This window comes from Heterodontus francisci, chromosome 9 (assembly GCF_036365525.1).
Source record: "Heterodontus francisci isolate sHetFra1 chromosome 9, sHetFra1.hap1, whole genome shotgun sequence".
NCBI lineage: Eukaryota > Metazoa > Chordata > Chondrichthyes > Heterodontiformes > Heterodontidae > Heterodontus > Heterodontus francisci.
This window is the reverse complement of record NC_090379.1, coordinates 48,695,711-48,839,889: the sequence shown is the minus strand read 5'-3', so window position 1 is coordinate 48,839,889 and position 144,179 is coordinate 48,695,711. Positions and strand designations below refer to the sequence as shown.

Sequence of the window (144,179 nt, the reverse complement as noted above, 5' to 3'; positions counted from 1 at the left end):
TCCAAAGGACTGTCACTGACCTCATCTCCTCTGGAGATCTTCCCTCTACAGCTTCCAACCTCATAGTCCCGCAACCCCGGACAGCCCGCTTCTATCTCCTTCCCAAAATCCACAAACGGGACTGTCCCGGCAGACCCATTGTGTCAGCCTGCTCCTGCCCAACTGAACTTATTTCTTCCTATCTAGACTCTATCTTTTCTCCGCTGGTGCAGTCTCTTCCCACCTACATCCGTGACTCTTCTGACGCCCTACGTCATTTTGACAATTTCCAGTTTCCTGGTCCCAACCGCCTCCTCTTCACTATGGACGTCCAATCGCTCTACACCTCCATCCCCCACCAGGATGGTTTGAGGGCTCTCCGCTTCTTCCTGGAACAGAGGCCCAACCAGTCCCCATCCACCACCACCCTCCTCCGCCTGGCTGAACTTGTTCTCACATTGAACAACTTCTCCTTCAACTCCACGCACTTCCTTCAAGTAAAAGGTGTCGCTATGGGTACCCGCATGGGTCCTAGTTATGCCTGTCTTTTTGTGGGATATGTCGAGCATTCTTTGTTCCAGTCCTACTCAGGCCCCCTCCCCCAACTCTTTTTCCGGTACATTGATGACTGTATCGGTGCCGTTTCCTGCTCCCGCCCCGAACTAGAAAACTTTATCAACTTTGCTTCCAATTTCCACCCTTCTCTCACCTTTACATGGTCCATCTCTGACACTTCCCTTCCCTTCCTCGACTTCTCTGTCTCCATCTCTGGGGATAGGTTGTCTACCAATATCCATTATAAGCCCACTGACTCCCACAGCTACCTCGACTACACTTCTTCACACCCTACCTCCTGTAAGGACTCCATTCCATTCTCCCAGTTTCTCCGTCTCCGACGCATCTGCTCTGATGATGCTACCTTCCATGACGGTGCTTCTGATATGACCTCCTTTTTCCTCAACCGAGGATTTCCCCCCACTGTGGTTGACAGGGCCCTCAACCGTGTCCGACCCATTCCCCGCACCTCTACCCTCACCCCTTCCCCTCCCTCCCAGAACCGTGACAGGGTTCCCCTTGTCCTCACTTTTCATCCCACCAGCCTCCATATCCAAAGGATCATCCTCCGCCATTTTCGCCACCTCCAGCGTGATGCCACTACCAGTCGCATCTTCCCCTCCCTTCCCCTGTCAGCATTCCGAAGGGATCGTTCCCTCCGCGACACCCTGGTCCACTCCTCCATTACCCCCACCACCTCGTCCTCGTCCCAGGGCACCTTCCCTTGCAATCGCAGGAGGTGTAATACCTGCCCATTTACCTCCTCTCTCCTCACTATCCCAGGCCCCAAACACTCCTTTCAGGTGAAGCAGCGATTTACTTGTACTTCTTTCAATGTAGTATACTGTATTCGCTGCTCACAGTGTGGTCTCCTCTACATTGGGGAGACCAAGCGCAGACTGGGTGACCGCTTTGCGGAACATCTCCGCTCAGTCCGCAAGCAGGACCCTGAGCTTCCGGTTGCTTGCCATTTCAACACTCCCCCCTGCTCTCATGCTCACATCTCTGTCCTGGGATTGCTGCAGTGTTCCAGTGAACATCAACGCAAGCTCGAGGAACAGCATCTCATCTACCGATTAGGCACACTACAGCCTGCCGGACTGAACATTGAGTTCAATAATTTCAGAGCATGACAGCCCCCCACTTTACTTTCATTTTTAGTCATTTTTAGTTATTTTTTCTTCCTTTTTTTTGCATTCCTTTTTACATTTTTTGCATTTATTTCATTTCATCTTAGTTTGTTCAGTTTGCTTACCCACTGTTTTTTTCAGGTTGTTTTTCTTCAGGTTTGCACTTGCTGATGTTCTATATTCAGTATATTCACACCTAATCTGTACTAATGCTTTGTCTTTCAAAACACCATTAACATATTGTTTGCCTTTGCTCTGTGACCTTTTGGTCAGCTATGTGGCCTGGTCCAATCTGCACCTTCTCCTTTGTTATCTCTTGCCCAACCCCCACCTCACTTGTTTATAATCTGTGACTTTTCTAATATTTGTCAGTTCCGAAGAAGGGTCACTGACCCGAAACGTTAACTCTGCTTCTCTTTCCACAGATGCTGCCAGACCTGCTGAGTGAATCCAGCATTTCTTGTTTTTGTTTCAGATTTCCAGCATCCGCAGTATTTTGCTTTTATTATATTAAAAAAAATCACACTGTCCATTCACAACTAAATTGGAATTTCTAAGCTCAGATCTTTATCTAATGCTCATCAACACTTCTTTGCATATTCACAGCTGACAGGTGCTGCATGATAGCAGAAACAGCGGTTTCCGAACTTAGAACAGACTCGGGGTTTCCCAGGGGGCTTTTAAAAAAAAATCGGAACCTGTTGGAAAACCTGTCTGAAGTTCAGAGACCACTGTTCCCACTCTCAGCAACAGTTAGGAGCAGGTGCAGAGAGAGCAGGGGCAGAGAGAGAGAGAGAGAGAGAGAGAGAGAGATGGGGACAGAGAGATAGAGAAAGGGGGGAACACAGAGAGAGGGGGACAAAGAGAGAGAGAGAGAGAGGGGACACTGAGAAGGGGAATGACACACAGATGGGGACAACACACAGAGGGGGGAATGACACAGAGAGGGGAGGGAACAATATGGGGGGGAATGACAGTGGGGAGGACAACACAGAGGGGATGACACAGAGAAGGGAGCAACACAGAGAAAAGGGACAAGAGAGGGAGGGCAGAGAGATAGACAGAGAGAGAGCGAGTGATCAAGATCACTCCTGACAGATGGACGTCTATCTGGAATATTCCACATTGACTACTTGTGCAAGCAAAAAAATGCCAGGTATCTCACTAAATCAGTATCCAACATAGAGAAGAGAAAGTTAGTCAATAAATTAGTCTTCTCATTTAAAGCTTCTTCACAAAAATGCACATCTGTTGTTGTTTTGATTAATAGTAATGCTCTGATGAAAGCTCACAGACCTGAAAAGTTAACTTTGTTTCTCTCTCCACAGATGCTGCCTGACCTGCTAAGTATTTCCAGCACTTTCTGTTTTTAGTTTAACCTTAGTGGCAGCGAAGCTTCTAGAAACAATAATTCAGGACAAAATTAATAGTCACTTGGGCAAATGCAGGTTAATTAGGGAAAGCCAGCACAAATATGTGAAGGGCAAATTGTATTTAACAAACTGCTGGAGCTTTTTGAAAAAGTAACAGAGAGGTTGATTAGAGCAATGCTGTTGATGTGGTGTACATGGACTTTCAAAAAGCATTTGAGAAAGTGCCACACCACAGGCTTGTGAGCAAATTTATAGCTCATGGAATAAAAGGGATGGTAGCAACATGGATATGAAATTGGCCGAGGGACAGGAAACAGAGAGTAGTGTTTAATGGGTGTTTTTTGGACTGGAGGAAGGTTTGTAGCGGAGTTCCCCAAGGATCGGTGTTAGGACCCTTGCTGTTCCTGATATATATTAATATAGGTGTACAGGGCAAAATTCCAAAATTTGTGGATGATAAAAAACTTGAAAACATTGTGAACTGTGAGGAGGATAGTGTAGAACTTCAAAAAGACATGGACAGGTTGGTGGAATGGGCAGACAGGTGGCAGATGAAATTTAATGTAGAGAAATGTGAAGTGATTCATTTTGGTAGCAAGAACACGGAAAGACAATATAGAATAAAGGATGCAATTCTAAAGGGGATGCAGGAGCAGAGGGACCTGGGTGTATAAGTGCATAAATCATTGAAGGTGGCAGGACAGGTTGAGGGAATGGTTAATAGAGCATACAGCATTCTAGGCTTCATTAATAGGGGCATAGATACAAAAGCAAGGACATTATGTTAAACCTGTTTAGAACACTAGTTCGCCCTCAACTGGAGTATTGTGTCCAGTTCTGGGTGCCACACTTTAGGAAAGATGTGAAAGCATTCGGGAGCGTGCAGAAAAGATTCACAAGAATGGTTCCAGGGATGAGGAATTTCAATTACGTGAATAGATTGGAGAAGTTGAGATTGTTTTCTTTGGAGAAGAGAAGGTTGAGAGGAGATTTGATAAATCTCCTCAAAATCATGAGGGTATGGACAGAGTAGATAGGAAAAAACTGTTCCCATGGATGGTTTGAGAATAAAAGGGCACAGATTTAAGCTAAATAGCAAAAGAAGCAATAGCGAATGTCACGTAGCGAGTGGTTAGCATCTGGAATACACTACCAGAGTGTGTGGTGGAGGCAGGATCAATCGAAGGCATTCAAGTGGGAGTTGGATTGTTATCTGAAAAGGAAGTAAGAACAGGGCTATGGGGAGAAGGCCAGGGAGCAGCACTAGGTAAACTGCTCTTTTGGAGAGCAGCGTAATCAAAACAATTTGAATGGCCTCCTTCTATGCTGTAACAATTGTGTGATTCTATGAGGGCTCCCGGTACTGGAGACAGTAAGGGCTCTGAGTATTGGAGACAGTGAGACCTCTGGGTATTGGAGATAGTGAGGGCTCTGGGTATTGGAGAAAGCGAGGGCTCCGGGTATCAGAGACAGCGAGGGCTCCGAGTATTGGAGACAGTGAGACCTCTGGGTATTGGAGATAGTGAGGGCTCTGGGTATTGGAGTCAGCGAGGGCTCCGGGTATCAGAGACAGCGAGGGTTCCGGGAATTGGAGACAGTGAGGGCTCCGGGTATCGGAGACAGCGAGGGCTCCGGGTATCGGAGACAGTGAGGGCTCCGGGTATCGGAGACAGCGAGGGCTCCGGGTATTGGAGACAGTGAGGGCACTGGGTATCGGAGACAGTGAAGGCTCCGGGTATCGGACACAGCGAGGGCTCCGGGTATCGGAGACAGTGAGGGCTCCGGGTATCGGAGACAGCGAGGGTTCCGGGTATTGGAGACAGTGAGGGCTCCGGGTATCGGAGACAGCGAGGGCTCCGGGTATCGGAGACAGTGAGGGCTCCGGGTATCGGAGACAGCGAGGGTTCCGGGTATTGGAGACAGTGAGGGCTCCGGGTATCGGAGACAGTGAAGGCTCCGGGTATTGGAGACAGTGAGGGCACTGGGTATCGGAGACAGTGAGGGCTCCGGGTATTGGAGACAGTGAGCGCTCCCGGTATCGGAGACAGTGAGGGCTCTGTGTATTGGAGACAGTGAGGGCTCTGGGTATTGGAGACAGTGAGGACTCTGGGTATTGGAGACAGTGAGGGCTCTGGGTATTGGAGACAGTGCGGGCTCCCCGTATCGGAGACAGCGAGGGCTTTGGGTATTGGAGACAGTGAGGAGACTGGGTATTGTAGACAGTGAGGGCTCTGGGTATTGGAGACAGCGAGGGCTCCGGGTATTGGAGACAGTGAGGGCGCCGGGTATCGGAGACAATGAGGGCTCTGGGTATTGGAGGCAATGAGGGCTCCGAGTACTGGAGACAGTGAGGACTCCGAGTATTGGAGACAGTGAGGGCAACGGGTTTTGGAGAGAGCGAGGGCTCTGAGTATTGGAGACAGTGAGGGCTCTGGGTATTGGAGACAGTGTGGGCTCTGGGTGTTGGAGACAGTTAGGGCTTCGGGTATTGGAGACAGTGAGGGCTCCGGCTATCAGAGAAAGTGAGGGCTCTGGGTATTGGAGACAGTGAGGGCTCCGAGTACAGGAGACAGTGAGGACTCCGAGTATTGGAGACAGTGAGGGCTCCGGGTATTGGAGAGAGCGAGGGCTCTGAGTATTGGAGGCAGTGAGGACTCCGGGTATTGGAGACAGTGAGGACTCTGAGTATTGGAGACAGTGAGGACTCCGAGTATTGGAGACAGTGAGGGCTCCGGGTATTGGAGAGAGCGAGCGCTCTGGGTATCGGAGACAGTGAGGGCTCCGGCTATCAGAGACAGTGAGGGCTCTGGGTATTGGAGACAGTGAGGGCTCCGATTACTGGAGACAGTGAGGACTCCGAGTATTGGAGAAAGTGTGGACTCCGAGTATTGGAGACAGTGAGGGCTCCGGGTATTGGAGAGAGCGAGGGCTCTGAGTATTGGAGACAGTGAGGACTCCGAGTATTGGAGACAGTGAGGGCTCCGGGTATTGGAGAGAGCGAGGGCTCTGAGTATTGGAGACAGTGAGGACTCCGGGTTTTGGAGACAGTGAGGACTCCGAGTATTGGAGACAGTGAGGGCTCTGGGTATTGGAGACAGTGAGGGCTCCGGGTATTGGAGACAGTGAGGGCTCCGGGTATTGGAGACAGTGAGGGCTCCGGGTAATGGAGACAGTGAGGGTTCCGGGTATTGGAGACAGTGAGGGCTCTGGGTATTGGAGACAGTGAGGGCTCCGGGTATTGGAGACAGTGAGGGCTCCGGGTATTGGAGACAGTGAGGGCTCCGGGTCCTGGAGACAGTGAGGGCTCCGGGTATTGGTGACAGTGAGGGCTCCGGGTTTTGGAGACAGTGAGGGCTCTGGGTATTGGAGACAGTGAGGTCTCTGGGTATTGGAGACAGTGAGGGCTCCAGGTTTTGGAGACAGTGAGGGCTCTGGGTATTGGAGACAGTGAGGTCTCTGGGTATTGGAGACAGTGAGGTCTCCGGGTATTGGAGACAGTGAGGGCTCCGGGTATTGGAGACAGTGAGGGCTCAGGGTTTTGGAGACAGTGAGGGCTCCGGATATTGGAGACGGTGAGGGCTACGAGTATCGGAGACAGTGAGGGCGCTGGGTATTGGAGACAGTGAGGGCTCCGATTACTGGAGACAGTGAGGACTCCGAGTATTGGAGAAAGTGTGGACTCCGAGTATTGGAGACAGTGAGGGCTCCGGGTATTGGAGAGAGCGAGGGCTCTGAGTATTGGAGACAGTGAGGACTCCGAGTATTGGAGACAGTGAGGGCTCCGGGTATTGGAGAGAGCGAGGGCTCTGAGTATTGGAGACAGTGAGGGCTCTGAGTATTGGAGACAGTGAGGACTCCGGGTATTGGAGACAGTGAGGACTCCGAGTATTGGAGACAGTGAGGGCTCTGGGTATTGGAGACAGTGAGGGCTCCGGGTATTGGAGACAGTGAGGGCTCCGGGTATTGGAGACAGTGAGGGCTCCGGGTATCGGAGACAGCGAGGGCTCCGGGTATCGGAGACAGTGAGGGCTCCGGGTATCGGAGACAGCGAGGGTTCCGGGTATTGGAGACAGTGAGGGCTCCGGGTATCGGAGACAGTGAAGGCTCCGGGTATTGGAGACAGTGAGGGCACTGGGTATCGGAGACAGTGAGGGCTCCGGGTATTGGAGACAGTGAGCGCTCCCGGTATCGGAGACAGTGAGGGCTCTGTGTATTGGAGACAGTGAGGGCTCTGGGTATTGGAGACAGTGAGGACTCTGGGTATTGGAGACAGTGAGGGCTCTGGGTATTGGAGACAGTGCGGGCTCCCCGTATCGGAGAAAGCGAGGGCTTTGGGTATTGGAGACAGTGAGGAGACTGGGTATTGTAGACAGTGAGGGCTCTGGGTATTGGAGACAGCGAGGGCTCCGGGTATTGGAGACAGTGAGGGCGCCAGGTATCGGAGACAATGAGGGCTCTGGGTATTGGAGGCAATGAGGGCTCCGAGTACTGGAGACAGTGAGGACTCCGAGTATTGGAGACAGTGAGGGCTCCGGGTATTGGAGAGAGCGAGGGCTCTGAGTATTGGAGACAGTGAGGGCTCTGGGTATTGGAGGCAGTGAGGACTCCGGGTATTGGAGACAGTGAGGACTCTGAGTATTGGAGACAGTGAGGACTCCGAGTATTGGAGACAGTGAGGGCTCCGGGTATTGGAGAGAGCGAGCGCTCTGGGTATTGGAGACAGTGAGGGCTCCGGCTATCAGAGACAGTGAGGGCTCTGGGTATTGGAGACAGTGAGGGCTCCGATTACTGGAGACAGTGAGGACTCCGAGTATTGGAGAAAGTGTGGACTCCGAGTATTGGAGACAGTGAGGGCTCCGGGTATTGGAGAGAGCGAGGGCTCTGAGTATTGGAGACAGTGAGGACTCCGGGTCCTGGAGACAGTGAGGACTCCGGGTATTGGTGACAGTGAGGGCTCCGGGTTTTGGAGACAGTGAGGGCTCTGGGTATTGGAGACAGTGAGGTCTCTGGGTATTGGAGACAGTGAGGGCTCCAGGTTTTGGAGACAGTGAGGGCTCTGGGTATTGGAGACAGTGAGGTCTCTGGGTATTGGAGACAGTGAGGTCTCCGGGTATTGGAGACAGTGAGGGCTCCGGGTATTGGAGACAGTGAGGGCTCAGGGTTTTGGAGACAGTGAGGGCTCCGGATATTGGAGACAGTGAGGGCTACGAGTATCGGAGACAGTGAGGGCGCTGGGTATTGGAGACAGTGAGGGCTCCGATTACTGGAGACAGTGAGGACTCCGAGTATTGGAGAAAGTGTGGACTCCGAGTATTGGAGAGAGTGAGGGCTCCGGGTATTGGAGAGAGCGAGGGCTCTGAGTATTGGAGACAGTGAGGACTCCGAGTATTGGAGACAGTGAGGGCTCCGGGTATTGGAGAGAGCGAGGGCTCTGAGTATTGGAGACAGTGAGGGCTCTGAGTATTGGAGACAGTGAGGACTCCGGGTATTGGAGACAGTGAGGACTCCGAGTATTGGAGACAGTGAGGGCTCTGGGTATTGGAGACAGTGAGGGCTCCGGGTATCGGAGACAGCGAGGGCTCCGGGTATCGGAGACAGTGAGGGCTCCGGGTATCGGAGACAGCGAGGGTTCCGGGTATTGGAGACAGTGAGGGCTCCGGGTATCGGAGACAGTGAAGGCTCCGGGTATTGGAGACAGTGAGGGCACTGGGTATCGGAGACAGTGAGGGCTCCGGGTATTGGAGACAGTGAGCGCTCCCGGTATCGGAGACAGTGAGGGCTCTGTGTATTGGAGACAGTGAGGGCTCTGGGTATTGGAGACAGTGAGGACTCTGGGTATTGGAGACAGTGAGGGCTCTGGGTATTGGAGACAGTGCGGGCTCCCCGTATCGGAGAAAGCGAGGGCTTTGGGTATTGGAGACAGTGAGGAGACTGGGTATTGTAGACAGTGAGGGCTCTGGGTATTGGAGACAGCGAGGGCTCCGGGTATTGGAGACAGTGAGGGCGCCAGGTATCGGAGACAATGAGGGCTCTGGGTATTGGAGGCAATGAGGGCTCCGAGTACTGGAGACAGTGAGGACTCCGAGTATTGGAGACAGTGAGGGCTCCGGGTATTGGAGAGAGCGAGGGCTCTGAGTATTGGAGACAGTGAGGGCTCTGGGTATTGGAGACAGTGTGGGCTCTGGGTGTTGGAGACAGTTAGGGCTTCGGGTATTGGAGACAGTGAGGGCTCCGGCTATCAGAGACAGTGAGGGCTCTGGGTATTGGAGACAGTGAGGGCTCCGAGTACAGGAGACAGTGAGGACTCCGAGTATTGGAGACAGTGAGGGCTCCGGGTATTGGAGAGAGCGAGGGCTCTGAGTATTGGAGGCAGTGAGGACTCCGGGTATTGGAGACAGTGAGGACTCTGAGTATTGGAGACAGTGAGGACTCCGAGTATTGGAGACAGTGAGGGCTCCGGGTATTGGAGAGAGCGAGCGCTCTGGGTATTGGAGACAGTGAGGGCTCCGGCTATCAGAGACAGTGAGGGCTCTGGGTATTGGAGACAGTGAGGGCTCCGATTACTGGAGACAGTGAGGACTCCGAGTATTGGAGAAAGTGTGGACTCCGAGTATTGGAGACAGTGAGGGCTCCGGGTATTGGAGAGAGCGAGGGCTCTGAGTATTGGAGACAGTGAGGACTCCGAGTATTGGAGACAGTGAGGGCTCCGGGTATTGGAGACAGTGAGGGCTCTGGGTATTGGAGACAGTGAGGGCTCCGGGTATTGGAGACAGTGAGGGCTCCGGGTATTGGAGACAGTGAGGGCTCCGGGTAATGGAGACAGTGAGGGTTCCGGGTATTGGAGACAGTGAGGGCTCTGGGTATTGGAGACAGTGAGGGCTCCGGGTATTGGAGACAGTGAGGGCTCCGGGTATTGGAGACAGTGAGGGCTCCGGGTCCTGGAGACAGTGAGGGCTCCGGGTATTGGTGACAGTGAGGGCTCCGGGTTTTGGAGACAGTGAGGGCTCTGGGTATTGGAGACAGTGAGGTCTCTGGGTATTGGAGACAGTGAGGGCTCCAGGTTTTGGAGACAGTGAGGGCTCTGGGTATTGGAGACAGTGAGGTCTCTGGGTATTGGAGACAGTGAGGTCTCCGGGTATTGGAGACAGTGAGGGCTCCTGGTATTGGAGACAGTGAGGGCTCAGGGTTTTGGAGACAGTGAGGGCTCCGGATATTGGAGACAGTGAGGGCTACGAGTATCGGAGACAGTGAGGGCGCTGGGTATCGGAGACAGTGAGGGCTCTGGGTATCGGAGACAATGAGGGCTCTGGGAATTGGAGACAGTGAGCGCTCTGGGTATTGGAGCCAGTGAGGGCTACCGGTATCGGAGACAGCGAGTGCTCCGGCTATTGGAGACAATGTGGGCTCTGGGTATTGGAGACAGTGAGGGCTCTGGGTATTGGAGACAGTGAGGGCGCCGGGTGTCGGAGATAATGAGGGCTCTGGGTATTGGAGGCAGTGAGGGCTCCGAGTATTGGAGACAGTGAGGACTCCGAGTATTGGAGACAGTGAGGGCTCTGGGTATTGGAGACAGTGTGGGATTCGGGTATTGGAGACATTGAGGGCTCCGGCTATCAGAGACAGTGAGGGCTCTGGATATTGGAGGCAGTGAGGGCTCCGAGTATTGGAGACAGTGAGGACTCCGAGTATTGGAGACAGTGAGGGCTCTGCGTGTTGGAGACAGTGAGGGATTCGGGTATTGGAGACATTGAGGGCTCCGGCTATCAGAGACAGTGAGGGCTCTGGATATTGGAGGCAGTGAGGGCTCCGAATATTGGAGACAGTGAGGACTCCGAGTATTGGAGACAGTGAGGGCTCCGGGTATTGGAGAGAGCGAGGGTTCTGAGTATTGGAGACAGTGAGGGCTCCGGGTATTGGAGACAGTGAGGACACCGAGTATTGGAGACAGTGAGGTCTCAGGGAATTGGAGACAGTGAGGGCTCCGGGTTTCGGAGACAGTGAGGGCTCTGGGTATTGGAGACAGTGGCAGCTCAGGGTATTGGAGACAGAGAGGGCTCCGGGTATTGGAGACAGTGAGGGCTCCGGGTTTCGGAGACAGTGTAGGCTCTGGGTATTGGAGACAGTAAGGGCTCCGGGTATTGGAGACAGTGAGGGCTCCGGGTATTGGAGACAGTGAGCGCTCCCGGTATCGGAGAAAGTGAGGGCTCTGGGTGTTGGAGACAGTGAGGGCTCTGGGTATTGGAGACAGTGAGGACTCTGGGTATTGGAGACAGTGAGGGCTCTGGGTATTGGAGACAGTGAGGGCTCCCCATATCGGAGACAGCGAGGGCTTTGGGTATTGGAGACAGTAAGGAGTCTGGGTATTGTAGACAGAGAGGGCTCTGGGTATTGGAGACAGCGAGGGCTCCGGGTATTGGAGACTGTGAGGACGCCGGGTATTGGAGACAATGAGGGCTCTGGGTATTGGAGGCAGTAAGGTTCCGAGTATTGGAGCCAGTGAGGGCTCCTGGTATTGGAGAGAGCGAGGGCTCTGAGTATTGGAGACAGTGAGGGCTCTGGGTATTGGAGACAGTGAGGGCTCAGGGTTTTGGAGACAGTGAGGGCTCCGGATATTGGAGACAGTGAGGGCTACGAGTATCGGAGACAGTGAGGGCGCTGGGTATCGGAGACAGTGAGGGCTCTGGGTATCGGAGACAATGAGGGCTCTGGGAATTGGAGACAGTGAGCGCTCTGGGTATTGGAGCCAGTGAGGGCTACCGGTATCGGAGACAGCGAGTGCTCCGGCTATTGGAGACAATGTGGGCTCTGGGTATTGGAGACAGTGAGGGCTCTGGGTATTGGAGACAGTGAGGGCGCCGGGTGTCGGAGATAATGAGGGCTCTGGGTATTGGAGGCAGTGAGGGCTCCGAGTATTGGAGACAGTGAGGACTCCGAGTATTGGAGACAGTGAGGGCTCTGGGTATTGGAGACAGTGTGGGATTCGGGTATTGGAGACATTGAGGGCTCCGGCTATCAGAGACAGTGAGGGCTCTGGATATTGGAGGCAGTGAGGGCTCCGAGTATTGGAGACAGTGAGGACTCCGAGTATTGGAGACAGTGAGGGCTCTGCGTGTTGGAGACAGTGAGGGATTCGGGTATTGGAGACATTGAGGGCTCCGGCTATCAGAGACAGTGAGGGCTCTGGATATTGGAGGCAGTGAGGGCTCCAAATATTGGAGACAGTGAGGACTCCGAGTATTGGAGACAGTGAGGGCTCCGGGTATTGGAGAGAGCGAGGGTTCTGAGTATTGGAGACAGTGAGGGCTCCGGGTATTGGAGACAGTGAGGACACCGAGTATTGGAGACAGTGAGGTCTCAGGGAATTGGAGACAGTGAGGGCTCCGGGTTTCGGAGACAGTGAGGGCTCTGGGTATTGGAGACAGTGGCAGCTCAGGGTATTGGAGACAGAGAGGGCTCCGGGTATTGGAGACAGTGAGGGCTCCGGGTTTCGGAGACAGTGTAGGCTCTGGGTATTGGAGACAGTAAGGGCTCCGGGTATTGGAGACAGTGAGGGCTCCGGGTATTGGAGACAGTGAGCGCTCCCGGTATCGGAGAAAGTGAGGGCTCTGGGTGTTGGAGACAGTGAGGGCTCTGGGTATTGGAGACAGTGAGGACTCTGGGTATTGGAGACAGTGAGGGCTCTGGGTATTGGAGACAGTGAGGGCTCCCCATATCGGAGACAGCGAGGGCTTTGGGTATTGGAGACAGTAAGGAGTCTGGGTATTGTAGACAGAGAGGGCTCTGGGTATTGGAGACAGCGAGGGCTCCGGGTATTGGAGACTGTGAGGACGCCGGGTATTGGAGACAATGAGGGCTCTGGGTATTGGAGGCAGTAAGGTTCCGAGTATTGGAGCCAGTGAGGGCTCCTGGTATTGGAGAGAGCGAGGGCTCTGAGTATTGGAGACAGTGAGGGCTCTGGGTATTGGAGACAGTGTGGGCTCTGGGTGTTGGAGACAGTTAGGGCTTCGGGTATTGGAGACAGTGAGGGCTCCGGCTATCAGAGACAGTGAGGGTTCTGGGTATTGGAGACAGTGAGGGCTCCGAGTACAGGAGACAGTGAGGACTCCGGGTATTGGAGAGAGCGAGGGCTCTGAGTATTGGAGACAGTGAGGACTCCGAGTAATGGAGACAGTGAGGGCTCCGGGTATTGGAGAGAGCGAGCGCTCTGGTTATTGGAGACAGTGTGGGCTCTGGGTGTTGGAGACAGTTAGGGCTTCGGGTATTGGAGACAGTGAGGGCTCCGGCTATCAGAGACAGTGAGGGCTCTGGGTATTGGAGACAGTGAGGGCTCCGATTACTGGAGACAGTGAGGACTCCGAGTATTGGAGAAAGTGTGGACTCCGAGTATTGGAGAGAGTGAGGGCTCCGGGTATTGGAGAGAGCGAGGGCTCTGAGTATTGGAGACAGTGAGGACTCCGAGTATTGGAGACAGTGAGGGCTCCGGGTATTGGAGAGAGCGAGGGTTCTGAGTATTGGAGACAGTGAGGACTCCGGGTATTGGAGACAGTGAGGACTCCGAGTATTGGAGACAGTGAGGGCTCTGGGTATTGGAGACAGTGAGGGCTCTGGGTATTGGAGACAGTGAGGGCTCCGGGTATTGGAGACAGTGAGGGCTCCGGGTAATGGAGACAGTGAGGGTTCCGGGTATTGGAGACAGTGAGGGCTCTGGGTATTGGAGACAGTGAGGGCTCCGGGTATTGGAGAGAGCGAGGGCTCTGAGTATTGGAGACAGTGAGGGCTCTGAGTATTGGAGACAGTGAGGACTCCGGGTATTGGAGACAGTGAGGACTCCGAGTATTGGAGACAGTGAGGGCTCTGGGTATTGGAGACAGTGAGGGCTCCGGGTATCGGAGACAGCGAGGGCTCCGGGTATCGGAGACAGTGAGGGCTCCGGGTATCGGAGACAGCGAGGGTTCCGGGTATTGGAGACAGTGAGGGCTCCGGGTATCGGAGACAGTGAAGGCTCCGGGTATTGGAGACAGTGAGGGCACTGGGTATCGGAGACAGTGAGGGCTCCGGGTATTGGAGACAGTGAGCGCTCCCGGTATCGGAGACAGTGAGGGCTCTGTGTATTGGAGACAGTGAGGGCTCTGGGTATTGGAGACAGTGAGGACTCTGGGTATTGGAGACAGTGAGGGCTCTGGGTATTGGAGACAGTGCGGGCTCCCCGTATCGGAGAAAGCGAGGGCTTTGGGTATTGGAGACAGTGAGGAGACTGGGTATTGTAGACAGTGAGGGCTCTGGGTATTGGAGACAGCGAGGGCTCCGGGTATTGGAGACAGTGAGGGCGCCAGGTATCGGAGACAATGAGGGCTCTGGGTATTGGAGGCAATGAGGGCTCCGAGTACTGGAGACAGTGAGGACTCCGAGTATTGGAGACAGTGAGGGCTCCGGGTATTGGAGAGAGCGAGGGCTCTGAGTATTGGAGACAGTGAGGGCTCTGGGTATTGGAGACAGTGTGGGCTCTGGGTGTTGGAGACAGTTAGGGCTTCGGGTATTGGAGACAGTGAGGGCTCCGGCTATCAGAGACAGTGAGGGCTCTGGGTATTGGAGACAGTGAGGGCTCCGAGTACAGGAGACAGTGAGGACTCCGAGTATTGGAGACAGTGAGGGCTCCGGGTATTGGAGAGAGCGAGGGCTCTGAGTATTGGAGGCAGTGAGGACTCCGGGTATTGGAGACAGTGAGGACTCTGAGTATTGGAGACAGTGAGGACTCCGAGTATTGGAGACAGTGAGGGCTCCGGGTATTGGAGAGAGCGAGCGCTCTGGGTATTGGAGACAGTGAGGGCTCCGGCTATCAGAGACAGTGAGGGCTCTGGGTATTGGAGACAGTGAGGGCTCCGATTACTGGAGACAGTGAGGACTCCGAGTATTGGAGAAAGTGTGGACTCCGAGTATTGGAGACAGTGAGGGCTCCGGGTATTGGAGAGAGCGAGGGCTCTGAGTATTGGAGACAGTGAGGACTCCGAGTATTGGAGACAGTGAGGGCTCCGGGTATTGGAGACAGTGAGGGCTCTGGGTATTGGAGACAGTGAGGGCTCCGGGTATTGGAGACAGTGAGGGCTCCGGGTATTGGAGACAGTGAGGGCTCCGGGTAATGGAGACAGTGAGGGTTCCGGGTATTGGAGACAGTGAGGGCTCTGGGTATTGGAGACAGTGAGGGCTCCGGGTATTGGAGACAGTGAGGGCTCCGGGTATTGGAGACAGTGAGGGCTCCGGGTCCTGGAGACAGTGAGGGCTCCGGGTATTGGTGACAGTGAGGGCTCCGGGTTTTGGAGACAGTGAGGGCTCTGGGTATTGGAGACAGTGAGGTCTCTGGGTATTGGAGACAGTGAGGGCTCCAGGTTTTGGAGACAGTGAGGGCTCTGGGTATTGGAGACAGTGAGGTCTCTGGGTATTGGAGACAGTGAGGTCTCCGGGTATTGGAGACAGTGAGGGCTCCGGGTATTGGAGACAGTGAGGGCTCAGGGTTTTGGAGACAGTGAGGGCTCCGGATATTGGAGACAGTGAGGGCTACGAGTATCGGAGACAGTGAGGGCGCTGGGTATCGGAGACAGTGAGGGCTCTGGGTATCGGAGACAATGAGGGCTCTGGGAATTGGAGACAGTGAGCGCTCTGGGTATTGGAGCCAGTGAGGGCTACCGGTATCGGAGACAGCGAGTGCTCCGGCTATTGGAGACAATGTGGGCTCTGGGTATTGGAGACAGTGAGGGCTCTGGGTATTGGAGACAGTGAGGGCGCCGGGTGTCGGAGATAATGAGGGCTCTGGGTATTGGAGGCAGTGAGGGCTCCGAGTATTGGAGACAGTGAGGACTCCGAGTATTGGAGACAGTGAGGGCTCTGGGTATTGGAGACAGTGTGGGATTCGGGTATTGGAGACATTGAGGGCTCCGGCTATCAGAGACAGTGAGGGCTCTGGATATTGGAGGCAGTGAGGGCTCCGAGTATTGGAGACAGTGAGGACTCCGAGTATTGGAGACAGTGAGGGCTCTGCGTGTTGGAGACAGTGAGGGATTCGGGTATTGGAGACATTGAGGGCTCCGGCTATCAGAGACAGTGAGGGCTCTGGATATTGGAGGCAGTGAGGGCTCCGAATATTGGAGACAGTGAGGACTCCGAGTATTGGAGACAGTGAGGGCTCCGGGTATTGGAGAGAGCGAGGGTTCTGAGTATTGGAGACAGTGAGGGCTCCGGGTATTGGAGACAGTGAGGACACCGAGTATTGGAGACAGTGAGGTCTCAGGGAATTGGAGACAGTGAGGGCTCCGGGTTTCGGAGACAGTGAGGGCTCTGGGTATTGGAGACAGTGGCAGCTCAGGGTATTGGAGACAGAGAGGGCTCCGGGTATTGGAGACAGTGAGGGCTCCGGGTTTCGGAGACAGTGTAGGCTCTGGGTATTGGAGACAGTAAGGGCTCCGGGTATTGGAGACAGTGAGGGCTCCGGGTATTGGAGACAGTGAGCGCTCCCGGTATCGGAGAAAGTGAGGGCTCTGGGTGTTGGAGACAGTGAGGGCTCTGGGTATTGGAGACAGTGAGGACTCTGGGTATTGGAGACAGTGAGGGCTCTGGGTATTGGAGACAGTGAGGGCTCCCCATATCGGAGACAGCGAGGGCTTTGGGTATTGGAGACAGTAAGGAGTCTGGGTATTGTAGACAGAGAGGGCTCTGGGTATTGGAGACAGCGAGGGCTCCGGGTATTGGAGACTGTGAGGACGCCGGGTATTGGAGACAATGAGGGCTCTGGGTATTGGAGGCAGTAAGGTTCCGAGTATTGGAGCCAGTGAGGGCTCCTGGTATTGGAGAGAGCGAGGGCTCTGAGTATTGGAGACAGTGAGGGCTCTGGGTATTGGAGACAGTGAGGGCTCAGGGTTTTGGAGACAGTGAGGGCTCCGGATATTGGAGACAGTGAGGGCTACGAGTATCGGAGACAGTGAGGGCGCTGGGTATCGGAGACAGTGAGGGCTCTGGGTATCGGAGACAATGAGGGCTCTGGGAATTGGAGACAGTGAGCGCTCTGGGTATTGGAGCCAGTGAGGGCTACCGGTATCGGAGACAGCGAGTGCTCCGGCTATTGGAGACAATGTGGGCTCTGGGTATTGGAGACAGTGAGGGCTCTGGGTATTGGAGACAGTGAGGGCGCCGGGTGTCGGAGATAATGAGGGCTCTGGGTATTGGAGGCAGTGAGGGCTCCGAGTATTGGAGACAGTGAGGACTCCGAGTATTGGAGACAGTGAGGGCTCTGGGTATTGGAGACAGTGTGGGATTCGGGTATTGGAGACATTGAGGGCTCCGGCTATCAGAGACAGTGAGGGCTCTGGATATTGGAGGCAGTGAGGGCTCCGAGTATTGGAGACAGTGAGGACTCCGAGTATTGGAGACAGTGAGGGCTCTGCGTGTTGGAGACAGTGAGGGATTCGGGTATTGGAGACATTGAGGGCTCCGGCTATCAGAGACAGTGAGGGCTCTGGATATTGGAGGCAGTGAGGGCTCCGAATATTGGAGACAGTGAGGACTCCGAGTATTGGAGACAGTGAGGGCTCCGGGTATTGGAGAGAGCGAGGGTTCTGAGTATTGGAGACAGTGAGGGCTCCGGGTATTGGAGACAGTGAGGACACCGAGTATTGGAGACAGTGAGGTCTCAGGGAATTGGAGACAGTGAGGGCTCCGGGTTTCGGAGACAGTGAGGGCTCTGGGTATTGGAGACAGTGGCAGCTCAGGGTATTGGAGACAGAGAGGGCTCCGGGTATTGGAGACAGTGAGGGCTCCGGGTTTCGGAGACAGTGTAGGCTCTGGGTATTGGAGACAGTAAGGGCTCCGGGTATTGGAGACAGTGAGGGCTCCGGGTATTGGAGACAGTGAGCGCTCCCGGTATCGGAGAAAGTGAGGGCTCTGGGTGTTGGAGACAGTGAGGGCTCTGGGTATTGGAGACAGTGAGGACTCTGGGTATTGGAGACAGTGAGGGCTCTGGGTATTGGAGACAGTGAGGGCTCCCCATATCGGAGACAGCGAGGGCTTTGGGTATTGGAGACAGTAAGGAGTCTGGGTATTGTAGACAGAGAGGGCTCTGGGTATTGGAGACAGCGAGGGCTCCGGGTATTGGAGACTGTGAGGACGCCGGGTATTGGAGACAATGAGGGCTCTGGGTATTGGAGGCAGTAAGGTTCCGAGTATTGGAGCCAGTGAGGGCTCCTGGTATTGGAGAGAGCGAGGGCTCTGAGTATTGGAGACAGTGAGGGCTCTGGGTATTGGAGACAGTGTGGGCTCTGGGTGTTGGAGACAGTTAGGGCTTCGGGTATTGGAGACAGTGAGGGCTCCGGCTATCAGAGACAGTGAGGGTTCTGGGTATTGGAGACAGTGAGGGCTCCGAGTACAGGAGACAGTGAGGACTCCGGGTATTGGAGAGAGCGAGGGCTCTGAGTATTGGAGACAGTGAGGACTCCGAGTAATGGAGACAGTGAGGGCTCCGGGTATTGGAGAGAGCGAGCGCTCTGGTTATTGGAGACAGTAAGGACTCCGGGTATTGGAGACAGTGTGGGTTCTGGGTGTTGGAGACAGTTAGGGCTTCGGGTATTGGAGACAGTGAGGGCTCCGGCTATCAGAGACAGTGAGGGCTCTGGGTATTGGAGACAGTGAGGGCTCCGATTACTGGAGACAGTGAGGACTCCGAGTATTGGAGAAAGTGTGGACTCCGAGTATTGGAGACAGTGAGGGCTCTGGGTATTGGAGACAGTGAGGGCTCTGGGTATTGGAGACAGTGAGGGCTCCGGGTATTGGAGACAGTGAGGGCTCCGGGTATTGGAGAGAGCGAGGGCTCTGAGTATTGGAGACAGTGAGGACTCCGAGTATTGGAGACAGTGAGGGCTCCGGGTATTGGAGAGAGCGAGGGTTCTGAGTATTGGAGACAGTGAGGACTCCGGGTATTGGAGACAGTGAGGACTCCGAGTATTGGAGACAGTGAGGGCTCTGGGTATTGGAGACAGTGAGGGCTCTGGGTATTGGAGACAGTGAGGGCTCCGGGTATTGGAGACAGTGAGGGCTCCGGGTAATGGAGACAGTGAGGGTTCCGGGTATTGGAGACAGTGAGGGCTCTGGGTATTGGAGACAGTGAGGGCTCCGGGTATTGGAGACAGTGAGGGCTCCGGGTATTGGAGACAGTGAGGGCTCCGGGTCCTGGAGACAGTGAGGGCTCCGGGTATTGGTGACAGTGAGGGCTCCGGGTTTTGGAGACAGTGAGGGCTCTGGGTATTGGAGACAGTGAGGTCTCTGGGTATTGGAGACAGTGAGGGCTCCGGGTTTTGGAGACAGTGAGGGCTCTGGGTATTGGAGACAGTGAGGTCTCTGGGTATTGGAGACAGTGAGGTCTCCGGGTATTGGAGACAGTTAGGGCTCCGGGTATTGGAGACAGCGAGGGCTCCGGGTATAGGAGACAGTGAGGGCGCCGGGTATCGGAGACAATGAGGGCTCAGGGTATTGGAGGCAATGAGGGCTCCGAGTACTGGAGACAGTGAGGACTCCGAGTATTGGAGACAGTGAGGCCTCCGGGTATTGGAGAGAGCGAGGGCTCTGAGTATTGGAGACAGTGAGGGCTCTGGGTATTGGAGACAGTGTGGGCTCTGGGTGTTGGAGACAGTTAGGGCTTCGGGTATTGGAGACAGTGAGGGCTCCGGCTATCAGAGACAGTGAGGGCTCTGGGTATTGGAGACAGTGAGGGCTCTGGGTATTGGAGACAGTGCGGGCTCCCCGTATCGGAGACAGCGAGGGCTTTGGGTATTGGAGACAGTGAGGAGACTGGGTATTGTAGACAGTGAGGGCTCTGGGTATTGGAGACAGTGAGGGCTCCGGGTATTGGAGACAGTGAGGGCGCCGGGTATCGGAGACAATGAGGGCTCTGGGTATTGGAGGCAATGAGGGCTCCGAGTACTGGAGACAGTGAGGACTCCGAGTATTGGAGACAGTGAGGGCTCCAAGTTTGGAGAGAGCGAGGGCTCTGAGTATTGGAGACAGTGAGGGCTCTGGGTATTGGAGACAGTGTGGGCTCTGGGTGTTGGAGACAGTTAGGGCTTCGGGTATTGGAGACAGTGAGGGCTCCGGCTATCAGAGACAGTGAGGGCTCTGGGTATTGGAGACAGTGAGGGCTCCGAGTACAGGAGACAGTGAGGACTCCGAATATTGGAGACAGTGAGTGCTCCGAGTATTGGAGACAGTGAGGGCTCTTGGTATTGGAGACAGTGAGGGCTCTGGGTATTGGAGTCAGTGAGGGCTCCCGGTATCGGAGACAGCGAGGGCTCCGGCTATCGGAGACAGTGAGGGCTCTGGGTATTGGAGACAGTTAGGGCTCTGGGTATTGGAGACAGCGAGGGCTCCGGGTATTGGAGACAGTGAGGGCTCTGGGTATAGGAGACAGTGAGGGCTCCGGGTATTGGAGACAGTGAGGGCTCTGGGTATTGGAGACAGTGAGGGCTCCGGGTATTGGAGACAGTGAGGGCTCTGGGTATTGGAGACATTGTGGGCTCTGGGTATTAGAACAGTGAGGGCTTCGGGTATTGGAGACAGTGAGGGCTCCGAGTTTTGGAGACAGTGTGGACTCCGAGTATTGGAGACAGTGAGGGCTCCGGGTATTGGAAAGAGCGAGGGCTCTGAGTATTGGAGACAGTGAGGACTCCGAGTATTGGAGACAGTGAGGGCTCCGGGTATTGGAGAGAGCGAGGGCTCTGAGTATTGGAGACAGTGAGGACTCTGGGTATTGGAGACAGTGAGGACTCTGAGTATTGGAGACAGTGAGGACTCCGAGTATTGGAGACAGTGAGGGCTCTGGGTATTGGAGAGAGCGAGCGCTCTGAGTATTGGAGACAGTGAGGGCTCTGGGTATTGTAGACAGTGAGGGCTCCGGGTATTGGAGACAATGAGAGCTCCGGGTATTGGAGACAGTGAGGGCTCCGGGTACTGGAGACAGTGAGGGTTCCGGGTATTGGAGACTGTGAGGGCTCTGGGTATTGGAGACAGTGAGGGCTCCGGGTATTGGAGACAGTGAGGGCTCCATGTATTGGAGACAGTGAGGGCTCCGGGTCCTGGAGACAGTGAGGACTCCGGGTATTGGTGACACTGAGGGCTCCGGGTTTTTGAGACAGTGAGGGCTCTGGGTATTGGAGACAGTGAGGTCTCTGGGTATTGGAGACAGTGAGGGCTCCGGGTATTGGTGACAGTGAGGGCTCCGGGTTTTGGAGACAGTGGGGGCTCTGGGTTTTGGAGACAGTGAGGGCTCCGGGTTTTGGAGACAGTGAGGGCTCCGGGTATTGGTGACAGTGAGGGCTCCGGGTTTTGGAGACAGTGAGGGCTCTGGGTATTGGAGACAGTGAGGTCTCTGGGTATTGGAGACAGTGAGGGCTCCGGGTATTGGAGACAGTGAGGTCTCCGGATATTGGAGTCAGTGAGGGCTCCGGGTTTAGGAGACTGTGAGGGCTCCGGATATTGGAAACAGTGAGGGCTCTGGGTATTGGATACAGTGAGGGCTCTGGGTATCGGAGACAGTGAGGGCTCTGGGTATCGGAGACAATGAGGGCTCTGGGAATTGGAGACAGTGAGCGCTCTGGGTATTGGAGCCAGTGAGGGCTACCGGTATCGGAGACAGCGAGTGCTCCGGCTATTGGAGACAATGTGGGCTCTGGGTATTGGAGACAGTGAGGGCTCTGGGTATTGGAGACAGCGAGGGCTCCGGGTATTGGAGACAGTGAGGGCTCTGGGTATCGGAGACAGTGAGGGCTCCGGGAATTGGAGACAGTGAGGGCTCTGGGTATTGGAGACATTGTGGGCTCTGGGTATTAGAACAGTGAGGGCTTCGGGTATTGGAGACAGTGAGGGGTCCGAGTATTGGAGACAGTGTGGACTCCGAGTATTGGAGACAGTGAGGGCTCCGGGTATTGGAGAGAGTGAGGGCTCTGAGTATTGGAGACAGTGAGGACTCTGGGTATTGGAGACAGTGAGGACTCCGGGTATTGGTGACACTGAGGGCTCCGGGTTTTGGAGACAGTGAGGGGTCCGAGTATTGGAGACAGTGTGGACTCCGAGTATTGGAGACAGTGAGGGCTCCGGGTATTGGAGAGAGCGAGGGCTCTGAGTATTGGAGACAGTGAGGACTCTGGGTATTGGAGACAGTGAGGACTCCGGGTATTGGAGACAGTGAGGGCTCCGGGTATTGGTGACAGTGAGGGCTCCGGGTTTTGGAGACAGTGAGGGCTCTGGGTTTTGGAGACAGTGAGGGCTCCGGGTTTTGGAGACAGTGAGGGCTCCGGGTATTGGTGACAGTGAGGGCTCCGGGTTTTGGAGACAGTGAGGGCTCTGGGTATTGGAGACAGTGAGGTCTCTGGGTATTGGAGACAGTGAGGGCTCCGGGTATTGGAGACAATGAGGTCTCCGGATATTGGAGTCAGTGAGGGCTCCGGGTTTAGGAGACAGTGAGGGCTCCGGATATTAGAAACAGTGAGCGCTCTGGGTATTGGATACAGTGAGGGCTCTGGGTATCGGAGACAGTGAGGGCTCTGGGTATCGGAGACAATGAGGGCTCTGGGAATTGGAGACAGTGAGCGCTCTGGGTATTGGAGCCAGTGAGGGCTACCGGTATCGGAGACAGCGAGTGCTCCGGCTATTGGAGACAATGTGGGCTCTGGGTATTGGAGACAGTGAGGGCTCTGTGTATTGGAGACAGTTAGGTCTCCGGGTATCGGAGACAGTGAGGGCTCTGCATATTGGAGGGCTCTGGGTATTGGAGACAGCGAGATCTCCGGGTATTGGAGACAGCGAGGGCTCTGTGTATCGGAGACAGTGAGGGCTCTGTGTATCGGAGACAGTGAGGGATTCAGGTATTAGAGACAGTGAGGGATTCGGGTATTGGAGACAGTGAACACGATGGGTATTGGAGACAGCGAGGTCTCTGGGTATTGGAGACAGTGAAGGCTCTGGGTATTGGAGACAGTGAGTGCTCTGCGTATTGGAGACAGTGAGGGCTCCGGGTATTGGAGACAGCGTGGTCTCTGGGTATTGGAGACAGTGAGGGATCTGGGTATTGGAGACAGTGAGGGCTCCGGGTATTGTAGACAGCGAGGGCTCTGGGTATTGTAGACAGTGAGGTTTTCTGGGTATTGGAGACAGCGAAGGCTCCGGGTATTGGAGACAGTGAGGGCTCCGGGTTTCGGAGACAGTGTGGGCTCTGGGTATTGGAGGCGTTGAGGGCTCTGGGTATTGGAGACAGTGAGGGCTCCGGGTACTGGAGACATTCAGGGCTCAGGGTATTGGAGACAGTGAGGGCTTTGGGTATTGGAGACAGTGAGGGCTCCGGCTATCGGAGACGGTGAGGGCTCTGGGTATTGGAGGCAGTGAGGGCTCCGAGTATTGGAGACAGTGAGGGCTTCGGGTAATTGAGACAGTGAGGGCTCCGGCTATCGGAGACAGTGAGGGCTCTGTTTATTGGAGGCAGTGAGGGCTCCGAGTATTGGAGACAGTGAGGACTCCGAGTATTGGAGGCAGTGAGGGCTCCAAGTATTGGAGACTGTGAGGACTCCGGGTATTGGAGACAGTGAGGGCTCTGAGTATTGGAGACAGTGACGGCTCCGGGTATTGGAGAGAGCGAGGGCTCTGAGTATTGGAGACAGTCAGTGCTCTGGGTATTGGAGACAGTGAGGGCTCCGGGTATTGGAGACAGCGTGGTCTCTGGGTATTGGAGACAGTGAGGGATCTGGGTATTGGAGACAGTGACGGCTCCGGGTATTGGAGAGAGCGAGGGCTCTGCGTATTGGAGACAGTCAGTGCTCTGGGTATTGGAGACAGTGAGGGCTCCGGGTATTGGAGACAGCGTGGTCTCTGGGTATTGGAGACAGTGAGGGATCTGGGTATTGGAGACAGTGAGGGCTCTGGGTATTGGAGTCAGTGAGGGCTCCGGGTATTGGAGACAGTGAGGGCTCCGGATATTGGAGACAGTGAGGGCTTCGAGTATTGGAGACAGTGAGGGCTCCGGGTATTGGAGACAGTGAGGGCTCTGGGTATCGGAGACAATGAGGGCTCCGGATACTGGAGACAGTGAAGGCTCCAAGTATTGGAGACAGTGAGGGCTCTGGGTATCGGAGACAGTGAGGGCTGTGTGTTTCGGAGACAATGAGGGCTCTGGGAATTGGAGACAATGAGGGCTCTGGGTATTGGAGCCAGTGAGGTCTCCGTGTATTGGAGACAGTGAGGGATTCGGGTTTTGGAGACAGCGAGGGATTCGGTTATTGGAGACAGTGAGGGCCCTGGGTATTGGAGACAATGAGGCCTCCGGGTATTGGAGACAGTGAGGGCTCAGAGTATTGGAGACAGTGAGGTCTCCGTGTATTGGAGACAGTGAGGGCTCCGGGTATTCGAGACAGTGAGGGCTCTGGGTATTGCAGACAGTGAGGGCTCCGAGCATTGGAGACAGTGAGGGCTCTGGGTATCGGAGACATTGAGGGCTCTGGTTATTATTGGAGACAGTGAGCGCTCTGGGTATTGGAGGCAGTGAGGGCTCTGGTTATTGGAGACAGTGAGGGCTCCGGATATTGGTGACAGTGAGGGCTCCGGGTTTCGGAGACAGTGTGGGCTCTGGGTATTGGAGACAGTGAGGGCTTCGGGTATTGGAGACAGTGAGGGCTCCGGGTATTGGAGACAGTGAGTGCTCCGGATATTGGAGACAGTGAGGGCTTCGTGTATTGGAGACAGTGAGGGCTTCGGGTATTGGAGACAGTGAGGGCTCCGGATATTGGAGACAGCGAGGGCTCCGAGTATCGGAGACAGTGAGGGCTTCAGGTATTGGAGACAGTGAGGGCCCCGGGTATTGGAGACAGTGAGGACTCCAGGTGTGAATGATCCAATGAATACAGCATTGCTTCTTCTGCAGCACTGGAAGTGTTGGTCCTGTGTAGTAAAACCTACTGATGTGAAGCTGTATTTTCGGCAACGACATCAATGGAAACAAAGTGCCAATTCAGGATGAATATTGAACATGACATGTGCATATGAAATATCTCCATGTCTTTGCAGAAATGTTGCACAGCACCAGCAACAAGTTTCACATTAAGCAATTGGAACTGGAAACATAATAAATAGAAATGTTTAATTGTATAACTAATTTTTATACAGAAAAAATACTTAGGTTACAGGGGTCCATGGAGTTTTTGTAACATGGGAGAGGGCTCAGAAGCTAAAGGGTTGAGAGCCCCTGCTCTAAAGTACGCATAGTGTTAGTATCTGAGCTGCTGAGCTCATGGCTGCAAGTGTGAGAACTGGTGATGATGTTTCTTTTTCATCAGTCTCTTCCTCCTCTTCCATGTCTTTCTCTATCTCCGCTGCCTGGCCAGGTTGCAGCTCTTGGTATTGTTACGACCGAAGCGGGGGTAATGCACTGTCAATTCAGTCCCATTACTCCACAGATCACAGCATATTATTAAAGTTTCCCACCCACTGGAAATTAGCCAAATTAAACACTTTGTTAACCCCCAGAATAAAACACACCAAACCAGGTTTCTTTAAACACCAACAAACTAATTATTTATTAATAAACTAAATATTAAACAATACTGAGATAAATCTATGTCTGTAAAGACTTTATAGCTTCTTATTCCTCCTAACCCTCATGCACACGTACATACAATCAAAAAACAACAGTTAACCAGTTCTAAAACGATTTTTTAAATTAGAGCTGTTTCTTAGGAATAAATAAATAGCTGGTTGTAAGTCCTGGTGGGTTATGTTCCCAGTTCAGTGAGGTGTCTCAGAGTCAAATAGTCAGATGCCACTCAAAGTCTCCAGGCTAGTTTGATGAATAGGCTTTCACAGTACTTTCGCTGTAGTCGGCGCCACACAGATCTTTCAACAAGGAGTATAACAACAGGTCTATTTAGATTTTTGAATTAGCAGATTATCAGTAGACACTTTACTGAGTTTCCAGAACTCCCAGAAATACAAAAGGCAGCAGAAAGTCACTTCTGAGGCACAGACTTCTTAGAAACTGGAGGTAAAAAGGAATTTTCTACCTCCAATAATGCAAAGATTCTTTTCCAGGGTTTTTTCCTCTTTATTCGACACACAGCCTGTAGGCCAATGTAGATTTTCTGCTAAGAGAGAGACCAAATCCTTCCTTCAAAGTGAGCATGCTTCACTGGTCTGCCAATTCAAACTTGTTCTAGCCAGTGTTTACACACAGTCAAACTGATACAATACAGCATGTGACCTCTCTCTCTTGCTGATGCCTAGGAAACAGGCTTGCAGCTCACACACTGTTACCAGAGAATATAAAAACTACTTTCAGTCTTAAAGGCACACAAAAAACACTTCCATGACAGTATCTGAAAGGAAAATAGCACAAAGGTAAGGTTGTGGTAAAGGGAGTGGCCGGGGGGTGAGGGGGGGGGTGGAAACGGGGGTAACAAGAAGTGCATGCTTACACTAACTGCAACTTGTAAATCAGAAAAGATTGTGGGATGAGGGGGAAGTGGGATGTGAGAAGGACGATGACGTTATGAGCATACTGTCATCTTCGATGGTTTCAGCCCCACTGCTGACCACGGCCTCAGTCATGGCCACTCTAATAATGCCAACTACCATCTCCTCCATGAGGCTAAGGACATGAAGCCATGCTTGTACCCTGATGCTTAGGTGCTGCTGCCTCTGCTTATGTGTTACTTTGTCCTGCAAAAGAGGGAAGTGTGTCAGTGAGTGTGGTGCACTGTGTTTGGGTAATGCGGCTGTCATGTTTGAATAACTGGCAGTGAGATGTATGTGTGAGTCTTGCAGCAGTGCTAAGTTTGAGAGGATGATGTGGAACTATGAATGTATGGTATGAGTTGTGGTTGATGAAGATTATTGGTATGTGAGTGATGAGGATGTGGTGAATTGAGCAGCATGTGCAACTAGTGGAATCTAGCATTTGAAGATATGTTCACTGACCTTGACCACTCGTATGAGGTCATCGAACATCTTGTGGCACTGCATTCACGTCCTCAGGGCTAGATTCCTGGACATTGACCACCATGGCTATCTGGTCCCACTGCCTTTGCAATATTTGTCTGGATAGCTTCATGGGCCATTGTGGATAGATGACATCTCTCCTGCTGACCACCTTCTGCACCAAGGCCCCCAGTGCAACATTGGAAAAACTTGGAGCTCACTTTCTGTCATGTTGTGCCATTCTTATGTCTTTCCCAGGTCAGACTCACTTCTACAATGATTTCCAGAACCTGCTTCAGTTAAATTGCACCTCCCCTTTAAGAGGTGCAGGCTGGCATTCAGTCATCCAGGCTAGCTTGAACACATGCTTGGCTCTCACGATTTTGCATCCCCTACTCAGACGTGCAACCACTCAACAGCAAGCTTAGCACTGGCTGCATGCTGCAATTATTTAAATGAGCATGCAGCACAAAGTTTGCATGCTGCCTGCATTGGAAGCATTGGGGAATGAATCATGCATCGAGACCCCCACGCCCATTTACAGATTATCCAATTTTGCAACCGGAATTTTATAGCCCCCAACGAGCAGGCTGGTGGCGGGGGTGGGCTGTAAAATTGAGTGGGAGGCAATTTTACGCAAGCCCGGGGCGGCGAGAAATAGCCCATTTGCCCCAGGCCAATCAAGGCCCTTAAGTGACCAATTAACTGCCACTTAAGGACCTCCTCCCACCACCACTGGTATTTTATCAACGGCAGCTGGGCGGCAAAGCCCCCAAGAGCACCGCCAGGTAAACCTGGTGGCCTTCTTGCGTGCTAGGGTGCTGGCCCTCATGATCGAGCACCCTGTGCCCCACGGAGTGCACCCCTCCCCACCATGGCCCAATCGCCCCCACTGAACAACACTCCCCCCTCCCCTAGGCAATCCACCTTGCCTCGCCAGGGCCTGGCTAATTGTCCCTGGCAAGGCTGCAAAAACATACCTTAGTTCCAGGGCCGTCCTTTCTCTTGCTTCCATTGGCTGGGAGTAGTCCAAGCAGTGGCCACCAATCCCAGTGGTGCTGCTGGGATGCAGAGCTGCCAGCCAATCAGCTGATTGGCCAGCAGCTCCATTAGGCAGGACTCACGACCCTCTGAGAGAAAACATTTCTCCTGATCTCTGTCTTAAAAAAGTGACCCCTCGTTCTAGATTCTTCCACAATAGGAAACATCCTTTTCACATCCACCCTGTCAAGCCCTCAGGATCTTACATGTTCCAACCAAGTCGCCTCTTACTCTTCTAACCTCCAGTGGATACTAGCCTCGTCTGTCCAACCTTTCCTCATAAAGACAACCCACCCATTCCGGGTATTAGTCTAGTAAATATTCTCTGAACTGTTCCATCACATTTATATTCTTCCTTAAATAAGGAGACCAATTCTGTACACAATACGCCAGATGTGGTTTCACCAATGCCCCGTATAACTGAAGCATAATCTCCCTACTTTTGCATTCAATTCCCCTCACCATAATTACATGCTGTGCCTGCATACTAACCTTTTGTGATTCATGCACTAAGACACCCAGATCCCTCTGCATCTCAGAGCTCTGCAATCTCTCACCATTTAGTTAATATGCTTCTTTTTATTCTTCCTGCCACAATTTCACATTTATTTTATTTATTTAAAAGCAGTCAGATTTGGCAGATTTATCCATAGATTAGGATAAACACAATACAACAACAACTTGTATTTATATCGCAAATTTAACATAGTAAAATGTCCCAAGGCCCTTCACAGGAGCATTATATAACAAAATCTGACACCAAGCCACATAAGAAAATATTGGGGCAGATGACCAAAAGCTTGGTCATAGATTTCAAAAAGCATCTTAAAAGAGGGGAGAGAGATAGGGAGGCAGAGAGGTTTAGGGAGGGAATTCCAGACCTTCGGGCCTTGGTAGACGAAAGCTCGGAGAATGCCTCATAGGCTTAATGGGGAAAGACCACAGTGTAAGGTCCCCCCACCAAGCTGTACTGAGGGTCTGGATTCATGGGAAACCCCTCGAACTATATCGGAGAAATTTTGTGTGCTGTAAATGTAAAAATGTATATGGCATGACAATGAAATGAAAGGGTTGTGAGGCAACTCATGATTGTATAGAAGGAAACTGATCACTTTGCACTGTTTGTATTTTTTGACTTGATGCTGTTTTAAACTGTTTGGGAATGTAATTTTTACATATTTTTATGAATAAAGTATATTTTGGAAATAAAAAAAAAGCCTCATTGTCAGACAGGGCTGTCCTCTCTCCCCTGTTTGTTTTCTGTATTGAACCCTTTGCTGAATCTATTAGGAAGGATGCGAGCATAAGAGGGGTGACAGTCCCAGGCAGTGGAGGCACCCAGGTTAAAACTTCCCTGTACATGGATGACGTCGCCGTCTTCTGCTCGGATCCGCTGTCCGTTCACAGACTGATGAGCATCTGCGACCAGTTCGAACTGGCCTCGGGAGCCAAAGTTAACCACGGCAAGAGCGAGGCCATGTTCTTTGGGAACTGACCTGATCGGTCTTTTATCCCCTTCACCGTCAGGTCAGATTACCTGAAGGTGCTGGGGATATGGTTTGGAAGGGCCAGGGCGTGCACCAAAACCTGGAAGGAGCGAGTAGCCAGGGTACAACACAAGCTGAGCATGTGGGAGCAGTGATCTCTTTCCATTGTGGGTAAGAACCTGGTCATCAGGTGCGAGGCGCTCACGTTGTTGCTGTACGTGGCGCAGGTCTGGCTCATACCCCACTCCTGCGCCGTGGCGGTCACCCGAGCCATTTTCCGCTTCATATGGGGATCCAAAACAGACCGGGTCCAAAGGGACACAATGTTCAAACCCCTTGATAAGGGCGGGAAAAATGTACCCAACGCCGTCCTCATCCTGATGACCACCTTCGTGTGCGGCTGCATCAAGCTGTGTGTAGACCCCCAGTACGCAAACTCCAAGTGTCACTACATGCTGAGGTTCCATCTGTCCCCAGTGTTGTGAAGGATGGGCCAGGTCACATTGCCGCGGAATGCGCCATCCAGTTGGTCTGTGCCGTACCACCTATTCTTCGTGGAAAAGTTTCTTGGAAAAACACCTTTGACCACCAATCCATCAGGCAGTGGTCTGCACGGAATGTCCTCAACGCCCTACGGGAAAAGGAGATGGTGGATCCAGTCGGATGGTTCCCTGAGCAGACTGCGAAAGTCATTTGGCGGAATGCCTCATCAACAGAACTTTCAAACAAGCACCAAGTTCTAGCTTGGCTGGTGGTGAGAAGAGCCCTCCCTGTCACATCCTTCCTGCACGCCCGGAGTCTCACACCATCTGCACAATGCCCTTGAAGTGGCTGTGGTGGGGAAGAGATGGTTGCCTACCTCTTTCTGGAATGTGGCTTTGCAAAGCAGGTGTGGAAAGAGATGCAGTGTTTTTTGTCGAGGTTCATTCCAAGCAGCTCTGTAACACAGGAGTTTGTGCTCTACGGGCTGTTCCCAGGGACGCACACCGAGATAAACATCAACTGCTGCGGGAGGACCATCAATTCAGTGAAAGACGCCCTTTGGTCTGCCCGAAACTTGCTGGTCTTCCAGCGCCAAGGGTTGTCCATGACCGAATGTTGCAGACTGGCACATTCCAAGGTCCAGGACTACGTGCTGAGGGATGCACTAAAGCTTGGGGCAGCCGCGGCAAAGACTCATTGGGGAAAGACCACTGTGTAAGGTCCCCCCACCAAGGTGAACAGAGGGGCTGGATCCATGAAAAACCCCTCAACTGTATCCAGAAAATATTTGTTTTGCTGTAAAATGCACATAGCATGAGAAATGAAATGGAAGGGTTGTGAGGCAACTCACTCCTGTATTGAAGGAAACTGATCTCCTTTGCACTCCTTGTATTATTTGACTTTGTGCTTTTTGGAACTATTTTGTAATGTATTTTTTTACAGTTTTTTATGAATAAAGTATATTTTGGAAATAAAAAAAACAATGCCTCATTGCTAGAATTTTCAAACGTATCTTGGCAGGTGATGAGAAGGGCCCTCCCCATCTGATCCTTCCTGCACACCTGAAGTCTCACCGCCTCCGTACCCTGCCCTCCAGGCAACTGCAGTGGGGAACAAACCATTGCCGACCTCCTTCTGGAATGTGCCTTTGCAAAGCAAATCTGGAAAGAGATGGATTGGTTTTTGTCGAGGTTCATCCCGAGCAACTCTGTACTGTGGGACCCAGTGCTCTACGGGCTGTTGCTAGGGACGCACACCTAGATAAACATCAACTGTTGCTGGAGGACCATCAACTTGGTGAAAGGTGCACTCTGGTCTGCCCAAAACTTGCTAATCTTCCAGTGCAAAGAGCTGTCAACGACCAAGTGTTGCAGACTGGCACATTCGAAGGTCCAGGACTACGAGCTGAGGGATGTACTTAAGCTTGGGGCAGCTATCGCAAAGGCCCAATAGGGAAAGGCCACTGTGTAACGTTGCCCCACCATAGTACACCAAGGGACTGGAAACCATGTGAAACCGCTCAGGCTGATTGCACCAGAGAGAGAATGTTTGACACAAAATGTAAATGTACTTTGTAAATATAACCTGTAATAACAAATGTAGTGAGGCACCTCATATACTGTACATAAGTACAATACAGATCAGTTTCTTTCAATGTCAAATTTGAACTGTTGTGCAACTATTCATAAAATTTTTAAAAATACAAGTATATTTTTGGGAAAAAAGTGGTGATTGAAGTTGGGGATGCTCAAGAGGTTAGAATTAGAAGAGTGCAGATATCTTGGAGGGGTGAGGCCTTGGAGGGATTTAAAACCAGGATCAGAATTTTAAAAATTGAGGGCCTGCTTAACTGGGAGCCAACGTAGGTCAGCGAGCACAGGGACGATGGGTGAATGTGACTTGGTGCAAGTTGGGATACAGACAGCAGAGGTTTGGATGACTTCAAGTTTAGAGAGAGTAAAATGTGGGAGGCTGGTCAGGAGTGTATTGGAATTGTCAAGTCTAGCAGTAACAAAAGCATGGATGATCTGAGGCAAGAACGTAGTCAGGTGATGTTATGGAAGTGGAAATTGATGGTCTTAATGATTGTGCAGATATGTGGTTGGAAGATCATCTTGGAGTCAAATGTGACACAGTCTGGTTCAGCTTTGGATAGTTACACTGGAAATTACATTGGAAGGATTTCTCATTTTCATACTCCACCTGGTATATGGGTCCTTGAGATTTATCTTTTGTCATATTATCTTTACTCCTATTTGATGGCTGCTGACCTTTGAGTTATTGTAGCAAAGATGAAGTTGTGCCTACCATTAAACATTGTTAAAAGTAATAGCTAGTAAATAGAAATTTTAAAAAAAGATTTATATAGCAGCCGCAGGACATCCCAAAACACTTTACAGCCAATTAGGTACTTTTGAAGTTTGTCACTGTTTTAATGTAGGAAATGTGGCAGCCAGTAAGGCCTCTGATTCATTAAACCGTTCACACTATAGATAGACCCTGTATGTTGGCACAGTAATATACTGACACTAGAGTGCAGTAGGTGATTCCCATGGCATGAGTTCCTGTTGTTACCCAGTCTACATATGATAGAGGCACCACAGGAAGAGGGAAACTTCAAAGATATGTCAGTCTGTGCACTCTCATGCAGCTCAGTTATTCATTGAACAAAAAGAATGGCAGAATCATGGGTCTAGTTGCTTTTCTATTCACACATTGAGCATCAAGTTGAAGGCTTTAAACAGAAGAGAAAATAACTTAAAGAACAGAATTGAGGCAATTAATATTAAACGACCTTTTGTATTTGTCATTATCATGGCTCCATTATGTTATTTTTGACCTTTTATTGTAAGAAAACCTAGAACAAAAACAATATTTGCAATATAAAGCAAAAGCTAGTTAACATTCAAACTGGAAGGTGAGGGCTTCCCTGTGATTAAGCAAGCTTATCCATTGACAGGAGAGCTGTACAAAACAGGGAGGGTCCAGATTCAATTGCTAGTTTATGCTGAATAGCTGATCTCAACAGGCAACAATTTGTCTCTGTACCCATGTATTAGGGAATGGAATACCAACTTTGGTGCTGCTCGTAATCATTTTCTAGAATCCCCTGCTGGAAGGCTGTCTGTGGGGATGTTGGGTGAGGACAGGTCAGGACAGGATCAGTTGTGTTGCCCCCTGTAGCTAAATAACCTGCCAGCAATCATTATTAAAAGCCACACATGGATACCGGTGACGCAGCAGAGGGTGGCTGGTATCCATGGAAACATTCCCCAGCAAGCCTTCAATGCCTTCAGGACAGCATGGGACGGAAGAAAACAGACATGAAAAAAATAACTCAGGAGTGCTCTATGAAAATATAGAACATAACAAGACTATTATTCATTACAGTTTACCGACCACTGGTAATATGTTAATATATGTTGAAAATGTCTAGTGCACCAATTCAGGGCTGTTTATTGTAGTTCTACTCTTCTGCAAAACCTTAGTTGCTGAAAAGACACAATCAGATTCCAGATTGAAAAATATAATTAAGCTCCAAAACAAAATCAGGTAGTTTTCAAGAAAAACTATGGAAGAGTATTAAATGCTAAATTTACAGGCAGTTAGTGAAGACAGTTTAGTTTAATCTTTCATATTATCTTTCTTAAAAGAATATGAATCTATATCAATGTCAATAAATTAATCTATGGAAGCAGACATTTCTCACTGGTATTTGATTGCCTGCTTGCAAAAAAATCATATCAGCAATAGGTTATGTATTCCTCAGCAAACACATCAGGCCCATGACCATTTGTGTGCAATTGATTCAAGGGGACTTTAAGCAGCTTCTTAATGACTCATACAAAGAGTCATGTATCAGTATTTTCCGCCAAGCTGCATGACATTCCGGTTCCTAGTGTAGGTCACTGAAGTACCACAGGTAAAGCTCTTCGGCTCTGTAAATTGGTTTTATTTACTTTCCAATTATCTAATATGTAATTTTTAAATAAATACAAACTTCAAGAAAAAGTGTCTGTAAAATCTCCTGTTTACCAACAAATAACATGATGAAATAAGTTGTGTTACTAGACATCTCGTGCCGCTTGCAGGTAAATCAGCACAGACATTTGACTCTTCTGGCTTTTTTCTCTTCCCAAACACAAAAGGCTTTGTCAATCAGCTTTTCATGAAGAAAGTACTCCTTTCATTGGGTTTTTAGTACGCTGCTACTGTAACTCATACTCAAATTTTTGTGGTTTTAGAATGAGACATTTTGCTTCATATCACACACTTAGGGGTTTACTGTAAATTATCAAGTACTAACAGCCCATAAGAGACATTGACAGATCCATAAAATATTTGTTTTCATTCAGATGAACAATCATTGTGTTATAACTTTTCTTTTAGTGAACAAGTTCTGCTTTATTGTAAAATTACATTGTGTTTTTATTTCTCCATCTAGTTTACTTTTAAAGTACAATGATAGTTTTTAAATGCTTGCATTGGACAGTAATGGCTGCTCTTGCTCACTTCACATACTTTCTCGGTGATACACAAGCCACAAATCTATAAAACCTGCTCCAGGTGCCAGCATACACCAGCTATTATCATTGCAAAAAACAATTTCATTGACTTTGTGTTTTTTGATGTCAAGCAAACCTGTATAAATAAATTATTTTTTTAAATGATGTAACCTTTATGAATTATAAGCACTAAAGTCATTCTTGCAGAGAACATTACCCCAAGGGCAAGCTTCATGTTGGAATGAATCTGCAGGCAGCAGGCTGCAAATTTGGCATATATTCAATTCACCTCTAGAGTCAGTTCCCTTGTAACCATAGCAACTCGTGTCACCAATGTGGTTCAGCAATGTGCGCATGTACAAATAAACAGATATTAGGACAACTGTGAAGGTGCCCTGTAGAAAGCATAGGTTTGTGTGCTAAATTTATCATTTCTGAGCATGGAGTCAAGCACAGAACTGGGCCAGTTATAGTGAGTGCTGTCAGATTGATTATTGTGCTTTTTATTACTACCTAAGATACCAATAATATTTATTTTATTTTAGAGATACAACACTGAAACAGGCCCTTCGGCCCACCGAGTCTGTGCTGACCATCAACCACCCATTTATACTAATCCTACATTAATCCCATATTCCTACCACATCCCCACCTTCCCTCAATTCCCCTACCACCTACCTATACTAGGGGCAATTTATAACGGCCAATTTACCTATCAACCTGCAAGTCTTTGGCTGTGGGAGGAAATCGGAGCACCCGGCGAAAACCCACGCAGTCACAGGGAGAACTTGCAAACTCCGCACAGGCAGTACCCAGAATTGAATCCAGGTCGCTGGAGCTGTGAGGCTGCGGTGCTAACCACTGCGCTGCCCTTTATATTGGGGTATATATGGGGTATATTGTTAATATTGAACAGAGACCCCTATGGTAAAGAACATGTAAAACAATCAGGCCACATATTGGTCAAAGGTTTTGGTTATCCTTCCCACCAGATTAATCCACTATATAGTCTGATTGTCACTGAGAGTTATGAAAGATAAAGGCCTTCTTTCGAGTCCTTAGAAATTAAACAGGAAAATTCACTCGCATCGGTCAGAAAAATAAATCCTGATATCACTGCTTAGCACATCCACAAAGTACTGTTTAAGTACTGTCAAATTCAATCACAGGAATTTATTGAACCCGTTAGCCAGTGCCTTCCATCATGGCATTATCAAAAAGAAATAAAAATGTTGAAAACAGCAAGAAATCACTGGGTTTCTGCATATTAAACAAAATAATCCATTGTGGATTGTATTATAAGGTGATAAAAGAACTTGAATTGAGATGACATTAATGAACCATTTGAGTTTCACTCTGCTGGTTGACAGACAGGAAACAGAGTAAGAATAAACTGGAACAAAAACAAGAAATGCTGGAGTCACTCAGCAGGTCTGGCAGCATCTGTGGAAAGAGAAGCAGAGTTAACGTTTCGGGTCACTGACCCGAAACGTTAACTCTGCTTCTCTTTCCACAGATGCTGCCAGACCTGCTGAGTGACTCCAGCATTTCTTGTTTTTGTTTCAGATTTCCAGCATCCGCAGTATTTTGCTTTTATTTAAGAATAAACTGGTCTTTTTCTATGCGGCAGGCAGAGACTGGGGTACCGCAGGGATCAGTGCTTGGACCCCAGCTATTCACAACATATAATAATGACTTGGGTGAGGGAACTAAATGTAACATTTCCAAGTTTGCAGACGACACCAAGCTGGGGGTAGTGTGAGCTGTGAGGTGGATGCAAAGAGGCTCCATTGTGATTTGGACAAGTTGGGTGAGTGGGCAAATGCATGGCAGATGCAGTATAATGTGGATAAATGTGAGGTTATCCACTTTGGTTGTAAAAACAGAAAGGCAGATTACCTGGATGGTGATAGATTGGGAAAGGGGGAGGTGCAACAAAACCTGGGTGCCCTCGTACACCAGTCGCTGAAAGCAAGCATTCAGGTACAGCAAGCAGTTAGGAAGGCGAATGGTATGTTGGCCTTCATTGCAAGAGGATTTGAGTATAGGAGCAAGGATGTCTTACTGCAGTTATACAGGGCCTTGGTGAGACCATATCTTGAATATTGTGTGCAGTTTTGGTCTCCTCATCTTAGGAAGGATATTCTTGCCATGGAGGGAGTGCAAAGAAGATTTACTAGGCTGATTCCTGTGATGGCAGGATTGATGTATGAGGAGAGATTGGGTCAACTAGGGCTATATTCACTAGAGTTTAGAAGAATGAGAGGGGATCTCATAGAAACCTATAAAATTCTAACAGGACTAGACAGGCTAAGTGCAGGGAGGATGTTCCCGATGGCTGGGGAGTCCAGAACCAGGGGTCACAGTCTCAGGATATGGGGTATGCCATTTAGAACTGAGATGAGGAGAAATTTCTTCACTCAGATGGTGGTGAACCTGTGGAATTCTCTACCACGGAAGGCAGTGGAGGCCAAGTCATTAAATATATTCAAGAAGGAGGTAGATATATTTCTTAATGCCAAAGGGATCAAGGGATATTGGGAGAAAGCGAGAACAGGGTACTGAATTAGATGATCAGCCACGATTTTTTTGAATGGCGGAGCAGGCCCAAAGGGCCGAATGGCCTACTCCTGCTCCTACTTTCTATGTTTCTATGCTGGGCCTTGACATCAACTCAACTTCTCAGTGAGTTAACACACTATAGACGATATGTTATCCTATATTACAAGATCTCTACTAATGCAAGTTCCCAGCTCATCTGGGTTGTGACACAGATCTAATGGAGCTACTTGGGATGATGGCAACTGAATGAGCATTTGTTGGAGATGTATAGGAATGACAATATCTTTGGTAAAGTGACACTGTAGTGCTCTCGAATAAGGTAATTTTAGCATTTCTGGCTGAGGAGTTAAAATTAGTCATAGAGTCATACAGCACTGAAACAGGCCCGTCGGCCCACCGAGTCTGTGCCGACCATCAACCACCCATTTACATTAATCCTACATAAATCCCATCTTCCCTCAATTCTACTACCACCTACCTACACTAGGGGCAATTTACAATGGCCAATTTACCTATCAACCTGCAAGTCTTTGGCTGTGGGAGGAAACCAGAGCACCCGGCGGAAACCCACGCGGTCACAGGGAGAACTTGCAAACTCCGCACAGGCAGTACCCAGAATCGAACCCGGGTCGCTGGAGCTGTGAGGCTGAGTGCTAACCACTGCGCCACCCAATTAATTTGCATACGTCTCTATTTCTGGTAATTTTGCTAACTGGTTTGATCAGTAGTCTTACATTCAAGTTTGAACCAATATTGATGATTTCTTAATGGGAAGAAAACGTATATTGATAAATTGTAAAAGTCGGCATTCCATTTGATGATTGAAGAAGGGAGAGCCTAGATTTGGCAGATCTAGAAAGGATAGGTATACATCTTCAGCAGAGAATGAATTTCACAAATAGAAGTTTGGAGACCTCTGCTACAAAATATGAAGAACCAATGGTACGATAATTAATCTTCAAAACAATATGTTGGAAGATATTTTATAATGCTATGCTATGGCTGAATCCTGCATTCTGGAGGCAACAGGTTGGTTTTCTCCTGTAATAAAACCAAAAATGTTGGAAATATTCAGCAGGTCTGGCAGCATCTGTGGAGAGAGAAAGAGTGTTCAAATTTAGGTTAATGACCTTTCATCAAAACTGGAAAATGATAGAGATGTAGCAGGTTTTAAGCAAGTAGAGAACAGGGTAAAGGTTGGGTGTGGGGAGAGGAGGAAAGAAGAATAGGGAATAGGCCTGTGATCGGGTGGAAGGCAGGAGTTATTAAATGAGAATTTAAAAAGATTATGGTGCAAGGCAAAAGGGGATGGTAATGGAACAATAAAAGAAACGAAAAATGGGTCTGGAAGAGCTGAAAATGACATATAGAATCATTAGCAGCAACTGCTGTCTGAAAAAATGGGAGCAGTGGTTATAATCTGAAATTGTTGAACTCAAAGTTGAGTCCGGAAGGCTGTAAAATGCCTATCAAAAGATGAGATGCTGTTCCTCGAGCTTCTGTTGAGTTTTATTAGAACAGTGTAAGATGTCAAGGAGAGAGAAGTCAGAGTGGGAGTGGGATGGAGAATTAAATTGGGAAGCGATCAGCACCTCAGGTGCATACTTGTTGACTGAACAGAGGGGTTCAGCAAAGTGTTTACCCAATCCGTGCTTGGTCTCCCTACCGTAGAGGAGACCACATTGTCAGCAGCAAATATAGTATACTAAATTGAAAGAAGTACAAGTAAATTTCTGTTTCACCTGAAAGAAATGTTTGGGGTCCTGGATGGTTAGAAAGTAAAAGGATAGGTGTTGCATCTCCTGCATTGCCCTGGAAGGTGCCTTGGGATGGGGAGGGGCTATTGGGGATAATTAAAGAATGGAGTAGGGTGTCACGGAGGGAATTCACCCTTCAGAATTCTAAAATTGAGGTAAAAATGCATTTGGTGGCAGTATCAGGCTAGAAGTGGCAGAGGATGATCCGTTGAATAGCGGCTGGTGGGGTGAAAGCTGAGTACAAGAGGAATCTTATTGTGGTTCTGGGAGGGAGGGGATGGAGTAAGAGCAGAAGTGCAGGAAATGGGATTGGCAGCTTCCAGAACCCTGTCATCAATGCTGGAGGGGATTTGTCAGTTGAGGAAAAGGGAAGACACAGCTGAAGCACTGGCGTAGAAGGTGGGATTGTCAGAACAGCAAAAGAGATAGAGAAACTGGGAAAATGAAATAGAGTCAAGATAGTTGTGGGAGTCAGTGGACTTATACTGGATGTTGGTCAACAGCCTATCTCCAGATATGGAGCTCGAGAAGTTGAGGAAGGGAGGGAAGAGTTGGAGATGGACTGTGTGAAGATGAGGGAGGAGTGGAAATTGGAAGCAAAGTTGAACTTTTTTAGTTCGGGGAGGGAACAGGAAGTGGTACTGATACAGTAATCACTGTACCAGACAAAGAGGTATGGGGGCCAGAGTAGGTCTGGAACAAAGAATGTTCCACGTATCCCAAGAAAAGGCAGACTAGCTGGGACCCACATGGGTACCCTTAGAGGCACATTTTATTTGGAGGAAGTGAGTGGAATCAAAGAAAAATGCAAGACCAAGTTCAGCCAGGTGGAGCAGGAGCGTGGTGCATGGGGACTGGTTGGGCCTCCATTCAAGGACAAAGTGGAGAGCCCTCATACCTTCTTGGTGGGGATGGCGGTGCAGAGGGACTGTATGTCTATGTTGAGAAGGAGACCATTAGGGCCACAAAACTGGAAACCATTAAAGTGGTGGAGGGCATCGGAAGAGTCATGGATGTAGATGGGAAGAGATTGAACAAGGAAAGAAAATAGAGTCAAGATAGAACCACAATATTGTTACAGTGCAGAATTGAGGCCATTCGCCCCATCATGTCTACACCAGCTCTCCTAATGAGCATTTCACCTAGTGCCACACCCCCCCCCCCCCTTCACATTCTTCCTTTTCATATAACAGTCTAATTCCCTTTTGAATGCCTTGATTGAAACTGCCTCCACCACACTCCCAGGCAGTGTATTCCAGACCTTAACCAGACGCTGTATGAAAAAGTTTTTCCTCATGTCACTTTTGCTTCTTTTACCAATTACTTTAAATCTATACTCTCTTGTTCTTGGTACTTTCACGAGTTATGCACATATACACCCATGTCCCTCTATTCCTGCACCCCCTTTAGAATTGCACCCTTTATTTTATATTGTCTCTCCATGTTCTCCACACTAAAATGTACCACTTCACATTTCTCCACATTGAACGTCATCTGCCACCTGTCCACCCATTCCACCAACTTGTTTATGTCCTTTTGCAGTTCAACGCCATCCTCCTCACAGTTCACAATGCTCCCAAGTTTCGTATCATCCACAAACTTTGAAATTGTGCCCTGTACACCAAGGTCTAGTTCATTAATATATATCAAGAAAAGCAAGGGTCCCAACACTGACCCCTGGGGAACTCCACTACAAACTTTCCTCCAGCCTGAAATCCATTAACCACTACTCTTTGCTTCCTGTCACTCAGCCAATTTTGTATCCATGTTGCTACCCTCCCCTTTATTCCACGAGCTATAACTTTACTCAAGTCTGTAGTTCGGCATTGTACCAACACTTTTTGGAAGTCCACGTACACCACATCAACTGCATTGCTCTCATCAACCCTTTCTGTTATGTCTTCAAAAAACTCCAGCAGGTTGGTTAAACAGGATTTTCCCTTATGAAATCCATGCTGGCTTTCTTTAATTAATCCACATTTGCCCATGTGACCATTAATTCCATCCCAAATTATTCTTTCTCGAATTTTCCCCACCACCGAAGTTAAACTGACTGGCCTGCAGTTGCTGGGCTTACCTTTACACCTTTTCTTGAACGAGGCTGTAACGTTTGCAATTCTCCAGTCCTCTGGCATCACCCCCAAGTCTAAGGAAGACTGAAAAATTATGGCCAATGCCTCCGCAATTTCCACTCTCACTTCCCTCCGTATCCTTGGATGCATCTCATCTGGGCCTGGTGCCTTATCCACTTTAAGTACAGATAGCCTATCTGATACCACCTCCTTATCAATTTTAAGCCCTTCTAGTGTCTGTATTACCTCCTCTTTCACCATTGCCTGGGTTGCATTTTTTTCATTGGTAAAGACAGATGCAAAGTATTCATTTAATACCTCAGCTATGCCCTCTGCCTCCATGCACAACTCCCCTTTTTGGTCCCTAATCTGCCCCACTCCTCCATTCACCACCCTTTTACTATTTATATGTCTATAGAAAACTTTAGGATTTCCTTTTAAGTTAACTGCCAGTCTCTTTTCATATTCTCTCTTTGCTTCTCTTTTTTTCACTTCCCCTTTGGACCTTCTACATTCAACCTGGTTCTCAATAGTATTTTCTATCTGGCATCTGTCGTAAGCACATCTTTTTTTCTTTATCTTTATCGCTATCTCTTTTGTCATCCAGGGAGCTCTAGATTTGTTTACACTACCTTTCCCTTTGAGGGAACATACCTTGACTGTGCCCAAACTATCTTTTCTTTGAAGGTAGCCCATTTTTCAGCTACCACTTTTCCTGCCAACCTTTGACTCCAATTTATTCGTTCAAGATCTGTTCTTACCCCATTGAAGCTGGCTTTCCCCCAGTTAATTAATCTTACTTTGGATTGTTCTTTGTCCTTTTCTATAGTCAGCCTAAACCTTATGATACAATAATCACTGTTCCCTGAATGTTCTCCTACTGACACTTGATCCACTTGGCCCACCTCATTCCCAAGAACCAGGTGCAGCAGTGCCTCCTTTCACGTTGGTCTGGAAACATACTGTATCCCAGTCTATGTTTGGGTAAGTAAAGCCCCCATTATAACTACTCTATATTTTTTTCACATCTCTGTCAGGGAAAAGTGCGAGAAAGAAATGAATAACTGCAACCACAATATATAAATCAATCAACAGAATAATGTCTTGACAATAAAAGCTTACATTCATCAAATCTGCACCATCTTAAAATGGAAGGACTTCAACCTAAAGCCCTTGAAAACCAGGCTTCAGTTATTTACCGTCAAAAGATTTAGTCTGGAGTTTGCAACTAAATGAGCCAATTTCAAGCACTGGCTACCTCACAACTAATCAGTTGTAAAAAATTAATTAAAAATGTAACATGTAGAACTCATCAATAAAGATTTTAGGGCTGACTACAATTCAGCCTGCCAGGTGGAAACAGGGCATTAGTGACCCTTGTCAAGAAAACATGCTATGCTGAATGAGGATTTTTAATTCATTGATTGGAAACCTACATTAAACTTTTCAAAAGGAAAGCTGGAATCTTACATGCAACTTTTAAAAAGCTGACAGCTAAGATGGCCACCACAATTTGCAATGAAATACCTCTCATTCCAAGGAAATGAAGCGGAGACGCATGTCTGAAAAGCTCCCATCCAGGACAATGGCTTGAACAGATGAATAAATTATCCAGTATCACCCTTATTAGCAAGATAATCAAAGCCACCTTGGAGCATTCACTAGTAGAGACCTACCTCCAGGGGGTAAACATTGAAACAATATGACCAGAGAGAGATTTGGGATTCTTAGACTTTGGACCTCATTAAAGCAAAAGAAAACTGAGAAACCATGTGACTGTCTCTTCATTCTGTGTGAACTTGGAGTTTTTGTTACACACAGCAGACAAGATTTGAGAGCTAACCAGCGCAGGACCCTGGTGGGGATCTCTCTCTCTTTTCAGATAACAATGCAAGTTTCGAAACCTGTCTGTGACTGCAAAACATCCAAGACTACATTGCAACAGACAGAAACCCTGGGGGAGAAAGCCACCTACTTCACTGTCTCCAAGAAAACCCATAACCAGGTGGACTAGCTGCAAGTGCACTTCTACCAGCCAGAGACTTCACAACCATGAATTCAGCCAGAAGACAACTAAATTACCAGACCCCACAGACTGTATATTATTTTTACTTGTGTCTGGACTCTATTCTAGCAAAACTCTTCTTCACCACTCTGTAACCTATTTGTGTGTGTGTGATTCTCATGTGTGTGTGCGGGAAAGTTGGAACCTGGTTTATTATTTTCACTTAGATTGAGATTTGATTTTGAGTACAATAAACTGACCCCTTTCTTGTTTAAACTCGATTAAACCTGCCTGATTGGTTCTTTTATGATCATAGCACGTAAAGGGTTAAACACTCACTGAATTGATAAACATGTCGTTTAAAAAGAAATAAACTCTGTTGCGTTCAAACAAGGCAAGGGACAAGAGGGGAGCCTTTTGACCCCTCCTCACCTGATCGTAACACTCTAATAAATTGAAGTGCTGTATTTACCACGCAGTTGCCTCTAGCCATTTTACACAGGGCCTTTACAAGGGCAAAGCAGAAGCCTGGCTAAACTGGAATGGAGATTAAATTATGCAAATTAAGGTCCCATGACATTAAAAGAACTTGCTTTTATATGGGCCTGGATTTTGTAATGATGGTGAAACTATCAACATATGCAGTCATTACTATGAAATTGACAGCAAAATCACAATGGCACAAGTCAGCAGTATGATGGAATACTCTCCACTTGCCTGGATGGGTGCAGCTCCAATAACACTCAAGAAGCTCGACACCATCCAGGACAAAGCAGCCTGCGGAAGAAATAAATGTCATGGGGCAACAGCAAGTTGAAACAATGGGTCTACAGGGCAGTCCTGTTACATTTCTAACTTCTTCCAGTCTGATGAAATGTCATCGCCTGAAATGTTAACTCTGTTTTTCTCCAACACATGCTGCCTGACCTACTGAGTATTTCCAGCATTTTCTGTTTTTATTTCAAATTTCCAGCATCCACAGTATTTTGCTTTTCTGTTGGGTTTTTGCTGTGTTGGTTTTGGAAGGTAAATTTGCTGGGCTGCTTTCTTCTATGACTGGGAATATTTTTTTTTGTTGTCCCTTCCTGTTCTGGTGCTCCAACCTGGGGAGCACTTGCAGCACATTATAAACACTTTTAGAAGACTCTGGTTGGTTGTATTATAATTATATTCTAGTCAGGCAACTTGTTTCCTGGGCATCAATTTACAGGTAAATCAGGAATGTAATCAACAATTCATTACCAATGTTAATTAATCTGTTGAGGCTTTGTGTGGGAAGGTAAACCTGAGTGTTACACCTCTATATTACATTCGCGACTTTGTTTGACCTTGAAATTCTGACGCAAAGCAAGGCATATAGTGTTATTCAGCCCAAAACATGACAGTTCTACTGCTTGTTATCAAGATAATTATATATTTTGCACAACAATAAAAACTCTTTAAACCTCTGCAGAACAAGATCAATTTTAAACATTGGTTGTCATTGCCAACAAAGCCACTTTTACAGATTTAAAACCACTTTTACAGATTTAAAGCCACTTTTACAGATTTAAAGCCATTTTTATAAATTATGAGAGAGACTAAAAATTATAAACTGCCTGGTGCTAAATAACGTGTTTACGTAACACTTAAAAATACACACAGCAATAGTTGCAGAAATAGGTTTCTAAATCTCACTGTTTTGAAGCAGACCCAGCTGGGTGGAAGTATATGCAAATATCAGATCAGCAGCAATTCTGGGAAATTTGCCCTGTTTTACTGTGGTGCTAATTATTCAGTTCTAAATCGTTAGTCAAGTTTTTCCATTCACACTTTAAGAACAAAAATCAAAAGTAATCTTCACATAAATATCTGAAACTCCTATCACAGAAATTACTCAACTTGTATTTCCTCCCCTCATTTATAATTGTAATTTGTGTACAGTACTTTAAGTATAGATTGTATTTGTAGAGCCTCTTTGTAGAATTGAGGTGCCTATCCTGCTTTAATATTCTTAATAAATATGCAAAATTGAATGGGGTCCTCTTTAGTCACTACTCCAGTGTAGCCTTCGGCAAGTCGCCAAGGAATTGTGTCCATTGGCCATTTCCTCTTGTTTGTCCTGTCACTTTGCTTGAGCATTCTAAAACTAATTCTATTGGGTTGCACTTTTCCCACAGTGCTTCCTCTACTCCAAGTAGTATCCAATCCAAGGCTTACATAGTCCAGGAGTTGTTGATGATGTTTATTGATTAACTAACGTTATACCCATACATTGTAAAAGTTTAGTTTGGACTAATGGTAATACTTGCAAAAACCATAGGATGCTAATTTCGGTGGAGGAGCGGGGGGAAGGAGGGGCCACTCAGTTGACCAGAGTTGGAAGAACAGAGGATGCTAGGACACGAAGATGCTACAGAGGTATGATGAGACAATTTGTAAATGAGAATGAGGATTTCATAGTTGAGGTGCTGAAGAACAAGAAGCCAATGGAAGTTGGCAAGGACAGCAGTGATAAATAGATTTGAATGGTGGAATTTTGGATGAGTGAAAAATACTGCTGGAAAGGGAAAAATATTTTTTAAAAAGTGAGGGAGCAAAAAATATATAAATGAGGAGAAATAAAGAAAGAGACCACAGTGAGGGAGTAGAGATGAAGTCAAAGGTCGTGAAAAACAAAAGTGAAGATGAGACAAAAGTAAGCAAGAGAGTGAAAGGCATAAGTGGAGGAGTGAAAAACAAAGATGAAGGTGGAAACAGCAAAGCAATGAAAGCGGAGTAAAAGGAAAACAGAAGGAAAAAAGAGCAAGAGAAACAGAAGTAAAAGGACTGTAGGAGAGAAACAAATGAAAGGAAGAGGGGAAAAGTGAAGGAAAGAGATGAGAAAAATCAAATGAAAAAGGAGAGTGGAAAACAGGCAACAACTTACATTTATCTAGCGCTTTTAATGTATTGAAACATTCCAAGGCGCATTACTGGAGCATCATAAAACAAAATATGACACTAAATCACAAAAGGAGATATTAGGTCAGCTGATCAAAAGCTCAGTCAAAGAGGGGGGTTTAAAGAGTGTTTCAAAGAAGGAAAGTGAGGTGGAGAGGTGTAGGGAGGGTATTCCAGAGCTTTGGGCCTAGGCAACCGAAGCTGTGGCCACTAACGGTGGAGCGATTAAAATCAGGGATGCACACGAGGCTAGAATTAGAGGTGCACAGATATCTTGGAAAGTTGTGGGCTGGAGGAGATTACAGAGCTAGGGAGGGGCGAGACCATGGAGAGACTTGAAAACAAGGATGAGAATTTTAAAATCAAGTCTTTGTTTGACTGGGAGCCAATTTAGGTCATGGAGCACAGGGATGATCGGGGAATGGTACCTAGTGCGAGTTAAGACATGGGCAGCAGAGTTTTGGATGACCTCAATTTTATGGTGAGTAGAATGTGGGAGACCAGCCAGGAGTGTATTGGAAATAATCAAGTCTAGAGGTAACGAAGGCATGAATGAGGGTTTCAGCAGCAGATGAACTGTGACAGGGTGAAGTTGGGCAATGTTACACAGGTGGAAATAGGTCTTAGTGATGGTTCATCTTGGGGGCAAATGTGACACCAAGGTTATGAACAGGCTGGTTTAATCATAGACTGTTGCCAGGGAAAAGGATGGAATCGGTAGCTAGGGAACGGAGTTTGGAGCGGGGACCAAAAACAATGGCTGCAATCTCCCCGATACTTAATTGGAGAAAATTTCTGCTCCTCCAGTACTGATGTCAGATGTGAAAAAGAGAAACTTTTTCTTAATTACCACTACCAGAATCTTTATTTAGAGGTGTAAGAAGCTGACTTTTCAAATTTATTGTCTAGAATGACAATTAGCTGGAGCTAGCATTAAACATGTGGGTAGGAAATGTGTGTGGGTTGGCATTATTTTGTCAATGTTGCACCTAGGGCGGAAGCCAGATTGAAGAGTTTAAAAAAACAAGCCAGTATGTCGTAATGTTTTGTTTAAATGTGTAACTATTTCTATATCCATTTTCTTTTTCTTTCACTTTCTGGAGGCAGCCTGCAACTTCCTTAAAATGTGTGATTAGCTGTTAATAGAATCATAGAATGGTTACAGCACAGGGGGTGGCCATTGGGCCCATTGATTCCACACCGGCTCTCTGCAAGAGCAATTCAGCTAGTCCCACTCCCCCATCCTTTCCCCACAACCCTGCAACTTTATCTTATCCAATTCCCTTTTAAAAGCCACAATTGAATCTCCTTCCACCATCCTCTCAGGTAGTGCATTCCAGATCCTAATCACTCGCATTTATCAATGTTCAAGGTACTCAACCAAAGTTCTGATGATCATTTCATCTCACTAACACATCAAATGGCCCTATGCTGGGAACAAAGAGTCACCATAGAATCTGTATCCCATCACTGAGCACAGGCAGCAATGAAATTGTGCTATGAAATCTTAGCCAGATTAGACAATAATGTAACTGATAACAAACATCAAGCATTTACAGTGCAGGAAGAAATCAATATATTGCAGACTTTATAGTTTATAATGGTAATGATATCCAGAGTTTAACATTTATCAACGTTTGTTCTAATTAGAGGAGAATCTTTTATCATGTGACTTTAAAACAGATGTAACTCATGAAAAGTGTATTTGTAAAACTTGCTGGTCTATTTTAAGTGCTTGTATAAAAATAAACTATGAAATAGATGTTGCATTTAAACTTCAGTGTGGCAGGGTAAGGCAGACAGGCAAGCACTGTCTATACATGGCCTGCTTTTCCAGGATAGCAAACGAATTAGGGGCAGGAGGCGGCCACTCTGTCCCTCGAGCCTGCTCTGCCATTCAATAAGTTCATGGCTGAACTGATTTCTCCACCTACCCCCAATAACCTTTCACCCCCTTTCTTATCAAAAATCTATCTACCTCTGCCTTAAACATATTCAAAGACTGTGCTTCCCCCGCCTTTTGAGGAAGAGAGTTCCGAAGACTCACGACCCTCTGAGAGAAAAGATTTCTCCTCATCTCTGTCTTAAATGGGCGACCCCTTATTTTTAAACAGTGACCCCGGTTCTAGATTCTCCCACAAGGGGAAACATCCTTTCCACATCCACCCTGTCAAGACCCCTCAGGATCCTATGTTTCAATCAAGTCGCCTCTTACTCTTCTAAATTCCAGCGGATACAAGCCTAGCCTAGCCTGTCCAACCTTTCCTCATAGGATAGCCCGCCCATTCCAGGTCTCAGTCTAGTAAATCTTCTTTGAACTGCCTCCAATGCATTTACATCCTTCCTTAAATAAGGAGACCAGTATTGGACACAGTACTCCAGATGTGGTCTCACCAATGCCCTGTATAGCTGAAGCATAACCTCCCTACTTTTGTATTCAATTCCCCTCACGATGAATGATAACATTCTATTAGCTTTCCTAATTATGTGCTGTACCTGCATATTAACCTTTTGCGATTCATGCACTAGGACACTCAGATCCCTCTGCATCTCTGACCTCTGCAATCTCTCACCATTTAGATAATATGCTTCCTTGTTATTCTTCCTGCCAAAATGGACAACTTCACATTATACTCCATCTGCCAGATTTTTGCCCACTCACTTAACCTATCCATATCCTTTTGTAGCCTCCTTATGTCCTCTTCACAACCTACATTTCTACCTATCTTTGTGTCATCAGCAAATTTAGCAACCATACCTTCGGTCCCTTCATCTTGGTCATTTATATAAATTGTAAAAAGTTGAGGTCCCAGCACACCACATGTTGACAACCAGAAAATGACCCATTTATGCCTACTTTCTGTTTCCTGTTAGCTAGCCAATCTTCTATCCATGCCAATATGTTGCCCCCTACACCATGAGCTTTTATTTTTTGCAATAACCTTTGATGTAGCACCTTATTAAATGCCTTCTGGAAATCTAAGTACAATACATCCACTGGTTCCCCTTCATCCACAGCACATGTAACTCCCTCAAAGAACTGCAATAAATTGGTTAAACTTGCATTTCTCCTCGCACGCTGAAGCATTATGACTCTCAAAAAACGTTTGCTGCTGAATTCAAGAGAACCTCACTTCCTTCGTCTCATTGACCTTAAATATTAGTAATTAATATCAGTGACAATGCTGAGCCAGATACTGACACGTTTATGAGAAGATATAGTTTGCATTATTCCCTAGAACAAAGGTGGTGATATACGCTTAGAAGCGTAGGACACAACAGTGTTTACTAAGGAAGAGAATGTTGATAAAATATTGGTAGAAATGGAGATGGTACAGGTAGTGGATGGGGTGAAAATTGATGGGCAGAATGTACTGGAAAAGCTGGCTATGCTTAGAGTGGATAAGACACCTGGTCCAGATGGCTTGCATCCCAGGTTGCTAAAGGAAATGGGAGTGGAAATAGTGGAAGGGCTTGCCATAATCTTCTAATCTTCCCTTGATATAGGCGTGGTGCCACGGATTTGGAGAGTAGAAAATGTGACACCCTTATTCAAGATAGGGTGCAAGGACATTCCTTGCAACTACAGTCCGGTCAGTTTAACATCTGTGGTGGGTAAGGTTTTAGAAACGATAATTAGGGGGGAAAAAATTCAACAGGCAGTTGGATAGGTTTGAGTTAATTAAGGAGAGCAGGCACAGATCTGTAAAAGGCAGATCGTGGTTGACTAATTTACTTGACTTTTTGATGAAGTAACAGAGAAGATTGATGAAAGGAATGCAATGGATGTAGTCTATATAGATTTTAAGAAAGGTGTCTACGAAGGAAGAATACCAAATGAAAGGCTGATTAACAAAATTGAGGCCCATGGCATAAGAGGGCCAATGTCAGCTTCGACAAAAAAATTGACTTAAGGACAGAAAACAGCGAGTCATGATAAATGGTTGAGAACAGAAAGTGCCAGAAATACTCAGCAGGTCTGGCAGCATCTGTGGAGAGAGAAACAGAGTTAACGTTTCAGGTCTACAACGCTTCATCAGAACTTCATGGTTCAATGCTAGGACCACTGCTTGGATATTGGAACAGAGAGTAACATTTAAAAGTTTGCCAATGATACCAAACTTGGAAGGTGTGACAAACAGTGAGGATGATACAAAGTGACTCCAACAGGATATAGATAGGCTAGCAGAATGGCCAGACAAGTGGCAGATGGAATTTAATACAGAAAAGTGTGAGATGATGCATTTGGGCAGAAGGGATAAGGAGAGGCAATATAGACTTAATGGCACAGTTCTAAAGAGTGCGTAGGGACAGATTGACCTTGAGGTCCATATTCACAGATCCTTGAAGTTGGCAGGACATATTGAGAGAGTATTTAGCAAAGCATTTGGGATACTGGACTTCATAGAGGTATTGAATACAAAAGCAGTGAAGTAATGCTAAACCTTCTGGTTAGGCCACAACTAGTGTATTGCATCCAGTTCTGGTCACCATACGTTAGGAAGAATGTGGGGGTCCTTGAGAAAGTACAGAGGAGATTTATCAGAATGGTTCCAGGATGAGGGATTTTAGCTACAAGTTTAGGTTGGAAAGCTGGGGTTGTTCTCCTGGAGCAAAGGAGTTTGAGGGGAGATTTGATACAGGTGTACAAGATTATGACAGGTTTAGATAAGGTAGAGAAAGAAAATCTGTTTCCATTAGTTGATGGTACAAAGACTAGGGAACACAGATTTAAGGTTTTGGGCAAGAGATGCAAGGAGTATGTGAAGAAGAACTTTTTTTATGCAGCAAGTAGCAATGACCTGGAACTCGCTGCATATGAGGGTGGTGGAAGCAGAGACGATGAATGATTTCAAAACGAAACTTGAGGGAAATAAACTTGCAGAGCCACGGGGATAGAGCAGGGTAATAGGACTGACTGGATTGCTCTACATAGCTGTCACAGACTCAATGGGCCGAATGGTGTCCTTTTGTGCCATTATGACTCTAATACTGAAGTGAACTGCAGGATAGAGAAGAAAAAGAAATGACTAAAATATCTTCCAGCAATCCTTATTCAACTTTAACCGCCCAGCTGCCCCTGACAGAGAGTTACACCACCTCCTCACCTGTCTACTCCATCTTTTCTGAACACTATGCCTAGTATGTTGTATTCATTAACATCTTCAGTGCTCAGCTACGTTTCATGTATTCCCCAAAGAATCACTATTCAGGCTCAGTGCTACACTGCAGTTGCCCTATTGCCATAAGTGTCCAGTTCTGGTATCTTAATCCTAATGCTTTACCATTCATACGTACATTTTCTTGGAGACCTTATTGTAGATTTTCCCCCTTTCTTGGCCACTCGAATCTCCCTGCTTCTGTTATCCAGTTCTTGTTTAACCTGGGCTGCCCTTCCACACTGATGTATGACCTTTACTTCTGATCAGTCTCATCTATTTCCCTTCCCATCCATCCAATTTTCATGATTCTTGATAGCTGCCTCAAGTGTTCCTTGCAAATCTCAGTATTCCCATTTACACTATTTCTACAAGGTTTCTACCAATCTTCTGAAGTTACAGGGCTGAATTTTACCAGCCCTCTGACGTCAGGGGTCATGGTGGGGGAGCCCGGAAAATTTTTCCCAGAGAGGCCCGCCTCAAATCCCGACGCTGAGAAGGCCCCATTGCACTTTACCGGCGGCGGCGAGGCCTCGGTGCAGCGGGCCTTCATTTGCATTGCAAAATGTATTCAAATAAATGTAAATAAGCCTACCAAGACTGGGCGGCCATCCCATGACGACATTCCGGCGAGACACTGGTGGGGAGGGGGGAGGAGTGTATTTCTCAGGGCGTGGGGGCTGTGCAGGGAACAGTCTTTTGAATGGAGGGGGGGATGGCCAGAAGGGCTTAACGTTTAAAGTTAATAAAGGTGGGAGGATAGGTCATAATCTACTTAAAAGTTTTTTTTGGGGGGGAATGGGCAATTAATGAATCGATTATTCCTTGGGGTGGGGGTGTGGGTGAGGGGAGTGAAAATATTACTACATGTGTAACTTTAATTTTGAACATTTGTTCCTTTTAAAAAATGCAAATGCTAGTGAAGGGCTTAAAGCCCTTTAAAAATGGCGGTGGCACCAGACGCCATTGCCAGGGAGGGAGTAGCTACCCCCTCTACGTCATTGGGGGCGGCCACTCCGCCCCCTCCATTTAAATGAGCCCCTGCTGCATGCTCATAAAATTCAGCCCACAGTGGGACATTGGAGAAGGCTCCATGAGCCCCCATGGAATTTTTTTTAAATTCTGTCATGGGATGTGAGCGTCACTGGCAAGGCCAGCATTTGTTGCCCATCCCTAATTGCCCTTGAACCTCAGTGGCTTGCTAGGCCATTTCAGAGGGCAGTTAAGAGTCAACTACTGTGGGTCTGGAGTCACATGTAGGCCAGACCAGGTAAAGACAACAGATTTCCTTCCCGAAAGGACATTAGTGAGTCAGATGGGTTTGTACGACAATCGATGATAGTTTCATGGCACCATTACTGAGACTAGTTTTCAATTCCAGATTTTATAGTTAATTGAACTTAAATTCCCTCGGGCATTAGGCCTGGGCCTCTGGATTACTAGCCCCGTAACATTACCACTACGCCACTGTCTCCCCTACACCAAGTGTAGGACTATACTTTGATTGGTCAATAGTCAGGAAAAAAAAACCCAGTGGGTCTACACAGATTACAGAATTTGTACCAAACAACATCCTGGCACTCTGATAAGATACAACATTGTTCCAACATGCTATGCTGCTACCATGCCGCTTTATTTAACCTTTTGTTTAAATTGCTAGAGACTTAGAGGAAACATTTTAATTGATTGTCACCTTGTGGAATAATTTTGCATTCCCCTTACTCGAGATAAAAAGCATCACAAGTTGTTGGCCATACATATAAATGCAAATATTATAATAATTAACCACAAGGTGACCTATTCCTCATTTATGCTAGCTTTTGACATACTGATACAAAACCTTGCACTATTTTGAAATCTATGCGCCATACAGGTACAGTCGCATAATGGTTATGTTGCCTCAGGAGGAAGGCGAGATGGAGCATTCATTCGGCATTTCTGGCTGAACAGAGTTGCAAAAGCTTCAGCCTTATCTTTTGCACTCATGTGCTAGGCTCTGCAATCACGGAGGCTGGGCATGTTTATGGAGCCTCCACCTCCTATTAGTTGTTTAATTCGTGAATAGATGTGGCAGTACTAGAACTTTGATCTGATCCACTGGTTGTGGGATTGAAAATATGGACTAAGAAGCTAGCAGCAGTAGCTGAGACCGTAAAACTACCGGATTGCTACAAAAAACCCCATCTAGTTCACGAATGTCATTGAGGGAAAGAAATCTGCTGTCCTTACCCAGTTAGGCCCACGTGTGACACGAGACCCACAGCAATGTGATTGACTCTAACTGCCCCCTGAAATAGCAAGGCATTCAATTGTACGGAAAAGTCGAAGAAGAATAAAACTGGATTGTGCCAAAATTGGGAGAGCTGTTCCACAGATTAGTCAAGCAACATAAAATAAAAACAAGAAATGCTGGAATCACTCAGCAGGTCTGGCAGCATCTGTGGAAAGAGAAGCAGAGTTAACGTTTCGGGTCAGTGACCCTTCATCGGAACAACATTAGTCAAGCAACAGCCTGACATAGTCATACTCACAGAATCGTACTTATCAGCCAATGTCACAGACTCCTTGATCACTATCCCTGGGTTATGTCCTGTCCAAACGGCAGGACAGACCCACCAGAGATGGTGGCACAGTGGTCTAGGGGAGTGGCCCCAGAAGACCTCAATATTGCCTCTGGACCACATGAAACCTCATGGCATCAGGTCAAAGAAGGGCAAGGAAATCTGATTACAACCTACTGCCCTCCCTCAGCTGATGCGTGCTCCTCCATGTTGAACACTACTTGGAAGAAGCACTGAGGGTAGCAAGCGTACAGAATGCACTCTGAGTGGGGGACTTCAAATGTCCATCACCAAGAGTGGTTTGGTCGCACCACTACTGATCGAGTCCTGAAGCATAGCTGCCATACTGCGCCTGCAGCAGGTGGTGGAAGAACCAACATGAGGGAAAAAAACGACTTGACACTCATCCTCACCATTTTGGGAGGACTAACAAGGCAAGGGACTATACAATGGATGGTAGGACCCTAGGAAGTACAGTAGGTCAGAGATATCTTGGTGTACTTGTCCATAGATCACTGAAGGCAGCAGCACAGGTAGGTATGGTGGTTAGGAAGGCCTATGGGATACTTGCCTTTATTAGCCGAGGCATAGAATATAAGAGCAGGGAGGTTATGATGGAGCTGTATAAAACACTAGTTAGGCCACAGCTGGAATACTGTGTACAGATCTGGGCACCACACTATAGGATGTGATTGCACTGGAGAGAGTGCAGAGGAGATTCACCAGGATGTTGCCTGGGCTGGAGCATTTCAGCTATGAAGAGACTGAAAAGGCTAGGGTTGTTTTCCTTAGAGCAGAGAAGGCTGAGGGGGGACATGATTGAGGTACACAAAATTATGAGGGGCATTGATAGGTTAGATAGGAAGAAACTTTTTCCCTTAGCAGAGGGGTCAATAACAAGGGGGCATAGATTTAAGATAAGGCGCAGGAAGTTTAGAGGGGATTTGAGGAAAAACTTTTCACCCAGAGGGTGGTTGGAATCTGGAACGCACTGCCTGATGAGGTGATAGAAGCAGGAACCCTCCCAACATTTAAGAAGCATTTAGATGAGCACTTGAAACGCCACAGCACACAAGGCTACGGGCCAAGTGCTGGAAAATGGGATTAGAATAGTTAGGTGCTTGATGGCCGGCATGGACATGATGGGCCGAAGGGCCTGTTTCTGTGTTGTATTACTCTATGACTCTACCTGTTGCAGACTATCCATGACAGTATTGATAGGACTGATCACTGCAGTCCCTGTGGAGACAAAGTCCCATCTTCACAATCTTGCCAAAAACAAAGCTGAAGTGTTTGCAACCATCTTCAGCCAGATGTGCTGATCCAACTTCGCCTTTGAGGCCGCCAGCATCACAGATACCAGTCTTCAGCCAAGTTGATTCACTCCACACGATATCAAGAAACGACTGAGTGCACTGGATACAGCAAAGGGTATGGGCTCTGACAATATCCCCGTAGTAGTGCTAAAGACTTGTGCTCCAGAAGTAGCTGTGCCTCTACCCAAGCTGTTCCTGTACAGCTACAACACTGGCATCTACCCAACAAAGTGGAAAATTGCCCAGGTATGTCAGGACAAATCTAATCCGGCCAATTATCGTCCCATCAGTCTACTCTCAATCATCAGCAAAGTGATGGAAACAGGGCCATCAAGCTCAGCAAACACCTGCTCACTGATGCTCAGTTTGGCTTTCACCAGGATCACTTGGCTCCAGACCAAGGTTGCCTTTCAAATTCAGTTGTTCTGCATGGCTCGTTTTCACCAGTGCGCAACCGGTTTAAATTGTATTGCGTGGCCATGCACATGTGTTATTTATCATAAAACAATAGACTTTTAGGCTATTATGAGACCACACACCTGCGCAGCTTAGTGGGAACGTTAGTCCAGGCCTCATTACAGCCTTGGTCCAAATATGGACCAAAAAGCTGAATTCCAGAGGTGAGGTGAGAGTGACAGCTCTTAACAACAAGGCAGCATTTGACTGAGTGAGACATCAAGGAGCCCTAGTAAAACTGAAGTCAATAGAAATCAGGGGGAAAACTGCACCTGCTGGAGTGACACCTAGCACAAGGATTGTGGTTATTGGACACAACCATCTCAGCCCCATGACATCACTACAGGAATTCTTCAGGGAAGTGTCCTAGGCTCAACCATCTTCCGCTGCTTTATCAATGACCTTCCCTCCATCATGTCAAAATTGGGGATGTTTGCTGAGATTGCACAGTGTTCAGTTCCATTCACAGGTCCTAAGGTGATGAAGCAGTTCATGCCCACACGCAGCAAGACCTGAACAACATTCAGGCAGGTGCCAGCCAATGACCACCTCCAACAAGAGAGAATCTAACCACCTCCCCTTTACATTCTGAATCCCCACTATCAAACTCAACATCCTACGAGTCATCATTGACCAGAAACTTTACTGGACTAGCCATAAAAATACTATGGCTACAAGAGCAGGTCAGAGGCTGGGAATTCTGTGGCGGGTAACTCATCTCCTGATTCCCCAAAGTCTGTCCACCATCTACAAGGCACAAGTCAGGAGTATGAAGGAATACTTCTTACTTGCCTGGATGAATGCAACTCCAACAACACTTAAGAAGTGTGACACCATCCAGGACAAAGCAGCCCACTTGATTGTCAACACATCCACCACCTTGAACATTCACTCCCTCCACCACCAGTGCACAGTGTTTGCAGTGTGTACCATCTATAAGATGCACTGTAACAACTTGTTGAGGCTTCTTCAACAACACCTCCCAAATCTGTGACCTCTACCATCTAAAAGGACAAGGGCAGCAGGTGCTTGGGAATATCACCTCCAAGTCACATAACATCCTGACAAGGAAATATATCGCTGCTCCTTCATGGTCACTAGGTCAAAGTCCTGGAACTCCCTAACTAACAGCAGTGTGGGAGTACCTTCACCACACAGACTGCAGCAATTCAAAAAGGCGGTTTCTCAAGGGCAATTAAAGAGGGGCAATAATCTGATGCTCAGATGCCATATACAAATACACACAAAAAAGTGATCGTCATAAGGTATGGAAATATGTTTTTTAGCAGCAAAGTGTACTTTAAAATAAAGTTACTGAAAAACATCAAGTACCATAGTTCTCAATTTTAGACTACCTTGATAGGTTACTACATCATTAGGATTTTAGTTAATGTTTGCTTAGAAAAGGATTGGATGATAAAGCATTAACCTTGACAGGCAAGGTGAACTCCTGGCAATGATGTGCTATCGTAAACTAAGCAAAGCAGGCTTGACAACATTCAAATAGTTAGTTACCATTTAAGGTAAGGAGTCATGAGGCTACATATAATAAAACTGAACAAAGGTGATATTAACATTGTTTGTATTATAAAGCACACAAAAGGTGTGTCACACCAAGGTGCAAAGAGCAAACTACAAGAACATTCTGCTCATAACGTTAACCCTTTTCATTTACCAACTAAGGTAAATGAAAATGTTCATTTGCTTTCATAAGCAGCTGTAAACCATAGTTTATTTGAATGATCAAGGTTTTTTTTATCATATATTGGTGATTGTGAACTTTAGCAAATTAATATGGACACCAGCACAAATTATTTTTTAAACCATTAAACATTGATTTGAATTGTCAGTCTAATTAGCAATCTGCAACTTCTGGGCATTAACTCTGTTTACAAGCAGAAGCTTTAAGAGTTTGTAAAAGAAAAGTTGCAACCAAATTAAAAGATTTGCCAAGCACACAAGATAAATTGTGCCAAAATACATCATTGTGTCATATGTGTAGGATATAACTGACAGACTCCATTTTGCTTTAATAAGAAATTCTATATTATGTCTTTATATTTAATTTATAGCTTTGTCTCATATTATAAGACCTGAAGAGATCTCACTGTTGGCAGGTCATTGCTCTGAATAAAAGGTTATCCACATAAGGTATACAGAAGAAGGGAAACGTTAACTCTGCTTCTCTTTTCATAGATGCTGCCAGACCTGCTGAGTGGTTCCAGCATTTCTTGTTTTTATTTAAGGCATACAGATGTTATGGTGATCATTAACTTAGTGAAATAGTGCAATCAAAGAAGCAGTCACTAACAGCAGTTGCACCCAGCCCATGACCTCTGAGTCAGCTTATAGGAAGAGCCCAGCCCATAACATGACTGCATAATCCAGAGTGATACTTCAGTGCAGTGGTGAGGGAGAGCTCCATTGTAAGAGATAACATCCTTCAGGTGAGGTTAAAGTGAGGTCCTTTCTGCCTGCTCAGTTCAACTAGGTACTGAAGACCCAATTGCTACTTGTTGCCACCTTATCTGGCAAGTTTATTTATCCAGGATCTCTCTTCGAAGAATGAGAAAGTCTATAAACTTAATTTTATTAGGGAATCTAAAAATTTCAGAGCAGGTTTTCATTAGGTGCTGAATAAGTCTAGGCATACTGGCAGAGAACAAATGGATAAGAATCACTACATTTCTTCTAGTCTGTTGTCAATGCTCTTGAGAGTGGGCCATTGCCCAATCAATCTTGCTCTGTAGACATGCTTGATTATCAATTTTAGGTTTGTCAGACATTTGTACCAGGCATTGAGTGGCCGAGCCAGCAATCCTCAAATGGAACACCGAAGGCTACTCAAAACACAGACCAGCAAATTTTCAATTCATAGACCTCAGAGAAACATGCGCGTTCCTACAAGACCAACAAAAATACTTTGGCTCATTGCGTTTGAGTCACCCCCTCTCATTGCCTGCCGGGGCAGGCCGATTTCTTGCCCTGCCCAATTGATGAGCTGCAGTGGGATGCCATTTTACACCTGCAGCTCGCCAGTAGTATTTAAACAAAGCCCAAAGCTGAATTTGGCTTGGTCTTCAGGTCGAAGCGGAGCGGTTATTCACTGATTTTTATGTCTGTTTTAGGTGAAAGGCAAATCTATTGAACTTCCACTCCCTTTGACCTTGCACCATCAACTCTTTTGTCATTTAATCTCTCCTGCCTTCCACCCTATCACAGATCGTCCCTTTTGTTCATTTTCCTACCATCCTCCCTTTCACTTGCTTAAAACCTGTTATATCTCTAACATTTCCCAGTTCTGATGAAAGGTCACAGACATGAAATGTTAACTGTTTCTCTCTCCACAGATGCTGCCAGACCTGCTGAGTATTTCCAGCATTTTCTGTTTTCATTTTTAGTCCAGCTCTGAGCTAGAAATGCACGTGGGGAGATACAATTAATAGTGCAGGGCTCAAGTCTGCTTTCTGGACTAGACATTTATGATCTAGCAGGTGTATTCCTAACAACCCCCTTCACAGTATATGGCAAGCAATGTAAAATGATGCAGCAGATTTCTCGACCAGGGAAAATGCACCCTTCCATGTAGATATTCAGCAGATAGAAATCAACCAAGGATAACTACTGAGGTGTAGCCTTTTATAATCTGATTTCCTAGGAATAAAATATTTGTGTATACCTTGCCTTCATTCCCAAAATTATGTGGAAGGTTCAGGCAGAGGGAGTAATATTAATTTTGATAATTCTCTATTTGGCTGAGAGGAGCTTGTTCACAAATCCTCTGGAGCTGTGTTAATCAATCTGCATTTCTTTTCTCTTTGGCTGGCTCTGCAATCTCAGATTTGGTAATCAAACATGGTCTTCCCCAAAGACACCAATCGATGGCTTGATTGGTGGGATAAATTATTAGGTGAGGGACTCTGCCTTCAGTAGTAGTTCTACTAAGCACCCTGAAAATTGTCCAACCTAAATAATGTATTTGGGTTTATCTTGTGATGTCATAAGCACTTTAAAGTTATTAAATTCTGATATTCCAGCAATGTTTGTCTGCAGACTGTATTTCCAATCTTAAAAAAATGTCGACCTGTTGTCCTCTATGGATCAACATTTTCTAGTGCCCCAATTCATGAAAGTCCTTGAAACAAAGCCTTAAGTTGACCCATGACAGCAACATAACATCTTATTTTGTTCTTTTAGTGACAGCTGTGGCTCAGTTGGTAGCACTCTTGTCTGAATCAAAGTTGTGGGTTCAAATCCCACTCCAGAGACTTGAGCTCACACTCCAGTGCAGTTGTGAAAAAGTGCGGCACAGTTGGAGGTGCTATCTTTCAGATGAGACGCTAAACCATGGCCCTGGCTGCTCACTCAGGTAGACATAAAAGATTCCATGACACTATTAAGAGCAGGGAAGTTATCCCTCGTGTCCTGGCCAATATTTATCCCTCAATCAACATCACAAAAAATGATTATCTGGTCATTATCATACTTCTGTTTGTGGGAGCTTCCTGTGTGCAAATTGGCTGCTACATTTCCTACATTACAACATGAATACACTTCAAAAGTACTTTATTTGCTGTACATCATTTTAGGACATCCTGAAGTTGTGAAAGGCACTATATAAATGCAAGTCTGTCTGTCTTCACAAAATTTTACACATGTTCCCTTTCAATACTATCAAAATGTGATATTAAAGGTTAGGCTTTGTTTGACTATAAAAGGGAAATTGCATTTAGTCCTAGATTTTTCACTTCCAAAATGCTACATTACAATTTCAGCACATCAAGTATATCAGCTTCAAGTCTTGAAGTTAATCCACAATATTTTATGCTGTTTGGATTATTCTAATCTTTGATCCATCAACATGCACATCAGCCTTGGCTCAGTGATAGCACTCTCACTTTCAGAGTCAGATTTAAGCTCTACTCCAGAGGCTTGAGTACAGATCCAGGCTGGCACTTCAGTGCACTACTGAGGGAATGCTTCACTGTTGGAGGTGCCACGGACCTATCAACTCTCTCAGGTGGACAGGAGATCCCATGATGCTATTTGAAGAGAAGGGAATTCTCCAGGTATCTTGGCCCACATTTATTCCTCAACTAACAGCTTCGTCATTGTAGTTTTTGGGATCTTGCTGTGCACAAATTGTCTGGCACTTTTCCTACATTACATCTGTGACTATGCTACAAAAGTACACAGCACTTTGGGACGTTGTTAATGGGACCAACCTGATGGATCAGCAGGTCTCTTTCTGTCCATCTTTTCTGTATATTCTTATGCAAGCTATTGCTGAAATCAGGGGATAATTCTTCACACAGAGTGAATTATTACCTGGAATGTCTTCTGGATAAGCTAGAGGAGACAGAAACTCACCATTCAAGCACCTGACAACTGTGGGGGTATCTAAGGAAGGTTGAGGTCAATTGGCCCTCCTCATCTGGTTCTTGGTGAATTTGAAGTTTTTTTGAGCTCCTCATCTAAATATGAAACCAATAGGATATTCTCTATAGAAAGACAAGTCACAGAACTTTACTGTCTTGCAACACTTAAAACTCAAATAGAGACAGAAGCCATGTGTATGCTTAAATTAATTTTCCAGCTTGCTAACATTTCCAAACACTGTGGCGTGGTCTTGCAACACAAGTCGAAAGTTTGAACGTTTTATATAAAGATATCTCAGTAATGCGCATTGTTTATAGGCAAGTACAAACATCACCAAATAAGTCTGCCGTCAAAATCACTTTCCAATTAAATTTCACGCTTACATGTGTATGGAGCCTTAGCTGATATACATGTTCACTTACCACATCATTCCAGTATTTTCCAAACTTCACTGTAAACAAAAGTCACTTAATATTCTTTTGTGTATAAAACATTTATTAGAAAATCAATTAAATACAAAAACTTCTAAAGAAACAAAGGAAAGATGAAAGAAGGCCAGCACAGCATGCCCACATGGAATTTATAAGTGATTTAGAGCCCACTGGTTCATTCCATTTACAGCCCATGTACTGATTTTGCATTCAATTCTATGCTGTTTCTCTGACAGTTTCTGCAAAGAGAGTGTAAAAGGTTAAGCATTTGCCATTATTCTTGGCATGCATTACTGAACCAGCTCCACATAAATGCAATTATCTGTGGAATTTGTTTCTAGATTACAGCTTCTTTGCAAAAAAAAAATTGTTCAAAATAACATTTCTTAGTGCCTATGAGAGATATTTTGTAGCAAAGGTCAAATACCCTGTATGACCTCCCATCTCCCTTAGAGGTGCACCACTTTTAAACTGGGTGGTTCCCTGTTGTGAATCACTCCAGCTGTTTCCCTTTGATTGGCTCTTTGCATCAGCTGGTGCGTCCTGGTTATTTGTGTCTCCTATACCAAGGTCAGGGAGCTGCAGACTCACAGTCCTGACATCATACACACGGAGAAGAATTTCAAATGTATTGATATCCATGAAGTCTTGCTCAGCCATAGCAAGGCAGGTACGTTGTGCTTGTTCAATACAAGGAGAGAAAGAACCGATCCTTCCACCTGCATAAAAACATTTAGAGATTAAAAATAGTTAAAACATCCCACACATCCATTTTACCCATCGCAGACAAAATTAACTCACTTTTCCCTTTCTACCTTTGTTTTAAAGCCATGATATGCACACATTTGATTTGTGTTTTATCCTTTTTCCCATTCATTTCTAATTTGTTTTTCACTTTATCCCTCAGTTTTCATCTTCCCTCCCCACCTCCTTTCAGCACCTTGTCTTTAACTCATATTGACTGATTACAATTATTTTATTAATTCTTCATGACCATGGTCGTTGAGATTCTTCCCATCCACTTCTCCCCAGCCTCCCCCACTTACTGTGGTCTAAGACCGTCAGGTGACAACCTGATATGTTGAAATGAAATGAAAATTCCATGAATGCAAATGAATCCTATAAAAATCAAAGCAGTTATGTAGATTAGATGGTGAACTAGCATATGGTTTGAACACTGTCACATGATTGGACCTGAACAGAAATTATGGTAAAGACCGGGAGTGAAGATAAAACTCACTCACTATCCCATAGGATTACATAGCAGACTGCACCATAAAAAATAAAATCGAAGATGTATTGGCATGTTAAACCCTCCATGGTCGATACTGTTTTCACAATGAGGTCAATCACAAAGTGCTTTGGAAAAGGAAGACGAAACAATGTTTTTTCCATCTATCACAAACACACAAACTTGCCCAAGAGCATTTTTACTCATTAGGAGCTTCAAGAATGAAGGACACAAAAAATTTACACAAAAAAAAAACGAATGCAATATTCCAGTTGGGGTCTAACCGAGGCTCTGTACAACTGAAGTATCACTTTCTCACTTTTGTATTCTCACCCCCTTGAGATAAAGGCTAACATTCCACTAGCCTTTTTAATTACTTTTTTGTACCCATGCACATGGACACCCAAATCCCTAGGCTCTGTCACAGCAACTAGACCCTCCCCATTATGAAAATATTCAGATTTGTCTTCAGATACAAGTGGATGACCTCTCACACCCCCACACTGAACTCCATTTTCCATTATTTTGCCTACTCAGTCAGTTTACGTTCCTGGAGATATTCCTGCTCCTATGTACAGTATGTATTGTAAATCCTAACAGCATCATCTGTAAACTTAGATAGACAACTCTCTATTCCTTCATCCATGTCATTGGTACACAGTGAAATGTTAAGGTATTGTCAAAGATAAATTTTTCTAGTCTATTTGCTGGGGCTTTCTACATTGCCTGCTTTATCCTCATTAGTTTACCTATTTAGGTTACAGAGTCCTATGTAGCAATTCAACATGTTCGATTGTCAATATGATTAAAAGAACATTTTTTAAACCAGGCTACTTAACATTTTAAGTGAAATACATACTCTGTTTAATGCTTCCTACTAACTAAATTTAATTTCTACATATGCCCCATTTTTAAGGCAGCAACATATCATTAAGCAGGAAGGGTGCTAATCAAGGCTATAAGCCTCAAGATTCAATGTCTTTTAATAAAATCCACTTTTAAATTGTTGCCTGTCTTGGTGCAAATACACCCTTTCAAGATGACTGATTAGAGGGAGGTTACTCACAAAGCCCATCCAAATCGGATCAAGGATCATCAGTAAGGACAGTATGAGAAGAAAATCCTAGTCTTGTGACACAAATTCCCTGTGGATTGTTTATTCAAAATAAATGTAATTTTACTGAACTTCAGTAACAGTAAGCAGGCAAACTGCAGCAAAAGGTTGGAAAGGTTAATTAAGTTAAAATATTTATTCTTTTTGCAACCTTATAGAATTGCTCCAGGTTGCGGTTTCAAAACTCATATTTTGTCCAGCCCAATATAATTTAACAGCAGCAACGATGTCAGAAAATATCTGTGTCGTCGGCTGCTTGAGTAAAGACTGCTCTGTAATCACTTTAAATTACATTCAAAAATAGAGAGTATACTTCAGCCCACTGACTATAATCAAAGAATCTGTTCTGGGAATTTCAGAATGTATAAAATGGCAGATATTTACAACTATTGAAGAACAGTGGCGCAGTGGTTAGCACTGCAGCCTCACAGCTACAGCGACCCGGGTTCAGTTCTGGGTACTGCCTGTGCGGAGTTTGCGTCCTTGGGGATCCTGCCATCTTCCATGCGGCTCACATGGCCAAGCCATCTCAGGCGCCGCTGGCTTAGTAGGGTGTATATGCTGGGGATGTTGGCCGCCTCGAGGACTTCTGTGTTGGAGATACGGTCCTGCCACCTGATGCCAAGGATTCTCCGGAGGCAGCGAAGATGGAATGAATTGAGACGTCGCTCTTGGCTGACATACGTTGTCCAGGCCTCACTGCCAGTACTGAGGACACAGGCTTGATACACTTGGACTTTTGTGTTCTGTGTCAGTGCGCCATTTTCCCACACTCTCTTGGCCAGTCTGGACATAACAGTGGAAGCCTTTCCCATGCGCTTGTTGATTTCTGCATCGAGAGACAGGTTACTGGTGATAGTTGAGCCTAGGTAGGTGAACTCTTGAACCACTTCCAGAGTGTGGTCGCTGATATTTATGGATGGGGCATTTGTGACATCCTGTCCCATGATGTTCGTTTTCTTGAGGCTGATGGTTAGGCCAAATTCGGTGCAGGCAGCCGCAAACCTGTCGATGAGTCTCTGCAGACACTCTTCAGTGTGAGATGTTAATGCAGCATCGTCAGCAAAGAGGAGTTCCCTGATGAGGACTTTTCGTACTTTGGTCTTCGCTCTTAGACGGGCAAGGTTGAACAACCTGCCACCTGATCTTGTGTAGAGGAAAATTCCTTCTTCTGAAGACTTGAACGCAAATGAAAGCAGCAGGGAGAAGAAGATCCCAAACAGTGTAGGTGTGAGAACACAGCCCTGTTTCACGCTACTCAGGATAGGAAAGGGGTCTGATGAGGCGCCGCTATGCTGAATTGTGTCTTTCATATTGTCATGGAATGAGGTGATGATACTTAGTAGCTTTGGTGGGCATCCAATCTTTTCCAGTAGTCTGAAGAGACCACGTCTGCTGACAAGGTCAAAGGCTTTGGTGAGATCAATGAAAGCAACGTAGAGGGGCATCTGTTGTTCATGGTATTTCTCTTGTAGCTGTCGACGGGAGAACAGCATGTCAATGGTGGATCTCTCTGCTCGAAAGCCACACTGTGCCTCAGGGTAGACACGCTCAGCCAGCTTCTGGACCCTGTTTAAAGCGACTCGAGCAAAGACTTTCCCCACTATGCTGAGCAGGGAGATTCCAAGGTAGTTGCTGCAGTCACCGCGGTCACCCTTGTTCTTATAGAGGGTGACGATATTGGCATCGTGCACGTCCTGTGGTACTGCTCCCTCGTCCCAGCACAGGCAAAGCAGTTCGTACAGTGCTGAAAGTATAGCAGGCTTGGCACTCTTGATGATTTCAGGGGTAATGCCGTCCTTCCCAGGGGCTTTTCCGCTGGCTAGAGAATCAATGGCATCACTGAGTTCCGATTTTGTTGGCTGTACGTCCAGCTCATCCATGACTGGCAGAGACTGGGCTGCATTGAGGGTGGTCTCAGTGACAACATTTTCCCTGGAGTACAGTTCTAGGTAGTGTTCCACCCAGCAGTCCTTTTGCTTGCGTTGGTCAGTGATTGTGCCCCATGATTTAGATTTGAGGGGGGCAATCCTCATGATGGTTGGCCCAAAGGCCCTCTTAATGCCATCATACATTCCTCTGATATTTCCGGTGTCAGAGGCCAGCTGAATATGACTGCATAGGTGTTGCCAGTAGTCATTTGCGCAGCGCCTGGCTGTTCTTTGTGCAGTGCTTCTGGCTGCTTTAAGTGCTACGGATGTTTACTCGCTGGGGGCTTTCTTGTAGTTCAGCAGTGCAATGCACTTAGCGGCTATGACAGGTTCCAGCTCTTCAATGTGAGATTGAAACCAGTCTGCATTCCGCTTCACACGTTTGCCATAGGTGGTCATTGCTGAGTCGTAGATGGCGTCTCTGATGTGGGCCAACTTGGTCTCTGCATCCCCTGTGGGAATGTTTTGAAGGGCTTTTTTGAGTGAATTTAGAAACGTACGTAACAGCTGTGGATGAGAAATTCTGCTCGTGTTGATGCGCGGGCGGCCCTTCTGCTTGGAGTGATGCAGCTTCTTTGGTTTGAGGTTAACCTTGCTGCACACCAGGGAGTGGTCAGTGTCGCAGTCCGCACTGTGGAAGCTGCGAGTGATTTGAACGCTGTTTAGAGAGGCTCGCCTTGTGACAATGAGGTCCAGCTGGTGCCAACGGCGTGATCTTGGGTGCCTCCAAGAAACCTGGTGACAGGGTTTTGTGTGAAAGAATGAGTTGGTGATACAGAGGTTATGATAGGTACATAACTCAAGCAGTCTCTGACCATTCTCATTCATCCTACCAGTGCCATAGCGCCCAAGGCAGGAGGGCTATGAGTCATGGTCGGCCCCAACCCTGGCATTAAAGTCCCCCAGCAGGAACAGGTGTTCTCTCATGCCTCTCATAATTTTATATACCTCTATCATGTCCCCTCTCAGCCCCCTTCGCTCCAGAGAAATGAGGGGCATAGATAGGAAGAAACTTTTTCCTTTAGTGGAGGTGTCAGTAACCAGGGGGCATAGATTTAAGGTAAGGGGCAGGAGGTTTAGAGGGGATTTCAGGAAAAGTTTTTTCACCCAGAGGGTGGTTGGAATCTGGAACACATTGCCTGAAAGGGGTGGTAGAGGCAGGAACCCTCACAACATTTAAGTATTTAGATGAGCACTTGAAACACCATAGCATACAAGGCGACAGGCCAAGTGCTGGAAAATGGGATTGGAATAGATAGATGCTTGATTACTGGCATGGGAAGGACCTGTTTCTGTGCTGTATGATTCTATGACTTTGAGAACTAAGGTAACTGAAAGCACAGCTGTCAATGTGGGGCAGTTAAAATCAGGGATGCACAAGATGTCACATTTGGAGGAATGCCGAGATTGTGGAAAGTAGTTATGCTGAAGGAGGTCGCAGAGATAGGGAGAGGCGAAGCCATGGCAGCATTTGAAAATAAGGATGAGGCGTTGCCAGACTGGGAGCCAATGTCGGACAGCAAGGACAAGGTGATGGGTGAACGGGACTTGCTGTGATTTAAGATGCGGGGAGAGTTTTGGATGAGTACAGTTTTATGTAGGGTGAAAAGACAGGAAGCCAGCCAGGAGAGCATTTGAATTTCAACAGAAGATTCACATATTCTGTTTATTTGGTATCATCTGCCCTATAATGCATAAATTTTAAAGCTTGCAGCACTGGCACATATTTTCATTGCTAGCATCTCATTTTTTTCTTGTATCTTATGTCGGCCATTTTTTTCTGTCAAATAAATTTAGCAATTCCCATGCACATAAGACACTGGCCTCTTTGCTCTCCCCAGCATGTTGCCTGATGAGAAATCCATCTAGTCAGCCTCAATCCAGCTCTCATCACGCATCAGTTTACCATACACACACAAAAGAAAACTGTCTTCGCATTTGGTACCAATGATATTTAATGGTAAATAACATCGCAACACTTTTTCTTAAAAATTAGTTATTGGTTTATCATGTATATACTTTACAACTTCAACATCTTAGTATGTACCATCCCAGGTATTTTTGGTGATAAAGTTTATAAATTAATAAGATTATTTCCTGTGATTTTAGCTGAGACACCAATCTCAGCAAATTTGTATTTCAACACCACTTTGAATTTAGCTCTTCTATAGAATCACAGTAATTTTTCAGAAATGTTTTTCAAAAAACTAAGCAGAACGTATTTTACAGCTCAAGGTGAATGACAGTGAACACCAATAGAAGTATCTGCAGGTAAGTGTAATAGCTGTATGCAGTGCACTCAGCTGCTTCTTAATATTATGTAGAATGAACTGAGGTGTTCATGGAACCACCTCCTCCCATTAGTTGCCTGACTATCCACCACTCTTCTCAACTGGATGTGTTAGGGCAGTGGTTCTCAAACATTTTCATCCATGGACCACTTAGGTGGGCAAAAGACACCACGGACCACCTACCAGTACTACCCCACCCACTTTCGCTTGCCACTGCCAAAAAAAACCATCAGAATTAATGGGAAGATGGCGCTACTTTTGATGAGACGCCAATGAGGTGACGTCTGTTCCCAAGCTGGAGAGCTTCAGCCTCATGTCAGGCTCCATGTTCAGACAGTTCCTCTTTGTTTTCAGCCCCACAAGTGTTGAAAATCTGATCTTGCAGTTGTATGTTTTAATGGTCACATAAATCTTGCTTATAAAACGACATTGTTGCTGCTTAGGCTTATGGTGACTTGGTGACCTGTATGCCGTGCACACAGGGTCTGGTTGTGTGACATCATGTGAGTGGTACCTATCAGGGTTCTAGCTGTTCTCTTGTATGGCCTTGGCCGTGGCGTTGCGTGTCAGTGACTTGCATTTTGGACCAGCCTGTGGACAATCTAGAGGACCCTCACACTTTCAGAACCATTATGTTAGGCTTAGGAACAGGAATAGGCCATTTAGCCCCTTGAGCCTGTTCCGCCATTAAATGAGAACATGGATGATCTGCGACCCAACTCCATATACTTCCTTTAAAACCCTGGGATGGAAAACATCCGGGCCTGGGGATGTCACTCATTAGTGTCACGATTTTCCTTGTTACTGTTATTTTGCCAACATTAATTTTGTTGAGTCCCTATCCCTGAATCAACATTAGTTTCCTTGGAATCCTGGCATGCTAACATGCTCCTCCATTGTAAATACTGACGCAAAGTGATTATCTAACATGCTCACCATTTCCCTATTTTCACTGACCACATCACCGTTATCAGCTTTCACGGGGCCTGCATTGCTCCTGACCGGTGCTCTTTTCCCTAATATAATTGTAAAATTTTGTATGTTAATTTTGGTGTCCCCTGCAAGTTTCTTTTCATACTCCCTTTTTGTAGTTCCTACTATTTTGCTGGTCACTTTTTGTTGTTCTTTATATCTCTCCCGTTTGGCAAAATTGCATTTTTATACGCTTTTTCTTTTAGATTTTTGTCGTCTCTTACCACTTTAGTCGGCCATGGATTTTTTTGGCAAGTAGAGTTCTTGCCCTTTGGGGGGTATAACCTGGGACTGTATCACAATTTTTTTTTGAACACCTCCCATTGATCTTCCGTCTTTTTACCCATTAATAGACTTGCCCTGTTTACTGTGGGCCGTCTCTGTCGCTTTGCATTAAAATCAGCCTTACCTAAATCTCAAATCTTAGTTTCAGGCTTCTTCCTTTCAAACACTATGTTAAACTCGTCATATTATGATCACTATTTGAGAAATGTTTACGCACCATTAGGCTGTTAACTAAATCTGGCTCATTGCTAAATCTAATATGGCATGCCCCCTTGTTGGTTCTAGGATATATTGTTGCAGCAAACTGTCCTGGGCACATTCAAGAAATTCACGACCTTTCTGACATATGCTAATCTGCTTATCCCAATCTATATGAAAGTTAAAATCCCCCATTAAAACCACTCTGCCTTTGCTACATGCTTGTCTAATCTCTGTATTTATACAAGTTACCACTTCACAGTTCCGAAGTTCCGAAGAAGGGTCACTGACCCGAAATGTTAACTCTGCTTCTCTTTCCACAGATGCTGCCAGACCTGCTGAGTGATTCCAGCATTTCTTGTTTCTGTTTCAGATTTCCAGCATCCGCAGTATTTTGCTTTTACCACTTCACAGGTTCTTCTAGGGTGCTAATTCCCACTACAATCTTAAATCCTTTCCTATTTTTTAATTCTACCCATAAATTCTCCACTGCCTGCTTCCCTCTCATTACATTCTCTCTTACAACTGAAGTAAGTGCAATCATAATCACCAAGGTTACTGCTCCCTGTCTACCATTTTCCCTGTCTTTCCTGCAGACATTATAAACTGGCATATTTAGTTCCCAGCCCTGACCGTCTTGCAGCCATATCTGATGAGACTTTAAACCGAGGCCCCATCTGCCTGCTCGGGTGGATATAAAAGATCTCATGGTACTATTTTGAAGAGAAGGGGAGCTATCCCTGGTGCCCTGGCCAACATTTATCCCTCAATCAACAACACAAAAACAGATTGTCTGGACATTACCACATTGCTGTTTGTGGGGGTTTGCTCTGCACAAATTGGCTGCCGTGTTTCTTACATTACAACAGTGATTACACTTCAAAAGTCTTTCATTGGCTGTAAAGCACTTTGAGATGTCTCATGCTCGTGAAAAGCACTAAATAAATGCAAGTCTTTTTTTTTCTCTTTTTATTGTCGAGAGTGCAACAGCAAATGCAAAACAATGGGAAGAAACAGCATCATCATGTTAAGTTGAAGAAACTGAATGGCATCAAATTACCAGTAAAAAGCCAATAGAAAACTGTACAACATCAATACCCTACTAAATTTCTGGATCCCTTCTGCCAGCCACAAGAAATCTCCTTGACAAATATGTTTTAAGCCTCAATTTACTATATTTAAACAGTTTACCATCAGGAATAATGGAATTCATGTGAAATATTTATAGGCTACACATGGTATTAAATATTAAATGCCTGATTGTCCTGTTGACTTGATAAAGACATTTATTTAAAAAGCATAGTGTATGTAAAATGGAAAGGAAACAAAAACAGGGGAACTGGAGGAAAGAACAGAACTGCAACAGGATTAGATAACAAATCAAACAGCCATTGCATTTTTAAAGTTAATGCTACTCTATTGTAGTTGTTAAATAGTAATAATTTTGCAAGGTAATCATTCTATCTTTGATTCTCTGTTCTCTTACCTTCCACCTTCAGGGCAGACTTTGCATATCTTACAGCCTCCCAGGGTGATGGGATGTCCAGAAATACAGCATCTGCAATGCTGACAACTCCAAAACCTTCTTTACAAACATCTTGGTTTTTCACTGTAACCAAATGATCTATCCTATGATCACAAAACTCCTCTTCCGCTTTCTCTGCTCGTTGTTTATGAAACTCCACACTGTATAGACGTCCAGTTGGTGCAATGGTCCGAATGATAGCATGAGAAAGAGAGCCACTTCCTGTACCTACAATATAAAGAAAAAAGATGGTTTTGTTTTTAATCTAAAAAAAATCATATTAACCAAAATACTTAACAGAATGGAATAATGGGCACCTTGCAGCAAGTAGGTGATGTAAGGCAGTCAATGGGCAAGTTTTTTGTGGGCAAGTTTTTTTGAGGAGGCTTTCGTAGATGTGGGAGAGTTAGCAAGGTGAAGAGTTTCAGGAAGAAAATTCAAGATGGTAAGGATAAAATGGTTTATGGTTCTGCTTTTGTCTATTGCATTTTAATAAAAATACTTGACTGTAAAACTTGCCTAGGATGGTGAAAAATGTTTCTCAGTGCTTAGCTTGCATCTGTATCAATAAAAGGAACTTGGGATGCGTGGTTCAATCATGCTGAGTTATCACCAACTTCTCAGGTCAACTAGGTAAATGCCAACCTTGCCAGTGACCTCTATCAGTTCAGATTAAACTCAAAGCAAGCTTCAAGAATGGCATCTTGTCATTCTTCTGGGCACTCTGATCTGAACATTGGCTTCAGTAACTTCAGATCTTACCTAGTTTCTTTACAGCAAAGACGGCTGATAAGGCGATGAACCCATCAGTGACTTGGCGTATGGGGTGGGGTGCAGGTAGGTGGAAGAAGCAAGGTTAACATCTTGGGTGTAGATTCTTGGAACACAGATCTGACTGGGAGAGGTGAGGGGCAGTTTCTGCACCTGATACTGGGCAGTTGCATTCTTCCTGTGAAATGGCCATTCTCACTGTGTTTCCAGCATTTCAGTTCTAATTTTAGACCTGCACCTTTAATGCTTTTTTTTTTGTTTTCCCCTTCCCACAATTTATTCCATTCTCTCGATATTTTCTTTGGACGGGCCTCTCACTGTCTTAACTATTTGTAACTTCATTCATATTTTAAGATACTCCAATGCTTCACTGAGATTATCTATTATATTATGTAAATATCCTACTTTTCTTTTAAGCAGTGTGCACATCATTGAGTTCATTAGCTTTCCCTCATGTTTGGAGTTCTGCCCCTCCTGTTTCTCTCCCCAACCGCCAATTCTACTTAAATACTCGGTTTATCTTTCAGTTTTGTATCTGAAATTTTAACTTGCCTTTTTTCTCTATAGGTACTGACTACTGGGTATTCTCACTTGTTTCACTACTTGAATCTCATGCCTCCATTATTTTTGGGAGACAGTGAATTATTTTTAATTGTGATAATATTCTATCGGCAAAGTGGTAAATAACATGACCATACAGTGCGCGGGAGCCTTAAGCAACAAAATGTGCTGAAACCCGTTAAAAATGGGCCTTTGTGGTAGCTGGCATTAGTGAAACTGTCAAGTTTGCTTTGGATTATCACTGGCGGTGTATCAGAAGCCAGCAGTTCTAGCTCCCCACAAAATCCAATTTAAAACTAAATGCAGACCGAATATAACAGGCGGGGGGCTCTGCTCAGGCTATTTAAGCTGGGACACTAATCATAAAGTAGTAGCAGCAGGTGCAGAATACACTTTTTCCCACTATTGTTACAGCTCTCAGAAATCCCATTTATGCTTGCTTATTGTGTCCTGTGGACCTCAAGTTAAGACTCTTTGTTCTCCCTATTGCTAAGAATACAATGTTGATTCACAGCCTACTATTGAAATGTAAATCAGTGCATGAATGAAGTTCAAGATTGTTGCAGATGTTCCAGTAAAAATAATCCATTCAGAAGCAAATTGGAAATGTACCACAAGAACTGTGCAACTATTCTTAAAGTTAAACTGAACATTATACTCAGTCACAAATCCAGATGCATACTTTGATATTGCATTTGAATAATTATCCATAAACAAACTAGCTTAAAAAAAATTAGAATTTAAAATTAGTATTTTGCTTTTATTATTGAACTCCTGTGCGTCTGAAGTACTTGCATTGATTTTAAAATTGAGCAAAAACCAGTTTGTACAAAATATACACAATGGGCTGGATTTTACTGAGCCCCTGATGTTGGGCTCTGTGGCGGGGGTGGGGGGGGGGGGCGGGTGCTGGAAGATCGTTCCGGCATGAAGTGTGACGCCAAGAGGGACAGGCCCGATCTTCCCGGTGGTGGAGAGGCTCCGTGGCGAGGCTCCATGGCGGCCCCATCCCCCCACCGCTGCTGAACAGGACCCACATTACCATATGCAAATTAATAAAATCAATGCAATAAGATACACTTACCTGGGATCTTATGGGCCTGCCACTTCCGCGCCTTCAATTCCCCGTCTGGGGAAAGCAGCAGGCATAACACTGGTTGGGGGGGAAGGGGGGGGCGGGGCAGGGTTAGGATTTTTAGTGCTGGGGGGGAGGAGGAGGGGATGGAAGCTACGTAATTTAATTGTTATTGGAGGGGTGGGAAAGGGTCGTTATAATTTTAATCCGTACATTTTGGGGGGGTATCTCTTTAAAAGTTTAAATTTGCTGGCAGGGCTGGCTGCCCTTTAAAAATGGCACCAGCGCCTGCACACAAGCAGCTGACACCATTGCTGGCGACGGGCAGCCTGCCCCCTTCCACGTGATTGAGGGGAGTGGGCCGACCCGTGTATTTAAATGAGCCACCGCGCAGTAGATCGCAGTGTCTCTGCGACAACGGCCTGCACATGTGGGCCGTCATTTTTACGCCTGCCGCCGAGAGCGTTGGTGGGCTCTTCAAATCCAGCCCAATGTTTCAGTAAAACGCACACCTGTACAATCCTGAAAACTGCTGGCATTCCAGATATGCATAAATTGTCACAGTCCAAATTTCCTCCTTGCAAGTCATGGATGATCCAGTTATATGCTTTGTCCCAGATTTTGTGTCAGTAGTGACAGCAAAACTGTTAGCATTCACTTGCATTACTCATCTGCTGTCTATATCCTTATCACAGCAAGTTGCGTTCACCCATCACCTCTGTGCTCGCTGATCTACATTGGTTCCCGATCAGCAATGACTCCATTTTAAAATTCCCATCCTTGTTTTCAAATTCCTCCATTGCTTTGCCCCACCCTATCTCTAATCTCTTCCAGCCCCACAACCCTCTGAGATATCTGTGCCCATCCAATTCTGACCTTTTGAGCATCCTCAATTTTAATTGCTCCACTATTGGTGGCAAAGCCCTAAGCTCTGGAATTCCTCCCCTAAATCGCTCCACCTCTCCTTCCTCCTTGAAGACACTCCTTAAAACCTCTCTCTTTGACCAGGTTTTTGACCAAGACATAACATAGGATTAATTGGGGACACATGAAATAAAACCATGTAAACACTGTTTGGGCGGCACAGTGGCGCAGTGGTTAGCACCGCAGCCTCACAGCTCTAGTGACCCGGGTTCGATTCCGGTACTGCCTGTGTGGAGTTTGCAAGTTCTCCCTGTGTCTGCGTGGGTTTTCTCCGGGTGCTCCGGTTTCCTCCCACAAGCCAAAAGACTTGCAGGTTGATAGGTAAATTGGCCATTATAAATTGTCGCTAGTATAGGTAGGTGGTAGGGAAATATAGGGACAGGTGGGGATGTTTGGTAGGAATATGGGATTAGTGTAGGATTAGTATAAATGGGTGGTTGATGTTCGGCACAGACTAGGTGGGCCGAAGGGCCTGTTCCAGTGCTGTATCTCTAATCTAATCATTAAGTGGCCTATACAAATTTAAAAATCATACTAAACAACCTCAAAAAAATCAACTCCATAACATATTTCAAAATCAACTCAAAAGCTCATCCCAATGCACAAGGGCCTTCTCCTTGTTTATATTCATTTACTAAGTCAGCTGCTCCTGAAAGCACCATCTGTGAGCACCACTTGAGCACATCTCCAGCAGCATCACATGATCAAGCTAAAAAAAACTCTGACATCACGCCTGCTTGCATACATTTACATAATCAGCCAACCTTAAGTACAAGCCATGTCCTCTCTAATCCGGTTGTCAAAGGTCATGAAACAAAACCTATTCTGCATACAAATATTCAGTTAAGACTGAAACTTGAAGGTTTTAGTGGTCTTGTGCTTAAACCTGTAATTTGTGTACTTAAATAGACAACCACTTGATGAAAGGACAAAGCTAAATACTTTATTTCAGCTCTTGCACCTAGTTGGAACAACTTGCAGTGAAATTTACCAAGAGCTGTGACCAATGGGATATTTTTGAATACCTGCAGTGCAGTTTTGAATTTAAAATAGAATCCTCTTGCACGTACCATTAGCATTTTAAAATAGATTATTTCTAATTAATTCTTGTAATAATGTTTCCTAAATGTTATATACAATGCAATAAATTTAATGATACACTGCTGACAAATTAAAGAATTACTTTTCTTTTGCTTATAATCTACCTTTGTTTATAAAAAAAAAAGGAAACAACAGAATTAATCACTCTCGAGTCAGCTGCTCACAGAACCAGAACCAATAATGCTGCCTCCTCCAATGTCTCTTTGCTCCAGTAAAATGCTTTCCCAGTCACTTAGTGTCTCACCTCGATCACCTGTTTGAGATCCCCAACACACCATGTAACGAATATTGACTGGCTGAATTATCATCCATGCTTTTAAGGGAAAAGTGGATTCATTGTTAATGATGATGCTTATTATTGCAGTGCTCTGCAGAGAGAGCGGGGTCGTGTTGTGAGTTGTGGATTCCTCTAGCAAAGGGCAAACTTGGACAGAATTGAATCTATTATTGCGGAAGACTTCTATGGTTTTAAAGGCACAATGCACTGGCCTAACAAGTTGCCTCACTGGGGCAGTATATCTTTTCGCTGGAGAAAGAAGACAAAAGAAGCTTTTTGTATTTTAGCTTTTCTTAAGAGTTTAAAAATGGGCATCTACCTTCCCCCTAAAATATGTAGAACTCCTGTATTCCCATACAATAAAATCAGAACAATCGATCATTCTCCAGCAACAAATGTTATCCAACAATCTCTCCAAATACTCAGTTTTAACCATTTTAAGTGAAGTAATGAAAGTAAACTAATCCAACAAATTACAAAATGTACGAGCATTCTTCTATCTAACCCTCAGCAAAGACATCATATTATCATCGAACATTTATGGCACTAAAAGAGGCCACTTGGCCCATCGTGTCTGCGCGGCTGGAAGAAAAAGAGCCACCCAGCCTAATCCCACTTTCCTGCATTTGGCCCGTAGCCCTGCAGGTTACGGCACTTCAGGTGCACATCCAGGCATCTTTTAAATGAGATGAGGTTTTCTGCCTCTACCACCCTTTCAGGCAGAGAGTTCCAGACCTGCACCATCCTCTGGGTGGAAAAATCTTTCCTCATCTCCCCTCTATTCCTTCTACAAATCGATTTAAATCTATTCGCCCTAGTCACTGACCCCTCTGCTAGGGTAAATAAGCCCTTCCCACCCACTTCATCCAGGCCCCTCACAATTTTGTACATCTCAATCACATCTCGCCTCAGCTTCCTCTGTTCCAAGGAGAACAACCCCAGCCTATCCAATCTTTCCTCATAGCTGCAGTTTTCCAGTGCTGGCAACATCCTCATAAATCTCCTCTGTACCCTCTCTAGCACAATTACATCCTTTCTGTAATGAGATGACCAGAACTGCACACTGTACTCAAGTTGTGGCCTAACTAATGTTTTATATAGTTCCGCACAACCTCCCTACTCTTATATTCTATGCCTCAGCTAATAAAGGAAAGGATTCCATATGCCTTCTGAACCACCTTACCGACCTGTCCTGCTAACTTCAGGGATCTGTGGACATTCACTCCAAGGTCCCTCACTTCCTCTACACTTCTCAATATCCTCCCATTTATTGTGTATTTCTTTACATTGTTTGATCTCCCCAAATGCATCACCTCACACTTCTCCGTGTTAAATTCCAATTGCTACTTTTCTGCCCACCTGACCAGTTCATTGATATCTTCCTGCAATCTGCAGCTATCCTCCTTGCTAGCAACCACATGGTCAATTTTTGTGTCATCTGCAAACTTCTTGATCGTGTCCCCTACATTTACGTCCAAATCATTTGTACCACAAAAAGCAGGGAACCTAGTACTGAGCCCTGCGGAACCCCAATGGAAATAGCCTTCCAGTTGCAAAAACACCTGTCAACAGTTACCCTTTGTTTCCTGTCACTGAGCCAATTTTGTATCCAGCTTGCTACATTCCCCTGGATCCTATGAGTTTTAATTTTCTTTTTTTTTAACCAATCTGCCATATGGGACCTTTTCAAAAGCCTTGCTAAAATCCATGTAGACCACATCAACTGCACTACCCTCATCAATCCTCCTTGTTACTTCCTCAAAATATTCAATCAAGTTAGTCAGACACGACCTTCCCTTAACAAATCCATGCTGACTATGCTTGATTAATCTGTGCCTTTTTAAGTGACAGTTTATCCTGTCTCTCAGAATTGATTCCAATAATTTGCCCACTAGTGAGGTCAGACTGACTGGCCTATAATTATTCGGTTTATCCCCTGCTCCCTTTTTAAACAATGGTACAATGTTAGCAGTCCTCCAATCCTCCAGCACCACACCTGTATCAGGTGAGGATCAGAAAATGATGATCACACCTTCCGCTATTTCCTCCCTGGCTTCTTTTAACAGGGGTACATTTTGTCCAACAAGGATATAGTCAGGAGGGGGGACCAGACCGGACTGGAATGGCTGACTCTGGGAGAAGGATGCATCATCTGTGGCTAACTAAGGAAGTTAAAGGTAGTATCAAGTTGAAAGAAAAGGCGTACAATTCTGTGAAGATTAGTGGTAGATCAGAAGATTGGACAGATTCTAAAAACCAGCAAATAATGACTAAAAAAAGGGAGAAATTACTGTATGAAAGCTAGCTAGAAATATAAAATCAGATAGTAAGAGTTTCTACAAGTATGTAAAAGGAAAACAGTAACTCAAGTGAGTTTTGATCCTCTAAGAGAGAGAGTCTGGGGAATTAATAGTGGGTAACAAGGAAAAGCTGGAAGCATTGAACAGGTATTTTATGTCAGTCTTCACTGTAGAAGTCACAAAAAACATCCCAAAGACACTTGAAAAACAAGAGGTAAAAGGGAGGGAGGAACTTAACACAAGCACAATCACGAGGGAAAAGGTACTGGGTAAACTATTAGTACTAAAGGCTGACAAGTCCCCAGGATCTGATGGCTTTCAACTTAGGGTCTTAAAAGAAATGGCTGCAGAGATAGTGGATGCATTAGTTGCCATCTTCCAAAATTCCCTAGATTCTGGAAAAGTCCCATCAGATTGGAAAATAGCTAATGTAACACCCCCATTCAAGAAAGGAGGGAGACAGAAAGCAGGGAACTATAGGCCAGTTAGCCTAACATCTGTCATAGGGAAAATGCTAGAACCCATTATTAAGGAGGTTATAGCAGGACATTTAGAAAATCATAATGCAATCAGGCAGAGTCAACATGGTTTTGTGAAAAGGAAATCATGTTAAACTAATTTATTAGAGTTCTTTGAAAGAAGTAACAGGCAACGTGGATAAAAGGGAACCTGTAGGTATGGTGTACTTGGATTTCCAAAAGGCATTTGATAAGGTGCCACATCAAAGGTTACTACACAAATTAAAGAACTCATGGTGTAGGGGCTAACATATTAGCATGGATAGAGGATTGGTTAGCTAACAGAAAGTAGAGATAAATGGGTCATTTTTGGGTCAGCAGGATGTGATTAGTGGAGTTCCACAGGGATTAGTGCTGGGGCTTCAACAATTTACAATATACATCAATGACTTGGACGAAGGGACTGAATGTATGGTAGCTAAATTTGCTGATAACACAAAGATAAGTAGGAAAGTAAGCTGCGAAGAGGACATAAGTGTCTACAAAGGGATTAGATAGGTTAAGTGAGTGGGTAAAAATTTGGCAGATGGAGTTTAATTTGGGAAAATGTGAACTTGTCCACAGGAAAAACAGGCAGTATATTATTTGAATGGTGAGAGACTGCAGAACTCTACAGTACAAAGGGATCTGTGTGTCCTTGTACATGAGTCACAAAACATTACCATGCAGGTACAGCAAATGATTAGGAAGGCAAATGGAATGGTGGCGTTTATTGCAAAGGGAATCAAGTATAAAAATAGTGAAGTTTTGCTACAGCTGTACAGGGGCTTAGTTAGACCATATCTGGAGTATTGCGTACAGTTTAGGTCTCCTTACTTAAAAAAGGATAAAATTGCATTAGCAGTTCAGAGAAGGTTCACTTGACTGATTCCTGGGATGAAGGGGATATCTTATAAGAGGCTGAACCAGTTGGGCCTCCACCCATTGGAGTTCAGAAGAATGAGAGGTGATCTTATTGAAACATATAAGATCCTGAGGGGACTTGACAGGTTGGATGCTGGAAGGATATTTCCACTTATGGGTGAGACTAGAACTAGGGGAATAAAAACAGGAAGTGCTGGAAATATTCAGCAGGTCAGGCAGCCTCTGTGGATAGAGAAGCAGAGTTAGCGGTTCTGGTCTGTGACCTTTTATTAGAAACTAGGAGACTTTCATAGAACATGGGAATACAGTTTAAAAATAGGTTGCGTTTGCTGACAATGCAACCACTAAGTGGCACAGTACTAGCACATGCGTAAATGCCGCCTCTACCACTTAAACGTCATTGTCTGCAACGTTCAGGCAGCTGCCAGGATTAAAGATGGCACTGCTCAATTTATCACAGCAAAACAACTTCAACCCAAAAATCCCCGAAAGGTTGCCATCGTCGCCTCCATCCCACCCCCAACAGTCCCCCATTGCTCCTGCCATTGCTTCATTTGTATCATTTATTGGATGGCTCCTGCTCAACTGTTTTGATTTTTTTTGACAAAGAATGAATTCTGGTACGATACTGCTGCTCGCTCCCCACCACCACTCTCTGGCCGCTCGTTCCCCGCTTCCTCTCCCAACACCCCCACCGCCACCCTCTGGCCACTTGCTCCCCGCTTCCCCCCTGCCCTCCCTTTAGCCGCGCCACTTCCCTCTTCTCGGCCACTCGCTCCTACATTCAATCGTTCCCCACCGCGCTGCCCTAAGCAGCAAGTCGGGCTATGAGGGGTGACGGGGTGACGTAGGAGCGAGTGGCCAAGGAGGGAAGCAGCACATCACTGTTAAAAATAAGGGGTCTCCATTTAAGACAGAGATGAGGAGAAATTTTTTCGCTGAGGGTCATCAGTCTGTGGAATTTTCTTCCTCAGAGAGCACTGAATATATTCAAGGTTGAGTTAGATAGATTCTTGATAGACATGGGAGTCAAGTGTTATGGGGGCAGACAGGTAAGTGGAGTTGAGGCCACATTCAGATTATCCATGATCTTATCAAATGGCGGACCATGTTCGAGGGGCCGAATGGTCTACTCCTGCTTCTAATTCGTACGTACGTCATTTTAATACTGCAAAGGATTCCATTTTAAAAGTGGTGAAAACTTCACAGCAATGCAAATAGATAATGAAATCACAGCTTCATGCATATATATTCAACATGAATATGTGGTGTATTGACTGCCTGTGACTTGAATACAAAAGTTTAGAAGCTGATGGGACAAAGGTACAACTGAAAGCACTGAAGGTTAGAGATCAAGATTTCAAGGTTTTAAAACATTGCTGTTTTATTTTTAAAAATAATCTTTCCATTGGGTCTTTGTACCAGCTATTTCTATACAGTAGTTAGGGCTCATAATCACTGGCACAAAATCATCTCTTCCCAGCGGAACCAATCTGCATTTGGCCATTCTGTAAATATATTTTGATATCAGGCTGCATTTTTGGGAACACTGCACAGATGTCAAAACCCGAATCAAATACAAGTTGTTTGGAGTACAGTTCAAGCTCGCAGCCCACTACCATGAGGGCATTGCAGGATGCATGTTAAATATAGCCTTGCCAGCACTGCCCATATCCCTAGAACATTTTGAGAATACAAACCAGATACTTAAAACACCAATAAATCAGGAGAACCAGTTTGTTGCTTTTAAATGCTGAATTTTATATATTTTCTTGAAGATGAATTGCTCACTGTGTAAAGTTATCCATCATCATCCCAAGCAATTACTGCAGATGAAGAAAGCTAGATGAATCTGTCAAACAGACGGAGTCCAGTGTTGGCTTCAGTGAGCAGAACAGAGAGGTTTTGATCAATATTGATCAGCTTGTTGCAAGGACTCAATTTACTACATCAATATCAAACTGTAGGAGCCATGGAAAGAAAAGACAATTACTTACTTGATGTATGCCATTAGTAAAATGGTTATGTAAGTACAGTTGTTGATTAGTGGGTGGTGGAACTTTGCCTATAGGGAAACATTTAGTAGAATGCAAAAAATAATCCCAACGGTGTTCTGATGAATAGCATTGTTTCAGCACCTGGGGGATGAACAGTGCAGTTACTAAGCATCAAGCTCTGCAGAAGAGAAACCAAATCCAACTGGGTATAATTGTCAGCAGGCCTGGGACTTGGATAAGCCACGACAACAGAAAAAAACAAATCCACAATGCATTTAACTGCAAAAGTGGAGGGCTTTTTCAGTTTTGCTGCATCAGGTTTGAAATAATCATTACATTTTCATCACCATTCCTAAGCAGTGATCACAATATAATTAGGTTCAGTATAAGAATTAAAAAGGAAAGAAAAGTTTTAGACAAGGTCACTTTCCTGGGCAGATAAAAAACAAGGCAAGAGACCGTGCCTAGATTAAAATGAAAGAAAAAATTGGCAAATAGAACTATTGATCAACAATGGAATTGATCAAACAGACAGACAAAGAACAAATCAACTACCAGCCAGCAGGATAAAAAGTGAATGTAAAGGCTGGGATTAAGTTTAAAACTGAAAAAAGAATGAGTTAGCACATATAGGGAAAATACAAATGAATGCCAGAGGAAATATGTGAAAGAAACAAAATACAAGATTAGAGAAGTTAAAGAAAATCAACAAAAACAACAGGCACTAAGAGGCTTTCGATATGCACATTAAGACAATAGACAAGGTAGAGATGATGGAGGCAAACTTGGAATGAAGGAATATGCAGAAATACTAAACAGTTTGTCTCAGGTTTTCTCAGAGGAGGTGTATATTGGGATTATAGGATTGTTAGAAAAATATACAATAGATATGCACTACTATTCAAAGAGAAATGGTACAAAAGAAGTCACCTAAACTGAGGGTAAACAAAATCACTGAAACCTGATGTTTTACATCTGAGGATCCTGAGGATGGGGGAGGGGCATGGCAAGAAATAGTGGATGTTGATTATAATTTTTCAAAATTCTGTGGAAAGACAAATTGTGCCAGGGGACTGAAGAATGGCAAACGGAACACGCCCCTTCTAAACAAGACATGAGTAAACCAAACAATTATAGGTAAGTTACTCTTATTTCAGCTGTTGGTAAAATACTCAAGTCTATAACAGGGGATAAATAACAAAATCCTTAGGGAAACTAATTTTAATACTCAGCCCTGAACAGATCCATTTACTGAACTGTCAAGTGAAGCAAATGTACTTCAGTAATGTGGCAAATATTTACATGAAACAGTCCTTCAAAGAGATTTCTTTAAAAAAATGATAGAATTGTGCTCCCTAGAACTTAAAACAAAAGCTAAACCCATCTTTAACTATTTGTCAGACTGAACATTTGAGAAATACAAATGTACAGTAATAAAAAAAAACTTATTTTAGTATCATAGAATAGAATCATAGAAAGTTTAAGGCACAGAAAGAGGCCACTTGGCCCATCGTGTCTGCCAGCCGAAAAAGATCCACCCCATTCTAATCCCACCTTCCAGCATTTGGTCCGTAGCCCTGCAGATTACAGCACTTGAGGTGCATATCCAGACTCCTTTTGAACGAGTTGAGGGTTTTTGCCTCAACTACCCTTTCAGGCAGTGAGTTCCAGACTCCCACCACCCTCTAGGTGAAAAAAGTTTTCCTAATCTCCCCTCTAATCCTTCTACCAATCGATTTAAATCTATGTGCCCTAGTCACTGACTTCTCTGCTGGAGAAGATACTGAGGGATAGGATCTATTCCCATTTGGAAGAAAATGGGCTTATCAGTGATAGGCAACATGGTTTTGTGCAGGGAAGGTCATGTCTTACCAACTTAATAGAATTCTTTGAGGAAGTGACAAAGTTGATTGATGAGGGAAGGGCTGTCGATGTCATATACATGGACTTCAGTAAGGCGTTTGATAAGGTTCCCCATGGCAGGATGATGGAGAAAGTGAAGGCGCATGGGGTCCAAGGTGTACTAGCTAGATGGATAAAGAACTGGCTGGGCAACAGGAGACAGAGAGTAGCAGTAGAAGGGAGTTTCTCAAAATGGAGACGTGTGACCAGTGGTGTTCCACAGGGATCCGTGCTGGGACCACTGTTGTTTGTGATATACATAAATGATTTGGAGGAAAGTATAAGTGGTCTGATTAGCAAGTTTGCAGACGACACTAAGATTGGTGGAGTAGCAGATAGTGAAGGGGACGGTCAGAGAATACAGCAGAATATAGATAGATTGGAGAGTTGGGCAGAGAAATGGCAGATGGAGTTCAATCCGGGCAAATGCGAGGTGATGCATTTTGGAAGATCCAATTCAAGAGTGAACTATACAGTAAATGGAAAAGTCCTGGGGAAAATTGATGTCCAGAGAGATTTGGGTGTTCAGGTCCACTGTTCCCTGAAGGTGGCAACGCAGGTAAATAGAGTGGTCAAGAAGGCATACGGCATGCTTTCCTTCATCGGACGGGGTATTGAGTACAAGAGTTGGCAGGTCATGTTACAGTTGTATAGGACTTTGGTTCGGCCACATTTGGAATACTGCGTACAGTTCTGGTCGCCACATTACCAAAAGGATGTGGATGCTTTGGAGAGGGTGCAGAGGAGGTTCACCAGGATGTTGCCTGGTATGGAGGGCGCTAGCTATGAAGAGAGGTTGAGTAGATTAGGATTATTTTCATTAGAAAGACGGAGGTTGAGGGGGGACCTGATTGAGGTGTACAAAATCATGAGAGGTATAGACAGGGTGGATAGCAAGAGGCTTTTTCCCCAGAGTGGGGGATTCAATTACTAGAGGACACGAGTTCAAAGTGAAAGGGGAAAAGTTTAGGGGGGATATGCGTGGAAAGTTCTTTACGCAGAGGGTGGTGGGTGCCTGGAACGCGTTGCCAGCGGAGGTGGTAGATGCGGGCACGATGGCATCTTTTAAGATGTATCTAGACAGATACATGAATGGGCAGGAAGAAAAGAGATACAGAACCTTAGAAAATAGGCGACATGTTTAGAGAGAGGATCTGGATCGGCGCAGGCTTGGAGGGCCGAAGGGCCTGTTCCTGTGCTGTAATTATCTTTGTTCTTTGTTTGTTCTTTGTGACTAGATCCTTCAACTCCACTCTATCCAGGCCCCTCAAAATTTTGTACATGTCAATCATATCTCCCCTCAGCCTTCTCTGTTCCAAGGAGAACAACCCCAGCCAATCCAATATTTCCTCATAGCTGCATTTTTCCAGTCCTGGCAACATCCTCTTAAATCTCCTCTGTACCCTCTCTAGTGCAATTACATCCTTTCTGTAATGAGGTGACCAGAACTGCACACAGTACTCAAGTTGAGGCCTAATCAATGAGTTACACAGTTCCAGCATAACCTCCCTGCTCCTATATTCTATACCTCGGCTAATAAAGGAAAAGGATTCCATATGCCTTCTTAACCACCTTATTGACCTGTCCTGCTACCTTCAGGGATCTGTGAATATTTACTGCAAGGCCCCTCACTTCCACTACACTTCTCAGTATTTTCCCCTTTATTGCATATTCTTTTGCTTTGTTTGACCTCCCAAATGCATCACCTCACACTTCTCCGGGTTGAATTCCATTTGCCACTTTTCTGCTCATCTGACCAGATCATCAATATCTTTCTGCAGCCTACAGATATCCTCCTCGCTATCTACCATCCGGCCAATCTTTGTGTCGTCTGCAAACATCTTGATTATGTCTCCTACATTTATAATCAAATTGTTAATTTCTACCACAAAAAGCAGGGGACTCAGTACCGAACCCTGTGGAATGCCACTGGAAACAGCCCTCCAGTTCCAAAAACACCCGTCAACAATTACCCTTTGTTTCCTGCCACTGAGCCAAATTTGTATCCACCTTGCTGCATTTCTCTGAATCCCATGGAATTTTATTCTTTTAACCAGTCTATCATGTGGGACCTTGTCAAAAGCCTTGCTAAAATCCATGTAGACCATGCTACCCTCATCTATCTTGTTACTTCTTCAAAAAATTCGATCAAGTTGGTCAAGCAAGATCTTCCCTTAACAAATCCACGCTGACTATCCTTGATTAACCTGTGCCTTTGTAAGTGACAGTTTATCCTGTGTCTCAGAATAGATTCCAATAATTTGCCACTACTGAGGTTAGACTGACTGGCCTGTAATTATTCGGTCTATCCCTCGCTCCCTTTTTAAACAGAGGTACAACTTTAGCAGTTCTCCAATCCTCTAGCACCACACCTGTATCCAGTGAGTAAAATCATAGTCAGACTGTCTGCTATTTCCTCTCTTGCTTCTTTTAACAGTCTGGGGTACATTTCATCCAGCCCTGGTGATTTATCAACTTTCAAAGATGCTAATCCCATTAACACTTCCTCTCTCCCTATCTTTATCACATCCAATACTTCACACCCCTCTTCTTCAACTACAATATCTGCATTGTCCCCCTCTTTTGTGAAGACAGACGTAAAGTATTCATTAAGAACCATACCAACATCTTCCGCCCCTACACATAGGTTACCATTTTGGTCTTTTATGGGCCCTACTCTCTGCTCTTACTCTTAAGGTATCAATAAAACATCTTTGAGTTCACCTTGATTTTGTTTGCCAATATTCTTTCATGCCCTCTCTTTGCTTTCCTAATTTCCTTTTTTGATTTCACCCCTCTGATTTCTATACTCCTCTGGGCTTTCTGCAGTATTGACTTCTCAGTGTCAGACATAAGCTTTCCTTTTCTGCCTCATCTTACCCTGTAAGCTCCTTGACATCCATGGGGCTCTAGATTTGGCCATCTCACCCTTTTTCTTTGTGGGAACATGTTTTCTCTGAACCCCTTGAATGTCCCCTTTGAATGCCTCCCACTGCTCTGACACTGATTTACCTTCAAGTACTGTTTCCAGTCCACTTTCACGAAATCACTCCTCAGTTTAGTAAAATTGGCCTTGCCCCAATTGAGAACTCTAACTCCTATTCTATCTCTGTCCTTTCCATAATTAGGTTAAAACTGACTTAATTGTGATCACGACCACCAAAATACTCTCCCACTGCCACTCCTTCCACCTGCCCATCTTCATTTCCTAAAATTACGTCTAAAACTGTGCCCTCTCTTGTTGGATTTGCTACATACTGGCCAAAATAGTTCTCCTGAATGCACCTCAAGAATTCTGCTTCCTCAATTCCTTTCACACTAAACTATCCCAGTTAATATTGGGGTAGTTAAAATCCCCTATTGCTGCCCTGTTGTTCTTGCACTTCTCAGCGATTTGCCTACATATATGCTCTTCTATCTTCCTCTGACTGTTTGTACACTCCCAGCCATGTGGTTTGCCCCTTTTTTGTTCCTTAGTTCAATCCTTATGGCCTCATTTGATGAACCTTCCAACATATCATCCCTCCTCACAGCTGTAATAGTTTCTTAGACCAAAATTGCCACTCCCTCTCCTTTCTTATCCCCCTCCCTATCGTGTGAGAACCCTGTAACCAGGAACGTTGAGCTGCCATTCCTGTCCTTTCTTAAGCCATGTTTCTGTAATAGCTATGATATCATACTGCCAGATGCCTATCTGTGCCCTCTGCTCATCTGCTTTATTTGCTATATCATTATGCCATTATTATTAGGCCTGCCATTTTGTAAAACCAAAACTTCAAAATGTCTGGGACAAATGCTCCAGTGATTCAGTCTTGAAAAGGCCATCGTTAAGTCACATTTAAGCCATACATAAGTATGAATATGAATCATGTTTTGATGGGATCTGAAGTCCATGGGTGCATTGTCACCATTGCAAATATTTTTCAAAATATAGTAAAAGTTAAAAAAGGAAAAAGCACCAAAGAAAAAGTGCAAACTAATTAAGGTTTTCAAAATGTGTTTTGAAAATCCCTGAACTACAATTTTGGGCTTTTCACCAAGCTGAGTATTTAGCCCTAGAAATAATGTTGGGAACATAACTGAAATAAGTAGTAAACATTTATAAGAAAATGGTTAACAACTATCTGTACAATAGCATTTTCTAGGTATGAAATATCTTCTCTCTCGAAGCCATGAGAAGCTTCAATCTGGTGTTTGTGAGCACTCCCAGAGCCATTACTTCCAGCTGAAGAGACCTTTCAAGTTGTAGATTTCAGTGCCCAGTATCCAACTGAGTGCACAGCTGGCAGGACTTTTTAATTAACAAAAAAAAAGGCCAAGAGGAAAACAGACCAGTTACAGTGTACCAGGACATCTGCCTATCTGCTTCACCTCTCTCCTGCACTTCCATGGATTGACACCATTTTTAGGAGGCTGCGAAAGGAACAAGAATTTGTTCTTTTTTGTGTAAGACATCAAAAACAGGGTGAAGCATGAAGTCAACTTTTTTCTGAGATAACGAAGCCAAAATGGCATAGGGGAAATGGTAGCATAGTATTAATGTTTTGGACTAGTAATAGAGGCCCAGATTAATGGTCTGGAGAGGGGAGTTCAAATCCTACCATGGCAGCTGGGGCAATTTATATTCAATTAATAAATAAATCTGCAATAAAAAGCTACTCTCAGTAATGATGGGATGGAACTACCAGATTATTGTAAAAACCCATCTGATTCACTAATGTCCTTAAGGGAAGGAAATCTAGCCACTCAGTTGTACCAAACCGCTACGAAGTCAATAAGAACGCATGAAACCGGACAGACCATCTGGCATCGACCTAGGCACCGGAAACGACAAAGGCAAACCCAGCCCTGTCGACCCTGCAAAGTCCTCTTTACTAACATCTGGGGGCTTGTGCCAAAGTTGGGAGAGCTGTCCCACAGACTAGTCAAGCAACAGCCTGACATAGTCATACTCATGGAATCATACCTTACAGACAATGTCCCAGACACTGCCATCACCATCCCCGGGTATGTTCTGTCCCACCGACAGGACAGACCCAGCAGAGGTAGTGGCACAGTGGTATACAGTAGGGAGGGAGTTTCCCTGGGATTCCTCCACATCGACTCCGGACCCCATGAAGTCTCATGGCATCAGGTCAAACATGGGCAAGGTAACCTCCTACTGATTACCACCTACCGCCCTCCCTCAGCTGATGTCTCAGTACTGCTCCATGTTGAACACTACTTGGAGGAAGCACTGAGGGTGGCAAGGGTACAAAATGTACTCTGGGTGGGGGACTTCAATGTCCATCACCAAGAGTGGCTCGGTAGCACCACTGCTGGCCGAGTCCGAAAGGACATAGCTGCTAGACTGGGTCTGCGGAAGGTGGTGGGGGAACCAACACAAGGGAAAAACATACTCGACCTCGTCCTCACCAATCTGCCTGCCGCATATGCTTCTGTCCATGACAGTATTGGTAGGAGTGACCACCGCACAGTCCTTGTGGAGACGAAGTCCCGCCTTCACATTGAGGATAGCGTCCATTGTGTTGTGTGGCACTATCACCGTGCTAAATGGGATAGATTTCAAACAGATCTAGCAATGCAAAACTGGGCATCCATGAGGCGCTGTGGGCCATCAGCAGCAGCAGAATTGTACTCAACCACAATCTGTAACCTCATGGACTGGCATATCCCCCACTCTACCATCAAGCCAGGAGACCAACCCTGGTTCAATGAAGAGTGCAGGAGGGCATGCCAGGAGCAGCACCAGGCATACCTCAAAATGAGGTGTCAACCTGGTGAAGCTACAACACAGGACTACTTGCATGCCAAACTGCGTAAGCAGCATGCGATAGACAGAGCTAAGCGATCCCATAACCAACGGATCAGATCTAAGATCTGCAGTCCTGCCACATCCAGCTGTGAATGGTGGTGGACAATTAAACAACTAACTAGAGGAGGTGGCTCCACAAATATCCCCATCCTCAATGATGGGGGAGCCCAGCACATCAGTGCGAAAGATAAGGCTGAAGCATTTGCAACAATCTTCAGCCAGAAGTGCAGAGCTGATGATCCATCTCGGCCTCCTCCTGAAGTCCCCAGCATCACAGATGCCAGTCTTCAGCCAATTCGATTCACTCCGCGTGATATCAATAAACGACTGAAGGGACTGGATACTGCAAAAGCTATGGGCCCTGACAATACTCCGGCAATAGTACTGAAGACCTGTGCTCCAGAACTTGCCGCGCCCGTGGCCAAGCTGTTCCAGTAAAGCTACAACACTGGCATCTACCCTGCAATGTGGAAAATTGCCCAGGTATGTCCTGTACACAAAAAGCAGGACAAGTCCAACCCGGCCAATTACCGCCCCATCAGCCTACTCTCAGTCATCAGTAAAGTGATGGAAGGTGTCATCAACAGTGCCATCAAGCGGCACTTGCTTAGCAATAACCTGCTCAGTGACGCTCAATTTGGGTTCCGCCAGGGCCACTCAGCTCCTGACCTCACTACAGCCTTGGTTCAAACATGGACAAAAGAGCTGAACTCAAGAGGTGAGGTGAGAGTGACTGCCCTTGTCATCAAGGCAGCATTTGACCGAGTATGGCATCAAGGAGCCCTAGCAAAACTGAGGTCAATGGGAATCAGGGGGAAAACACTCCGCTGGCTAGAATCATATCTAGCTCAAAGGAAGATGGTTGTGGTTGTTGGAGGTCAATCATCTGAGCTCCAGGACATCACTGCAGGAGTTCCTCAGGGTAGTGTCCTAGGCCCAACCATCTTCAGCTGTTTCATCAATAACCTTCCTTCAATCATAAGGTCAGAAGTGGGGATGTTCGCTGATGATTGCACAATGTTCAGCACCATTCGTGACTCCTCAGATACTGAAGCAGTCCATGTAGAAATGCAGCAAGACCTGGACAATATCCAGGCTTGGGCTGATAAGTGGCAAGTAACATTCGCGTCACACAAGTGCCAGGCAATGACCATCTCCAACAAGAGAAAGTCTAACCATCTCCCCTTGACATTCAACGGCATTACCATCGCTGAATCCCCCACTATCAACATCCTAGGGGCTACCATTGACCAGAAACTGAACTGGAGTAGCTATATAAATACCATGGCTACAAGAGCAGTTCAGAGACTAGGAATCCTGAGGCAAGTAACTCACCTCCGGACTCCCCAAAGCCTGTCCACCATCTACAAGGCACAAGTCAGGAGTGTGATGGAATACTCTCCACTTGCCTGGATGGGTGCAGCTCCAACAACACTCAAGAAGCTCGACACCATCCAGGACAAAGCAGCCCGCTTGATTGGCACCCCATCCACAAACATTCACTCCCTCCACCACATAGTGGCAGCAGTGTGTACCATCTGCAAGGTGCACTGCAGCAATGCACCAAGGCTCCTTAGACAGCACCTTCCAAACCCGTGACCTCTACCATCTCGAAGGACAAGGGCAGCAAATACATGGGAGCACCACCACCTGCAAGTTCCCCTCCAAGTCACACACTATCCTGACTTGGAGCTATATCGCCGTTCCTTCAAAGTCACTGGGTCAAAATCCTGGAACTCCCTTTCTAACAGCACTGTGGGTATACCTAACCCAAATGGACTGCAGCGGTTCAAGAAGGCAGCTCACCACCACCTTCTCAAGGGCAATTAGGGATGGGCAATAAATGCTGGCCTGGCCAGTGACGCCCACATCCCATGGATGAATAAAAAAATTAAAATCCTTACCTAGTCTGGCGTACATGAGACTCCAGACCCACAGCAATGTGATTGACTCCTAACTGCCCTCTGAAATGGCCTAGCAAGCCACTCAAGTTGTATCAAACCACAATAGAAAAGTTAAAGAAGTACAAAACAGGACGAACCAGCTGGCATCAACCTCGGCATCAGTCTTGAATCGTTGTGGACAATTAAACAACTAAATGGAGGAGTCGGAGGAGGAGGCTCCACAAACATTCCCATCCTCAATGATGGGGAAGCCTAACACGTCAGTGCAAAATACAAGGCTGAAGCATTTGCAATCACCTCCAGCCAGAATGTCGAGTGGATGATCCATCCCGGCCTCCTCCTAAGGTCCCCTGCATCAGAAATGCCAGTCTTCAGCCAATTCGAGTCGCTCCACATGATATCAAGAAACAGATGAATGCATTGGATACAGCAAAGGCTATGAACCCCCGACAACATTCCAGCAACAGTACTGAGAACTTGTGTTCCAGAATTATCCACCCTCCTAGCCACCCTGTTCCAGTACAGTTACAACGCTGGTGTCTACCTGACAATGTGGAAAACTGCCCAGGTGTGTCCTGCCCACAAAAAGCAGGACAAATCCAATCTGGCCAATTCCCGTCCCATCAATCTGGTCTTAATCATCAGCACAGTAATGGAAGATGCCATCGACAGACCTCTCAAGCAGCATTTACTCAGCAACAGCCTGCTCATCGATGTTCAGTTTGGGGTTCGCAAGGGCCATTTAGCTCCTAATCTCATTACAGTCTCGGTCCAAACATGGACAAAAGAGCCGAGTTCTAGAGGTGAGGTGAGGTGTGAGTGACTGCCCTTGACATCAAGGCAGCATTTGACCTAGTATGGCATTAAGGAACCCTAGCAAAATTGAAGTCAATGGGTATTGGAGGCAAACTATCCACCGGTTGAAGTCATACCTAGCATAAAGAACGAATGCTGTGGTTATTGGAGGTCAATCAACTCAGCCGAAGGGCATCGCTGCAGGAGTTGCTCAAGGTAATGTCCTAGGCCCAAGCTGCTTCAATGACCTTTCCTCCAAAATAAGGTTAGAAGTGGGAATGTTTGCACAGTGTTCAGTTCTATTCGCAACTCCTCAGATAATGAAGCAGTCCGTGCCGCCATGCAGCAAGACCTGGACACCATTTAGGCTTGCGCTGATAAGTGGCAAATAACATTTCCGCCACACAAATGCCAGGCAATGGCTCTCTCCAACGAGAGAGAATCTAACCATCTCCCCTTGAATTTCAATAGCATTACCATCCCTGAATTGCCCACCATCAACATCCTGGGGGTTACTATTAAAGGTCAACAAAGGAAACCCGACCCGACACATGTTGTCGGGTCCTGTCGGGGTCGGGTCGGGTCGGGTAGCAGGCCTTTACCCATGTAGTTGAAAGATGAGGTGCTGTTCCTTGAGTCTGCGTTGATGTTCACTGGGACACTGCAGCATGCCAAGGACAAAAATGTGGCCATGAGAGCAGGGTGGTGAGTTGAAATGGCAAGCAACCGGAAACTCGGGGTCATGCTTGCAGACTGAGCAGGGGTGTTCTGCAAAGCGGTCACCCAATCTGCGTTTGGTCTCCCCAATGGAAAGGGAAAGATGTGTTTGGTGGTGGCATCACGCAGAAGGTGGCGGCAATGGCAGAGGATGATCCTTTGGATGTGGGGGCTAGTGGGGTGGAAAGTGAGGACAGGGGAATCCTCGTTGAGGGAAAAAAAAGAGACCTATGAGAAGCACTATCTGGAAGGTTGCATAATCAGAAGAGATGCGTCAGAGATGGAGAAACTGGGAGAATGGAATGGAGTCCTTACAGGAAGCAAGGTGTAAGCAAGTGTAGTTAAGGAAAAATAATTGCTGGCCTTGCCAGCAGTACTCACACCCCAAGAACGAATATAAAAAAAACTAGGACATATCCCATAATCAGTCAGAAAAGTACCAGTAAGATGGCTGAACACATACAGCAGAAGAGAAAACCAGGGAGTGGGAAGGACTTGGATGAGAACAAATTATGAAGTCTTTATTGTTTGCAATGGGTTCTAAATGATTTCAGTAGCTGCATTTCTTCTTTTATGCTTCCTTGTCTCAGAATTCAAAAACAATCAGGATTGATAGAAACAATAGCAAGTTCTGGAAAGAATGTACCATTAGTTAGAAACTCCTTTTAAAATTCCAGGAAAATGTCAAATTTAAATAGGTTTATTTAAGCAGAACCTTTGTAGAATATTTGGTAAAATGAGGGAAAATGTTTTCTCAAGTTTTATATATTTATTGACCTTCACTATAAAAACCCATACCTTAAGTGGTTGAACAGCACAGTAAAGAGCTATTACCACCATATTATATCCAACGATTTATATATTTATGTGCCTGTGTTATTTATTTAACTACTTGCAGATTAGAAAAACACTAATTTATTTTCCAGAAACAAATCATAGCATCTATTGCACTATCTTGAAAGAGATCTCTTACAAATTTCTTAAATTCTCAGCTGCGACGTGCACTCCTCCCTCATTTCCACAGCCCTTGCTACCTCTAACCAAAAGCAATGCCGCACAAAGATTTTGTGTGGCATTGCTTTATATATATATATATATATATATATATATATATATATATATATATACAGATATATCACTAAATAAAGAGATGTTCTTACAGTTTTAAGTCCAAGACCCAAGATTGCCTGACCAGGTGGGAAAGTATATAGGAGAACCAACATATGTTGTAAGTTCTCAGCTCTAATTCAAAACAAGCAAACAAACATGTCTGCCTTTAGATGGGAGGGGATACTTACTGGATAACAAGCCTCAATGTCACCCATCATTTGGAACTCAGAGGAGAAAGAGAGGCATGAAGATCAGAAGAAATAAAAGATATCGGAACAGCATCACCTCTCTCTCCCATACTTTGCAACCCTCCCTAAAACACACCTCTATGATCAAGATTTTGGTTACCCCTCCTAATAACTCCTTCTCTGGTTTGACATTTTTTTTGTCTTAAGAAAAAAGGCCACAGTACATTTCAATGTTAAAGGTACTACATAAATCCAAGTTGTTGTTAATATCTACAGCAGATTGTTTTTTCAATACCAGTGGCAGTGCAGAGGACTGGATAATTGAAAATGCTGCACCCTTGTTCAAAAAAGGGTGCAAGGATAAACCCAGCAATTACAGGCCAGTCAGTTTAACCTTGGTGGTGGGAAAGCTTTTAGAAAACGATAATCTGGGACAAAATTAATAGTTACTTGCACAAGTGCAGTTTAATTAAGGAAAGCCAACATGGATTTGTTAAAGACAAATCGTGTTTAACTGACTTGATGACGTTTTTTTGATGAGGTAACAGAGTACTGATGAGGGTAATGCAGTTGATGTGGTATCCATGGACTTCCAAAAGACATTTGAGAAAGTGCAACAGATTAGGCTTGTCAGCAAAGTTGAAGCCCATGGAATAAAAGGGACAGAGGCAGCACGGATACGAAGCTGGCTGAGCGACAGGAAACAGACAGTAGTGTAGTGGTGAATGGTTGTTTTTCAAAATGGAGGAAGGTATACATTGGGTTCCCCAGAGGTCAGTACCAGAACCACTGCTTTTCCTGATCTAGATGAATAATCTATATGAATAACCTAGACCTGGGTGTACAGGGCATAATTTCAAAATTTGCAGATGATACAAAACTTGTAAGTATTGTCAACCATGAGGAGGATAGTGATAAACTTCAAGAGGACAAAGACAGACTGGTGGAATGGGCGGACAAGTGGCAGATGAAATTCAGTGGCGCAGTGGTTAGCACCGCAGCCTCACAGCTCCAGCGACCCGGGTTCAATTCTGGGTACTGCCTGTGTGGAGTTTGCCAGTTCTCCCTGTGTCTGCGTGGGTTTCCTCCGGGTGCTCCGGTTTCCTCCCACATGCCAAAGACTTGCAGGTTGATAGGTTAATTGGCCATTATAAATTGCCCCTAGTATAGGTAGGTGGTAGGGAAATATAGGGACAGGTGGGGATGTTGTAGGAATATGGGATTAGTGTAGGATTAGTATAAATGGGTGGTTGATGGTCGGCACAGACTCGGTGGGCCGAAGGGCCTGTTTCAGTGCTGTATCTCTAAAAAAAAACTAAAAAAAAAAAAGTGTGAAATGGTAGATTTTGGTAGAAAGAGCGAAGAGAGGCAATATAATTTAAAGGGGGTGCAGGAACAGAAAGGTATGTGTGTACAAATCGTTGAAGGGCACAGAGAGAAAGTGGTTAAAAGGACAGGAAAGTTATGATAAACCTTTATAAAACACTGGTTCAGCCTCAACTAGAGTATCGTGGTGATTCTGGGCACCGCACTTTAGGAAGGGAAGGGGGTTGGTTAGCTCAGTTGGCTAGACAGCTAGAGCGTGATGCAGAAAGACGTCAATAGTGCCGGTTAAATCTTTGTAACGGCTGTGGTAGGGCTACCTCCTTGCCTTGCCCCACATTTGCGGAGTGGTGACCCTCAAGCTATACATTACCAACTGTCTCTCTCTAATGGGGAGAGATACTTATGGTCCTTTAGGACTATGGCTAGAAGAACAACAACTTTAGGAAGAATGTGAAAGCTTTAGAGAGGGTACAGAAAAGATTTATGAGAATGGTTCCAGAGATGAGGGACTTCACTTATAAGGATAGACTGGAGAAGATGGGGTTGTTCTCCTTAGGGGAGAGAAGGTCGAGAGGAGATTTGATAGAGGTGTTCTAGACAAAGTAGGTAGGGAGAAACTATTCCTGTTTGCAGAAGGATCGAGAACCAGAGGACACCAATTTAAGGTGATTGGTAACAGAAGCAACGGCAACATGAGGAAAAGCTTTTTTACGCAGTGAGTGGTTACGATCTGGATTGCACCACCTGAGAGTGTGATGGAGGAAGATTCAATTGTGGCTTTCAAAAGGGAATTGGACAAGCACCTGAAGAAAAAAAAATTGTTGGGCTACAGGGCAAGGGTGGGGGAGTGGGACTAGCAGAGGTGTTCTTGCAGAAGCTAGCATGGACACAATGGGCTGCCTGGCCTCTTTCTGTGCTGTAACCATTCTATGATTCTATTCTAGGATTCTAACCAAGTATAATTTGGCCTTGTAGTAAGGGCATATTTCATAGAATATTAATATAACAGGAGCTTTTAGCTCATTAAATTTTAATGCATATGCAAACTACAGAAGTACAGGATTAGAAAGGGGAGAAAAATTTACATTTAGGCCAATGTACATCACACCATATCACAAATCTTGATATTGCAATTGTAAAATCAGTGAGATCTAATATTACTAATTAACATTCCTTCAATGCTGTGAAGTCTCAGCTGTTTCATGTTCTAATCTTGCTATGCTCACTGAATAGCACACAAAAATATATACATGAGAGTAACTAAGATTTTTATTTTCACCATCACAAAGTGAACTAAAAACCTTTACCACAGCTGGACATTTGGCACTGACTGCAATGACAGTGGATTTACTTTTAAAAAAGCATCATTGCCCCCTCTGTAGCAGATATTCGTTTTTAAGATGGGAATCTATTTTCATTTGGCTAATATAATAATAGACTGGCACATGCATATAAAGATTGGTTGACTCATGAACTTTTAAAGCTGAGGAACACCTTTTCTGATGTATTATTGAATAAATGCAGCTTTAATATTTTATAAACTTATTCCAGACCTTCAACAATACGGCTCAAGCCACCACTGGAAGATTACTAATTGACATTTCCTTCTACATTCTTTACACTTTGGCAGTGAATTTCCCAACTCCACTTCAGACCATCATGAAACTGGAAACTCACAACATAGCAGTTCTCAATCATCCATCTCAATGTTGCTCAGCACTTCACCCGGTCTTAAAATTAATGACGTATTTCCATTTGAATCAATCAACTCGGTATTTAAACTAGATCCTCAATAAAGTAAACATAATGCTTTGCCCCCCGTGTCAATCTCTCCAAATCAAATTTTCTGAAATAGCAGCCAAACACCTCTGAAGACAAGTTAAATCCAACATACACATCAGCCTCCATTAATGTTAAAATTTAAAGTAGAGCAGCAAACAGAATACGCTGATGAAATGGAACCTGGGTTATAGATTCCACGAGACATGGTCCAAGGAAACACTTGCATTTATATAGCATTTTACTGACAGGTGATAAGGAGTGCGGATGGTTTCCACTGTTCACCTCCCAACTGACCACAATCATGTTTTTATCAAAAATGGTAAGTTAGTCTCTGTTTTTTAGGATCAAATAAACAGACAAATGATAGGTTTTCTCGTAGGCTTAAAATAAGTATCTATTTTTTGCACAATTCCCAAAATGGTAGCAACCTCAATCACACACACAAGAATAGACAGAGAGAAAAGGGTAGTTCAAAGCGAGGTAAGTGTTTGTGATTTACAGTAAACCTGCTGAATCTAAGGAGGACAGGTGCTTTTAAAAGGTCAAAAAACACCCAGGCCAAGGCATTTGTAGTCTTGAGCTGGTTGAGGTGTTGTAGATTTCTGGTGGTTAAGACTTCAGACTGGAGGTGGTGGTTTTTTAAGTTCTCTGCTGCAGCAAGTTGAAGTGTAGAATTAGCAGCAGGACTTCTTCTTTGTGCTGGTCCAGGCACACAGTCTTTGGCTGAACTGCTTTCTAAAGGTGTTGGCTTACTCTGTGTGTGTGTGTGTCCCTCTCCAGAGGGCTACCTTTTAAGGTAAAAATCCATCACATTAGAATTTCTGTTAGGAGACATGCGGCCTAGTGTAACCACACAAAGGTCCAGGATGTGGAATGCAGGCTATCTATTGAAGTCTGGATGGGTACCATTCCATTATGATGTGGCTACTTCACATCTATTCATTCATTCTGCTTTTGGCTGTGTCATACTGTCTCCAGTAACCTTTGTTAATCTATTCAGGTCATTAATATGTGATCGTCCTCCTTTCAATTTCAAAGGGGTTCTCGCCAGAGCTCTTTCAGACGAGGTTAACAAGTTCCATCTTGGCAGACAAGTTTGTTTATTTCCAGTACAGAAGGGAGGGGGAGGGGGTGGGGGGGTCATGTGACTGCTACTCCATTTTGACTGTTACATAAGTGTCCATGCTCTTGTGGTCTTGTTTAGCAGTTGACTTTTTAAATTCATAATTCTTCCATTTCATGTTTATTTGATCATGGCTTCTTCTGTGCATGACAAGCACCATATTTTATCAAAACATCTCAAAGCATTTCACATAATGGATTACTTTTGGAGGGCAGCGACTATCCTGTCAGCAAATAGAACTGTTCTGCAACAGCAAACACAATTTTTTTTTATAAATAGTATTGGTTTGAGGGAGGAGGAATCTTACTCTTCTTTTAATAATACCATGAGATTTTAACGATCTAACTGAACATGTGGAAATACGAACATATGAATTAGGAGCAAGAGTAGGTCACTCAGTCCTTCGAGCCTGCTCCGCCATTCAATAGGTTCATGGCTGAACTGATTACTCCACATTTCCACCTATCCCCAATAACCTTCCACCCCCTTGCTTATCAAGAATCTATCTATCTCTGCCTTAAAAAATTTCAAAGACTCTGCTTCCACCACCTTTTGAGGAAGAGAATTCCAAAGACTCACGACCCTCAGAGAAAAGATTTCTCCTCATCTCTGTCTTAAATGGGCAACCCCTTATTTTTAAACAGTGATCCCTAGTTCTAGATTCACCCACAAGGGGAAACATCCTTTCCACATCCACCCTGTCAAAACCCCTCAGGATCTTATATGTTTCAATCAAGTCGCCTCTTACTCTTCTAAATTCCAGCAGATACAAGCCTAGCCTGTCCAATCTTTCCTCGTAAGACAACCCGCCCATTCCAGGTATTTATTAGTTTAGTAAACCTTCTCTGTACTGCCTCCAACACATTTACATCCTTCCTTAAATAAGGAGACCAGTACTGTATACAGTACTCCAGATGTGGTCTCACCAATGCCCTGTAGAACTGAAGCATAACCTCCCTACTTTTGTATTCAATTCCCCTCACGATAAACAATAACATTCTATTAGCTTTCCTAATTATGTGCTGTACCTGCTTACTAACCTTTTGCGATTCATGCACTAGGACACCCAGATCCCTCTGCATCTCAGAGCTTTGCAATCTCTCACCATTTAGTTAATATGCTTTCAGCCAAAGGTGCAGAGTCCAGAGTATAATATAATTACATCTCCAAAGCCAGTGTATGTACCATACAAGATGCAGAAATAAAATAAAATGCTAAATTTTTCATATTCCTAAATGACAAGAAATACAGTATTACTACTCACCTAACGTCATGCATCTAAAAGATTAGAAAAACAGTTTCCTCAACAATTGCAGAAATGGTCACACTTGAAAAATTAAACACAGCAGCTGAGCAAGTAAACTGAGGCATTTCATCATCCACAGAAAACTAGACAAGTATTGAATTTGAACATTTCTTCTTTGCTGCAAATTAGTCAAGCTATAAATATCTTTGAAATACACATATCACCAGTACAGGTTAAAATCTGTGTGTTTAGATTCTATGTTATTCGAATAACCTACCTGACTCACAGACAATTGATCCTGGCTTCAACTCTAGCATCATAATGATCATAGAGATATCAGTAGAATAGAGGATCTGGGTCCGGTGAGGAAGAGTCACAGTCCAGAGTTCTGGAGTTGGATGAAGTATATACACCCAACCTCCTTTGCTGCATGTAACTTTTGAGCCATACTTTTTCCCAATTAGGTCTGTCGAGTGCTTGATGGCCCCATATTTTGTCTGCGTTGCACCACCTTGCTGAACTTTGATCGCAAACATTGAGTCATGACCTAGGAAGACGATGGCGGTGTCACCATTCTGAATAACATCTCTATACTCCACAAAACTCATTTCTGAGAATGGAATCCAATGATTGTCACAATCTAGAAAAGAACAAAATAGACAATATTTTTACATCAATAAAGTTCAGCATTTGTTCTTACTACTTCACTATTGAAAGACAGGTATAAATCTGCAGCCGACGTTTTTGAACAGATCCAGTAGAATGGGCACCTTTTACAACAACATAATTCACTTTTCTGATAGCTTAGTTTGTAAATGCATTACTCAAGGCGAGAATGTGCCATATGCTCCAGGAAAATCCCACAGTTGATTCTCTTGATCTGTGCTGTTATCCCACCAGGCCCAGGGCCACAAAGGAGACGTTATAAGCGGCCTTACCATCACCAAGCTGGGACGGGGTGGATAGAAAAATGGGGTGGAAAGAGGAAGTTGGTGTTCTCCAGTACCTTGGCCAACATTTTTTCAACTAACATCACCAAAAATGTATTTTTAATTATTGAGATCAATAATCTCATTTGTGTTTGTGGGAATGGAGTAGCCAGGAAGATCACGTAAATATGAAAGATGAGTAAAAGCAGGTCAAAAATAAAAAGCCAAGAATACTGAATGACAACAATGAACATCCTGAGCAGTTTTTTTTTTAATAGTTTTTTTCCAACTGCATAAACAGAGAGTGAAAGAAAATAACAGTCCATTTAACTGTGATATTGGGAAGCTGGTATCCAGAGAGAAAGAAAGATAGTTATTAAACAGTCTACCCCACATCTATATTTATTCAGAAAGACGAATGACAATTTACCATATCAGAATTTCAGGAATAGCAATGGAAAATCTACACAAATAAGAGTATAATTACATAATTAGGTACTCTGAAAATAGATAAACTACCTGCTCCAAACAACTTACACAAATGAGTCTTAAAAGGAGATAAGACTGATGTTAGTGATGCTCTAAGGAATATTTTTATAGGTTTTCTAAATTTGGGACAGATTCTTGAAGAGAGGAAAGTGAATAAACACAATTCTAAAAGAAAGTCAATGTTAATGAGAATTTAAGCCTAACCCCCACCCACTCACAAAGTTGATTAGCTGCCAATACCAAGTGGCAAGGCTCATACATAAATAATGGTCACTTGAGTTTGATATAAAATGGTGCTAGCACCTATGGAACCAGCAATTAGCCAACACCTCCCACAGAGGACAGAAAGAGAGAAAAAATGGCAAGAAAAGAAATCACTGGGTGCTTAGTTTTTCTGAGTGCACAGTGGCTAGCACCGCAGCCTCACAGCTCCAGCAACCCAGGTTCAATTCTGGGAACTGCCTGTGTGGAGTTTGCAAGTTCTCCCTGTGTCTGCGTGGGTTTCCTCCGGGTGCTCCGGTTTCCTCCCACATGCCAAAGACTTGCAGGTTGATAGGTTAATTGGCCATTATAAATTGCCCCTAGTATAGGTAGGTGGTAGGGAAATATAGGGACAGGTGGGGATGTGGTAGGAATATGGGATTAGTGTAGGATTAGTATAAATGGGTGGTTGATGGTCGGCACAGACTCGGTGGGCCGAAGGGCCTGTTTCAGTGCTGTATCTCTAAACTAAAACTAAACTAACAGCTGAAGTAGACTGGAGATCCTGGATTTAAAGTAGCTTTAAAGCAGGAAATTGATAGACATTTGTAGGAACCTTTCAGGCTGGAAAGAAATTGATATCCTAGCATTTGGACCTTTGCTACTTGAACTATAGTGACTTGAACAAGGGAATGGTAAACAAAATCTTTGTTTGTAGAAGAGGCAATACAAATAGATTCTGAAGGATTTGGATTTTTTTTTTAAAAAGGTGTCAGATAATTCAATATGAATAATTGTAAAATAATTCCATAATTCAATAATCCACACCTAGAGTACTGCGAGCAGTTCTGGGCACCATACCTTAGGATGGATATATTGGCCTTGGAGGGAGTGCAGAATAGGTTTCCTGTAATGATATCTAAACTCCAAAGATTATGCTACGAGGAGAGATTAAACAAACGAGGGAACTTAGGTGGTTATTCAAAGTTTTCAAGATATTGAGAACTGATTTGGTAGATTGGGAGAAACTATTTCCACTAGTTGGGGAGTCTAGGACTCGGGGCATAGTCTAAAAATTAGAGCTAGGAGTGAAATTAGGAAACAGTGTTTCACCCAAAGGGCGGTAGATTAGAACTCTCTTCCGTAAATGGCAATTAATATTAGATCAAGTGTTGATTTTAAAACTGAGATTGATAAATATGTTAGTCAAAGGTATCAAGGAATATGAGGCAAAGGTGCGTATATGGAGTTAGATCACAGATCAGCCATGATTTCAATGAATGGCGGAACAGGGTTCGAATGGCTAAATGGCCTACTCTTGTTCTTATGTAATATAATTAGAACGGGAGCAAGGAACCAAAAACAAATGGAGTGTTTAGCTATGGTTAAAAAAAGGCAAATAAGGTACTGGTTTGCATCAGCCCAGACTGAATAGAATTCTGAAGGTACTGCTGTTTGAGACATTGGTCAGATTCCATTTAGAGTACAATATGCAGTTTCGTCACCTTGTAATAAAGATACTTTCACCCCTAAGAGGGTAGAGGGGAGCATCAAAAATGTTTTCTTTTTTAAAAAAAAGGACTTTGAAGTGATCTAGTTGAAGTCTTCAAGATGGTGAAGGGTATTGGCAAGATTACTTGAAGGAAGTTGTTCAATGAAAGGTTTAAATACAGTGTGCCATAAATTAAATCAAATTAATACAGTTTCACAGCAAGTTACCAGGCAAGATTAGAGGTTTTCTAAACTGGGCTAACGTCTGTCCAACTGCGCCGCACATGCCAACACATTGTGCAGTTTCTGAGAATTTTGTATTCTTTATCATTTTCGCATTCAGTGTCTGTTGATTTACCAGCACAATATTTCTGCTGTTGTATATGATTTTCTGCAATGTTAGCACTGTTTTCCTATACATTATCTTCTGGAAATTAGGAAGGGGATGTGCCCCAGGAGTCGATAATATTTGCAGCGGGATATTCCACACAGAAGAGTTTGAAAAGCAGTGAGTAAGGCTACTGAAACACAATACAAATGAGCAAAGAAACAATTGATTGTGTTTTTGGATGGAGAAGGGATTCAGTAATTTGGTGAAGGCATTCGATAAGTTTGACCCTTGAAGTGACAGGTCTTTTTGGGTCCCAGAAAATTAATGGTTCTTATGCTGAAAACAGCTCAATAGCTGGAATTGTTGAATAAGGAACAGGCAGCATTAGCTTAGTAGATGGGAGGAATCCTACGTCTATTATCTAGGGCTCAGACAGCTTAAGGATGAAGGCAAATGGACAATAGCTGCAAAAATGTTCTGATGGCATCAGATCAAGCTACAGAATTTAAATTCACAATTTTAATGCTATTCTCCTGCATCTTTGACACCCAGAATTAATCAGACACTAATTGAGAAAAGATTGATTACAAAGAAGTTAAAAGCACCACTGTAAAAGCAGGAGTTAAAAAAATCAATTAAACCTGTTTGCATTAGATAAAATGGTTTTAGTTGAATGTTTAGTTGGGATGAACGTTTCAGAAAATAAATGTGTACAAATATATTAAACAGTCCAAAGACTAAAGTGGATAACTGCATAACTAAACATCACACAAGTACAATATACATCATAAAAATATAAGTTGGAGAGCTAACTATAGACTTATCATACAAAATATTCTTGCTCTTGTTTTTCAAAACTTATGTAACAGCTGATTTAAAAATTTTCTCCACCAGATGTTGATGCACTCCCTAAGCCCCTTATCTGACCGTGAAATAAATGGTGTTGAAGACACAGAAGTGAGCAAAATTAGCAGCCAGTAGGTCCATGCTTCAGCAAGAGCAAAGGTGAAAGATATGTGCCTTGGTTGGTAGCATTCTCACCTGAGACAGAAAGAACTAAATTGCTTCCATATAATTACTTTTTTATGACCTCAAGATATCCCAAAATACTCCATCGTCAAAATAATTTTGAAGTGGAGTCACTATTGTAACATAGGTAAAGCCTACATTTGCACACAAGGCCTCAAACAGCAAAAAGAAAAATAACCAGATAACTTTTTTGAAAAAAATAAAATGGTGTTTGTTGAGAGTTTTGTTTTGTCAGAACACAAGAACTCTCCTTCATCAAATAATGCCATGGGATTTCCTGAATCCACCTAGCAGGCAGACAGGAACTTGGTTTAATCCTCCAACAATGCAACACTCCTCCAGTGCTGCTCTAAAGTACCAGCCTACATTATGTGCTCAAGGATGATTCAGAGGTGAGGGTGCTACCACTGAGACCTCAGCTGTGTACTCAAGAACCATTCCACAACTTGAGCAAATAATCCTGGCTGGCATTCCAGTGCAGCACTAAGGGAATGCTGCAGTCAGAGGTATTGTATCAGTCATTAAACTGAGGCCCCATCTGTCATCTTAGATAGATACAAAAGATCCCATGGTATTATTCACAACGAGCAGGGAGTTCCCCAATGCCCTGACTAATGTTCCTCCCTCAACTAAAACCAACAAAAATAATCATTTATTTAATTAATTGTTTATGGGACCTTTGCTTGTGTAATTGGTCGCCATGTTTGCCCACATAACAGTGCTTACATAACCCTTCAAAAGTTATTCACTGGACGTGAAGCGGATGTACTGAAGACACGATAAGACACTGCATAAACACAAATCTGTTTTTCTCTTCCTTCTAAAGCATCAAAAAAGGTGACCGATCATAAATCCATTTAAATCATGGTTTTCAAAGTGGGTTCCAAAGACAATGGTTCACAAGCTTTCTGGTGTTAAGATTGCCAATTTAATTATTTCTAATAATATCAATAAATCAGGTAAGGCTCAAGCTAGGAGTATGCAGCAATGGTTGGTAGTCTTAAGAGCAGAAGCATGACAGAGCAAAGCAGCCAATAAGCATGAGAGCAGACAACGCTGGAATTTGTTTTTTATTCATTCATGGGATGTGGGTATCGCTAGCTAGGCCAGCATTTATTTACCATCCCTAATTGCCCTTGAGGTGGTGGTGGTGGCCTTCTTGAACCGCTGCAGTCCTTGGGGTGTAGGTACACCCACAGTGCTGTTAGGGAGTTCCAGGATTTTGACCCAACAACAATGAAGGAACGGCGACATAGTTCCAAGTCAGGATGGTGTGTGACTTGGAGGGGAACTTGCAGGTGGTGGTGTTCCCATGTACTTGCTGCCCTTGTCCTTCTAGTTGGTAGAGGTTGTGGGTTTGGAAGGTGCTGTCTAAGGAGCCTTGGTGCGTTCCTGCAGTGCATCTTGTAGATGGTACACACTGCTGCCACTGTGCGTCGGTGGTGGAGGGAGTGAATGTTTGTAGATGGGGTGCCAATCAAGGGGGCTGCTTTGTCCTGGATGGTGCCGAGCTTCTTGATTGGTGTTGGATCTGCACTCATCCAGGCAAGTGGAGAGTATTCCATCACACTCCTGCCTTGTGCCTTGTAGATGGTGGACAGGCTTTGGGGAGTCCGGAGGTGAGTTACTTGCCTCAGGATTCCTAGTCTCTGACCTGCTCTTGTAGCCATGGTATTTATATAGCTAATCCAGTTCAGTTTCTGGCCAGTGGTAGCCCCTAGGATGTTGATAGGGAATTCAGCGATGGTAATGTCATTGAATGTCAAGGGGAAATGGTTAGAATCTCTCTTGTTGTAATGGTCATTGCCTGGCACTTGTGTGGCGCAAATGTTACTTACCACTTATCAGCCCAAGCCTGGATATTGTCCAGGTCTTGCTGCATTTCATGATATATGTTTTCATTTCTATTGTCCCATTGATTTATGCTTCAAATGACCAAAGAATTAGGGAGCCACTCAACACATGCGTACACGCAGGCAACTGGCAACTAGTAGTGAGTCTATGCTACTTCTTGAATTCATATTCTAAATGTTGTTTGATGAACGCAACACAAGTGACCTCAAAGAACTTCGTGGATCTTCCCAATGCCTCAAGAACGAGAGCTTGAAAATTAATTTCCATAATTATTGCATATTCAGGGTTTAGGCCTGATATCAGAAACATAAAAAGTATCTTTTTAAAAATAAATATTTAATGTAATAACAGCCAAAATGGAAGCATGGATAATTTAATCTACATTAATATCCATCAGGAAGTGTGGGAAACATTTTAGAACTTCCACAATTGCCTAACAGCCACAGCACTAAATCCAATCTGCTCAAAGTGCCACTCTGGCAATACTGCAGTAATTCTAAATAACAAGAGTACAGACACTAGCAGATACAATGAATAATGCAGCTGAACATAATTACTGAAGTTCTCAGATAACCATGACCTATTTAGGGTTGTTGATAATTAACGCTGCTCTCTCTTGCTGGGGTGCAACTCCAGAGATGCCAGGCATCTCTAGTACTTTGTCAGTCTCAAAAACAATTTCAATGCGGCAGGCTGCTCTATTAATCAAGGAGTGGGGGAATGAAGAGGAAAAATTTCCACCACTGAACCTGCACCTACCCCCGGCCAACATTGACAAACGCATGCTTCCAGTAAGAGGTCACTGGATAGCGATCACAAGATTTTTGGTTTTCACTCACTAATCTAGAGCGTAATAAAACAAACTAATACCCCTATCTTTCCCTCCGCTGTGATAACATAACTCAGGATAGATTAGAAACTGAATTTATGACCTTCATAATCTGTACGACTCATCTACTCACTGTATGAACTAGATAAGCTGATGAACATTTAAATTCATTCTGAGAACCCCGGCACATCGATTGGACTCTTTAATTAGATGAGACCGGTGGATTTTTCAGATTGAGGAAATCTAAATAATCAAACATTTATTTCCATTGAAGTCATCCCAGACACATCAAATGGTCAATCTGGGAAAAAGAAACACATTGCAAGTGGAAGTTGATGTCCTATTTTTCAGACAAGCACCCATGTTGCTCAAATACAAAAATCATTATTGTACATACATTTATCAATAACGATTGTTGCTGTGAACATGCTAACAATGAGCATTCTACTTCATTTTCTTCTGGAATTGAAATAAGAGCTGATTAAAGTGCTTTAATCAGCTTGTGAAGCTCTATTCTAGCATTAGATGTACTGGGACATTCATTAAGACCATTAGTAGATAGACTGTGATGTAACTGCTGAATTATGACAGTTGCGCTTGTCCCCACAATGAATGATTTTTCCCATGCGTTGTATCTGCTCTCTCAACCAATAGGATTTCCAGGACAAATGATTTATCGGTGTCCCACAAGACACTGCAACACTAAATGGAGCATGAAGAATAGTTGGGATTCATGGTCCAGTGAACATATTACGAAGACAGAACATTAATTGAAAGCCTTATAATGAAGACAGGATGCCGAGCCACATTAGCGGGTCTGTGGATTTTTTCTTACGTGATATAGAAACATTCAAGCACATCTTCGGATAAGATTTCTTTTCCAACCGTTGGCTTTGAAAATTTCCCTAATAACAACAGTGTTATATTACAGTAAACCACTTGAACAATTATCCTTGATAAATTATAAATAGTCTCATCTCTAGTTTTCCAGATCATTCATCTAAATTCAACATATTGCCACCTCATCTAAAGGGCTATCGGGATAGAGCAGGGGAATGTAACTGACTGGATTGCTCTACAGAGAGTCAGCATGGACTTGATGCACCAAATGGTCTCCTTCTGTGCCGTCATGACACTATAACAGCCTAGACCCCCAGATGAAGGCATCAAATTTTAAACATTTTGTTAGAGTGGCAAGGCATTCAATTTTAAAATGGTTGGGTGCAATATAACTTATATAGATCAAAAATGCAGTAACAGAACGCATTTTCTTCTGTCTTCAAATGTGAATCTTATAAGGTAAGTGATGCAAGTCAGCATAATACCCCTCTTAACTTTGTCACTAGCATTACAGTATAGAATTACACAATTGTCTTTCATTATCTTCCAAGTCACATCAAATGTGTAAATGAGATTACAGTATAAACAAACGCTCTTACTGTAGAACATTACAGAGCAATACCTTACTGTGGACTGCATGTCTTCCTCAAATTCCATTATAAATTTCAGTCTCTACAGAACATACTCAGGTGCAAAGCATGCCGAGGAAACAACACGCATACCTGGGAAATCACATTAACTGAGGAGAGAGCAACGGCATTTGGTGAGTGTGTAGATTTCAATTTCAAAAGTGGCTGCAACTGGATCTTAGCTGAGGAAGAGAGACAGGAGCAATAGCCATTGTCATAAGAGAATGCTAAGAGCTGGATGTCAGTGGTTACTAAAAGGAAATAATTCAAGGCACGAGATCAAATAAACAACATTGCTAAAAAGCATAAACCCATAAAAACTTAGCATAAACCAATAAAAGCTATACAGAAAACAGCACGTAAGGGAGAAGTGATTTCAAATCAAAAAATTTAAAACGAATAGTGCTAGGATTAGACTGCAGAGCTGATGAATGGTGTGGCAATTTAGCAATAAGCACCAGGAGTGCCCTTTTGACTTCAAATCCAGCACACCAGTCAGCACGAGAAGCGCAAAGCTAGCTCAGCACTGATTCATAGACAGCTAAACATAGACTCTGATTAAGTTTTGATATTTGTAACATTAATTATGTGGCAGTTATAGGTATCTAAAGCTTTTAAGTATATGATTGTTATTAACGTGATTGTTATTAGCATGATTGTTCATTTAAAATGGCAGCATATCATGGGATCAAAAGTTATCCAAATATTAAACACGTGCTTATGATTCACTTGGACAGAATAATTGTTCTGAAGACATTCTACCTGGCAGGCAGAACCCAAAACCAGTTGATGGCTGCCATAAACTCATGAAAAGTTGATTTTCTCTTCTAAAATTACCTACAGTTGGGAACTGAGAGGTACATCCCGAGTTACTAAATCATTCACCTCTGGGATCACTCCAATCCAAAATGAAGGGAAAGGTATTTCCACAGTTTGACTGTAAGGTTCTTAGGTGAACTGAGCTCAAGCAGTCTCATTCCAGTTTCTCATGACAAAAACTACCTTAAAGTGTCTAAATTGCCAAAAAAGGACTTTCTTACTCAAAGAAGGCACAAGGAGATTTGTGGTTAAGGTACCAAAGTAAAAGGAACACGGTTGTGCTTTTGAACATGCTATATCTGACCTGGGACTTCTTGATGCTAAACCAAATGAGAATTTCATTCTATAGCCCTTTCTTTGACCAGTAGATAAATTTACAATGATGGGAATTCAGAGTTTACCAATAATCTCTAAACGGATGGTCAGTCCAGCCTGAATGTAGTTAAAATTAAATTGGTTGACAATGTCTTTATTATTCTAGAAAAAAGCTCTGTGCACTTCACCAACTGGCCTCGCAATTTATTTTTGATTTTTTTGGTATTCATTCATGGGATGTAAGCATCGCTGCAAGGACAGCATTTGTTGCTATCCCTAAATGCCCTTGAGAAGGTGAACAGTAAAGCAACAATAGTTTCAGGTCAGACAGCTTGTGGCTTGGAGGGAAACTCACAGGTGGTGGTTTCCCCATGCAGCTGCTGCCCTTCTCCTTCTAGGTGGTAGAGGTTTGGAAGGTCCTGTCGAAGGAGCCTTGGTGAGTTGCTGCAGTGTATCTTGTAGATGGTACACACTGCTACAACTGTGCGCTGGTGGTGGAGGGAGTGAATGTTTAAGGTGGCGGTTGGGGTGCCGATCAAGCGGGCTGCTTTGTCCTGGATAGTGTCAAGTTTCTTGAATGTTGTTGAAGCTGTACTTATCCAGGCAAATGGCAAGTACTCCATCACACTTTTGACTTGTGCCTTACAGATGGCTTTGAGGAGTTAGGAGGCAAGTTACTTGTCGCAGAACTCCCACCCTCTGACCGGCTGTTGTTGCTGCAATCTTTATAATGCTGGTCCAGTTAGGTTTCTGGTCAATTGTAACCCAAGGATGTTGATGGCGGGGGGAGGGAGGAGAGGATTCAGTGATGGTGATGTTGTTGAACGTCAAGTGGGGGATGGTTCGATTCGCTCTTGTTGGAGATGGTTATTGCGTGGCATGAATGTTACTTGCCACTTATGAGCCCAAGCCTGAATGTTGTCCAGGTCTTGTCGCCTGTGAGCATGGACGTTCAGTATCTGACGAGTTGCAAATGGCACTGAACACTGTGCTATTTTTTTTTATTATTATTCATTTCATGGGTTGTGGGCATCACTGGCAAGGGCCACATTTGTTGCCCATCCTTAATTACCCTTGAGAAGGTGGGGGTGAGCAGCCTTCTTGAATTGCTGCAGTCCATCATCATTGAAAATCCCACTTCTGACATTCTGATGGAGGGAAGGACACTGATGAAGCAGCTAAAGATGGCTCGGCTTAGGACACTACCCTGCGGACCTCCTGAAATGATGTCCTGGGGCTGAGATGATTGGGCTCCAAAAATCACAGCCAACTTCCTATGTGCAAGGTATGACTCCAACCAGTGGATAATTTTCCCTGATTCCCATTGACTTCAATTTTGCTAGGGCTCCTTGAAGCCACATTTGGTCAAATGCTGCCTTGATGTCAGGGTAGTCGCTCTCATCTCACTGCTTGAATTCAGCTCTTTTGTCCATGTTTGTACAAAGATTGTAATGAAATCTGGAGACAAGTGGGCCTGGCAGAACCCAAACTAAGCATCAGGGAGCAGATTATTGTTGAGTAAGTGCCACTTAATAGCACTGTCAACATTACCTTCCGTCACTTTGCTGATGATTGAGTTGACTGATGAGTGATAGTTGGCCAGATTGGATTTTTCTTGCTTTTCATGGACAACTCAGGATGGTGTGTGACTTAGAGGGCAATTTTCTACATTGTTGGGTAGATGCCAGCCTTGTAGATGTACTGGAATAGCCTGGCCAGGGACACGGCTAGTTCTGGAGCACGAGTCCTCAGTACTACAGCCGAGATGTTGTCAGGGTGCATAACCTTTGCTGTATCATATCCAGTGCCTTCAGCCGTTTCTTGTTATCACATGGAGCTTGAATTGAAATGGCTGAAGACTGGCACCTGGAATGCTGGGGAACTCAGAAGGAGGCTGAGATGTACCATCCACTTGGCATTTCTGGCTGAAGATGGTTGCAAATGCTCCAGCCTTATCTTTTGCACTGATGTGCTGGGCTCCCAAAGATTATGGATGGGAATGTCTGGGGAGCCTGTTAGTCATTTCATTGTCCACCACCATTCACATCTGGACATTGCAGGACTGCAGATCTTTGATTTGATCTGCTAGTTGTGGGATTGCTTTGCTCCTCTGTCTATTGCATGCCAGTTCTGCTGTTTAGCATGACTATGGTATTGTGTCATAGCTTTGCCAGGTTGGGACCTCATTTTTAGGTATGTCTGGTGCTGCTCCTGACATACTCTCCTGCACTCCTCATTGATCCCTGGCTTGATGGTAATGGTTGAGTGAAGGATTTGCTGGACCATGAGGTTACAGATGCTGTGGCGTATGCTGCTGCTGATGTTCACTTTTGAGCTACTAATTGTAAATATAGTATACAATACAAACATAGGTGTCTCAGAAACAAAATGGGGCATACAGTTTAGGTAATAATACACTAACAAATGCACTGACTTTAATAGGGTTCTCCTACATATACACACAAACTCCAACAGTGAGCCCAGGCAATCCGTAACCTAACGAACTCAGTAACCTTACATGTTTTCAGCGCTCTCGTCTCCAAAAGCCTTTTCTAACGAACATGTCGGCAACAAACAAACACTCACCAACCACCACGCCACAAAGTAAGGCACCCAGCACTCGGCGCACGCCGGTAACGTCACCCCGCCCACCACTCGGCGCACGCCGATGACATCACCGCCCCCCTCGAGCAGAGCCGCGCGACTCTTTGATTGACAGATTATGCTATGAATGGGATTAAATTTACCAGCCAATGGGAGCTCAGACTCAGTGCGCTATATAATCCAATGGGTACGTGCAGAACGCTCGCACACCAATCAGGGTCGCGCAGAGACTGACTGAGGTGGGAAGCCCAGGCTAAGAATTAAATTGTTTTAAAAATAAATCTCTGTTCATTCAGGTAAGGTTATTTTGAAATAAAAAAATTGATGCTGAAATATAATTACAAATGTTTGTACTTTCATTTCATAATCGCTCACATTAATTTTAGAAAAATGCAAATTAAAGACATGTAATAGTCTTTTAATACATTATAAAGTATTTGAGAAGATGAATTAAGATTTTGTTTGGTTTCAGAATTAACGAAAGGTTCAGTTGTGTTTGCATATTTAGTTTAGTGCTGAAATACTCATCATTCCCGACCTAGAAAAAAAAATCCAATTGGATACATGGCAGCTATGAGAGAATTCTCCTGAGCATGGATTGATTGGTAAAGCAGTATTGCAGGAATGTTAAAAAGGAAAATCCATATCATAGTAGCAATTCTCTGGTTCGTAAAATGCTTTTAATCTTAAAGCAACATTCGCATAACTCTATGCATTAAAAAAAACTCCTCCAGCAAGCTATTTGTACTGGAAAGGATCAAGCATTGGTATTTGTACTAATCCATTGAGAAAGCACCTTGTAGTGGTTCTAATCTGTAAAATCTGGACCTTAACACAGCTGCTGTACTTGGATTGTCCTTAAATTTTGCTTGGAATACAACGCCAAAAGGTCACGAAGGACGAGGAATTTACGTAATCGTGAGGCTGTTTAAGAATCCAAAAAAGTCTTCAGGAACACGGAAGAATTATAAAACAATCAAGGGATTATCATTTATTATCGACAATGTTTTCCTTTTTTAGAATGTCGGAAAGGGCAAAAAAAGAGTTTAAAAGGCTCTAAATGTCAGCCGATGTTTTTTTTAAAAAAAATTAAACTGTCATGTGCATTTCGATGACCGTTGCCTAGAAATCAGGGGAATGAAGTGTCTGAAAGATGTGAGGCTTTACTATAATCACCCAGAAGTTTATTCAGTCCATCTGCCTCAAGTATTTTGTAAATTTCGAATAACTAAGTTCACAACTTCACGCTGAAAGCCCGCATTCTTGCTGAATGGCATGTTTTTAAAAAAAAAAATCTGCAAATGGGACTCATTTACACTTGTATTTATAATAGGGTATTTTTCCACAACCGGGACCAAAACTATTCAAAGTCTCACCACGGGACGCCCGCATTAAATCCGATTTATAAAACTCTTCTTTGTATTGCAGTAAAGCGGTTACCATGCCATTCAGCAACAGTCACAATCTTCTGAAGATGAAATATTCAGCTAAAGAAGAATTTCCGGATTTGAGCCAACACAACAACCACATGTCTAAAGTCCTAACCCTGGACCTGTATAGCAAGCTGAGAGATAAGCAGACCCCCAGCGGATTTACCCTTGATGATGTCATTCAGACTGGGGTTGACAACCCAGGTAAAATCGCGCTTTGACGAGCCATCTGCTTTCCTCTGTACAGAAGTGTTGCTCTTCCAAGCTCCCTTCCCCCCCCCCCCCCCGTGCGAAATCCAATTGGAAATTTTAACCCAAACCCACACTTGAGGTTATCCGGTGTGCTTTACAGCCCGGCCTGTTCACAGCCAATTACCTAATGATGGGATCAGATCATTATTTTAAAATGGATACACTTGTATAAATCGTAGTTATTAAGTCTAGCCTCCTGGCTTTCAACCCCTGCTAAAATGGATCATACCTTTGTGGCCAGCGACCTTCTGTAGAGGGGATAGTAGATGGTGTATGTAATGTAATTCATCTCATTTTATGTTTGATTTCATTCAATGTAGTTGTGACCCCCCGCACCCCGAAATGGCCACGCTAAAGATAAAGAGGCTCTCAGCAGAAGAGGAGTTCCCCGATCTAAGCAAACACAACAACCACATGGCTAAAGTGCTCACTCTGGATCTCTACAAGAAACTCAAAAATAAATCAACCCCCAGTGGCTTCACTTTGGATGATGTAATTCAGACAGGGATTGATAATCCCGGTAAAAGTTTACATTGACTGAGATAGTGTAAAGTTTCTCCACTGTCCCAAGATTCACTGATCTAGTTACAATGCAGTGTGATAAATGTTTTAGTAACCTCGAATGATTTAATTCCTGTACGATTATCACCGGGACGTAAGACCCTTTGATTCAACCGCATAATGGTTTTTATACCAACATTCATCTTTATATCTCGCTTTCACTTGAAGTGAATAAATGTTTGAAGACGTAATGGTCAGTGTATCATTCTAATTCCAATGTTGAAAAAGTTCTTTCCATACAAAAAATACGTTGAAAGTTAAATATTCCTGATGAATCCAAGCAACTGAGGGCTGGCTTGTGATCATTTTTTTGCTTTACTACTCTTCTATTTTAAAAATGAATACTACTTGCACTGATCGGATTTAATTAATTTTAATCGGCTGGAAATATGTATATCTGTTTAAGGAAACGCTTATATGCATTGAGTAACTTCTCCCCTTTTCTATACAGGTCACCCATTTATTATGACAGTCGGTTGTGTTGCTGGTGATGAAGAATCCTATGTGGTTTTCAAGGACCTCTTTGATCCAATAATTCGGGACCGTCATGGTGGCTACAAACCTACGGACAAACACAAAACTGATCTTCACCATGAGAATCTCAAGGTCAGAGAATGTGGATCAATTCTGACTAAATATAAAAATACAATGAATATAATCTGCATTAGAAAAGTAAACTAGATGTGAAACCGTTGCCAAGCACATTGACTGCGAGGTACTGAAATACGCAGTGTAACGGGCGTTATGGTACTTCCTCTGCTAGGCTATATTCCATCAATGCCCTTGTTCATATCATTTTAACATTGTTCTGCGCTCCAAAATAGGATCAGCAGTTTCTTTGGTATTGCCTTTTAATATTTCGCATTTCCATTTACTAGGAGGAATTTTTATTGCTTCCTATGAAGACTTTTGATTAGGCTGGCAACATTTTGCGTTTGATCTAGATTTGCATAAACTACAAAACAGGGCTTAATAAATAGAATCTCGTGAAACTATTAAAAACCTTGCAATTTTATAGCACCTTTCACAACCTCCGGACATTCCAAAACATACAGCCAATGAAGTACTTTTGAAGGTCATCCAGTGTTATAGTGTAAGAAACGCAGCAATTTGCACACCGCAAGATTTTACAAACAGCAGTGTGATGATAATGACCAGATGTGTTTTAGTAATCTTGATCATCGATAAACATTGGCCAGGCCACGAGGAATAACTCCCTGCTCTCCTTTGACATAGTGCCAAGAAATCTTTTTACATCAACCTGAAGAGCAATTTAATATAGTATCTGAAAGAGGTCACCTCTGACCAGCGTAGTACTGGGAAAGTGCTGCACTGCGTGTTAGCCTGGATTTTTGTGCTCTAGCAATATACAAAGAAATGTGTCCACGGCATAAAGTAAGACATGCCCTTCAATGCATTATACAGGATAATCAAATTAGAAAGGATTGATCTTGCACAGAATTATTTTAAAAGAAATCCCTTTCTGTCTCCCCATTTTTTTGACATAAAAATTAAAACTTGAATCACATTATTGGCTCACTTTTTTTCAAATGAAAGGGTAGGAGGAGGAGGACCCACTTCAATCAGCCTCTGTCAGTATTGTACCAACCACTGGAACGTGCATCTGAATATCTGAAGTGATCTGGCTTACATTTGTTCTTTTCTAGCTGACTTGTAGCTTTGGGGAAGCAGCTATTGGCACTTTTGCCCTGTAGTACTGCTGGAAACAGGAACTTGCTGGCTGTAGGTGTGAGTTTGCATTCTGCCATTCAGTGATACTGCTGTTTTTAGGAATATGTAAGCCTATTCTTGTCAGTTGGCTGTTAGCCAACTTTAATGGTGGATGTGAAATGTATTCCTTTTCAAATCTCTACATCATTCACATCAATACAGCTGTTGCCTAATAAGGTTATAAATTGGAATTTGGACAAAAGACCAAGCCAAGGGCATAAGTTTCCCTTTTAGACTATAATTTAAAATATTCCAGTTATCTGCAATCTGATGACAAAAGATATTTGCATAAACTTCCATTAATATCGAACGGGGAAAGCCACTAAAAAATGAAGTAGTAAATCTGAATGTTTTGTTTTATCTTTAGGGTGGTGATGACCTGGATTCCAACTATGTGCTGAGTAGCCGAGTCCGCACTGGGCGCAGTATATGTGGCATCTGCCTTCCTCCTCATTGCAGTCGAGGAGAACGTCGTGCTATTGAGAAACTTTCAGAGGAAGGTGAAGTCAAATGGGCATGATGTGTTACTAAATCACTTATATATTTTAAAATGTAGTCTTCCTGATTCATTACAAAGAAATTGAAAAGTTTCTAACTATATTCACAATCTTCTGGTAAACTAGTGCAGAGTTCAGAAATTAGTTATGACAATGCAGTTCCAAAATCAACATAACTTGCATTTTATATAGTGACTTTAATGTAATAAAAAGCCCCAGGTGCTTCACAGAAGCATTTCAAAATAAAACATGACCGAGTCATCTAAGGAGATATTGGGTCAGATGACCAAAAGCCTGGTCAGAAGTCTGTTTTAAGGAGTGCCTTAAAGGAGGAAAGAGGCAGAGAGGTGTAGGGAGGGTATTCCTGAGCTTGGGACCTAAGCAATTGAAGGCACAGCCACCACAGTGGAGTGATTAAAATCAGGGATGTGCTGGAGTCCAGAATTAGAGGAGCACAGATATCTCTGAGGGCTGTGGGGCTCGAGGAGATTGCAGAGATAAGGAGGGGCAAGGCTATCCAACCTAATCCTTTTCTAGACCATAATGTCCACCTACCCCAGTGTCCCTCAATTGTTTTCATTTCTCTGCCTGAAGGAAGCATTATACATTCCTTATTTAGAATGAGAATTATCCTTTCACCAGCTGATTGGCTTTTTTTCCCCCTTGCACACCATCCCCACTCCAGAGAAAAAGAATATTTCTGACTAATAACTAAAACTCCTGGTAGCTGAATCCGAACTTGACGGGTCTTGTCTGAAATAGGAACTAGAATCATTACATTTCCTAACTTCCTTTTAACAAATTCCACAAGTTAAGAGCAGCTTCTGACTAATCTAATATTTCAGTTAACTGTAAATGCAACATCTGTGAAAAGTGTAACCCACATACTTGAACCATTTATGGAAATGAATGTCTGTCTGCACTCTTAGTGAGCTCATACCCTCTTGTTAAACTCTGCAGTGTTTGAAACAAATCGGCTGTTTGGTTCTAATTTAGTTGTATCCAGTGTGTTTTTTTTCTCATCCAGTAACATAAAGGTCTTTGAATGAAGTACAAAATGTAGCATTGAGTGGGGGTGAATAATAAGTCCCTCATGCCGTTGATACTCCCTAGATGTAATCATCTGTGACTTACTGACAAAACTCTCAGCCATATTTCAGGTTGTAAACAATGAAATGAGTTTATTAAGAAAAATGAAATGGAAGATTTCACAAGGTTAAATGCCTCTGTATTTTAAAATGAAAGTGAAGAATATTTTAGCAGTTTTCTTCAGTACCTTAAACAACTTGCATTTTAATAAAAAATTTTACACACGGTAAGACAAACTTGCAGAAACTTCCATCTGTGACTGTACAATACAAAATAGAACTGATGAACTGGGGGAAAATATGCTGCAGAAGAGTGTTTCTGGCTACAGACCAAAGTTACCAGGATGGTACCTTCAAAAGTTTGTTTCTTAATGAGTAAGTGTTTTATCAATGCTGTAAAGAAAACTGATCTTTACTTACTTGGCAGGTGCATAGAGAGGACGGGCGCCCAGAGAGCAGAACATAAGGGAGCAGGAATAAAGGGGAAGCACGCTACATTGAGCATGCGGAAGCACAGCACACTTCTGGTCACCACTCATTCAATTACGTTTGAACATGTCACCCGCCTGTGGGCTGACCGTGTAGCAGACCTCCTGGAAGGTCTCTGCAGACCCCCAACTCTGAGAACCACTGGCCAATGTGGACACTTCTCTCATTCTGAGAATGAAGGGACCTCTGATCCTGTAAACTTTGACAGGAACAGCAGAAGTTCTGTTGGGTGCATCTCGCTACTTGCACCAGGACTTATCCATTTGCCAGGTTTTTGGTGACAGTCTCTTGTGACTTAAGACAAAACCAATTCTCCCAAATTGTCTCTGAAGATTTATCTAGTTTTGCCCAAAAGTAAGCTTTCAAACTGTGTATTCCTCACAGCTGCATATTGATTTCCAGGTGACGTCCATTGTTTGTTTTTCTTTTACAGAGCTGCTACTGTTTTCACCTTGATAAATATTGGGCATAGTGAAGCTAGATTTTCAGTCTTCAAAGAGCTTATGGCATTCATTTGGTTGTTATTTGTATTATTGCAAATATCATATTGGCCATTTCTGAAAACTGGCATTTTGTCCAATGTTTCCTTCCTTGCTGTGAGACAGTTTGACTTCTCATACAAAAGTAATCAAACCAAACCTTCAATCTAGAAATGATTAGTCATAACTTTCAACATGCTTTTCACCACAGGCTAAATTACTATTTTTATTACTCAATAGCTTTGGGAAGTCTGGATGGTGAATTTACTGGAAAATATTATGCCCTGAAGAACATGACTGACCAGGAGCAGCAGAATCTAATTGATGACCACTTTCTGTTTGACAAGCCTGTATCTCCACTGTTGTTGGCCTCCGGGATGGGACGTGACTGGCCTGATGGCAGAGGCATCTGGTCAGTTCTTGGAGGGGGTGGGAGAGATGAGGAAAAGACAAATTTATTTGAAACTATTTCCGTTAATTTCAATTCAGGTTATTCTTGCTTTAGCATGTTGGAATGATGTGTTTTAGTGCTGCTAATGACAGTTATGCAGGAATTGTCTGACTTTAGGTATTTCCAAGGGGTGGGGGGGGGGGGGGAAGAAAGAGAAAGGGGAAGTTACACTCGAGCACTTTTTGGGGTGTCAAAAAGTAGCTAATTTCTTTTCTCTGTAGTTGGAGAATTGTGCACTTTTAATTCCTCCAAGACCAGGTTATAATGGCAATATCTTGAAGTGGGGGCAGGGTAGAAGAAGGTTCAGCTGCCAGCAGAAGTAGCGTGGAAGGGTTCACTGGGCTTTCATATAAACTCTTATTAACTCTATTTTCAATTAGCTCATGCATACATGCACTATAGCTATTTTCCTGCACTGAATTAGCTCTGTGTAGAAGTCAGTGATTCCACAATGTATTCTGTTTACTCCATGGTGTACAAGTATGACAGCTTCTTTTCCTAGCTTAGTGGGAGGGTTGTTAGGTTTCAACCTTAATGCAAGTATCTAATTTCTTGTCAACAATTCTTATGGTGGATTGGGTCGACAACACAAATGAGCTGGTGTCTTGTTTTCCTTTCCCACCCCCACCTGTTCTCAAGCTGAGATTCATCTCATTATGGTACAGGAGAAGGCCATTCCATGCCAGCTTTCTAGAGCAATCCAGTCAGTCCCATTTCGCCTGCTCTATCCTGTAAACCTGCAATTTTATTTCCCTCAAGTGCTCATCCAATTTCCTCTTGAATCATTGATCATCATCTTTTCCACCACCCTCATAGGCAGTGAGTTCCAGGTCATTATCACTCACTGCTTTTTTAAAAAAAAAAAAACTTCCTAATGTTTGCCCCCCCCCCCCCCATCTCCTGCCCAAAACATTAAATCTGTGTTCTCTAGTCCTTAAACCATCAGCAAATGGGAACCGCTTTAATTTGTTTACCTTTATCTAAGCCTCTATCGAATCTCCCCTCCTTTGCTCCAGGGAGAACAGCCTAATTTTTTCTAAAATCCCGCATCCCTGGAACCATTCTGGTAAATCCCCTCTGAACCCTCTCTAGGAAGCTCACATCCTTCCAAATGTGCGAGCAGAACTGGATGCAATACTGTAGTAGGGAAGTTATGCTACACTTAATATGTCCTGCCACATTCGAAGATCTATGCAAATGAACCTCCAAGTCCCTCTGTTTCTGCACACTCTTTAGAACTGTGCCATTAAGTCTATGTTCCCTGTTCCTTCTGCCAAAATGAATCACCTCACACTTCTTCATATTAAATTCCATCTGCCTCTTGTTTGCCCATTCTGCTAGCTTATCTATGTCCTGTTGCAGGTGATTGGCGTCATCCTCACTGTCACACCTCAAAGTTTGGTAGAGAGTCAGAGCCATAGTTATACAGCACAGAAACAGGCCCTTCGGCCCAATGCGCCTGAGCCGACCATCAAGCACCCGTCCTAACTAATCCCATTTCCCCACACTTGGCCCGTAGCCTTGTATGCTACGACGTTTCAAGTGCTCATCCAGATACTTCTTGAATGTTGAGTGTTCCTGCCTCTACCACCCCTTCAGGCAGTGTGTTCCAGATTCCAACCACCCTCTGGGTGAAAAGATTCTTCCTCAACTCCCCTCTAAACCTTCTGCCCATTACCTTCAATCTATGTCCCCTAGTTATTGACCCCTCTGCTAAGGGAAAAAGTTTCTTCCTATCAATGCCCCTCATAATTTTGTATACCTCAATCAGGTATCCCCCCTCAGCCTTCTCTGCTCCAAGGAAAACAACCTCAGTCTATCCAGTCTGTCTTCATAACTGAAATGCTCCAGCCCAGGCAACATCCTGGTGAATCCTCTCTGCACCCTCTCCACTGCAATCACATCCTTCCGATAGTGTGGTGACCGGAACTGTACACAGTACTCCAGTTGTGGCCTAACTAGTGTTTTATGCAGCTCCATCATAACTTCCTGGCTCTTGTACTCTATGCCTCAGCCAATAAAGGCAAGTATCCCGTATGCCTTCCTAACCACCTTATCTACCTGTGCTGCTGCCTTCAATAATTGGTAAATTTTGTAATTTTACTTTGTATTCCAGTATTCAAGTCATTTTTATATTTTAAAAATAAAAACAGTAGCCCTATCACTGACCCTTGGGGAACACCATTGTCTATCTTCCTCCAGTCTGAACGATTTAAGCCAATTTTTTAAAAATCCATTTGAACACTGATCTTCCTTTTCCATGAGCCTCGTTTTTTTTTTTTAAACTAGCCTTTTGTATTAAATGCTTTTTTAATCCATTATAGCCAACATCTACAACATTCCCTTCATCAACCTTCTGTTACTTCATCAAAAAAATTCAATTAGATTAGTCGAGCACAGTCTGCCTTTTTACAAATCCATGCTGGCTCTCCTTAATTAACTCAAACCTCTAAGTGCCTGTAGTTTTTTCCCTTGACTTATTATTTCTGAAACCTTACCCACCACTGATGTTAAACTGACAAGCCTGTAGTTACTACAACTGTCCTTGCACTCTTTCTTGAATAAGAGTGTCACATTTGCCACACTACAATCCTTTGGCACCTTCCCTAATATCTAGGGAAGATTATGGTAAGCCCTTCTATCTCTGCCCCCACTTCCCTTAGCAACCTGGAACACAAGCCATCCAGACCAGCCAACTTATCCACTCTAAGCATTGCCAGCCTTTCCATTACATCCTGCCTATCAATTTTCACCTCATCCATTACCTGTGCCATCTGCTTCTAACAATATTTTGTTAGCATCATCTTTAAACACTGATAAAAGTATTCATTAAGTATTCTAGCCTTGCCCTGCACCTCTAAGCATATATCACCTTTTGTCCCCAAGAGGCCCAACCTCTCCTCTTACTGTCTACTATTTACATATCAGTAGATGGGTTACCTCTTGATCAAAACACCACAATAAAGCAATACCAATATGTGATGCTGATTTGAATAAACATTTCCTTCTTTGAATAGCTGCCTCAATAAAGGTGTATTTTGTTAAATTTGAGTCCTCTTGTCAAAAGCACATGCACTGGCAGTGACTTTGTAACAAATTAAGCAAGATACAGATTAAATGTTCTAAATTTAACATGTTTTCTAGGCATAATGACAATAAGACTTTCCTAGTTTGGGTAAATGAAGAAGATCATCTTCGAGTTATATCAATGCAGAAAGGTGGAAATATGAAGGAAGTCTTCACCCGTTTCTGTACTGGACTAACAAAGGTACAAATAAGCACCATTGAGAATTGGCAAAAGTAAAAAGCTTAAGTATTTTCTTTTGAACAACTTTGTTTTAAATTCTAGATTGAAAATGTCTTCAAAAACAATGGGCGTGCATTTATGTGGAATGAGCACCTTGGTTACATCCTGACATGCCCATCTAACCTGGGAACAGGTCTTCGTGCTGGCGTCCATGTGAAACTTCCCAATCTCAGCAAACATGATAAATTTGGTGACATTCTGAAAAGACTGCGGCTGCAGAAGCGCGGTACAGGTAGGTTGGATCTTATCTAGAAAATATATTGCAAAACCCTGAGCATAATGCACTACATTCTAGCAATAAAGTTTTTTTTTTTTTTTGGTAAATTCACTTTGGATAGCAGTCCAATCATTAAAAATATGGAACAATTGAATTATGCATCAAATAGTTAACTCTTAACCAATTACAATAGTAGAAGCGTTCTTCTGCAATAGACTTTGGCCAAGAAATTCAAGTAGACCTGTAATCCTAAATAGCCAGTGGCTGTGAAGGTGACTGTGAATGCACTTTTATGCATCTGGCTCCTTCAGGTTGAAGCTGGAGATATTTGTAATGTCTTGTAGTGTGCTGTTTGCTGTTTTCATAAGGGAGGTCACTGGTGCTCTTTGTGAGGTAACTACATTTCATTTTCTTGCCTCAGAAAAGCAGGCAGTGCAAGTACATGTCTGTTAGGATTACTGGCTTCCCCATGGTGTAGGGTGGCATTGACTGCATGCACATAGCTTTACAGGTGCTGCCTTTGAACTCTGCCCTATACCGGAACTGAAAGGGATTCTACTCCCTCAATGTCCTGATGATGTTTGACCATACACACAGAATCAGGCAGATCAATGCCTGGTATCCTGGCAACAGTCATGAATCCTTCATTTTGCAGCTGTCTGCTATGCCAGATACATTTGCGCAGTGGCTACTGGGTGACCAGGGCTACCTGGTGATGACATAGCTGATAGCTGCGGTGTGCAGCCTACATATGAAAGCCATGCTGCCACACAAAATGTGATAGAGTAGACCATTGGCATTCTGAAACAATGCTGCCACTGCCTGGACCCCTCTGGAGGAGCCCTGCAGTGCTCTTGAGTACATGTCAAGATTCATGGTGGTTTGCTACATGCTGCACAACCCCTCCCATCATGAGGACACAGCCCTTGCCACCCTCTACAAGGTGGAGACAACCTACATGCCCCTTTTTGGCCAGGTTGCCTTTGAACTCATCAGTACAATACCAGTAACCACAATCCCAATTCTCCATTCACCAATAGTCCCACACCTTACCTACCCTTTGTCATTGACCATCACAGCATCCACTTGGCCACATTTGGGTAAATAAAAGCCACCACAAAATAAACATTTCAAACTACATGCCATATTTCATACAAACATGAACTGATCACCCTTGTGAATTTCCTTAGTGCCTGTCTTCTGTGTGCCTTTGCCTATCCTAGTAATGCCATGCTACCCCAAAACCTGCAATGTGGCTAGTGGAAGGCTGCTGACTTTCACTAGAGAGTGCAGATGACCTTGGACAACTTTGAGCAGCTCTGCCTAGAAGGCCCAGCTGTGGACTGCACACCTTGGCATAAGTGGTAGCAGTGGGGGCACTGGTGGGAAGACGAATGCTGTCATCTAAGACAACCAGTTTGTGCTCTGTGGACCCCAAGGCAGCAGCTCAGCAGCCCTAGTAATGTTTGGAGAACTGATTGGACTGCTGCAACCCTGCAAGCCCTTTGTACATTGTAAACCACAGCCGTGATGGTACTAGTCTGAGCTTGCATGGAACAAGCTAACCTTGCATGACTGCAGGCTCCCATGGCAGCAATCCAATGTTAGATTGTTGCTGCGATGTTGGCCATCAAACGCTACATCATGGTTGGATCCACAAGTGTGCAAATGGAGTTGGCCACCACGTCCAGGCTGGAAAGGATGGACTCCAAGTTCTGTACAAAGCCCTGTGCCAAGTTGATGCTGGACTCCTCCATGCTCCTTGACATTAACTGCTGATTTCCCAATGCACCAAGCATTTTGTTGTGCACATCCATCAGCATTCTTCTGCAGGCTGCCCCATCGAAGTTCTTCTCTGATTCCTCTGCATTAGAGCTCGTGTGTAACCTGCCCCACTAGTGAGCTGGCACCTATGCTATCCATGTCCCCCTGCTCTGGCTGCAGGCCATTCATGCCCAGTGACTCACCACATGCAGATCCTGCTTCTATGCTAGTCTCTAAATGACATGCAGTGTCTATCTGAGCTGGTGACTGAGCATGAAATCAAGTGACAATGTGTCATCAACACTATCGTCTTGCTGTTCCTCCACTGCCTGGCCAGGTTGCAACTGTGCCTTTCTCCTTTCAGATACCCAAGGGTTTGGGGGCACAGAGGGGGAGGCATGAGATACACACTTACACCACCTGCAGCTTATAAATCAGAAGAGTGAGTGGAATGTGAGGATACCATCCTCCTCCTTTTGGTCTTAACTCTGCTGCTGACCATAGGCATCCCAGTAATGGCCACCACCAAGGGGATTGGGACATGCAGTCTTGCCTGTCTATCTCTGGTTAGCTCCTGCTACCTCCAGTTGTCAGACACTTTCCTCTCAAAGTGGCAGACTGTCGTGCAAGCTGTGAGATGAGTGCAAGGCTTGCAACAGTGCTAATTGTGTGGGAGTGCAGTGGAGCATATGAATATCAAATGAGTCATGGGGGTTTGGTGAATTGAGCAGTCTCTGGGGTCAGAAGTGCAATTGGTAGGATATAGCATTTGAAGACGTGCTCACTGAACTCACTTGTGAGCTCATTGAACTTCTTGCAGCACTGGATTCAGTGAAGGGGGGTGGTGGTGGTAGGGGGAGGATGCTAACCAATTTAAACCAACATGAGGTATTCTGTTTTGTAATATTGATCTAGTGTTTCCTTTTGAAGCTCCCCTATCAAATCATAGAAAGACACAGCACAGAAGGAAGCCATTGGCTGGAATTTTGCACCCCCTCCCCCTCTCCCTGGGGGGGTGGGGTATAAAATAGTGTAGGATGGCAGGGGCACTGTGCTACTTAAAGACCTCTGCTTGTTTGGCAGATGGGCACTTTGCCACCTGGGGAGGCTTCCCAGTAATACCAGGCAGCCTCTTGTGGGCTGGGGGACCCTCCTGATAGGGTAGCCTGTGCCCCATGGAGGATCCCTGGTGGCACAGATGACCCCTGCTGGAAAGACCCCTGCCCTCTCAATTAACCCACTGCGGGCAATTGGCCAGGCCCTGGTGAGCCTTGAACCCACTTGCCTGTTCCAAGACTGGCATTCATGTTGGCTCCTCTTGCTGAATGCAGCCCCCAGCAGTGGTCATGGCTTCCAAAAGTGCAGCTGGGACTTTTTTTTGTTTTGTTTCTGAGATGTGGGTGTTGCTGGCTAGGCGAGCATTTATTGCCCATCCCTAATTGCCCTTGAGAAGGTGGTGGTGAGCTGCCTTCTTGAACTGCTGCAGTCCATGTGGGGTAGGTACACCTACAGTGCTGTTAGGAAGGGAGCTCCAGGATTTTGACCCAGTGATAAAGGAACAGTGATTTATAGTTTAAAGTCAGGATGGTGTGTGGCTTGGAGGGGAACTTGCAGGTGGTGCTGTTCCCATGCATCTGCTGCCCTTGTCCTAGGTGGTAGAGGTCGTGGGTTTGGAAGATGCTGTCTAAGGAGCCTTGGTGCATTGCTGCAGTGCATCTTGTAGATGGTACACACTGCTGCCACTGTGCTACTGGTTCTCTGGCTGGCAGTTCTTGGAGGCAGGACATTTTGCCTTAGAAGGACACAAGCCATGATTGCAGGTAATTAATTGCCTGAACCCGCAAAATCAGTCTTGGCTTCAAGGGCTGGCAGAGGCAGGCTCGCATGCCCATCAAACCCTGCACAAGTCAGGAGTGTGATGGAATACTCTCCACTTGCCTGGATGGGTGCAGCTCCAACAACACTCCAGAAGCTCGACACCATCCAGGAAAAAGCAGCCTGCTTGATTGGCACCCCATCCACAAACATTCACTCCCTCCACCACCGACGCACAGTGGCAGCAGTGTGTACCATCTACAAGATGCAATGCACCAAGGCTCCTTAGACAGCACTTTCCAAACCCGCGACCTCTACCAACTAAAAGGACAAGGGCAGCAAATACATGGGAACACCACCACCTGCAAGTTCCCCTCCAGGTCACACACCATCCTGACTTGGAACTATATCACCGTTCCTTCACTGTCACTGGGTCAAAATCCTGGAACTCTCTCCTTAACAGCACTGTGGGTATACCTACCCCAAATGGACTGCAGCGGTTCAAGAAGGCAGCTCACCACCACCTTAAGGGCAATTAGGGATGGGCAATAAATGCTGGCCTAGCCAGCGTCGCCCACATCCCATGAATGGAAAAAAAAACCCTGCCATGGCTTTCCAGCTGATAGGTGGGGCCTCCGTCCCCCTCATGAAATTTCAGGCATTGTCTATTCCACTGTTTTGCTACAGCAATCTAAAATTAATACCACTGCTCCTCTCTCCCCACAGTCATACATCTTCAATTATTTATCCAATTCCCTCTTTTTTTTTCATCCCAATATATATTAGTTCACACTAGTCCACATTAAACTGCATCTCCCACCTGTCTTTCATCATGAAAGATTTCACTGGCTGTGTTTGCCAATAACACTTTTTTGTGTGCATGTCTGACCCCTGTAATGTAGTCCAGCTGTGCTCCACATTAAGCAACATCCATTAACCCTATTTTTTGTTGCTTTATCAATCCATTTTCTCTCCATGTTGCTCTTATACCATTTGCCTCAATTTTGTCAGAAGCTTCCTGTGCAACACCTTAAAATGCCATACACTACATCTAGTGCTTTTCCTCTAATTATATATATATATATATATATATAAGTCGAAGAGACTTAGTAGTTGGCAGGAAAAAAGACAGAGGCGCAAGGGGAGAGCCAACTGTGCAACAGCCCCAACAAACAAATTTCTCTGCAGCACCTGTGGAAGAGCCTGTCACTCCAGAATTGGCCTTTATAGCCACTCCAGGCGCTGCTTCACAAACCACTGACCACCTCCAGGCGCGTATCCATTGTCTCTCGAGATAAGGAGGCCCAAAAGAATATATATATATATATATATATATATATATATTTTTTTTTTAAATCTGAAATTTATCAAACAATTTTTGCATTTTAATGAACCATGCTGGCTATCCTTGTTCCATGCATTTCTCAATTCTTGATTTGATCTCCAATTATGGTTTGAGTTTGTTTGCAAGTGATTCTGCAACACTTATTTGGTAGTGGTTAAATGGAAAAATACTTTCAAAGATTCTAATTTTTTTACTACATGCTTTAACACTATCTCAAAATATGTTTGTACACAAAGTGGGCACTCTGATAAAGGTCTTTGATCTGGATGATGCAGACATAACGGGCCAAATGGCCCCCTCCTGTGCTGTAACAATTTTGTCATTCTGTGAAATGTTGTTCCTTTTGGCTGAATGTTACAGGTCTCTGGATGAGCTGGGTATAACATTCACTCACTCTACCCCTAAGAATTTGGATTAACGCCTAATAAGTGATAATTTGAGGAATCTCCACCTTGAATGGAGCCTGGTTAAGATGCATGTGTGGGACCCAGGATTAGCCATTTAATGGAAAGTGAGGGATAAGGCTCTATGTTCCCATCTAGAAAGACTCTGCTTTTTTTATGGAGTCTTTTTTAAAAATAACATAATGCATACCAGATTACTTCTCCCAGTATTATGCTGGTGTCTTTGGCATATGCCCAGCTTGCTAAACTCCAGAAAAGGCGAATTGAGTTGCTACGCACAATACTCTAAACATTGACCAATGGAAGGAATAACATAAGAAGTAAGAGCAAGAGTAGGCCATTTGGCCCATCGTGCCTGCTCTGCCATTCAACAAGATCATGGCAGATCTGATTGTGGCCTCCAATCCACTTTCTTGCCTACCTCCCATAACCTTTGACTCTCAATCAAAAATCTGAGTCTAACTCTGTCTTGAATATAATGACCCAGCCTCCATTGCTTGCTGGGGTAGAGAATTCCAAACACTAACTACCCTCTGAGGAATTTCGTCCTCTTCCCCATCTTAAAAGGAAGACTCCTTTTATTCTGAAACTGTGCCCCCTAGTTCTAGATTCCTCATGAGGGGAAACGTCCTCTCCACATCCACCTGGTCAAGCCTCCTTGAATCTTGTACATTTCAGTAAGATTACCACTCAAACGTCTAAACTCCAATGTGTATAGGCCCAACCTTTCCCCAAGACAAGTCCCTCATCGCAAGAATCAGCTGAGTGAATCTTCTCTGAACTTATTCCAATGCAAGAATGTCCTTCCTTCAATAAGGTGAGCAAAGCTGTACACAGTACTCTAGGTGTCTCACCAATGCCCTTTACAGTTGTAGCAAGACTTCCCAACTTTTATACTTCATTCCCTTTTCCTTCCTAGTTACTTACTGTTCCTGCATGCTGACTTTGTGATTCATGTACAAGGACATCCAGGTCCCTCTGCACCACAGCATTCTGCAGTCTCTCCATTTAAATGATCTGCTTTTCTATTCCTACCAAAGTGGACAGACAACCTTACATTTTTCCCTCATTATATACTCTAAATGCCAAATTTTTGCCCACTGACTCATTCTATCTATCACTTTGTAGCTCTTCACAACTTGCTTTCCTACCTATCTACATATTGTCAGCAAATTTGGCTGCAATACAGTCAGTCCCTTCATCCAATTCATTAATATAGATAGTAAATATTTGAGGCCAAGTACTGATCCTTGTGGCACTCCCCAGTTATAGTTTACCAACCTGAAAATGACTCATTTATCCCAACTGTTTCCTGTTAGTCAGTCCTCTCTCCATGCTAATATATCACCTCCAACACATGAGCTCTTATTTTGTGTAGTAACTTTTTTATGTGGCACCTCATCAAATGCAATCCAAATACAGTACATCTATTGGTTCCCCTTTAACAACCCTGTTTGTTACATCCTCAAAGAACTCTAGTAAATTTGTCAAACACTTTCCCTTTCAGAAAACCGTGTTGACTCTACTTGATTGTATTGTGATTTTCTCGATGTCCTGCTACTACCTCTTTAATAATGAATCCTAGCATTTTTCCAACACACATTGGGCTAACTGGTCTATAGTTTCCAGCTTTCTGTCGACTACTTTCTTGTAGAAGTGTTGGAGTTGCAGTTTTCCACTCTGCTGGGACCTTTCCAGAATCTAGAATTTTGGAACAAATATGTAGTACAACAACTTGTTTAAAGGCATTATATAAATAATGACACTTCCCAAGGAACTTTACAGGAACATTATAAAATGAAGTATGACACTGAGCCAGAAAAGGAGATATTGGGTCAGATGAACTTGGTCAAAGAGGTAGGCCTTGAGGAGTGTTTTAAAGGAGAAAAGTGACAGTGATGTAGGGAGGGTATTCCAGAGCTTGGGGCCTAGGCCAAGTTGAGATGTGGCCACCACTGATGGAGCAATTGGCACTTGCTCAGCAATAACCTGTTCGGTGACGCTCAATTTGGTTTCAGCCAGGGCCACTCAGCTCCTGACCTCATTATAGTCTTGGTCCAAATATTGTCAAAAGAGGTGAGGTCAGAGTGACTGCCATTGACATCAAGGCAGCATTTGAGCAGATATGGCAGCAAGGAACCCTAGCAAAACTTGAGTCAATGGGAATTGTGGAAACCTCTCTGCTGGTTGGAGTCATACCTAGCGCAAAGGAAGATGATTGTGGTTGTTGGAGGCCAATGATCTCAGTCACAGGACTTCATTGCAGGAGTTCCTCAGGGCAGTGTCCTAGGCCCAACCATCTTCAGCTGCTTCAAAGACCTTCCCTCCATCATAAGGTCAGAAGCAAGGGCGTTTGCTGATTGCACAGTGTTTAGCACCATTCGTGACTCCTCAGATACTGAAGCAGCTGATGTCCATATACAGCAACATCCAGACTTGGGCTGATAAGTAACAAGTAACATTCACACCACAAGTGCCAGGCAATGACCATCTCCAACAAGAGCATCTAACCATCTCCCCTTGACTTTCAATGGTATTACCATCTCTGAATCCCCCAACCATCAACATCTTGGGGGGTCACCATTGATCAGAAACTGAACTGGACCAGCCACAAGAGCAGGTCGGAAGCTGGGGATTCTGAGGTGAGTTAACGCACCACCTGTCTCCCCAATGCCAGTCCACCTTCTACAAGGCACGTCAAGAGTATGATGGAATATGCTCCAGTTGACTGGATGGGTGCAGCTCCAACAACAGAAGAAGCTCGACACCATCCAGGACAAAGCACCACCTTCAACATTCACTCCCTCCACCACTAATGCACAGTGGCAGCAGTGTGTAGCATATACAAGATGCACTGCAGCAACTCACCAAGGCTCCTTCAACAGCAGCTGCCAAACCCACAACCTCTACCACCTAGAAGGACAAGGGCAGCAGAACACCACCTGCAAGTTCCCCTCTTAGCCACAAACCATCCTGACTTGGAACTATATTGCCATTCCTTTGCTGTCATTGGGTCAAAATCCTGCAACTCCCTTCCTAACAGCACTGTGGGTGTACCTACACTCCAAGGGCTGCAGTGGTTCAAGAAGACCGTTCACCACCTTCTCAAGGGGGCAATTGGGGATGGGCAATAAATGCAGGCCTGGCCAGCGATTCCCACAAATGAAATTTTTAAAAAATGAGGAATGCTGAAGACGGCAGAATTAGAGTAGCGCAGATATCTTGGAGGGTTGTGGGGTGGAGGAAATTAGAGATGGGTAGGGGGTGAGGCTATCGAGGGTTTGAAAACCAGGATGAGTGTTTTTAAAATCATTGTTTAACAGGGAGCCAGTGTAGGTCAGCAAGCACAGGGGTGATGGGGGAGAAGAACTGCATGTGAGTTTAAGACACAGGCAGCAAAGTTTTGGATGAAATAAACAAAGTGCTGGAAAAACTCAGCGGGTCTGGCAGCATCTGTGGAAAGAGAAGCAGAGTTAACGTTTCAGGTCAGTGACCCTCCTGGCAGATACGAAATGTAAAAGATTTTAAGCAAGTAAAGCTGGGGGCGGGTTGGCAAGAGATAACAAAAAGGAAGGTATTGATAGGACAAGGTCACAGAATAGCTGACCAGAAGGTCATGGAGCAAAGGCAAACAATATGTTAATGATGTGCTGAAAGACAAAGCAGATAGGGTGTTAATGGACTAAAAGCTAAACAGCTACAAGCACAAACATGAAAAAAAACGGTGGGTAGGCACAGTAGAAATAAACTGCACAAACTAAAATAAAATAAACACAAAATAACTCAAGATAAAGTAAAATGGGAGTTTTGGATGATCTCTAGTTTAGAGTAGAATGTAGGAGACCAGCTAGGAGTGTGTTGGAATAGTCAAGTCTAGAGGTAAGAAAGGCATGAATGAGGGTTTCAGCAGATGAGCTGAGACGGGGATGAAGTCATGTGATGTTAGAGGTGGAAATAGGTGGTCTTGGCGATGGCATAAATATAAAGTTGGTAGCTCATCTCTGGGTCAAATGTGACACCAAGACTGCAAACAGACTGGCTTAATCTCAGACTATTGCCAGGGAGAAGAATGGGGTTGCTAGCTAGGGAACAGAGTCTGCAGCAGGGACCAAAGACAATGACTTCATCTTCCCAATGTTTAATTGGAGAAACATTCTGCTCACCAGTGCTGAATGTTGCTAAATTATCAGACTATTTATCCAACGGTGGTGGTGAGGTAGAGCTGAGTGTTGTCAGCATGCATGTGAAAACTAATGCTGTGCTTTTGGATGTTGCTGAGGGGTGGCATGTAGATGAGAAATACAAATTGGGGGTGGGGGGGGGTTGGGAGGGGGCAAGGGTAGATCCTTGGGGGACGTCAGAGGTAACAGTGCAGGATTAGGAAGAGAAGCCACTTCAAATTATTCTCTGGTTACGATTAGATTAAAAATAGAACCAGGTGAAAGCAGTCCTACACAGCTGGACGACAGTGGAGAGGCATTGGCAGATGGTGTGGTCAACCGTGTCTCAATCTGTGATGGATGAGAAGGGAAAGTTTACTTTTGTCATAGCCACATAAGCTGTGATTGAGAGCTGTTTCGGTACTGTGGCAAGGGCAGAAATCTGATTGGAGGGATTTAAACATGGAGTTCTGGGAAAGATGGGAACTGATATCCGAACAGAGTAGCTCTTGTGTTTATCTGAGATGGGGTGGACAGGAATTCTGAATCAAACCACTATTAGGAGGTGCTTATAAATGACCTAGAAGCATTTTTACTTTCTGCATTAGAGCCTGGGCACCATCTGTGTAGTGGGTTGCTCGTGTCCTCCTTTTTGAATAGATCAGTTATCTACTAGGCCAAATTAGGATTCTTTTGAATAAACTTAAACCAGTTCTGTTTGGATTATCACTTGAGATTTGGCAATCTTCCCCAGTCGATCTAGCTTATTATAAATGAGTTACTATTTTTATTTTATAATTTAAACATTGCCACAAGCTTGAAGCATGATTCACCAGTCTACATTAGGAGATTTTTGAAGCACTGAAGTGAAAGTTTTAGTTTTCTATTTTGATTTCAGCATTCAATGTATTTACATGGCATGCCTGAGTTTTTGTTTAAGTTCTGATCCACCAGAGTTTTGAAGTCTTTTTTTTTTAAAGAAAAACTATTGTAAATAAGTAATAAAAATTGCCACTGGAAATCATTACCTTGAAAGGAACTTGGTATGATTTGAAAACATTTATTTTTAATTCCCACTTTTAGATATTTTATCTGTCTTGAAATGCTTGTTTGTTAAGAAAATTCAAGTCATTGAATTATATTTTAAGGGAAAAAAAAAACATAAGTGCATTTTTAAGACTTGGTTTTTAGCATACAATATAGAAGTAGCTTTTGTATTTGAGCTGTCTCTTTTGCAGTTGCACTAATGCTACTGATAATGTTGCTTTCTCATTGCTAGGTGGTGTTGACACTGCTGCAGTTGGTGGTATATTTGATATTTCCAATGCTGACCGTCTGGGCTTCTCTGAAGTTGAATTAGTTCAAATGGTGGTTGATGGTGTGAAGCTGCTAATTGAAATGGAGAAACATCTTGAAAAGGGTCAGACCATTGATCGTCTTATCCCAGCTCAGAAGTAAAGTCACTTTATCGCACAACTTCTAAACTATTCACTGGATATATTGTATAATATTACAAAAACCTCAAGATGCCAGTCTGGATTGGGAAAAGTGTCATCGTTAGCAAAATATCTTCAATAAATGTAGTAGAAATCTTGAAACTATAATCATTGCATTGTTGTTTCTGATGGATTAAAATATATGAATAAATATACTTTGGTCCCTACAAATGAGTGCACAGTATCTTTCTTAGAAGCTTGCTTAAGCTTTTCTTGGGGTTTAATCAGCTCTTGTAGCTTAGTTTTAATGCTTTGGTGATTTCAGTATCTTCTCTAAATTGCTTCCTGCCTTTTTTTGAATACCAGGTCTATGCATTAATATCCAAATTAACCTTGAACTTCCTAAACTATTCCTATAATGGGAGTAACTCAATGTTGGCTAAAGGTTTCTTCTGCTGCATTACATAGAATTTACTTCCCAAATGATTGTCTGTTTTATGCTCCACACAAGCCTCCTGCCATCCTACTTCATCTAATCCCATCAGTGTAACCTTCTATTCCTTTCTCCCTTGTGAGTTGTCTAGCTTCCCTTAAATCCATGCATGCAATTTTCCTCAACTACTCTTTGGTTAGAATGTGGAAATTTCTACCACATTGAGTAATGAAATTTCTCCTAAATTCCTTATTGGATTGATTTGTGATGTATCATTCATTTATGGCCCTGAGTTTTGGATTTCCTTCTCTTTCTGGAAATATTTTCTCGACTTCTACCATATCATACCCTTTCATTATTTTAAAGACCTCTAGGTAACCCCTCTACCACCTTCTGCTGTAAAGTTGACTAAGTGGTCACTATGGCTGGGGTAAATTGACCAATCCTGTGCTAATTGCAAAAGGTCACTGTTTTCAATTTAAAAAGCTATTAAATTGTTGCAATTCTGAATCAACTAATCCCTTTACATGAAACTTTTGATAATTAAAGACCACTAGAAATATGGTGGTAGCTGAAGGTGAACTAAAGGTAATATGGCATTTCATTTCGGGACACCTAAAAAAAAAAAGTTACACCAGAGTCCAGCTAACTTTTTGCGTACTCTTCCTCCTTCCCCAACCCTCACTATTTCTCAAACCATTTTCAAGACAAAGTTGTTCGGCCTTGGTCAATACCACTAGTTTTGTGGGTTGGCAACCTTTTTTTAAAAAAAAATTCATTCATGCTATCTAATCCATTCCCTTTCAATGTGTAGATTGCAGATGCTTACTAGTTGTCCAATATGTAGCATATTAGTACACCCGCATGATGCCAAATTATTGGGCCCCTGAGTTCAAGGACTAAGCCATTTATTAACTCCTCCCATCTCTCTAAAAATAGACAAGTCCTGGGTTAAAGAAATTTTATTGAGCAGCCCAACATTTCCCTTGAATAAACTCTCGAGAAACATTGGGAGATTTTCTCTGTTGCTGCATAACTTCAGAAAAAAATCTTTTCACTATATTTAATGAGTTTATATGTCAGTCCTTTGTAGAATACAAATATAATTTTCAAGAAACAATGGACCCAGGAAATCTTCCAGGAATCCAGGAATTTAGCATCAATAGCATTGTACTGGATGTATCTGAAGCCACTTGCAACTCCTCTAAACTACTATATGATTAGGTGCACCTGAACATAATGGGCTTTTGAAGTATTGTTAAAGATCTGGTTTTAAGTTGCTCCTTTTCATTGATCCATTTTTTCCCTTTTCTGTCTATATTGGATATGACATGATGAATGCACAGACAGCTGGACTCTTTTAAATTCTTGATTCAATTTATGTAGCTATATATACTATAATGTAAGGGTTGAATATGTTGTAGTAATTTAAACAAAATAAACACCTGGAATTTTAATCTTTCTGGACTTGGAATAGGGAAGAGTGAAACTTTAAAACTTGGAGTGAATTTTATCATGTCATACCAAATGGATAAAATATTTTTGCTCACATTAATCCTTTCAATACCCAAAATCTTGTGCAGCTTTCAAATTATGCATGTGGCTCCTGTTCTAAAGCAGCTATGAATGCTTTTCCAGATTTATCTTGTAGAAAATGTACAAGTAAAACTGGAAACTTCAACTATATATCTTTTGTATTTTTGTGCACATAAATGCTACTGTAGTCTTTGCAAATAATATCTCCATAAATACCTTTAATTGCAATCTAGGCAATCAAATCAGAAGCATATTGTCCTGTAGGTACTTATTGCTCCTCTGCCTGTGCTGTTGCATTTATTTACCAAGAGTTCTTTGGTCATCAGTATTGTTTGGCAATTTTATTTTCATTCATGGGATGTGTGTGTCATTGACAAGGTCCAAATTTATTCCAAAAAAAAAACACAGCAGGTCTGGCAGAATCTGTGGAGGGAGAAGTAGAGTTAACATTTCAGGTGTGACCTTTCATCTGTATTTATGCCCTTGAGGCAACTCTGGCTTTCTATGCCATTTCAGAGGGCAGCTAAGTCAATCACATTGCTGTGGGTCTGTAGTCACATGTACACCGGATGAGGTAAGAACAGCAGATTTCCTTCCCTAAAGCAAACTAGTGAACCAGATGGGTTTTTATGACAATTCAGTAATTTCACCATTGCCGATGCTTGCTTTTTTCCCCAGATTTACTTAATTAACTGAATTTAAGTTCCCCAGCTGCCATGGTGGGATTTGCATCATTAATCCAGTAACATATCCACTATACCCAGACCACTACTACACACAAACAGACTTGCATGATTGTGGATTTTTGTTGACGTGTATTTTGAGTGTTTGCTTCAATGAGATCATAATGGGATACAGCTGGAAAGTGGAGTTGATGTAGAAGTTCAGCCATAATCTTACTGAATGGTGAAATGGGATTGAGGAGCCATATGGCCTACTCCTCACTTATGTTCTTATGTATTCTGAGATAATATAGGTACAGGCCACCAGCTCACTGCTGTATAGCAATGTTGTACTGTATCAGATACCTAATCAATGAGTGCTGAATCAAAAATATCATTCATAATATGCCATCTCGTTGTGTCTCTATGGTAACATTTATTTTTACACTCTGGGGATGATCTGCGAGAGATTTAGCTCCTCAATGAAAGTCACGTAAGCACATTGCCAAAGACTGAATTGTAGATAAATTACTGAAGCTGTATAGATATAACCGTGTGATTGCTTTCAGAATGAATCTGGAGTTGTGCTGTTTTTAAAAAAAAAAAAAATAAATCCAACTGGAGTAAGTTCACTGATTCTACTTAGGCAGTTTATGTGTTGAAACATTAATCTTGAGTTTATTTTGTAGAATACAGATACTGAAGTTCCTTTTTAGTTAATGTGCAGAACTAGTGAGTAGCTAACTCAGAGAATTTACACTTTATCCAAAGTAGGTTCTGCTCCCAAACACAAATGGGGCAATAAAATAAAAACTAATGTGAAACATGGGACTTTAGCTTCTAAAAAAACAATTTGTTATACAAGTCATTTCCCCCTGGGAGTTTTGGTCCATATAAACAACTTTAGTGTGGCTACAGATGTTCATATGCTCAGTGGTTAGATCCATTTCTTAATCTGGGAAAGTTCGCTTTGTTCCAATTTACAAACTTTAAAGAGCACCTGTGAACATTCAAACAGCATTTCAACAGAACTCTAGAGTTTGTGAACCCAGGGACAGCTGGCAATACTTCACCCACAGTGAGTAGGCTGAGTAAGGGTAGGGACATAGGAATTTCAAGATGGAAAAAGACCAAGATCCATCTAATTTGCCTTCGACCTTCCTGGTAGTTGTACAGTGCAACGATAATTGAGTTGTTGACTAATCACGACAATTAATCTTGATAAATTAGTCCACAAAAAAAAACTAGAACTGAGGTGAGGAAACCTCCTAGAGGTTAAAAGCTTTGGGAACCTAGGTCTAAAGCCAACTGTTCCTCCCAAGCAAGCTACACCTATCATATGTCATATCTCAAAGTATTCATACAGTGTAGCCTGAAATATTACTTTCTGAAAGAAATCTATCTGATTTATAAATCTATCTAATATGGCAATAATCATACAATGGGTTGTATTTTTAGTTTCTCACTTTTCCCACAGAATATTTGACTCTAGAGTACGTCCAGGACTTTCCAGAAATCAATCAAAGACCTGCAACATTATCTAAAAGTAAGTTGAAAATATTTGCTTTCAGTACTGTGGTAAGTTTGACATTGTTAACAAAATATTGGATAGTAAAAAATATATATTAAATTGGCTCATCACTTTCATGTTTGAAAATACATATTTGATTACACTGTTAAACTATATTTAAAAGTGTCTCGCAACATTGCCTCTGAATATTTTTCTGGAGCAAGTTCATATTAATAATGAACATCATAAAGACGAGAATGCCTTTTCAGAAAACTAAGCTTAACTTTGTTTTGGGGAACAGTTCAATATTCAGTTAACTATATTAGAGCTGTACCTAATATTTTTCAATTTCTTTGGGACATTTTGGCAATTTTAAATTTGTTAGGTTAATATCTCACAGGTTATTGAAATTAAGAGACACATTTTCAAAGCTAGTTTAGAGAAGGTAAAACATTCATTTTGATAGATTACAATAAAGATTATCTATTAATTACAGCAGCAGCTTTCTTCCAGGCACAGTGAAATAAGAAACTCTCTCCTGGGCAAGCTTGCCTCAGATCATCTTCCTAGATTTATCTAGGATAATCCACTCACTGTTCAGAAAAAGTAAATATTTGGTGCATTCTTTTGGCCTTATGATAATGAGGGAGACTATCTTAGTAATTGCAGAGATGTAGGATTGGAAAGAAGATATAATGCCTTGCATAATATAAAAGTATACTTTTGTAGCATTTTTTACAGGATCAAAATCTTTATAGTTGCACTATATTTCCTGGTGCAGCTCTTTATTAACAACTAAGATGCAAGCCCATTTTTGGAAGTAATGAAGGATATAGGGAGGAAACGTTATACAAACCTAGGACAGTTCAGCTGAGACTGAAATTAAGGGCACCCATCTGCATCCTACTATTATAACTTCGCATAGTTCATCAATTTGCTGTATTATACTATCTGGCAAACATAGAAAGATTTATGGCAGTGTCCATGTTGACTACTTAGAAGCTATGAGAATTAAGAAAAAGATGATCTATATGAAAGCAAAAAAGTAGTCTAGAAATTAATATTATTCTTGTATTTTACAGATGGCATCAAAATTGATTTTGAAATTAAATCTCTAACATTATTTCAACTGGAAATATATTCTATTTTAGCAAATATTTGGAAAATTAAAACATTTGTGTGATTTATTAAAAAATCTTTTGTACATAGATTGCAATGATCATAGAACTAAACTGAAGATATGCATTTGTAAGATGGAGAACTATTGGTGTCACCAGCATTTGGAACAATTATCTACCTCTTGAAGGTTTGCTGGTCAAACCTTCTGACAAATGAACCCCTTCACCATGGCTGTTTAAACTCAGTGTACTAGTATGTGCACCATACACTTTAAACTTGGTGGGGGTGTCCCTAGGGAAATTTTAACATTGAAGAGCACATGTGCTTAGGTGCAAATGGGGGTGTTAAATTGTCAATATTTCTGGAATCCAGCTCCAACGCACTGACTTTGCAGGGCACATTTGGCTAGGTGTCGGTATCCCCCTTTGGGGAGCTGGGTTATCAATTTGATTATTTAAATCAGTGTATTGCAACAATATTTTAATAGGCATTTAAATTTAATGGTGCCTGCATGGGTTTCCTGGGCTCCATGAAACTTGCCGTTGAAAGCAAAGTGCGAACAGAGCGGCAATTCATAGGGCTCATCAAACGTCAGACATGCACCAGCAATAAATACTGAATGCTTACAGCTGCTTTCTTACCTCCCAATGGAAAAGGATTTGTTGAGAGTAGTTGTGGAGAGAGACTAATTTCTACACTTTACAAGTACTGAGATGAGGATCAGGACGGATGATGCCATGACTGCCTTAGATTAGGCCTCAGATGAGTTGCAAGATGACTATCAGCAACAGCCTGCTGTGGAGAGACCTGCAGGTGGTCAGCAGAGGGGAGCAAGAGAGGAAGATCTCGCATGAGGCACTATCGGTGTAACAGGGTGTACAGGCAAAGGCTCAGCTTCCTTGACCCTTTGGAAGACCAGTGCTGCTAGAAGTTGAGGTTGTCACGGTAGGTGGTGGCAGATATCTGCAACCTTCCAGAAGTAGCCCTGGTGGCAACATATTACCAGGGGTTGTGAAAGTGATCACCGTCCTCAAATGTTTTGCTTCCAAATCCTTCCAGGGTGCTCCCGGAGACATATGTAGGATCTCTATCATTGGCTGCACATAAATGGATAAGGGAAGCCACTGATGGATTATTTGGCAGGCAGACAATTATGTCAACTTTGCCTGTGATGATGGCAGTCAGGATGAGTGGACAGTTGAGTTTGCGTCTCTGACTGACTTCCCACATGTGTAAGGCAACATCAACTGCACACACATGACAAACTGCACACCAACAGATCAACCAGGAGTATTTGTAAACTGTAAGGGATTCCATTCCATCAATGTTCAGCTGGTGTGCAAAGGTTTATGTGGAAGTGCACCAGATTTCCAGGGAGCTGTCATTAAGCTTTCATCCCGTGGCAGTCCAAGTTCTCCAACCTCTTTGGAACTGCAAGAAATTTAGAGTGGCTGGTGGGAGACAAAGGATACTCCCTCAAACTTGACTAATGACACTCCATGAGGAAGCTGATCAATGAAGACAAAGAGCAGGACAACAACAACCATATGACCACCAGATGTGCCATTGAAAAAGCCATTGGCACATTCACAATGTGCTTCAGTGCCTGGACAGATCTGGAGGTGCCTTTTAGTACTGGCCAGTGAGAGTGTCCAGAATGATGTCAAACACTCATGTCCATATCCTTGTGCAACTACAAAGCTTTTCTCTTCCTTTACCAACTGCTCCTATGTGGTGCAACCGATGGTTTCAGCAGAGGTAGAGACAGGCTGCTCAGAGCCCTGCTTTAACTCTTTAGATGCTCTTTGCCACTGACCTTTGGGTATTGGACACTGGGAAGGCCCCACCAAAAATTGCTCCACCTGCACCTGTACAGGGTCGGACTTGGTCATTAGGAGAGAAGGTAGCACATCGGGTATTGATTGTGGCAGTGGGGTTGGGGGGGGTGGTGTGGTTGCGAGGTGGATCAACAGGTGAGATGTGGAAGCAGTTCGAGTCGGGTTCCCACTTCCATGTCCCTTTTCACCATCATCCCTCTCATTGGCCAGCCACAGTTCACTCCCACCATTCTGCTGGAGAGCACTAGGTGCATATCAGTGACTCACTGTAAGGCCAAGGTGTCTGTCATCCTATTTAAGGCACCAGACAATTTGACATCCAGAGTCTGCATGGCCTTGACCAAGGCCTACATGGGCTCATTTGATTACCACGATTGATGTTCTATGGAGTTGGCCAATCTATCCACGGAAGACGACATCCTTGTAATGTCCTGTGACAAGAACCCATTCATGCTTGAGCTGGACTCCTCCATATTTTCTTCAAATGTGGACAGTGCGCATGGAAGGCATGTCAGAACATAGCAGATTCTCTGCTGTTCCTCAATGTTTATCCTTTTCATCGATGGCCCCAGGGTTACAGCATCTGTGTTGAGCTCTTAGAGAATGATACACTTTCCAATGCAGACATTCCACAGTCGTCCCTGCAACCACCGTCTGCTCTTGTTCACTGGTGAACTGAGAGTCGCCAGGTGAAATCCTGACTGACTGTCTAGTTTGATGCACAGAAGTGTAAATATCTGCGCTGGTGCATGGTAGGCATGAGTCCTATGATAGTGCAACCCTGAGAAAGAATGAGCTCTTCTGAGAATTCGTCGTCCGGGAGGTCCATCAACTGCTGCTGTACATGTGAAGGCCCAGGAGGAGAGTGAAGTTATATATTAGTACTGGCAAGGTAGGGAAGTTGCAACTTAGTATTATGAAGGTGATCATATTTCACTCGTTGGTGAAATTAAGTCAACATAACCCCAGTTAACAGGAAGGTCTCCATCTCGGATGGTCAGGGATGCTGAAACACCACTGATCTCTTATGCTTCCTCCTCAGCATGGGGAAATCTGTGGAGGACCACCTCTGGTTCTCTCCCTTGTATTCAGTGCTGACTTCTCCTGCATGGGGAAAAGAACAAACGTATGAATGACTGCAATGACATGCGTTCACCGAAAGGATGCAGTGTATTTGGTGAGGGTGACTATTGAGGAGAGGCACCAAATTACTTAAGGTTCAGGGTGAGTGGTAGTGGTGGATGGATAGATGGAGATTTGACAAAGTGCATAGAAAGAGAACAAGAGGTGCGCCTGCAAGGTAAGCAGGTCTGAAGAGTTGTGTGTTGGAGTAGGTTTGACAAGACAGAATGATGGGTGTGGAGTGGGAGTGGTGTGTGCTCAACAGGAGGTGGGTGATTGTGCAACCCGCCTTTCCTGACCTGATTAGGTCATTAAAGCACTTCCTGCACTGAATCCGGAAAAGTGGCGCAATGGGCTGGATTTTCCTGGTTCCCATGGAGATGGAGTTGGAGGCAAGGGTGACAGGAAAATAGCAGAGAGACACGTCTGGTAGGTTCCCTGATGCATTACCGCCTCTGAGGGACTTTCCCAGGGCAGGGCTGGGATCTGGGTTGGCTGCCCTCTCCACTGAGGCAGGCAGCCAATTAGTTCAATTAAAGATCCATTGAGTGGCCATTTTGAGGCAGTGCCAGTATTTTACCAACCTTGGAGCAGCCCCCCACCATGTGTGGAGGCTGCTGGCTCAATCAAGACTCCATGCCCCAATGACGTGGCCACAAGGATAAAAGGTTGCATTGAATAGGACTGCGGAGAGTTTTACCATCATTCCCGAAGTCCCTACCGGCTTCAGGAGTCTTTAGTACAGCCTTTCTGTGTTGTCCAGTGAGGACACCTCCATGATGTGATGCCCTTGTGATCCCTGATCTCCCTCAGCAGCTCTCCTAGTGGGGCTGCTCAGGCTCCAGAGCTGCTGGCACTCTGAGCCTGCAGCATCTGGAGCACACCCACCATCCTTAATAGGACAGCGAATGCAAAGACGGCCAATTAGGCGGCCGCCTCCTGGAACATTTTTCTGCCAGTCTTGCTGCTGGTAGGTGCGGGCATGGGACCTCAATTGTTCCCGACATCAGGTTTCTGAAGCCCCAAGAAAATCCAACCCAATGGATGCAAAGACATTAGAGAGGTTGCAAGCTTGTGAAGGCATTAGAGAGGGTGCAGAAAAGATTCACAAGAATGGTTCCAGGGATGCGGAACTTCAGTTATGTGGATAGAATGGAGAAGCTGGGACTATTCTCCTTGGAGAGGAGAAGATTAAGAGGAAATTTGATAGAGGTGTTCAAAATCATGAGGGGTCCGGTCAGAGTAGTTAGGGAGAAACTCTTCCCATTGGCAGAAGGATTGAGAACCAGAGGACACCAAATTAAGGTGATTGGCAAAAGAAGCAACAATGACATGAGGAAAAACCTATTTACGCAGCGAGTGGTTATGGTCTGCAATGCGCTGCCTGAGAGTGTGGTGGAGGCTGATTCAATCGTTGATTTCAAAGAGGAATTGGATAATTACCTGAAGAGAAAAAAATTGCAGGGCTACAGGGAAAAGGCAGGGAAGTTGGACTAATGGAGTTGCTCTTACAAATAGCCAGCGTGAACACGACAGGCCGAATGGCCTCCTTCGGTGCTGAGCATTCTATGATTCTATCCAATACTCCCACTGTTGACCTCTTCAACCACCTCCAGTCATGATTGCTGGGAAGAGTATCTTTCTCTGACTCCTCACTGCACCCAAAAATGTATCAAGCAATGTTTAGTTAAATCGAGGTGCAGCCATTGACCATCCTGAAACTTCTCCCTCTCTTTGTTCAAACTCCTCCAAATTTCACCTTTGGAATGGCCCTTTCAATACTCTAGTTGAGATTGTGTCATGCAGCTGTGTGCCAAACTCAGAAAAAAAATTACAATTAGGTGGCTATATTTAAATGTGTTGAAAGTTCTTCTGGTTTTCCCGATATTGCACTATCAGCCCCGCTCTTGATGCAGCCCCGAGTTAATATCAGAGCCCAGCTCTCTCTGTGTTGACTTGCTTTCGTTCATATTTCTGATAAACAACATTTATTGTGTTTGATACATTATTCTGTGATTCATTAGTTAAAAATTGATTTTGTGTGAGAAATGTGTGTTCAGATCATTTCATTTTTATATTGCACAGTTTTATTTAGTTTGGTGACCTATGCATTTTTGTACTGCTGATATTTAAATTTATATTTCGTACCCAGTTTTGCAATCAGTCAAGTATGAAACTTAGTTTCTGTTTTTTTAAAGAGAATACTCAATGTTGAAAAGTGCATTTATTATTCTGTCCCGTATTTATATTTACCAATTAAAATTATTTTATTATGGTCAAGACTAGTTTGGATCATTTCAGATTTCCCACAAACCATAGGTAAAGATATTAAGCAGAATACAATGTTATCAAAGATAAAGTTTTATCACTGAAGATGTGATCCAAATGCATCATTAAATGAAATATCTTGGGTTCATGTAATTCCAACAACATGTGAAGACAGTGAAGTTGATAAAATTCTTGTTGCGGCTTGTGAATGCAAACTCATTGCATAATCTTAATATGCTCTTAAACCTGTTGCACAAGGGATTATCTGTTCCATGTGCATTAATACAGCTGATGACCTGTGCGTGCAATTCACCTTCACTTCTGCCAATACATTATCAGAAGTAGCGTCAGATAATTTTACAGCACCATTTGATTACATTAAGCAATGGCTAATGTAACTTCTACCACACTGGTCTACCATTGCCTCCAGTTTCAGAGTCCCAGGAGGAAAAACAATTTAAACAGATTAGTGATGGACCCTAGACACATATCACATCCATTTATGAATTCACTTGTAGAGGATAAATATTGGGATTCTATTTGATATAATACTTTCCAATGAGCAACAAGAATGAGAATGTATTATGACAGATTCATATTCTCTAGCATGCTTCACACTTTTGTAAGCTTTCTAATGATTTATAATACACGTAAGATATGGGCCCCGATTTTGACACTGGGTGGACGGGTGGCAAAGTGAGTTGGAAACTTACCCTGCTGCTTCAGGAATCAGGCCCAGGCTGTTTTAACTCTTGAGCTTGATTAATATGTTACCAGTCTACTTCCCGCCACTTAGGCAGAAGCTGGCAGGAAATGCTAGCTAAACACAAAGCATATAGTGGGATGGGGTGCCAGGAGCATTTTGTGGGGGGTTTTGCAATCATGAAGGTTTGGTGGGGAG

The 144,179-nt window shown here is 44.2% G+C and overlaps 2 protein-coding genes across 4 annotated transcripts; one reads left to right on the top strand and one right to left on the bottom strand.

Annotated features, from left to right (window-relative positions):
* Positions 1-60,311: 60,311 nt before the first annotated feature.
* Positions 60,312-111,419, bottom strand: trmt61a (tRNA methyltransferase 61A). Of its 2 annotated transcripts, none has more exons than XM_068038989.1 (4): positions 111,347-111,419; positions 99,282-99,644; positions 70,670-70,936; positions 60,312-61,880 (listed from the first exon to the last, which is right to left on the bottom strand). In XM_068038989.1, exons 2-4 carry the CDS (start codon positions 99,610-99,612, stop codon positions 61,555-61,557), a joined length of 924 nt encoding a protein of 307 aa, XP_067895090.1. In that variant the 5' UTR covers positions 99,613-99,644; positions 111,347-111,419; the 3' UTR covers positions 60,312-61,554. The 2 variants fall into 2 exon arrangements, with proteins under 2 accessions (XP_067895090.1, XP_067895091.1); XM_068038990.1 differs by having other exon boundaries at positions 111,279-111,360.
* Positions 111,420-111,552: 133 nt separating this feature from the next.
* On the top strand, positions 111,553-133,021 carry LOC137373732 (creatine kinase B-type). Of its 2 annotated transcripts, none has more exons than XM_068038988.1 (8): positions 111,553-111,660; positions 113,367-113,566; positions 114,059-114,213; positions 115,706-115,838; positions 118,132-118,303; positions 121,487-121,610; positions 121,692-121,881; positions 132,634-133,021. In XM_068038988.1, the coding sequence occupies exons 2-8, from the start codon at positions 113,389-113,391 to the stop codon at positions 132,810-132,812; spliced, it is 1,131 nt and encodes a 376-aa protein (XP_067895089.1). In that variant the 5' UTR covers positions 111,553-111,660; positions 113,367-113,388; the 3' UTR covers positions 132,813-133,021. The 2 variants fall into 2 exon arrangements, with proteins under 2 accessions (XP_067895089.1, XP_067895088.1); XM_068038987.1 differs by lacking the exon at positions 113,367-113,566 and adding an exon at positions 112,793-112,998.
* Positions 133,022-144,179: the final 11,158 nt, after the last annotated feature.

Coding starts and splice junctions, on each gene's coding strand:
- LOC137373732 (XM_068038987.1), top strand. CDS start 112,806: ATGCCATTCAGCAACAGTCACAATCTTCTGAAGATGAAATATTCAGCT. Junction 115,839..118,131: donor TGAGAAACTTTCAGAGGAAG/GTGAAGTCAAAT, acceptor ATTACTCAATAG/CTTTGGGAAGTCTGGATGGT. Junction 118,304..121,486: donor CCTGATGGCAGAGGCATCTG/GTCAGTTCTTGG, acceptor CATGTTTTCTAG/GCATAATGACAATAAGACTT.
- trmt61a (XM_068038989.1), bottom strand. CDS start 99,612: ATGAGTTTTGTGGAGTATAGAGATGTTATTCAGAATGGTGACACCGCC. Junction 70,937..99,281: donor ATCAATTGTCTGTGAGTCAG/GTAGGTTATTCG, acceptor TTTATATTGTAG/GTACAGGAAGTGGCTCTCTT. Junction 61,881..70,669: donor GTCTGCCCTGAAGGTGGAAG/GTAAGAGAACAG, acceptor GTTTTTATGCAG/GTGGAAGGATCGGTTCTTTC.